We start from the raw sequence: 144,179 nt of genomic DNA, 5'->3' as shown, positions 1-144,179 counted from the left end.
ATGTACCGAATAAGTAGGTTCCCCATCTACGAGTCGCGGCGGGGGAGGAACCGGGGCAGGCGGATTAAGATGAGAACGAAACACGGGTTTTATTTTGGATACATGAAAGGCGGGATGAATTCTCCTGTACGCTGGAGGAAGTTTGAGGCGGACTGTCACCGGACTAATAATCTTGGTGACAGTGAACGGGCCAATGAATTTGGGGGCAAGCTTATTAGACACGGAGCGGAGAGGAATGTTCTTAGTAGAAAGCCACACTTTTTGACCAGCGACGTATACGGGTGGCTTACACCGGTGGCGATCGGCTTTAGCCTTGGTGCGCGCCCCCACATGGAGCAGAGTCTCACGGGCTCTAGTCCATGTGCGGTGACACCTCTGGACGAAGGCGTGAGCGGAGGGGACCGCGACTTCGGGTTCCAGACTCGGAAAGATAGGTGGCTGGTATCCTAAGCTACACTTAAACGGAGAAAGGCCCGTGGATGACACTGGCAACGAGTTATGTGCGTACTCAACCATAGAGAGTTGTTGGCTCCAGGACGAAGGATTCTTATAGACCAAACATCGCAACATTCTCTCCAGGTCTTGGTTGGCTCGCTCAGATTGACCATTGCTCTGGGGATGATAACCCGAAGACAGACTGACTGTGGCCCCTAATAATCTACAAAACTCTCGCCAGAATTTGGACACAAACTGGGAACCTCTGTCAGAAACCACGTCCATCGGGAGGCCATGTAACCGAAAGACGTGATCAATGACCGTGACCGCTGTCTCCTTGGCTGATGGTAGTTTGGGCAAGGGAATGAAATGTGCCGCCTTCGAGAACCGGTCCACTACGGTTAAAACAACCGTCATGCCATTAGAGGGCGGGAGGGCGGTGACAAAATCTAGCGCTATGTGGGACCAGGGTCTAGAAGGGACAGACAGCGGTCGAAGTAACCCATCAGGAGGTCGGTTAGACGTCTTAGCAGTGGCACAAACTGAACAAGCCAAAACAAAATCGTGAATGTCGCGAGCCATTAATGGCCACCAGAATCGTTGCTTTATTAAGTAGCTAGTACGACTTACTCCTGGATGACAAGCCACGTTGAAGCAATGACCCCATCGAATAACGTCGGACCGCGACCCCTCCGGCACAAACAAACGATTCGGTGGGCAACCGGGCGGAGGCGTTACCCCTTCTAAGGCCGTCTTGACCTTCGACTCGACCTCCCATACGAGTGTGGAGATAACTACTTTCTCGGGTAAAATACACTCGGGAGTAACCGGGCGTTCGGATGGATCAAAAATACGAGATAATGAATCGGGTTTGATGTTCTTGGAACCCGGGCGGTACGAGAGAGTAAAGTCAAAACGTCCGAAAAAAAGTGCCCACCGAGCCTGTCTGGAGTTGAGTCTTTTGGCAGATCTAATATATTCAAGGTTCTTGTGATCGGTCCAAACGATAAAAGGTACCCCCGACCCCTCTAACCAATGACGCCACTCCTCCAACGCTAACTTGACGGCCAACAACTCTCTGTTACCAATGTCATAGTTACGTTCGGCAGGTGATAAACGATGGGAGAAAAACGCGCAAGGATGCATCTTGTCATCTGAGGACGCGCGCTGGGATAGAACTGCTCCTACCCCCACCTCTGACGCGTCGACCTCCACCACGAACTGACGTGTGGAATCAGGGGCGACGAGGATGGGAGCCGAAACGAAGCGACTCTTGAGGTTGGAGAACACCGCCTCAGCTGTGTCTGACCACCTGAACGTCGTTCTGGGGGAGGTCAAGGCAGTCAGAGGCGCGGCTAGCTGGCTGAAATTGCGAATGAAACGCCGATAGAAATTGGCGAACCCCAGAAACCGCTGTAGGGCCTTACGGGAATCTGGACTTGGCCAATCCATCACAGCCTTAACCTTGTCAGGATCCATGCGCATTCCCTCAGAAGAGACGATGTATCCTAAAAAAGAGACAGACTGTGCATGAAATTCGCATTTCTCCGCCTTGACAAAAAGCCCATTCTCTAGCAGCCTCTGAAGCACTCGTCTGACGTGCTGAACGTGTTCCTGGAGAGACGAAGAAAAAATCAATATGTCATCCAGGTAGACATATATGAACTGATCAACCATGTCTCTCAACACGTCATTGACGAGTGCCTGGAAAACCGCTGGGGAGTTGGAAAGCCCAAAAGGCATAACCAAATATTCAAAGTGTCCCCTGGGGGTATTGAAAGCGGTTTTCCATTCATCCCCCTTCCTGATGCGAACCAAATGATAGGCATTACGTAAATCCAATTTTGTGAAAATGGATGCTCCCTGCAACCTCTCGAAAGCTGAAGACATCAACGGCAAAGGATAAGTATTCTTTACCGTGATGTTATTCAGCTCCCGGTAATCAATACAAGGCCGCAGAGAACCATCCTTCTTACCCACAAAAAAGAATCCCGCCCCCGCGGGAGAAGAGGAAGGTCGGATGAATCCGGCTGCTAAAGAATCAGAAATATATTTCTCCATGGCCTCCCTCTCAGGAACCGAAAGAGAGTAAAGTTTGCCCTTAGACGGAGACTTACCTGACACTAGATCTATTGCACAGTCATAGGGACGATGCGGAGGGAGAGAAGCAGCCCGAGACTTACTGAACACTTCCTTCAGGTCCAGATACTCCGCAGGCACGTTTGATACATCCGCCGCCTTCTCCTGTAACACAGAAACAGACACAGACGGACAGGCAGAAACAAGACAGGACTCATGACAGGACACGCTCCACATAGAAATAGTGTTGGAGCCCCAATCCACACGAGGATTGTGTCTGACGAGCCAAGGGTGACCCAACACCACCGGGGCGACAGGGGAGTCCATAAGGAGGAAGGGAATAGTCTCAACGTGGTTGCCAGAGGTGATGAGGGTTATGGGACCAGTGGAGAGAGAGATGTTGGGGAGCTGTTGACCATTTAGAGCACTGACCGAAATCTGATGGGGAAGAGACAAGATGGGAAGGTGTAACTTGTGAGCTAACTGAATGTCCATGAAGTTCCCCTCGGCCCCGGAGTCCAAAAGTGCCTGGCAAGTGTGCGTGCTGTTGGCCCATCTCAGCCTTACCGGCAGGAGAGTGGATGGTGAGGACTTCCCGGCGGAGATCCCACCCGATAGTAGCCTCAACCTTACTATCGGGCTTGCTCTTTTACCGGGCAAGAGTGTAAGAAGTGTCCATGGCCGCCGCAGTAAAGGCAGAGTCCCTGGGATCTCCGCCTTTCTCTCTCCTGCCGGGAAAGCCGGGCTCTCCCTACCTGCATAGGCTCGGGATCGTTGGTGGGTCCGACCGTGCTCTCCTCCAGACTGCCCCTCGGCTCGACTCCGCCATGGATGCGGCGGGGAGGGAGGTGTTGGTCCAGCTGGTTGATGCGGGCATCCACCCGCAGAGCCAGGTCGATGAGCCCGTTGAGCCGAGGAGGCAGGTCCAGCAGGTAGATCTCGCGTTGAACACGGTCGGACAGCCCATGCAGGAACATATCCCACTGTGCCTCCTCGTTCCACTTGCACTCCGCCGCCAGGGTCCGAAACTCAATCGAGTAATCCGCCACCGAAGAGCCTCCCTGTTTCAGGTCGGCTAGTCTTCTGGCCGCCTCCCGGCCGGCCACCGCGCGGTCGAAGACCCTCTTCATCTCTGTGGAGAGTGCGTGGAACGAGGCGCAGCATTGGTCCTGGTTCTCCCACACCGCTGTTCCCCACAACGCTGCTCTCCCCCTCAGCAACGTAAGGACGAAGGCCACCTTGGAATTCTCAGTCTCAAACGTCTTCGGCTGTAGAGCAAAATGCATAGAACACTTTGTGAGAAACGCTCTGCAAAAGTTTGGCTCACCAGCATAGCTCTCAGGAACAGGTAGTCGTGGTTCTGGACGATCTCTGACGTCTGGCACGACGGGGGGAACAGGCGGTGTGGGCGGCACAGTGGGAGGGCTCAGCAGTTGGATTTGCTGAGTGAGCCCGGACACCTGTGCCACGAGCGCTTGAACCGCGCGTCCGGTGTTAGAAATACTCTCCTGTTGCTGATCCATCCTGGCGATACTGTGGTCCACAAAATCCTTGAAGGACTCCGCGCTCGCTGCTTCCATGGTGGTCAGATCGTTCTGTAACGACAAACTGATAGGAAACAAGTGCGAGTGCACAATAAGTTTATTTTGTAATAAACACTCAGGGTAAATGACAGATACAGTATTCTTCTTGATGAGATCGTTAGTGCACAGCCAACAGGAGATCGCCAGGAACACAGCAAACAGGAGAGCGTGACACAGGGGCTGAGACAGGCGATCCTCAGTGAGTGGGTGAGTGAAGAATCCGTAGTGAGATCGACCGTGAAGAATCCGTGGTGACATCGACAATGAAGAATCCGTGGTGAGATCGACAATGAAGAATCCGTGGTGAGATCAGCAGTGAGGAATCCAATCCAGCACAGAGCAGGCGAAACACGAGGAAAACAAACAGGAGCAGGCACGCAGACGGGGATTCATCAACAACGATCTGACAAACATGGGACGAAAGACAGGGCATTAAATAGGCTGTGATAATTACAATCAGCTGTCGCAGATCAGGATGATCGGGAGATCAGTGACAACGCCCACATGAAACAATGAATGAACTGAGACACACCCACACACTCACACACACACACGTAAACACACAGACTAGAATGAGACAGCGGATCTACCAACCGTGACAATAAAGTGCTATAGAAATAAAGGTGACTTGACTTAACTTCCCCATTTTGTTTCCGGCTCTCCGCTTCAAAGTTACATTCAATGCAGCACCAGATGCCATTTTTGCCTAGAGGTGATGTGGATGCACTCGCTGTTAACAAAAACTTTCCCAAATTACTGTGAACAATGTTAACACTGTTAAAGGCTATGCAGAAGGCGGGAACCAGCGAACGTTCAACGTAACTTTAATCACCAAATAAACATTAACAAAACGAAAGTGAAGTGGCAGCTCCTCACGGACGACTGCCGCATATAAACATAATAAGACAACAACATAAAATACAGACCTGGCCCTCTCTCGTCCTTCACTGTCCTCACTCCACCTTTTATCCTTCCAGAGCTCCTCCGCGGGACTCAAGACCGGTGTGGGGAGCAGGTGACGCTCATTAATACTCACGCCACCGGCCTCGCTCCGTTCCCACGGCTCTCTGCTCCACCCTGCCTGCCACACACCCCCATCGCCCTCCGCAAGTATATGTACATGTGAACTCATGACTTTGCCACAGGTGGACTCCAAAGTGTACAAACATCTCAAAGATAATCCAGAGAATCGGAGCATAAGTGATAGTTCTAGCATGAAGACTTGTATTCCGTTTGTCATTCATTCATAAAATTCTACCCAATCAATGTATGGCTTCAATTTTAAAAGTCCATGACAGCTTATCATTCTGCTGCGTTCATTAAGCTCCTCCTCCCTCTGTCACCAGTCTCACCCCTATTCTGCTGCAGAGGGTAGGCTGTTTCTCCCTGACAGAAATGGGATGCACCTGAACTAAATTTTTAAGTGTCAAAGCAAAGGATCAGGTTTTTTGTTTTTAATACATTTTATAAAGTTCTCAGAAATATGTTTTTTGCATTGTCATTATAGGAAATGGAGTTTAGACTGATGTGAAAAAATCATTCAAAGCATTTTAGCATAAGGATAAATGCAGCTCTGGGACACTGGTTATAATTAATCCAAATGGTTGCTAAGGGAATTGTGGCTCATGGAAAAGTGGAAACATTCACAGATTAAAGAAAGACATGAGCCCCATGGGGAGAATTTTTTTTTATTTACAGCAGAAAGATGGACTTCCGCCAGACCTTCTAATTGCAGTTCATTTATCTCATATTGATTTAATTAGCTTTTCCACACTGTTCCAAATTGCTGATTTATTCCCTTATGTGAGGTCTTGAGGTGTTGGATATGTGTCTACTATGTTTGTGAGAAGTAAAAATCATAATATCCGGCAAATATTTTCATTTAAAGGAAAAATCAGATTTTTTTTTTTTTCATTTCCATTTCATTCATTCAAATCCATTTCTTTCTCAAATAGAACAGAAAATGAATAATACGAGAACATAATTTCTCATTGAATGCAATTCTGCTGCCCATCATTGTTTCAGCCTGTCTTCTTCACACTGACATTTCCCACTTGGAACAGGCTTACTCCAAAAACTGACTGCTGGTCTCCACCTAGAGCACTGTATAAATGTCACCTCACACAATTGCAACCCTAATCACTGAATTTATTATCATGACACTCAAGCCAATATAATAATTTGCTCGAATGTGTATTTCAAGTCTTACATTGCTAGTGTTCTTTTTTTAATGTCTGTGACTCCTACATTTTGTGCTAGAGAAGAACACAGAGGGTACGTCTCAATCAGCTCCCTAGTTCAGTAGTCAGGGCACTGATCAGGGAGTCGGCCATTTTAAGGCCGTTTTAATCGCAAAATCATACGTGCACTGAAACATTCGGTCCCTAAAAACTCTCACAATGCACTGTGATAACCAGGGTGCATCGATTCTCACTATGTCCCCTTAATGATGAGGGGTGATGAGCAAGGAAGTTCTGAAGTGCGAAACATAAATCACTCGAGCAAACACACCACACATTATAGCCCTGTTTACACCTGATATTAAGATGCGTTTTGGTCAATCGGATCACAGGTGGACGACGCTAAATACAGGTGTAAACGGGGTGTAAAACGCTTTGAGCTTGTTCACTTTTTACACCTGGTATTAAGATGCGTTTTGGCCTCTTAAAAGAGCTGTTGGACTAAAGGTTGTTGTGGGAGATTGAGGAGTAGCCTATGTGATCTGAAGTAACTGCAAGACAGAAAAAATATTGATTTACATTTGGTGTTTACACAAAAACACCTGGGGCCCTATCTTACACCCGAAGCAATGCAGCGGCAGGCGCGACGCAAGTGTTTTTTTGCTAGTTTCAGTCTGATGCAGTTATCATTTTCAAGTCCTGTGCCATGGAATAGCTTTAAATAGCAAATGCATTTGCGCCCATTTGTGCGCCCATGGTCTGAAAACGAGGTGTATTCTGGCGCATTGTTGGCGCGTTGCTATTTTGAGGCATGTGAAACCTGGTCTAAAGTCAATGGGGCAATATTTTTTTTGTTATTTAATGAGCGTATTAGTAATGTGCGCCTATAGGCAGGTCCACAACGCGCGTACACTCTGCTTATTAAACACACAGGGAAGCACAGCAGCACACAAACATGCCAAATATTTAAAATAAAAGGATTACAATGTAAAAGATTATTATTGTGTACATAAAGATACGGTGGAATCCGGCTTGTCCCGTAGATGGTCTGCTTGCTTCGCACGAGCAGTTGCGTTTGCGCTCTGGAGACGAGTTTGTTCTTTCCACTATCAAATTCCGTCATTTAAATAGCGAATCTGCCATGGCGTGAGCGCAACTGGCATTTTAAGGGAATTAGAGATGAGACTCTGATTGGTTTAACGCACGTAAATCCCAAAACACACCCATTATTCATTAAGAGAATTGGGACAACCCTTTTAGACCACGGCCTAGTCGTTAAACTAGCAAAAGTGGATTCAGACACGGCCTAAGTGAACTTGCGCCGTGCGCTTTAGACCATGCGCTTAGATCGTTAAAATAGGGCCCCTGGTGTTTTAATCCACCTCTTTTGTCCACTTTCAACCACTTCTGTCCTGATTTCTTCGAGCTTTTTAGATATTTCGATCTAATGACAAAAAAAGCAAGCGCAATTTACATATGAGCGCACACCAAAGACATTAGCTTTCGTTTCTGCTCTGACAACCGCAAGACCATGCTAAACACTGTGAGTGTGTGTTAGAAATCAGGAATGGTGAGAGAACATTGTGCTTGATTCATTTCAAAGTCAAACCAAACTTGGGTCTTCAGCTGACAAAGTTTAAATCCCGCCTGTATAGCGCGCTTCCCATGTTACGCATTGGATCAGTAGGCGGAGAGTAGGCGTCTTTTGCAGCTGTTCAAACACATTCAACCACATGAGCGTTTACACTACGAAAGCAGTCTAATGTGTTTTTGACTATCTCTGTAAGTGGTCGAAAGTGGACAAGCTCAAAACGTTTTGGACCCCATTTACCCCTGAATTTAGCGTTGTCCAGTTGTGATCCGATCTACCAAAACACATCTAAATATCAGGTCTATACAGGGCCTTCAAAAGGTAGTCAAAAACGCATTCGACCGGATTGCTTTCGTAGTGTAAACGCTCATGGGGTCGAATGTGTTCAAACAGCCACAAAAGACCGTCTACTCTCCGCCTACTGATCTAATGTGTAACATTATGGGAAGCCACTAGCCAGACGGGATTTGAACTTTGTCGGCTGGAGACCCAAGTTTGGTTTGAAAACGTACTAAGCACAATGTTCTCTCAACATTCCTGATTTCTAACACACACTCACAGCGTTCAGCGTGATCTTGGCTGTCAGAGCAGAAAAGAAAGCTGATGCTCTCCGTATGTGTTTCCGTCATCTCCAGGCACGTTCATATGTAAATTGCACGAGCTTATTAGATCGAAATATCTGAATAAACACTTATATTTATCCGCCCATAGACCCTTCCCTCGAAGAAATCAGGACAGAAGTTGTTAAAGTGGACAAAAGAGGCTGATTAAAACACCAGGTGTAAACAAGTGTGTCTCCCTCGTCTACTTGTGATTCGATCGACCAAAACACATCTTAAAACCAGGTGTAAACAGGGCAAATGACACGCGATAGATTTTTTTTTTTTTTAAATACAAACAATTATTTAATTATATATTTAAGCATAAATATACATTGTTAGACAGGTAATGAAAATAATCTAGGTAACATTTATAATTTATTCACAGCTGTAATGTTTCACATATATGTAACAAGCAAAGTATTTATCATAATGTACTACTTTAAATAACATAAAAAAATAACGTCAGAAAGATATCAGTTCTGCTGTTGTTCATAAATACCAGTATTGATATTGTACAATGAAGACATTGTCATGTCACCAGAAATAGATTCATCAGTGTCCCAATGTGTAGTGAGCCAGGGACTTTACTGTCCTTTCCAGTGCCCGAATTCGTGTACACGATATACTGATTAACGACCTAAAGCAAGGGAGCTTGCTGAGATGCACACAGAGTGTTCTTTATCCAGCGACTTCCTTTACTGCCATATGTTCAAGATCAAAATGTAGTGCTGAGGATGTCTCATGACATAACCTGACAGCAACTGTCAGAAAAAAACCCCAACAAGACAACACCGTTTTCAAAGTCACAAAGTCAACCCATTGTCTGAAGGTAATAGATATAATACCAATTTAGCTGGTCAGATTCTAGAACTCTCAAAAAATCTTTAGTTGCTCAATTATTCCTCTATGTCTGATTGTTTCTTAAAGAGTACACTGAATACATCTAAAATGGTTGTAATATTCTTACCAGTAATACTAAAGCCAAATTCATTTTGTGTGCAAGATTTTTTGCCTTAATTGGGAGTTTGTCTGTTTTTAACCATTTCCTAATGAGCTGTTTATTGTCTAACAGTGCAGACCATCATTGTTGAATTAACAAATATCAACTGTACTGGTGTGAGAACAGCCTAATTATCATAAATTACAGCCTTATTGAATGTGGTTGCAGATTAAATACTTATAAATCATTCATTTTTAATACACTGATTGCCAGCTATAAAGCACCAGTTCATCAAAGGAGCCACCAGGCGCATATGAGCTTAATAGTTTTTATTAGGACACCCACTAAATGTAGTCCCTGATGTAGTCATTATGAGCAATTAGTTTTGCACTGGATTTATCCACACAAAATTAGAGACAATTATTTGATAACTGGACTCATGCATTGTGAATAGTGTAAAAGAATTGGCTGAAACCATTGGCTGAAATTTACAGGCAGTAAAAGTACTATATTCTTATGTCCACATTTATTTGCCTAAAAATAGATTTTGTTTTGTAGATCATTTCAGTCTTAGCTGTGATTTTCATACAGTGTTGATTCCCATACAGGTGAAGCTCTGATGCAGCATTTACTTTACATAAACCTACCATACTGAAACCTAAACTTACCTAAATATTTAACACTGTTATTTTGCTGCCTTGCAGGGGTGTTTCACAGGAAATGCTAATCTGGTTTCCAAACAGCAATTGTGAACTTTTGCAATTGTACGCCTCTGAAGAATCAGCATCTGTCCTTTTTCTCACTCTGACAGGCTGGCTCCAGTGAGGAGAGGAGGCGAAGAGTGCATACACACTGTTTTATGTTTGTGAGTGTGGATTATTTAGGCTACCTGTACATCTGTCAAACGGCCTGGGTAAATGGCTGAACAGTCTCATCCATATTTCAGAGCTTGTGGCAGAAGTAACAATCAGAGCTCTTGTATGACTGGGAGGCCAAACTCATGAAATATTGAAGGCATAAAGATCAGGTTAGATCATTCAGAGACTGTGGCCTGGTAAACAGCAACTTTAGTATGGGTGGGATGTTTACCCGCTTGTTTCCCCACAAGAAAACCCACCGCCTTTAAACACAGAACAGAGGAAAAAGATAGTACACACTGTACAGACAGTTGAACTGTGTAAGCAATATTTAGCAGTTATTTCTCATAGGCTATCTATCTATCTATCTATCTATCTATCTATCTATCTATCTATCTATCTATCTATCTATCTATCTATCTATCTATCTATCTATCTATCTATCTATCTATCTATCTATCCTAAGTATTCATGTGCAAAAGTGGTTCTAGCCCACATAGAATACAATTGTAAGCTTGCATAGACACTGAAACTTACATTATCAACATACTGACCGCATCTAAATTGTTAACATGTTAGGAATTAACAGACATTAGAGACATGCAGATATTTACAAATCCTTTTAGGGTCATCAAATATTTAATTACAGTTTTTCTCAATTGCTTTGGCACTTTTTTTTTAAACAGTCTTAACATTCTCTGTAAGTGCAATTGTCACAACTGTTTCCTGGAATATCACAACTTTATTGCATGTCTGCAAAATGCAGTAACTTAACTAAAACATTGAATTTATGCTTCAAAACCTAGTTATTGTGTCAGTAAAATGCCACAAAAAAGTTTGTTAATTTTTTTATTTTATTTTTGTCATTGTGTGTGAACCGTACTGGTCAAAAATGTTTAGATGTTTTTCACCACAACCATGGAAATGTTTGTTATATACAAATTTCATATCTGTTCTATACATTTTTGATGACACCGACTGCTTACTGTCCTATACAAGAATGTTAGTTTTGTCTGAATGCTCTTTTGTAATACACTGCCCTACTGAAAAATAGCATGAATACCAGGCTGGTCCATGGTTTATGCAAGTTAGTGCTGGTATAGTGCTGGTCAGTGCTGGTATAGTGCTGGTCTAGCTGGTGGACCAGCATAGTCATGCTATTCTCAAACAAAACGGAGCTGGTGAAGCTGGTTCAAAAGCATGGTTTTGCTGGGTTGAGGTGGGTTTGTTTGATAACAGGGCTATGAGAAGAGCTCTTGCATTGGTACTCTATTAAAAACGTGGCCCTATCAGGAAGTGGCTCAATGTTTAAAATCAACCCCCCTGTCAGGCGTAATTACAACTAGTGTAAAAAATGTAGGGTTTGTTCTGGACACCGATTTAAAAATGGACAAACAAACAAACTCGGTTGTCAGATCTAGTTTATTTTACCTTCGTCTCTTAGCTAAAACTAAACTGTTGATTTTGAGAAAGCAATCTCGGCGGTTGTTTTCTCACGAATGGACTACTGCAACTCTCTTTATTTTGGAATTGACAATAAAGCATTGACGCGTCTTCAAAAAATACAGAATGCTGCTGCAAGAATGCTTAAGTCTGTCAAAAAGTTTGAGTCAATTACAATTTTAAAATTGTTGAAATGGTTGCCAGTTCGAGATAGAATTACCTAAGATCCTGTCACTTGTTTTTAAGGCGTTACACAATTTTACCCCTTCTTATCTTTCAAGTATGCTGCCATTTTATAATACATCTAGATCTTTGAGATCTGAAAATCAAAATATTCTCTGTGTTGTCAGAACAAAATTCAGACATAAGGGCGACAGTGCGTTTTCCCATGTCGGACCCAAACTTTGGAATGATCTCCCTCTTTCTATAAGGTAAGTAAAGTCACTACCGAAATTTAAGGCCATGTTAAAAGCACATCTGCTAAAAACTTCCTGGGCATCTTCATGATGGGTGTTTGATCATAACCTTGTCTGTTTTGTGTGTTCAATTTGGGTTTTTTTGGTTTTGGTTTTGTTTTTTTTCTCTGTACTCCGCTTATTTTTGTGTTATATTAGTGATTGTGAAGCACTTTGGGCAACAGCTGTTGCATTAAATGTGAGATATAAATAAACGAATGAAATGAACTTGACAATGAAAGTTGAAAATTAAAAGTTGATGTTTTTAAAGACTTTTTATGCTCATTTGGGAACTGATATGTGTCAAAATCCAACAGTCAGTCACTGATTCCAAAAAGTCCACATAGTAAAAGGTATGTCATTGCAGTCAGGACCATGAAATATTGTAGACAATAGTGATAGCATGCACTTTCAACAGTTGCTGAAAGAGAATTAAACAAAGTCAGTATATACCATATACCTGTCATACCTGAAAGAAATAAAGCCAAATGAGTTTATAATACGTGAACATGGTAATGCTGTTTTTTGAGTTGTTTAAGCATTCCCTTTTGATATAGCCTATTATTGATTTTATTTGCAGTTGAAAACATCAAAATACATGTAGTTGTTGTGCTGCCTGCTTGTCTCTTCTTTTTTTTCTGTTCTTTTTGTTCATCTTCAGTGATTCTGCTTAATTAATTAAAGGTGGGGTATGTAATTCTCTTTTTTGGCCATTTTTTCAAAATCACTTAAAATCCTATTCCTAACCCACTTACTGAGTTAGAAGCACTGAAATAAAAATTAAGCAATTTAATCATCTGTGGAACGGGCAGGACTCGAAAAACTCCAGCCAATCATTTCCAAGACCACCTAGAATCATTGGACAGTAAGTGCGTCAATCAAACGGTCGTACCATACCCCCCTCCCCCCATCCATGTCCATGTTCTTTGAATGGGTGGAGTCAAAGGAAAGAAGGTAGGACCATTTTGTTGTGTATTTTCAAAATCTGCCGGCCGTTTTGCAAATCACATACCCCACCTTTAATTTTCTTATGTGATTTCTGATACCGTATTCAAATAGTTACAAAGATTTTAATCACTTCACCTGTCTAAAAGGCAACATTTTAATTTGAATGAAAATCAGTTAATTTTTATTTTGTTTGCTGTGGGATCAAAAAAAAAAAAACTGCAAAAAAAAGAAAAAAAAAAAAGAAAGAAATAAAAAAAGATCATGAATGGTAAACATTCTACTCATGCATTATATTTTACAAAAATGTCTACATAATAGTATGCTGTAACTTAAATTAATGTCACTGTACATATATTTCTATTACGTTTTATACATATATATATATTGTTCAGAAGTAGTTCTATGACTTATTTTTCTAATCAAAACTACTCTAATCTAACCTGTGTAGTGTCATGTGGACAATATATTGACATAGCTTGTGTAAACACCTCTAATCAGAAACTTTCTGGAAGTTTTGCACTTGATCACTACAGCATGTCATGTGAATTGCAAGATTTGTTTATCAACCTTTTCTGATTGTCTTTGATTGAGCTCAGTAAGTTTTCACCCCATACCATCACTGTCTGTTAGTCAACATAGTACATTTTAACGGCAGTCAGTTTAGGCAGAACGGTGATTTTTCATGTGTCTGTGGGGGGGCCTTGATGATTGAACCATCAACTGATTGTAGAAGTCCAGCTTCCTTGAATCATCAGGCATGTTTATTAAAGAACACACACACTCACACACTTTTTTTTTCCTTCAGCTTCATTTGTCCCTTTGACTAGCTAATGAACATTTCCCTTACAGTTAAACCTAACCCTCATAAAAGCCTTTGTGCATTTTTAGATTGTTCTTAAGTGCATATTTACTATGTGAGGCTGTTTTGATTGTTGGCCATTGACTTGTCCCCACATTGTTGCTTTCAGGATCTATTATCCTTGTCTGGACATTTAGTCCTTATACGATAGACAAAACGTGCATGTATAAGTGAATCTTTGAACATGTTACTCAATTTCCTTATTCTCTAATAGATTATAATGTAGTTTAGGAACACACTACCCTGGTGAAATATACACAACACAACATACAGTGCAGTTTGTGGAGGTTTATTCTAAGATATCTATAAAGATTTAAACATCTGAGTTTGTAAATAAATAAAAAATTCTCTCTTCACCGTGTGTCAATCACAAATCAGCAAATCAGAGTGATGACACTTTCTCAGCACATCCTCAATATTTACTTTAGTCTCTGATTCTTTATGGTTTCTACATTTGAGCAGTCATTGTACTTTGGGAATTTTTGCATTTTTAGTTATAAAAAAAACACTGTCACCTGTTTTTGGCAGTTTGACAAACATTTTTTACATTGCATTTACAACTTTCTCAAATGAGAACTTATGTCGACTCACAACTGTTGGTGATGAACTTGTTATCAGAAAGTCCTCAGAGCGCCAGTCAACGAATCCAGCTGCACAGGGCCCATGGAGGCTTGTTAAACCCCTGAGGAGGGTCCCTAGTTGGCCCATTTTCCACTGCCCTGAGGGCCAGCTAAGGTTCTGCTCTCTCAGGTCAGGTAGGCTAAGTTTGGCCCACTGGGGTGCTCCAGGCCAGATGACAAAAAAACGTATAATGCAACCTGCAGCAGTGAATAGGGAATCAAGGCTGCTTTGCACTGAGGATCTTTGGGATGGTGTTTGGATAATAATAAGGGTTGAAACTTTTTGGCTTGTTTCCATGGAGACCTGGGTTGCTGGGAGAAAATTGAGAATATAGCCCTGGGCATTGCAGAGGAATGTTGGACATGCTGATGCAATACATATTTCTGCCATAAAGTCCTTTTGTTTTCTTTCAGTTTTTTTGTTTGTTTGTTTGTTTTATAATTCTTGAGTCTTATGTGAAGTCTAACATGACACCATGTTAAATAAGTTATATAAAGAAAGAAGGAAAAAACAGAATGACTTTGAAAAGTGAATGAAATCCCAAGTTTCTAGCAACATATTCAGTTAGACCCTGACCTGAACCATCAGTCATTCATTTAACCCTCTTATCGTTTCTTAAAAGGGTTACAAAACTTTATATTATAATTAAACTATGATCTTAAGGTTTGTACTTGTGTTGCTTTTAGTTTGTGGAGATTCCCTTCTCTGAAAGGAGTTTCCCAAATTCATGCATTTGCTGGTCCAACACGTTCTCACTCCCATCTCGTCACATATTGACACCCCTCGGCATCACCTTTGAAAGCACAGGGTACTGTGGTAGATTTTTCCCCAAACCTAACTACATACCTGGGTCTCGTCTACAATCGATGTCCCCTAACGTCTACAGTTGACGTTTAGTCTATCTGGGTCTCGTCTACAATCGACGTCCCCTAACGTCTACAGTCGACGCTTGTTTCTCTGGGTCTCGTCTAGTCGACGTCCCCGTTCAATCATATTTATACTCTAGCGCATCTACAGTCGACGTCGGCCGAGTCACCTAACTAACTTGTCCCCCTAACTAGCTTGCCCCCCTATCTGACTTGCTGCTCAGCAATAATTAACCAACAGACTTCAGAAAATGTCCTTTAAATGCTTTAATCACGGCCGAAGGAGATCCCGAGCAGTTCTCAAATAATCTCCCCCCAAAAAAAGAATACATCATGGCCGGAGGATCTCAGACAAATTTAATTGAGAATCCCACAGCAAACACAAATACAACAGTTTTTATAAAAAAGAAGAATGGGCGGAAATGACATGAAACATTACATAATTTCCCTACAATTTGATTGGTTCTTCATAGACAAGCCCTCTTGTTTCTAGGTAACCACAAGGTTTCAAGTTTAGACATCTGTCTAGTTTAATTTCCCATATTTGTTATTTTTACTCACACTACCAAAGTCACTAGTTTTCGTCAAAGGGGAACATACATTTAAAATTCAAAAGCATATGAACGTTGTTCCTGCAAGAAAAACAAATGTTAGTTATGATTAATAAAAAAATCCATCACAGTACCCACTTAGCATAATTTTTCGACACGCAGGGACCCCCTTTGCTTCCAATGAGAAACCTTTGGCATCATACACAGACGCGTTGGGCATGGGAATGTTATCGTCATGATGAAATTATATATTGGGTTATAATTTTGACATTATGACATGTTGGAGTGTGATTCTCAATTTAATCAGTCAGCATAATTTTATTTACATTTATTTATTTATTTTTTATTTACGCTTGAACACGTTACCAAACCCCAAACCTAAACCTACCCATTTGCCTATTACTGTATATGCTATAAAACAAAGGAAAACAACAGGCAGATATGACTACAGGCACAATTTCTTTAAAAAGTACAAATATCCCAAGTGTTCTGAGGCCAAGCGATTGATTTGTGTGAAGAAAAGCTCTAAAAGCGATCACTTTCTCCATCCGCCGTACATCATATGCACACATTCAAAAAACTGTCACCCGAAGAAACGTTACGTTAGCTTTAATAGTGAGATTGCATTGGCTCTCATATGTCTCATGATCGATTGCTTCATTACATCAGCTTTGATTGTGAAATGGGCTCTCGTATGTCTCGTGAACGATTGCCTCATGCTAAAGAGTCGGGTATATATTTTGAATGAGACATGACTACGAAGCGGGATCGTTCAGCAGTTAAAACATTAAGATCCACTCTGTTCATCTCATAAAGATATCGTACGGCTTCAGAAGACTTGGAATGCAACAAGTTAATATATGATACTGTTTTTTGGTCAGTTTTTGCAATAAATACCTGTGTGTGTACTTTTATTTGCCTGTTGTGTGTTTTATATTGTTCAGAAGTAGGTAGGTTTAGGGTAGGAGTGGGGTTAGTTGCTCCAAAATATAAAAGTAGCCTATAAATATTAATAAAATCGTGTCTACTTTTACAAATGCAAAGGTACCCTGTGCGTCGAAAAATGACTAAAGGATTAAAGGACCCTGTGCATTAAAAAGTGATGCTGAGGGGTAATGTCCAAGCTCAAGATGTGATGAGTTGGGTATGAGAATGTGTTGGCTGGTCTGGTTGCAGTGATGTCTTGGGAAGCCCATCATGGATGGTGAATTGATTGATGCGTAGAAGTCACATGGACGTGTTGAAGTTTGCATTGGCACAAAGATTAGAGTCAGAAACTGAGGCATTGTAGCTAAATTTAACTTAGAAAATGAGACCCGAAAACGGTTAGATGTCTTGTTCATGCTGGCAGCCTAGACTAACCAGAATGAGAGTCCTGCACGCGGGCACGGGTCAACCAATAATACTTGATGTAAAGGGTTTTTAATAAATGTAATCCGCATTTGCGGTGCGGATGAGGGTCTGGGATCAATAGGCATGGGCGGACTGAAGGTCCAATAATGATCTACGGTACCTACTGATAGGAACTGCTTTCAAACGGTCCCATATTTGTCACATTCTGTAGTCTGAAGACTGTCAAAGATTTCTAATTACAAGGCGATTTGCAGCATTTAGCATTGTTTTCTTTTTGCTCTCAAGTGCTCTTTGAAGCAAAGAAAAACAGTATTGGTTACACTTTATTTTGATAGTCCCTATTAGACATTCTGCTGACTATAAGTAACATTGCACCTACATGTCAACTAACTTTCATTAGAGTATTATTTGAGTATTAGTAGACTGTTAGGGGTGGGGGTAAGTAGGATAAGGGGTTATGGTTAGTACAATAAGATGAAACGTACTTGCAAAATTAATTATAGTCAGTAGAATGTCTATTGGGAGACCATCACAAAGTGTTAGCAGACAGTCTGTTAATACTCTTATGAGAGTTAGTTGACAACTTTTGTTAGTCAACAGAATGTCTAAAGGGGATCATCAAATAAGCTTAGACAAACGAACAAGTTTAAACAAGATGGACATTTAAGGGACAATGTACAGTCTTATAATTTATTACACAAATCTCTTTGCCTCAAAAGAAAGTTATTTGGAGTCTAAAATTGTAATCTAAATTAAATTTAATCTTTTGAGTCAGTTTGAGCTACAGTAAAGTAGGGTAGACAGTGTTTTGAACCAAATAATCAATCATACTGCGAGCATTGGCTCGAGAATGGGGCACTGCCTCCAAAATGATGGCCAGGGGTTCATGATAAACACACTTGACAGGGAGGTAATTGAATCCACACAAGCTTTATTGAACACACAAGCTGAAGCAGAGGTAAACAGGTGAGGGAGTAGTTATCAAGTTTGTGGATGGAATGCAGATAATAATGAAATGTCTCTCTTACAGGTGATAGACAGAAGGAGTGGATGGATTCTTGAAGCACACACCTAAGAGGGTAGATGTGGGAGACAAGCACGGGTAAGTATCACTTGGAAATCTACAAGAGAAGAATCACAGGAACCAGAGTTAAGGTGACAAATCACAGGTAAGGGTCCATGTCCTAGTTCAAGGCCAGACATCAAGTAAACTGAGGTGTGTGCTTGTATGTGGTGGCTGATGAGGTGAGTATTTGAGTGACAGGTGTCATTGATTAGAACTTGGGTGACTTGGATCATTAAATGGTGGTGATGAGAGAGCCTGGTGAACCCATGACAATGGGTTCTCAACTCTGGCCCTAGAGGTCCACTTTCCTGCAGAAATTAGCTCTAAACCTAATCAAACGCACCTGAACAAGCAAATCAAGATCTTCAGGATTACTAAAAAGCTACTGGGAGTTCAGTTTGATAGTCCTCAGGTCCAACAGCTCCTCCACAGGATGGAGAGAGGCTCTTGCTTTTAGAGTGCGGACTGGTCATAGTAGGTTTTATTATAGTCTTATTAAGTATTGTCATTCTGCCATGAAACTCTAAATGGTAAATGGTAAATGGACTGCATTTATATAGCGCTTTCACAGACCTATGGCCACCAAAGCGCTTTACATTGCCTCACATTCACCCATTCACTCACTCATTCATACACCGACGGCGGTGTCAGCCATGCAGGCGCCATCCAGCTCATCGGGAGCAGCTGGGGTTAGGTGTCTTGCTCATGGACACCTCGACACTTGGTCAAGTGGAACCAGGGATTGAACCACCAACCTTTCGGTTTGTAGACAACCTACATGAACCACTGAGCCACTGCCGCCCCGCCGCCTCTAGATGGTGCAGGCTGATGGGTCCTTAGTGCAACCTGCTGACAATTACCTTGTTAACTACACGGTACAAGCTGATTGGTTCCTGTTGCATTGAGCTTGCTGCTGATCATTTAAAGGGTTAGTTCACCCAAAAATGAAATTTCTGTCATTAATTACTCACCCTCATGTCGTTTCAAACCCCATAAGACCTTTGTTCATCTTCTGAATACAAATTAAGATATTTTTGGTGAAATCCGAGAGGTTTCTGACCCCATATAGACAGCAACGTCATTGGAACATTCAAGGCCTAGAAAAGTAGTAAAGACATCATTAAAATAGTTCATGTGTCTACAGTGGTTCAACCTTAATGTTATGAAGTGACGAGAATACTTTTTGTACGCAATTTTGTGCGCAAAATTGAGAACAATTTATTTTTTTATAAATCATACAGGGCCATAATTGGAAATCACATAATCCTATTGGGAATTACATGTTCCAAAATCTAGTTTTGAACCATTAGGTTTAGTTTGATGTTGGAATCCTAAATGACAATTCCCTGTAGGGTTCTAAAGAACTGATTCCAAATAATTCCCAGATGGGAATAATTAATAAAAAATTAATGTGTACAAATAATTAATGTGGAAATGGAAATTCCAATTTCCTTTATACATTCCTTTCACCATTTACAGATTAGAAAAACCAGTACAAAACAAGACAGTTGTGGAATAAGGTTTCGAGTGACTTTGGGAGACATACTAAGAAGAGTGGGACAACCAATACGTATTCTATTAAGAAGCGGTTAAGGACACCCTTGGAGGGTGTTTAGAATTGTATTTCTCAGACAGAGTTGAGAGAGAGAAAGAGGTGAACTGGTTGAGCAGAATAAAAAAGATGACAGTAGAGGGAAGAGATACGGATGTAAGGGGCATGGAAACAAAAGCAGGGGAAAATGGGGGGGGGGGGGGTATAATGAGAGAAAATGCAGTCCACTCCATAGCTGAAAGAAATGTTTTATTCATGCCGAGGCCGTAGATGCAAGACATGACAGAACAGAGGATTGCAAAAAAGAGGGATGAATACCATTACAGTCTAGCAAACACCACTGAAATATAAATAACTTGTTTACTACTCACTGAATTATCAGCTTTGTTATTAGTTAAAAAAAAAAAAATCTGTTTATCTAGTCAAGTTAATCTAGGATTTTATTTGATTCTTTAATTTTTTATGAGTAGCCTAGTATCAAGGACTTTAACATTGCATTTATTTAGGATTTTCTGGCCATTCTCTTCTAATAGTGAATATGTTCATTTTTATTTATTTTTTTATTGTAGATTTTGAATGCTGTTAGATGTTTTGCTGCAGTTTTGCTATGCTTATCACCTTTGAGGAGTTCACCTTTATAGTTAACAGGCTATGCCGTTCCATCACTATTTGACATGCACCTTCCTTCTCTCTTATTGAAAATGCTGTGAGCATCGCCACTCTCTCAGCTCACGGAGAAGGATGCTGGAAACACCTGAGCAGACAAGAAAAATGATCCTCATTTTCCAAAGGGCTGCAAGTCAGCCAGGAATGTCTATTATTCCATCGACACTGTCTGTATTAAGTTATTTCCCTCTCTAAATACAAAAAAGTTCATGAATATCTATTGAGTTCCAGGTGCGGACTCAGGAGGTTTTTCTTCACCACAATACTGTTCTCTTGCGAGAGATTGAGACCCTATATTCTACCTCGCTAACTTTTTTTCTCCTGAAATTGAAGTGTAAGACAATAGTATTGGAAATTGGCTTATAAATCCTTTGAGAAAAGCGCCACTACATTTTTTTTTCTTTTCCATGAGAGGGTTAAAGATGTTCTTTGTGTTTTCACCATCTCGTCTCTTGAATTTGATTGCTGGGCAATCCTACACCTGTTTAAGTCTGTACCCTTGTGCCAGCCGAGGCTCATGAGAGAGATTTTAATGTGCTCCAAAGCCTGTGAGAATGGCAGCATGCCAGGACTTGACTGGAGGGTGATGCAGAGTGGAGCTACAAGCTGTTCATGCGCTCCCTCAATCATTTAGGTAAATAATATCATAAATAAAAGGGCCTGGGAGAGCTAGCACAATGAGGAATTGAAGAGGGATGAAGGGAAAGAGAAATGTTTGAGATACAAGAAGGGAGGAAATCAGCTACTGTATGCTTATGAGCTACCAGGGTGATCGTATTTGCTACCTACCTTTACCTTTGTAAGGGCAATTTTTTAAATTACCTTTTGAAATGTGTCTGTTGTTTGTATGTGTCAACTATTTAAATGTTTAAACTATTTAATGTGTCAACTATTCAAATGTACAAAATAGAAGCACTTTTATATTTTTGCATATAATTATTAAACATTCTTTTGGGGATTCTTAATAGCTGTCTACACTGAAAAAAAAAAATGTGTAGGATTTTTTGGAAACAATTTGTACACAGTAAATTCACAAATAATTACAAGAAATGGCAGTAGCACAGTGAATTTAAATGTGAAATTTTGAAGTAAAGGCAGAAAAAAATTCTTGTTCCTTAACATTTTAATTTGTGGTGCTGATATTTAATTACCTGCTATTCAGTCCTTGACTGTGTGATGTGATAATTTAACTCACACGTCCTTGCTTCCTCTATCTTTCCTTTCCCCAACAAATCCCCCACCCCCACTAACACTCTTCACACACATCTTTCACATCCTCCAACACACATAGCCACACATGTTGCCTCTTGTCAGTTCCCTCTTCGCTAGCGTGATCACACTAATGCTAAAGAGGTGATTGTGTGGAAGAAACAGTACTCTTACTGTTACTCAGCATGTACGTGGATATGCAAAAACAAAGAGCCAGAAACAAAGAAAAAGATGCAACCCAAAAATAAACCTTAAAAAGCCAAGACAAAACTGAAATTGACATTATCCTTATTGTATAAAAAAGAAAAAAGCATGTATGGATTATAAGTATTTTGTATAAGTCATTTCATTTTCCAGTAAATGTTCCCCAAAAAGTAAAGTCCATTAATTATATTTTTTGTCTTATTTACTTAATTACTTTCCTTCATTACATCATTTCATATCATTTCAATCCTGCACACTAAAATGTTTTTTTTTCTTCTTCTGTGCAACAGAAAAGTAAAGATATGAATCAACTATTTTCCATACAACAGTTCATAGTGACCAAAAAAACACCATAAAACATGTTTGATTATAAGTCTTCAGAAAGACAAGATATATTGAGCTTGACAAATGTAGTATGGAGAAAAAAAAATTCTTCAAAATGTCTCCTTTTGTTTTACACAGCATATATAACAACAGCATGTTTGGAACAACACAAGGGCAAGCAAAATGATCTTTACATTTAACTGAATTGATTAATTTTATTCACTGGGAATAAAATTAATCACTGGGAATAAAATACTTTTAAGAAAAAAATGTAATCTCTTAAATCTTACTGCTGGCACAAAGTAAACCATACCAATGTTACCATGCCAATGAGTAAAAAATGAATGCTTTATCTATACTTTCTATACACATTTTCCTTTCTCTGCCTCCCTCTCTTTCTTGCTGTCACTCTCTCTCTCTCCCTGGTTTTTGCCTTGCTGCTATGTCTCATTTGAATAATTCAGCACAGTACTAGTATTCTCCAGGGATCCATTGTCTCAGTGTGGCAGTCAAGCAAAAGAGAGAGAGAGTGGAAAGGAGCAAAGAAGGAAGGGCAAAAGCCATAGCAGTGAGGCTTTCTTGCCTGCTCGCCTGACTGTGTAAATCAGTCCTAATGAGCCGGTGAAATGGCAGATAGTCCAACACGCACACACACACAGCAGCCATCATATCTTCCAGAAGCTTAAGGTATTGACTGCTCACCTGACCTTCTCCTTATTCCTCTACTTCCATCTCTGTACCTTTTCTCTGCCTTTTCGACTCAATTCAAGCCAATTGTGGTGGCAAACAAGATACAGAATTGTATTTAAATGAATTTAAAGAAGCAGAATTATATTGTAATGAATTGAAATATATTCATTTAGCTGCTGTAAGTTCAGATTTTAATAATGCACTTAAGTCTTAAGACATGTTAAATGTCATCATAACACAACAAATATGTTGTTGTTTTTTTTTTTTAAAAAACATTAGCTAGATCCATCCATCCATTTTTCTGCTTAGCATTCCACATGTCCTTTTTCTCCCTGGCAACTTCCTCTAGTTCCTCTTGTTGTGATACCAAGGCACTCCCAGGACTGCTGGGAGATAAAATTCCTCCAGTGTGTCCTGGGTCTGCTTGGGGTCTCTTCCCAGTTTGACATGTCCTGAAACATCTTTACTGGAAGACATCCCGGATATATCCTGACTAGATGCATAAACTATCTCAACCTCTCAGATATCTGGTAGGGTTAGCCCAGATACTCTAGAAAGCTCATTCCAGATACTTGTACTCCTTCTTTCAGTCCCTACCCAAGACTAATGACCATAGCTAAGGGTGGGGAAACAGATGCCCTGAAATCACCTTTACTGGAAGACATCCTGGATGTATCCTGACCAGATGCATAAACCATCTCAACCTCTCGGAAATCTGAACTTTGCATCTGGAATCTCAGGATTAGCCCAGATACCCTACAGAGAAAGCATTTCAGACACGCGTACTCTTTATTTCAGTCACTACCCAAAACTCATGAGTTTCATGACCATAGTTGAGGGTGGGAACACAGATAGACTCATAAATTGAGAGCTTTGGCTTCATGCTCAGATTCCTCTTTTCAGCTTCCTGCATTATAACAGTCACTGCACCCATGCCTATCAAGCTCATTCTCCAACCTGCCATCACTTGTGTACAAGACCCCGAGATACTTGAAGTCCTCCACTTAGAGAAGCAACTCACCCCCTACCCGAAGAGGGCAATCCACCTTTTCCAGCTAAGAACCATGGCCTTGGATTTGGAGGTGCTTTTCATCATCCTCACCACAAGAACCGTTTCAAAATGCAAAAACTGGAAAATCAAAAATAAAAGTAATGCAACAATTCCAAAACGTTACAATACAATACGACAGTGGGAATACTGCACAAAGAGAACAAAACAACATACCGGTAAGTATTTTTTTATTTATTACCCACATACATATCATTTGAGAGAAATTAGAGAAAATAGCACTCACATAACAATCAGCTCCTACACACCACCACATTCACTTCACGAGGGCTGAAATCCCCAACATTATGTTGCACACTGTAAATAATCACATCAAATAATTATCACATGAAAAGCACATTCAACATTTGAAAAAAAATGTTGGCATAACGCCAAATAAACTGGCCTACACTGCATGATGTGACGTCATATCATCGCGGACATTACACACAACATAACTTTTCAAACATGACAGTTCTCCGAATTAACACAACAAAATATGCATCCACAAATGGTATTTATCAAAAATATTCACAAACATTGTATTTACTAGTGATGGGACGGTTGATACAAGGGCTCTGATGCTCCGACAGTTTTCAAAGCACTATTGTATCACACTGTACCGATGCTGCTTATATCGAAATGACAATACTACGTGAGTGATGACGTTTGAAGCTTCGAAAGTCATGCAGTATCTGAAGGTCAGGACAGCTGGTTTGAAAAAAATTGCCGCTTCGCGTCAATCGCGACTTCATCTGATGCATAAAAAGGGAAATGATTATGGAGGAGGCATTGTTTAAATGATTTAGGCCTAACACTACACTTCCCTATAACATAATTTACTCTTTTTTTATATATATACCCGAAATATTTTTTTCAATTACAATTACTATAATTATGATCACATGTATATTTTACATTATTGATCAATATGTGAATCCATTGACCAGGCTTACACATGACACGGGTTGTGGTCTTATTGGCACAAATTAATTTAGATGAGATAGAACTGTATACAGATCCCACACTTGACTTCCGAAGCTTTGTTTGGTCACGGGCTTTTTCTGCTCTGCAGTGATTTGTTAGATATGATGGAGAAAACAAGTCTGACCACCAGACGTCACTAATGCGCACTGCGTAATGAACCTTTTTTGGCACAATTTGATGAAAGCATCAAATGCTTCAGAAAGCCTCGGTTTCCTACCCATGACCTCAAATTCTCCACAATTTCCAGAGAGTGCGCGTCGCTCTCGCACTGCCCGCTGCACGTATCACCAAATGACAGAGGCGAGAGCGCACGTGCACATTGTATCATACGCAACACACATGCCACCAGCTGATGACTCCAGGGTAATCTCTGTTTTTTTCCTGTCTTTATATTATAATTGAACATATTAAATGACAATGAAATAACAGTTTAAACTTGCAAGGAGAGAAACAAACTTTAAAGGTTTTAAAAAAGTTTTTTAGCTCTTAGGATGAATATGTCTTTATGTTATAAATAAGCTGGTGTGTTCCGAAACAATGACAAAATTCACATTTAGGAGATATAAGCATTAAAAATGTACAGTCTCTCACTTCCGCTAAAATGGATCACGGATTTTAATGACGTCTTTTATGACAGCTTCTCATCGTCTGTCCAATCAAATGATCTCTAGAATCTGAAGCGTCCCTCCCTCTTCTCTATAAATACCACCTGGCCAATGCGACCGTGGCTGTACCTGACTGTACGTTTGGTAGTAAACGCATGTTCAGTGTCAGCTGCTCGTGCTCATCAGTTCTTCTGGATCTAGATCTTCTGGACAGGATCCAAACTTTCCCATTTCCCCCTAACAATCTGTTTGGCTTCCCCTGGTCTGTCCGGCAGTCTCCCCCACCATATGACGGGCCCCACTTTCGATTCCAATTCTGGAATTGGATACATAAGGTCAGGAATCAGATACCTGAAATAAAATAAAAGTTTGATTCCGCTTATCGATTCCTGTGTGTGAATTTTAATGAGATTTCAAACCATTTTCAAGCGAAAGAAGACACAAAAGAGAACTCAATTTGTCTTGTAGACACCTATACTCATATAGTGCACAATTTTGAATGAGTTCTCGTACACGTCTTCTTGCCCTTGAATGCACAAATACACACAAAATTATGTCAAAATATCCGGTAACACTTTATTTTGATGGTCCCTTTTGAACATTATGTGACTATATTATGACTCTATTATTAGACAATATTATGACTATAAGTAACGTTACACCTATGTGTCAAATAACTCTCATTAAGGTATTAGTAAACTCTCTGCTTAATATCTGCTAAGTCTTTATTGTGATGGTCCCCAAACAGACATTCTACTGACTATAACCTTGCAACTATGTCAACTTATTCTAACCCTAACCCTACCAGTCTACTACTCTACTAAGATATGTAGGTGCAACATTACTTATAGTCAACAGAATGTGTTAAAGGGACCATCAGTCGTTTTTGTCTTAAGTGAATATAAACAGTTGAGAAAGAAAACGTAGTGTTTTTCATGTTTTTCAAGTGCATCCTGAATTTTCGGTTTCGGGTCAGTATATTCATTAACTGTAGGTGCATCCCCTAACAGTATATTGGATCCTGCATTAGGTCTTAAAGTGAGAGCAGCCTAATAAACCTGCTGCAGTCTGTCAAAGAACAAAGAAAAAGAAAATCACTCACTGACGTTGACTGAATATCTTTTGTATCTTCAATTAAGGATTAATCTATATTTTATTTATAAAAAGAAAACTATGCAGTGTTATTTTACATTTGATTATACTTTCTGTACCTGAACTTTGTTCAGTTTTTTATTTATTTGTGCTATTGCTAATTTATTTGCTCTTATTTTATTACTGTTTACTTGTCTTTAATAATGTTTGAAATTGATATTAGTTAGTATAGTTGTTTTTACTGTGGAATTTTTCTTTAAACCAAGAAAATGCTATATATTGTCACCAGGGATGGATTAACGCAGTTATGAGTGTACCATGCCAGATAGGCTTTGGTAAGAGGAGGACTGATCCCCTATCTGAGCCTGGTTTCTTCTTTAAAGTTTTCTTTTAAAGTTTTTTTCTTCTTTATTTCTGTCACCTGATGAAGTTTATATTTTCCCAAAAACAAAAAATCACATAAACTAAAAAGATTATTTATTATAAAGACCATAAACTAAAAATATGTCCTTGATTTACATTATTTAATCACTTCCACATTAAGTAACACAAACATAATTTGTTCACACATAACTTCAAAAATAGGTTATTTTTATTTTAAGTGACCGAATAAAGTAATCTCAAAGTGATTTTATATGGTTCCCAATGTTCTCAATCTCTCTTCCGTTAGGTCCATGCCTTTCTGTGACAATAAACACCAACGTATCCATGTTAAACTGGCATTTTTCCGCACTCTGTCAAACCGCAGATTCCCAGTCTCTTTAGTAGGCTATACTGCATTAGTTTATCGTGAGACTCTTTGTCAGGTGCATGGATAATGATGTCATTTGAAATGTTCTCTGCTCCTTTAGTGCCAGCCAGAACAGTGGCTATTTTATGCTGGTATGGTTTATCCGAATCTGCTCTCCTTTCACTATGTTGCTTTCACATTATCTGATCTCTACCCCCTTTTTTGGACACAAGGTTCACTGTCTCTTTTACCTTAATTTCTGAAGTGATGTGCATTGCCGCCATCTGCTGTTCAACACGTTCGCACTGTGCTTGATTGTCTTTATCAACAACAAAATCATAATCCTCTCTCTCTCTCTCTCTCTCTCTCGTCTCTCTCTCTCTCTCTCTCTCTCTCTCTCTCTGAGTGAATGCTCTTTTATAGATTTGCACCTCTGAGTTCTCTGAATTCCAACTTCCACCATCCAAGAGAACCTGCTGATTCTTATAGATGCTTGAAATTCTTTCAAAATACTACTATTAATAATAATATTAAACAACAACAAAAAACTCACAACATCCAAGGTCTAGTTCCAGGATGCATGAAAAATCAGATTTTTCTTATCTTATTGAAAACATCTGATATATTTCCTTTCTGAATATTTCAGGTTTGTAAATTACATATATTGCATGCGAAAATTATGCTTTTTGATTCATTCTTCTACAAAATGATTGTAATGTGTTTGTAAATACATTATTATAGGTTTTGGAAATAGGCTAATTGCTTCCTTGCTTTAAAAAAAAGAAAGTTCCCTTTCGAGGGAACTCGCGCTGCGTCGATGACGTTTTGGGAACGCATCTGCGTGATTGTGTCTAAAGCACGAGTGTCAACTAGTCCAATGGCGAGACAGAATGTCACGGGCGGGTGACATCACGACTAGGAAAGGTTAAAAGCACATCTGAAATGACCGGCGTCAGCTTCTGTACCTCAGCAAGTGCTCTGTGTCAAACTGTGTGTCTTAGTTATTGTTATCTGTCCCGATTTAGTGCAGTACACAAAAGCCATTTCTCAATACCAAGTACGCAAAGTTCGGACTTGAGTCCTTGGTAGTTCGGACTTGACAAGTTCGACTCAGGAGAACGAACTCCTGAGGACGGGAGGACACAAGTCCGATAATTCTGAAATGGAACAGCGACGTACTTGATAGCGTCACTCAGCTCGCTATGGCTACTCCGGTTATCTCTTTATGTATATCTAGGCTACAAATAAAACAAAATATGTTATAAACCACCACTCTGCCTCTTTTCATTTTCATTTAAAAAAATCTTAAACATAATGGCCACACAAATGTGGTTCAGGCAACGCAATTGATTATCTTCACTGCATATTTATAACAACACGAAATATAAAGCACAACCCTGACTCTTTTTGTTTTCATTTTAAAAATATGATAAATAAAAAACATTATAATATTGATCATTAAAACTAACATTTATTTTTTTATAAAAAATTGCCTGGTTCTCACAACGTCAGATCAAATTTTCAAATAGGCGCTATCTTTATAAATAAACCAAAGATTTAAGCTTTAAACAACTACATTCTCGCCTGAAATACTCTTAAAACTACATTTTGTGACACAATTACAGCAGTATTTTTAAATTACGCGGGGTTTCTCCTCTGCTATTGACGCTTGCTGGTTGGTGTGAGATGCATTCTGGGATACCTGGCTGACTCAAGTCCGCACAAGTCACCTCTCGATGCATCCTCGGTAAAAGGGGCGGATCAAGAACACATCCGGGGATTTGAACTGGACTTGGCTAGATGTGAACTTTGAATTGGAACAGTACTTGGGCAGCGACTGATGACGTTTCACAAGTCCACAAGAACACAAGTACAGACAAGAACGCATATTGAGAAACGGCTAAAATCACACTTATTTTGGCGAACAAAACATGCAAACAGTGTGCTTCTCACTGCCTGCGCTTCCTAACGGGTGGGGATACACACAACTTGTGTGATGTGTTTGGGAGCGGATCATACTCTGTCAGCCTTCGAGGGGACTGCGAGCATTGTGAGAGGCTGCCGCTCTCCACTGTCACTTTTCGAGGAAAGTGTTCAGGTTTGCGTTCCTCATTCTGGCCCCGCTGCTGCCGAGGCAAATAGATCTCTTGGAGGGGTTAGAGATGGGCACATACTTCCATGGACACATTCTTCCTTACTTCCACATACTTCCATGTCTCCATCCTTCCACAAAACCGGAAGTTCTTGAGGTTTGCTTTTGGGGGCGAAGCAGTATCGGGTTCTTCCATTCTGTCCAGCTCTATCACCCCAAACGTTCACGTTTCGGTTTTCAGAGACTATTGGGTCTGATGAAGAGTGTGAAGACTGTGCTTTCTCTATTACAGAGGACCACCTTTCTTGTGGTGTGGGATATGTAAGGAAGTAAATACTTAAATAATTAAAGGGGATTTTAGGGAATAAGAAAAAGCCATAAAAAGTGTAAAATAAGTTATATGTCTAATTGCGCTTGCAGGTTCACCACCTGGTCCCGAAAGGGAGTGGTAGGAACCTTGGGCACATATCCAGGCCGGGGTCTCAGGATAACGTGAGAGTTGACCCTCTTGACAGAGGCCAAAGCAAGCAGGAGAACTGTTTTATAGACAGGACTTTTAACTCTGCTGCTTGCAGTGGCTCAAAGGGAGGTCTCTGCAGTGCCGTCAGCACCAGAGATAAGTCCCAAGAGGGTATAGAGGGGGGGCGAGGCGGATTCAGTCTCCTCGCGCCCCTCAGGAACCTGACGATCAGGCCGTGCTTTCCCACGGATCACCCATCAACTGCATCGTGATGTGCGGCAATAGAGGCAACATACACTTTGAGGGTGGAGGGAGACAGCCCTCGCTCCAGCACCTCTTGCAGGAAGGAAAGCACAGTACCGATCGAACATCTTTGGGGGTCTTCTTGGTGAGAAGAACACCACTCATCGAACAGGTTCCACTTCAGGGCATAAGCATGCCTCGCAAAGGGTGCTCTCGCAGAAGTGATGGTGTCTACAACAGCTTGTGGTAGATCACCTTGGTCAGGCAGTAAAACAACTGGCAATGGGACGAGTCCGGAGAAGGAAATGAAAAGTGGAATAAAGTCGTTATTTTTGTTTGTTTTTTGTGCACAAAAAGTATTCTCGTCGCTTTATAAACTTAAGATTGAGCCACTGTAGTCACTTGGACTATATTAACGATGTCTTTAATACATTTTCTGGGCCAGCAAGTTATAATGTCTTAGAAGCCTATGGAGAAGTGATCCAGCTCTCAGATTTAATCAAAAATATCTTAATTTGTGTTCCAAAGATGAACGAAGGTCTTACGGGGTTGGAACAACATGAGGGTGAGTAATTACTGACAGAATTTTCATTTTTGGGTGAACTAACCAAGTGACATCAACCATTTGGTAGAGGCCGATATTTTAAAAATTATGGGATGTGCTGGAAAAAAAAATACATTGAGTGTGGTAACTAGCGACATAAGGAGATATGCCCTTTCTTGGTGGGGCAGTTAAAGTTTAATTTTAATTTTTTATGATTTAATTAGTCTGCTTAATAGCTTTTCATTAAACTCAAGAACCCAGTTCCACCAGGAATCCCAGTCTTTGTATTTTTATATCAATATACAAGATTACCCTATTGAAATCAATGTGATAAACAAGTTACGTCAAAAGTAATCAAAAAGTAATCAAAAAGAAGTCAGAATACATTATTAAAAATCTATTACATTACTTAAACTACAATTTTTTGTCATGCATGTCATTTGGAATCAGTAACTGACTTAAATTTGTAAGTAATCTACCCAGCACTGTTTATGGCAGTGTAGAATAAATTACATAATAATATCTCTGCAAAGAAATGGATACTCTGCTCTCAATAGATCATTTTATATAATAAGAAAGCATGATTCTGGTAGAATGAGAATTTGAAATAGAAAGAATCCAGCACAGAGAAGAAGTAAAACCACTTGATATCAATTAATATTCTTGTATAGCATATCAACTATTTTAAAGAAATAGCCTACATTTGTATAACAGAATAAAGATTCCCAGTAGGCTACTTTCACATATCAACCAGATATCAACGCGTCACACTCCAGCCCAGTAGATGGCGGAAATGCACCATAGCTTGACAACCGCCGTAAAACCTAGTAGAAGAAGAGGAAAAAGAAGACGAAGAAGACATCGGCGCCAAATTCCAACGTTCATGGCGGAGTTTGGTTTCACTTGCTGATGTATAGATTTTATGCAATCATATCTAAGTCTTTTTAAGAAATTGTACTAAATGGCAAATCGTCTGGAAACGCCTGTGACATTTTGCGCCTTTTAATTCGAAGTGTCATGCCGGTTGATAGTTCATTTTACGCGTCGCGTTTCACTTAACGTTAACTAACAAGCGTCAAGAATGTGGAATAACGTCGAACTTCTGCTGAACGAGGACACTAACACAGTCCGACTGTACAGCGATGCTGAACAAGAGTCTGGGAACGCGTTATATCAAGTGGATACCTTGGTTAAAATCTCATCCTCCGAAAGGGTTAGCAAAAACTGTCTTTGTTGCTAACTTACTGCTATAACAAAAAGTGCTGTCATATTGACATGTTTTTGGAACAGTGGTAATGACAGCTGGGTTTTGACGTAACGTACCATGTATTACGATCTCATCAATATACAGGACGGGTCAAAAATTTGGAAACATGACTATTTCCAGTTGTCACTTTATTTCAGCACTATTTATGCTGATTTGAATCGATACTCAGTTATTATCAATGTTGGAAAGAGTTGTGCTGCTTAATATCTATTTTTTTTGGAACCTGTGATACTTTTTTTCAGGATTCATTGATGAATAAAAAGTTAAAAAGAACAGCATTTAAAAAAAAAAAAATTGAAATCTTTTCTAACAATATAATCTTTATAATCACTTTGTATCCATTTAATACATAATTGCTGATTAAAAGTATTAATTTCTTTCAAAAAGAACTGACCCAAAACTTTTGAGTAATTTGTTACAAATGATTTATATTTTAAATGCTGTTCTTTTTTTATTTCTTTTTTTATTCAAAGAATCCTGAAAAAAAGTATCACTGGGTACAAAAATATTAAGCTGATAATGACTGAGTATCAAATCAGCATATTAGAATGATTTCTGAAGGATCATGTGACACTGAAGACTCCAGTAATGATGCTGCAAAATTCAGAATTGTAATAATTGTTCACGATATTACTGTTTTTTTCAGTATTTTTGATCAAATAAACGCAGGCTTGATGAGCATTATAATGTAATTAAAATAGTAATGTTTCCAAACCCTTGACCGGTACTGTATATGTTATAGTTTGTACATTTTTGCATTGCATTGATACCTTGTTTAGTGTTTTACACTGAAATTATTTATTTTTTTCTATATATCTGTATTTGAGTTGTACTATACAGTTTGTATAATGATGATGATAATAATAATAATAATAATAACAATTATTGTTTATTTTCCTTTTGTTGTCATTAGTATTGTTCTTGTTCTTTTATGCACCAGGTACTGTCTAATCCAAAGGTCTACGCCTCCAGTAGTCCAAACTGCTGTATTGTTGTTGCTGACACTGCGGTGGTTGTCTTTGATCCTGGTTTTCAGACTGTTCTGATTCACCTGTATTTTGGTAACACAAGCTCTGTCATGCACAGTTAACATTCACTGTCCACAGTAATGTATACACAATAAGGAAAACCTATATCTTTAATTGCTCTCATGTGTGATTCAGACTCCGTAGTAGATGCTGTTACTGCTTGCCCCCAAGGCCAGTTTCTTCTGGTTGGAGAGAGAAATGGAAGTCTGCACATCATCTATGTCCCTCTGAAGAAGACGGTGTTGACCAAAGTAAGCTGCAAAAAATGGAATTGTATTAATTAAATAAATTGTTTATGTATTAAAGTTTGACTCCAATATCACAGAGCTGATACGAAAGTTGTGAGAATTTTGCGAGAATTTTTTTTTCCTTATGGTGACTTACATCCGAGTGGAACGGCTTCTTGAACAAAAAAAAAAATGTAGGACGGGACTTGATTTTGTCCATCAGGAATCAATTGAATCATTGTGGTTTGTTATTGCTGTGTGAGTGATGGGTTGTCCTCCGTCAAAGATGAGATGAAGCTGGAAGGGGAAGTTAGTTTGATTAAAGATTACAAAGGCTCATAATAAAAAAAGAAAAAAAGAATTAGCTATTTGATTTCATGGTAACTAATCTTTTTTCCAGACTCTGCACCAACAAAACCCCTCTGATGGTGATGAGACAACCTTTAAGAGCCTAATTCTACACGAGACACCTGGTTCTAAAGGTGAGTTTCTATAAATGGTATAGGAAGCAGCAGTAAAATAAAGATGTGCATAGAAGAACATATACTACATATATAGATGTGGCCACTGACAGCATTTCTGTAACAAATTTAATTTGTTAAATTATTAAAAAGTTTTCTTTCTTTTGTGTTTTAGGAGTGTATGATCTATTTTTCATTGTCAACAATGGTTTCCTACACACATCGAATGTGGCTTTGGGAAAGATACAGAGTGCGATTGAAAACATGGATCTAGTGGCTTTAAATAAGGTTGATGTTTTAATTAATCAAATGTCTCTAATGTTTTTCACACATTTCTTTTAAAGGGATAGTTCACCCACAAATGAAAATTCTCTCACCCTCATGTTGTTTCAAACCTGTAAGACTTTCGTTCGTCTTAGGAACACAAATTAAGATATTTTTTGATGAAATTCGTGAGCTTTCTGACCCCCCTTCACCCCTTCAAGGCCCAGAAAGGTAGTAAAGACATTGTTAAAACATTGAAGTGAATAAAAGCCTAAATTCTTCATTTAAATCTTCATCATTTAAAAGTGATTGTGTCTCTTCAGAAGACTTGGATTAAACCACTCCATTCATATATATTACTTTTAATATTTGTTATGAAAATGTTTGAAGCGTGACATTTTTGGGAGAATGGGCTTTCATTGGAGGGACACAAATCTCTCAGGTTTTATTAAAAATGTCTTTGTGTTTTATGGAAGATTAACAAGTTTTATGGATTCAAAAACTTGAGGGTGGGTAAATGATGATAGAATTTACATTTTTGGGTAAACTATCCTGTTAAAATGATCATAGCTGGTCATAGGAATGGTTGTCTCATGAGATATGAGACCAGTCTAAATCAAAGGAAACAAGAAATGAGAAACAGGAGAAGGGAAAATTTATTATTTTGTTTTCCTTACAGATCCAAGATGATATTCTAATAAACTTCTGCTCTACTGAAGAGATTCATGAAGATGGTTGCATCTCAGCAGGTCTGGTCTGCTTTGGAAGCACAATCCACCTTCTGATTGGGGTAACTTTGATTCTAAATCTTAAACTCAACTGCATTTTCTCTTCCTTCCCCAAAATAATCTGATGCTTATTTTCCTCCCGCTTTCCAACAAAATGATTTGCTGTGGAATCATGACATAAGTTGATTTCTGAAATAAATTTCAGGGGTTAAGGGGCGGTCACAGTACAATTTTAATTCCATTGACTTCCATTTATACGAATTTGAATGCAGGTGATGGGAAACTAAAGCTCAAGTAGAGAAGTTTCACATTTTGCTGCATCCAGAAGTTGTGAATTTGTATCACTTGAAGACTTGTAACTAGGGCTGGGTGATAAAACGATAACAATAATTATCGTGAATTAATTTTCCTCAAATGATAACAAAGTGTTCGATATATTTTCGATATAATGTTTATGCGTCAAAAGCGGATCCGCATTTATCCACTCGGCTCAAAGTTCAAACGGCAGCTCAGACGGGGGTGGTTGTACATTTTTTTACAGATGTTACTGTTTTTTTAGGGATGAACAGTTATGAAAATTTTGGTTGATACTGATAATTATATCTAGGAATTAGGTACAAGGAATTAGGTACAAGAAGTATAAAAAGAAAACTAAGAATAGATGGCTTAAACAAGTTAATTATCTATTGCTTAAACTATAAAAGTTTTAAATGACCTTCCCAAACATTAATGTTTCATTAAAAAAACAAAAACAGATTCCTGTTGAATTTTTTTTTTTAAGAATCATGGACAGACTATGCTTTTTATTCTCCCGGCTTCAAATTTTAAACATTAATAGGAAATCTCTGTTTAAAAGTGATTGGTATAGTAAAGGCATTATTTTTATTCATGATTTATTAGATGATAATGGATATTTCTTATCTCATAATGATTTCATTAATAAATATAGAGTTAGAATTACAATTAAAGGTTATGATAAGGTATGCAATGCTATACCCACTGGATTGCTAAGAATAATCCAAAGTAGTTTTTCTGATCCTTTATCTAGACCTGTAGTTTCCCTTCCCTCTTTAAAAATATGTAATGTAGACCTCTTAGACAGTAAGTGTAATAACAAACTTATTTACAAAGAACTCAAACGTATTATCACTGGCGATTATCAGTGCTATTTTTTGGGAGATGTTGAAACCTCAGTGAAGGATAAAGCTTTTACCTGCTATATGGCATACCCAGTTGCTCCGAAGGTCAAGGAGACTCATTACAAAATCATGTTTAAAGTTTACCCAGTTAATGATTTTATACAGAATTTCATTTCGAGGTGGAATCTTGTGGCTTTTGTTCTTCTTGTCCTGAAACTCTCGATCACCTATTCTTTTATTGTCAGGTTACTTCGAAATTTTGGTTTGATATATATAGCTGGCTGTCAGTAAAAATGGAGGCAATTCCTCCTATAGCCCTACAAGATGTGCTCTTTTTTAAGTGTGATTTAAACTTACCCTTCATTGATGTTGTAAATTTTGTTTTATTGATGGGTAAAATATCATATCCATACTTGTAAATGGAAAAAATGTAAGCCCTCCTTTAATATATTTCTATGTGATTTTACTCAAATGTTTCAGAGCTTCAAATACTTCAAAAAACGTAATACAAAGTCTGAAACTTTATGTCTCTCTTTATAAAAATATTTACTTTTTTAGTATTTTCATTCCTTTGATGTATACTGGCTACGTGCTTGTCTTCACCCTTGCTCCTTCCTTTTTTTTTTATTCAAACTCTGTATTTACCTAAAAAAAAAAATTGTAAACATGTCTCCTTTGTTAAGGATATTGTCAAATATATGGAGATATTTTTTAAGTACTCTTCCTTAGATTTATTGATTGGATAATTAAAATGCATTTTCAAAGTAAATTTCATTATCATTCCCTTTCCATGACTGATATACAGTCATAATTTGTAAAATGAAATGTAGGAGCTTTAAGCAATTTTTCACCTGTATCTACATGACAGGCTGATGGTGCTAATGTTCTTTCACTTTGGACCATGGGTCATGGGCAGACATCCCTGTCTCTCACAAAACTCCTTGACTCTGCTTTAATGTCAGGTACTAAATGTGTTCTTGCTATGTTTACATTGATTATTACTAAATATGAAGCGTGTTAACATGGCTGTAAATAAATGTTCTGTTTGTCTATTCAAGAGGTGAAGAAGATTCAAGTTGTGGATAATTGGATGTATGTCCTAAACAAAGAGGTAAGGCCTTGTGGAAACTGATGTTGATGCTAGAGATGCACCCAAATTAAAATTCTTGCCTGAAACCCAAAATATTTTGAACTCTAGGGATGTGCGATACTGACAAAAAACAAAACAAAAACAGTTCTGACACTAAGTGTCTGAATTTGTTTCACTCATTTCACTTCACAATGTCATTCGCACCCCTACAGTCAATGATCGCAGTGTTGATATCTGCAGTGTAAATTATGACTAGTAATAATAATTGTATAATGCATATCTGCATAAATTAATTTTGATTTGTCAAAACTGAATTATGTAAACTATTAGTCAAGCTTGGGGCATTAATTAGTAAAATGGCTTACTATAATGTGTCAGCTGATGAGATCAGTGACATCATTAAAGATGTATCAAATGGAAATTTGACTACTCTGTGTTTTTTCTGAAATCTTGAATCATCAGTCCTCAGGCCATATAGCGCAAGCATGGTGTTGATGCTATTTTAGCTTCTTGCATGTCATACATTAGGCAGAACTTTATTCTCTGTGGAATTTGTTATGAGCCTAGATGACACAGGCAGTTGTCATAGCTCTTGGTAGTTTGTTTTATTTATTAAGTCCTTCCTGAGATCAGAGGTGTAGGAAATGACATAGAAGTTTCCTGCTGTTATCTAGCTGATATTTAGCTGCAATTCACACCATTTTAAGTCCAATGTAGTTCTCTGAACTGTTCAAAACTGTTTAATGTCAGCATTATTGTTAGCAAAATTGACAATTAAATGACAGTTTGGTGCAATTTTCTGTATAATTTGTGAAAGTGTTACAAGGGGAACTTTAAAAATACATATTCTTAGTGATCTGATTGATATGGGCCGATCACAGTGCAAAGAAAATCTGTTATTGGCATCAGCTTAAAATTTCCTGATCAGTGCACCATTAATTTGTATATAAAATATTCTATTTCTTTCTAGGGCATGCTCAGCTTGTTGGACATCCACTCTTTTGTCATGCTTTGTTGCTGGCCGGATCAATACATTGTTGATTTCCTGCTGATATCAGAGAGAAACTCCTCATCTATTACACAGCAAGTGTCTTGTTTGACTTCTTTTTGTAAGACATAGAGAGACAGGGTGCTTGTTTTTCATAATTAATCCACACATTGACAGGTAAATGTCTTTTGTGTTGAACAGGCAAGATGATAACAGCTTGAAAATCATGACCTTGGTAGCTGAAGAAAACAAGGTATGTTTATTACTATTTCAGTCATAGACGACTCTTGCTATACGCGAGAGACTGTCCATGAATTTTCTTAGCAATTATTTTTTCAGGGGTAGGTCTTTCCCCAACCCTCCCCATTACTCACACTCACACACGTGCACTCACACCCACGGACAATTTAGCATCACCATTTCACCTATACTGCATGTTTTTGGGTTGTGGGGAAAATTGGAGCACCCTGTGGAAACCCACAGAGACACAGAAAGGATGTATATATGTAATTGAAAATACAGTTTTATTCCTCGCTTGTTTTCTTTGTTATCTGTGTCAAGGGTCATGCTAGGAAGCTTGTGATTCAGTCCCTGCCTTCTATGGAGGTTTTCTACTCACTAGAAGTTTCTTCTGAATCTTGGCTGATCCAGAAGGGAATCAATATGGTAAATATAACAATGGATATTTACAATATGGAAATATATGAAATTAAATGAAATGTAATGCAAACCTGTAATATTTGTTGCTAATGTTCAACGGGTTGTCCTTAGAATTTCTTTGTCATATTTTGTAGGGGAGATACTGGTTGAAATAAAGCTAAAATTTGAATATTGATTCTATCGCGATTATGCCAGTGTTTCTTGGCTGAATCTCCAATGTCTGAGCTATGGGTGCAACTGTACACAAGAATGACAAAAGTGGTACAGAAAGTTTTCAGCACAGCTGGAGGGAAAATCTAAATATTAGTTGCTGCTTAATTTCTGGAAATCCATATAAGTCTGACTGCTCTGATTGTATTTCACTTAGCTTTTTTTTGTGCCTATGTCATTTTCTCACGCTACATAAAACATTAACAATGTCAGTCATATACTGTTGTAGGAAACATGCGCAAAGTCGTTGCTGAAACAGGGTTGTGTTGCAAACAGTGTTGTGCAAGTTACTTCCAAACTGTAATACATTATACATTACTTGTTACTGTTATTTAAAAGTAATTCTTTACCTTACAATATTACTGTCTCAGAATTGTAATGCGTTACATTACTCCTGTATTACTTTTGAGTTACTTTCACCAAAATAACTACAGAAGTAGAACTTAACATTCTAAAATGACTAGGGCTGTAAAGATATGTGATATGAAACCGCGACACTCAGATCCACGAACCTGTGTCACAGTGCGTGGTGTGAGAAGGCAGAACTTCCCCTTCCAATTCCCAGAGTTATCCTTCCCGTCCAGATCCAAAGCTACCACATCTTTAAATTACTATTAGTATTATTTGAAATTAACATTATAAAATACGGACCTACACCACAAAACTAGTTGAGAATAAATTCTTTAAAATTGAGCAATTCCAGCGTTATGGACGTGACATTTGCTGTAAACACATGAAATATAAATTCTCAGAAAATGCATTTAATACCAATATATTGAAACGACTGTTTATATATCCATAGGCTACTCCCTTAATAAAGGAGACCAGATATTAGAAAAATATCAATCTACACACATGCATTTTATATTTAATATGAGGGAAATAGACATGCATGCATGCGTGACACAAAAAAATCTTTAACTTTTAGGTAGCAAAATATTTTTTAGTAATTCTGTGAATTACGCTAAGCAAACCAAAATTAATGCTACCCACCGGATGAAGAAGGGTTGGCTCTCCACAGAACATAATATATTCATTTTATTTTTCGTGTTCGCATTTATGAGGAAAAAACAATGGTCGTGTCAGTTCTCAGTTACGGACGTGAGCGCTCTGAAAGCGGCACTAAAAGACTGCTTTAAAACTTTCACAGAGACCTCAAACAGAAAGCACAAAGCCTTTCTTTAAAGTGAATTTCGTTTTGTATTAATTGTATCTTAATTTTAATCAATGTTTCATCAACCAATTGCTTGGATTAATAAATAAGAAGTAAATATAGTAGACGAGCTAATCAAGGCACGGAGGCGCCCGCCGAAACTGAGTCTACTTGCCTCACAGTCAGACATGTCTACTTTTAAACAGAACAATTCAAAACGAAAGAAAACATACTGCTCTCTGGTTAGAAAGAAAACACAGAACAAACAGAGTAATGCGCATACGTCCATCCCGCGAATGTACAGTCTTCTTCTACCATATTCTCATTAGAGGCTTTTCCACTGGCCAGCGCGATCACAGAGACTGAAATCATGCCTCGCGGCACTCCTGCTAAACCTGTCCTACACACGCTTTTACTGGACTATGTCACACAATACAAAGGTACACCAGCAAGAGGGAGATGAATGAAATAAATCGCCATACAAATATATCAGAAGCTGTCATTTAGTCGTTATTTACAAACTTGGACACCACACGCGGCTATTGACTGACCACGAACATGTAATAACTTAGGCATTTTTCATTCGTTAATGTCTCGCGGTCTGGCTGTTTTTTCCCCCGTTTTTTTTTTTTTGAACAATTAAATTTTGGGCTAAAAGTGTGTTGTAACGCAAGCGTTACTGAACATGTACCGTGTAAAATATTATTGAAAATTGATTAGTAATGCCTTACACTACTGCGTTACAACAAAAAGTAATAAGTTACTGTAATACATTACTTTTGTAACGCGTTACTCCCAACACTGGTTGCAAAGTGCATTTTGAGCGAAAAATAACAATATACTATTTTTCGGCCTGGTCTACACACCTCTTTGAATTTTGTGACCAGTGGAGACGGCAGCATGGAAAATAAAGTCACGCATGCCATCCTTCTACGTTTCTGCCACTGCTTTATAAGAGGTAGCAGTCCAGTGTCGCCACTGTACATTGTCATGTTGTAAGACAACATCTGTATTGCAAACACCTCCATGTTGCTTTAATTTTTATGCCATAAAAACCAAAGCAGATAATCTGGAAAAAGACTACCAGTGTATCAGTGTGGACAGTTAAATCATTTAGATCCAATTCTAATCGGATACACAAGTTTTTATTTCATCTTTAGAGGCCACTGTTGTACTGTAGAATGACAACAGGCCCTTTGAGTCTAGTGCTGGAGTAGCTGTGGGACAACTTTGGACTCGTTGATATCCAATACTTCCAAAAATTGGTTACCAATGCAAATTAATCTGCAAAACCTATATATTGGTCGACCTTTAAAATAAACGATACTTGCCGGTTAATACATTTCTACCAGTATGTCATCCGTCCCAAATATAGTTATGATGAGCCACCTGCCCTTGATATCTTGTATTGAAGGTAATTCATAAATTCAACTCTTTTCCTCAGGACACTATCTATTTGCTGGAGGGAATTTTGGCGAACACAAAGAGGTGACTAACAGACACAGATATGACAGTCTATAGATATTAAGGGCAATTAACTTTTGCATTTATATTGTGGTGTTAATATGTTGTAGTGAATTCATCACATTTGTGGATGGCGAAAGATTAATTTCGAATAATTTTTCTGTCTTCAGTGATCCAGTGTCTACTGTTGTGATAAGATGCTTCACAGAGGCGCTGCCGGAGAACAGGTGCGCTCTTGAGAACATAAGTAATACTGATTATAATTGAATTTACAATTTAATTCTGATTTGGTTTTAATTTTATGTTGGTTTCAGAAAGATATTTTTAATAGATTCCGCTGAAGGAATGCACTGCTTGTTTGGGTGGTTTTGCTCCTTATGCATTATTTATTTTGTTTATTTTATTTTCTATACGTTGCTTCACTTTAATACTTAAATTAAATTATACTTTTCTTCAGGCATGCAGACTGCTTTTAATGCAGTACTTTGTACTCTATTTCTCTCTCTGCTTCCTCCAGACTGAACAAACTTCTTTATAAGCACAAGTTTGAAGAAGCAGAGAAATTTGCAAAAGCTTTTGGGCTTGATGTTGAAGTAAGACATTAGTACATTTTCCATATCAAAATTTCCTATGTAAAATATTTTTCATGGGAAATTGACAAGGTTTCTTTTTGTTTGTTTTAGCTGGTGTATAAGGTTAAGCTGAATGTTGTGCTGGAAAAGCTCATCTCAACATCAGGCAGTGATCAAACCCTTGAGTGGCCTGAGCTCATTGATGAGGCTAAAACCAACCTGATGAAGATCATGGTAATATCAGCTTTGCAACAAATGTGAATGTGCAGGTCTTCATGGGAGACTTACACACAATGGTGGCTGGAGAAACTAATAACACTACTATCATTCTATTTTACACATATGTACAGTTAGTAATACTACAGTATGCTGTACTGTTGGGATGCATATGTAAATATTCAGATATTAAAAGGGTCATGATGACATGAGTAATACAATTTTTGACATACTGTAGTAGTGGTCATTGGTCCTACTCTACCTTATCACTTTCATAGCCCACCCAGCAGTTATCATGATGCATTGCAATACTTCACAACTGGTTAAGATGAATATTATATCTCTTCTATCTATTATTTTAAGGTAGTCATCCTATGTGATATATGGTGAATGTTTAGCACTTAGTCTTCTCATATGTCCCACAGGATGAGCAGTTTGTGGTGCAGTACTGCCTAACTGCTTCCTGGCCTACTCTCAGCATAGCTGAGGAGATGTTAAATTACACCTTGAACCGTTTCCCGTGCTGCCAGATCCAAACAGCCTTGGCTAAGCTCGCCACCTTCGCCAGCATGTATGGACCCAACAACTTTGAGTACGTTAAGCTGGCCAGCAGTTACTTTTTCAAATGTTAGACATTAATTTTTTCCTCCATAAGCTTTTAACAATTTAGAAATCATTTAATCACTTCTTGTCTTACACATCCTTCTGGGTAATTGTATTCTCCATCTCCATTACAGGGGCATCTCATGGATTGAGTTTTTGAACAGCACAGATTATCTTAAAGACATCCACGCTCTTCTGAAAGAAGGGAATCTTAGTGGAGCACAATATCTGTGGCTACGACACGAGGTAAAACTCAAAGTATGGTTTGTTCTGTTGCTTCAGCATTTGACCAGGAACCTGCCAATGGCTAGTGAATTGAGAATTTTAGCCACAATAATTTTATACTGGCCTTGAATGTGTATTTTACATATTTTTTCATTTTTACATAGTAATATTTATTTTGCCAGTTTTCTCTTTGTGTTTACAACAAAGCACAAATCATTGTTATATACTCTAGCCCAGTGGTTCTCAACCTTGTTCCTGGAGAGCAAGAGCAAAAGTGCTGTCTTTTCCATGATTCAGCATGACTTATTGATTTTATGAAACCGGTCAATAAACTACAAAATAACATTTTCAGTTACATTTTAGAGACATTATTGTTTTGTTGCATTATTCTGTCAACAAATTTCCCAGTGAAACATAGCATAACTGTTTTGTGTCTCCGAGCAACACAACAGTGCTTTGCTACTGAATAAATCCGCTTTTTGAACTAATCAGTTTAATGAATGATTCAACGACTAAATGAATCAGCCCTTTGAATGAATCATTTAACTGAATAACTCAATGACCCAACTCATTTATTTGTGATTTGCTGACACAGACTGGTGGTTTTAGTTTCATATTTAAAGTTCATATTTAAAACAAACTGCCATGGCCTGCAGTTTTCACTCTACAAATCGAGTATATAAGCTTCACCATCAAGTTCTGAACACAAACATCTGCTGGTCACAGACACTAAAAGCCTCTGTGCAGTGCAGCAGTCAGACGTGTACCTGCACCAACGATCAACACCATGTGCCAAATCATTGAGGTCCATTGTTAAACAAAGACAAATGCATATTAACAGTTCAGAGACGAAGGAAAACAGACAAAAAGCAAAACATTGAGAAATAAACAAAGAGCTTTAATGTGATGCAGTTAATGAAATGAACTTTATCCATCCCAGAATCCCGGGCAATATGAGCCAGTATGGAGTCCAAAACCACTGGTTCAATTGGGGTATATAAGAGCCTGTTAAACATAAACTAAAAACAGAGTGCACTTTTAAGGCATGCTAATATGAATGTGTTACTCATTTCATTTTGGTAGAACTTTCCTCCATGTGGAGTTTTGACAATGAATTTCTGACTTTCTATAAGTTTCTGATGGTATACTTTATTTACTACTAAGGTAGAAGGTGCAAAACAAAACAAAAACACACACACACACGCAAAAAAACACTTCCCTAGACTATTAAAATCTCTTTGTTTTTAATTATTTTATCTGTTTTTTTGTTTTTTTATTAGTAGTCAGCACTGTAACTTAAAGTTGTTACTACAGGTTCTTTTCCCATGATAATTAGGTTTTTCTGTTTCTTTCTCTCTCTCTCTCTCAGGGTGAGTTTGCCAGTGCATTCGATGAAGACTGCCTACATGCTCTGTTGGGCTCCATTTCATCAGACATCCCATCACAAGACCTAAGTCTGTGGTTTAAGGGTGTTGTGGTCCCATTTATATGGAGAGTGTTGCCCAAAGGACAGGTATGAGGCAGTTAAAACACTTGATTTTAAACTACACAATTTTTTCAGATTGTCTTAATGACCTTAGTTTTATGCGACTTTGAATCACAACACCAGTTATCGAGAATAATTCTTGCCCTGCAAGGTGGATAAGAAAGGGTTTTGTGTGTATGCCAGTTTTGATGAATCACTATAAATAAGGTAATACAATTCAAGCAAAATGTTTGAAAAGCAAATAGTTCTTGCATAATCTTACTGTAATTTTAAGTTCTGTTGTAATCTTTTGGTTGAGAATGGAGCAGTGATTTTTGAAATTAACTAATTTGTTGTGCTTCATATTAACACTTTTTATGTTTTAAATGTACACAGAAAATCCTCGCCAGGTGGTTGGAGCAGCGTGTAAGGAATCTGGAGTTAACCGAAAAGGTAGTTAATTCTTATGACAAGTTTTTCAAAAAATTTGAATTATTTTGAAATACTGGGATATTACTTTTCAAAATAAATGAATAAATTCTGAATTTCTAAACACAACCTAGCAAATTATTAGCCAGCCCATTTTTGACCCTTTCTGTCTCTAAAGCATCATTTTCCGTTTTGATAGACATCGATAGTCACACATTGTGTAGCCAAATTTCAATTGGGCCAAAGTAAATACAAAGATTCTCTTTCTCTCTCAGGTAATTTGATTTATTTTATTATTATAATTTTTTTATTTTTTATAGGGTGACTGGCCTCATAATGGACTGGTTCTGGCTGAACTTGGCTTGCCTTCCCTCTGGAGGTCTATGGGTTTGGTAAATGTCAAGTTTGTCCCCAAATTTGAAGCTGTTTGAAAGTGTTGAGGACCATATTCCTGGAAAGTCGCTGCGACTTCCTCAGATAAGAATTAAATTGTTTTTTAGGCTGAAAACTGTGGAGCAGAGGAAGTGCAAAATCTGAGGTCATTAGTGGCAAACCTCCGACAGCTGTGTGACCTCTACACCAAATATAACTGCCACCTTTCACTGTCTGACTATGAAAGGGTGAGTATGAAAGTTTAGACTTAGTTCTACAGATGGTGGCACTAGCAGCTGATTTTGTAGCGCTGGGGGGTGGGGGGGATTTTTAATCAAAGGTAATTTAATATTAAAATGACTTGTTTTGCATCAATAAGTGCAGTAACTAATAATATCACATGTTTATTTCTTGTAAATTTGACAGGAAATTTCTTGACACTGAGCTTAAGTTGAGATGCAGATAAAATCAACTTTTATTAAAGGGGTCATATGATGCGATTTCTTGTTTTCCTTTTTCTTTAGTGTGTTAAGTAGCTGTTAGTGCAAGTATAAGATCTGCAGAGTTGCAGAGTTACAAAGCTCCAAGTGTCAAACCTAAAGAGGAAATTTATATTCTTTATAAAAGTTAAGGCTCCCCAAAAATCTACATCAGTGTGTGTGGGCAGAGTTTCATAACATCACCCAAATGTATACGCAAGGCATAACTTTTATTCTCGCTGTATTATTGTGGCCGCCATGTCGTGGAGACGCTGTGTTTTTCATTGCAAAAGCCAAACTACTTTGTTTGGCCTTCCAAAAGAGGAAACAATTAGAAAACTTAAGCTTTATTTACAACACTGTTCCAGAACAGTACAACTAAAATGTTCGACCGTGTCTTGCGTATTTTGCGGAGGACTGTTTCCAGAACATGGGGAGAGTTACAAGGCCAGCTGTGTAAAAATCTACATGTTTCAGAAAGGCGGAGCATAGAGGAGCAACAGTAATGTACAGTATGTGTAAAATAATGCCTTTTTTTAACCTAAAACCGTGGAAACGCATTGTATTAAACCAAATACACAAAATAATGTTCTTTTTTGAACCATCAGATGACCCCTTTAACAACAGTTACATGTAAAAACAGATTTTTTTATGGAGATTTTTTATTTTATATTTTTTTATTTTTGGTCTTTACATTAAAAATAACATTTAAATTGGATGGTAGTTAGAGCTTTGAAGTGTGAAGCACTTGGAAGTCATTGAAAAGTGCTTGAATTTCACTCTCAAAAGGTTGTACGAACCCTGAAATGAATAATGTAAAATCATTCGACTATTTCTGCCACAATACCATGGTTACAGTTAACATTACTACCTTAAATCCATGGTGAATGTTGGTAATTTTTGTACTGAAAAGCTTAGAATAGAACTATGGATAGAACCAAATCCCCGTCCCACATTTTTCTTTTTTCGATAATCTGTCATAATATAGATCGCTATTTCTGTTTCATTGCGTTAAATAGACGTTCTAGCACCTTTGGTTATATTTGTACTGTTTTGCTGCTTTTTTTTTTTTTATCCCCTGAAAGTGTCTGGGCATCACTCACCTTCTGTGAATGGCACTTATTGAGTTCCAATAGTTCATTTGGTGAATGTATAAAGTAAGTTCCCCTCCCCACAGTTATAATTCACTACAAGAGAAATGTGATATTGCCCATATAATGGCAGGCGGGCTAAATGAAAATGCAAATTCACTCTCTGACAGTAGGTGGTACTTAATGAAATACAGTGGTTACCCCTGTACATAAACCATCCCACCAAATTTCAGATCTCTTTGACTTCAAGTTTGATGCCCAGACAAATCCTTTTGTTGCAAGATGTCACTTGGTGTCATACTTTTTATCTAATGGATTCAGAAAGATTAGTCTCTGAATATTTTTTTCAAGGGGCACTGTGTTGTTACTAAATATAAATACAAGACAACATGCTAGTGTTGTCACAACATTACAGTATTCTGTTTTAATACCAGTAGAATTCCACAAAAGTCCACACATTTTCTTTTTAGAATGGTTTCAGTTTTTTTGTTTTGTTATTGGACCCATTGAATTAGGTTAATTTATCTATAAAATGTTGTTGTTTTTTTTGTTTGTTTTTTTTACATTTATTGATTATTCATGACACAAAGCATTGATTAACTTGTGTTCTGTGGCAGGGAAGCACACGTAGTATGGCCTTTCTGATGCTGGATAAGGTGAAGGCCCCAGAGCTGATTCCTGCGGTTATTGAGAACAGCATTGAACCTTATGCTCTTGAGAACGGATTGGACCTGGACCAAACCCTCTTACACTATATCAAGGTCACCTTTATTTTTCAGTAATTAGGAAAATGGTTGTTTATAGTGTTATTTTTTAGATCTACTCTTGTTGCACCAAAGTTTTATATTAACATGTTTTTTGGTGTGTTAAGCATTGTAGCCAATCTCAGACATGTGATGCTTTGCAGAAGGCCACTAGACAGTACTCAAGTGTAAAAACACTCTATATTATAATCAGTAGTAGTCATATAAGGTCATGTATTGTGCGCATAAATTCTGGATTCTATTTTTGAGGGAACAAAGTTGAACAAAAACTGATAATTAAATCATACAAATGTAAAAATAAATTAATAATAATAATTAAATGTAAAATTATGTAATACATAAAAACAATCAGAATAAATCACTTACTAAAAAAGATTTAGTTTACCTGTATAACAGTTGACAATTAATCAACCTCAGACAACCATGTTAAATTATTGAAATATAAGATTAATATCAGGGGGTACTTTAAGTAAATATTTTAGATCAATTTGGCTGTCAAAAAAAGTTTGTGAATCCCTAACTATATGATTGGCTTTATATTCCTAATACCCCAATATCAATTTTACATAAAAAAAAAAAACCTTGTGCAGGTAAATATGACACTCAGTCTGCTGATAAAAATATATAAACAATGATAAAGAAGTCCCTAATATATTTGTATACAATGTACACTACAGACATCAGTGGTCTATTAGTCTACCTTTTGGGACTGGGAATTTTTAATGAATTGTTATTATAATATAATAGTTTTAATTTATTGTGCTGTCAGTTTATGTTTTGATGTGTTTAAATTTTAGGACCTGCTAGACTGTTGCAGCTCTCAAATCACCTCTCTCTTCACTGAATGGGAGGCCAAAGCCGTGGCTGTACTACACTGCATGACAGACACTAATGTAAGATCTGTTCATACATCTAACACAGTATTCTGTTGCACAATATTCGATTTATATACATTATTTATTTATTTATTAGTGATGCAATTAGTGAAAATTCTTTACTCACGGTAGGGATCAACATATACTCTAGTGGTATCGATACTATTAATACTGGTGTTGTATAGAGAGGATCGATCCTCACAAAAATATTGATAGGGTTTGACTAGGAATTTTATGAAATATTTAGTGCAAAAAAATGGCAAAGAAAGAAGAGAGGAGAAGAGAAAAGTCACAGAGAGAAGTCATCTGGAGTTCTTTTTCTTATCTCACTATGGGAATGGTTCTTAACTGTCCTTAGACAAGCCGTAAAGGTATGTCGGCTGGGGATGAACTAGAGAACATGTTACAGTGAATTCTCTTTCTAACTGTTCTATTATGATGACTGCTAGACTAGTTCTTCGAGCGGTGGAGCAAGGGGAAAAGAAGCCTCGAATCTATGTGTGTGGATGAATATTAGGAAGGAGGGACTCCCGCTTCACTGTCGTGACTCGTGATTGGTCTTTCAAATGATAGACATTGTGATATTGGTGCTTCCAGGATTGGTCAAATTGGCTTTCAAATTGAATTACTCATTTTGATTTAAAATTTATGTATGTACAGTGGGTACGGAATAGGGATGGGACGATACACTTAAATTCACGATACGATGCACCTCGATATGCCAGGGTCACGATACGATACGTCACGATACGATATCAAAAAAGAAAAAAAATATTACTGTTTAACAACAACTTTATTATGGTGACGTTGAAGGTGGTGGTTCATGTTTGATGTGTTGGATGTGGTGTACGGAATGACAGCATGGCATAGCTTACAGACAGTCTTAAGGCCATTGCACACTGAGTCCGAAATTTTCGTATGCGTTTTTTCGTGTTCGTCAGCCTTAAAATTCGTCACGCACAGAAACCTTGCACACTGAGTCCGATGCGTATTTATTAAACCTTTGCGCAAAAAAAAAAAACCGCAAAAAATACTAAATGGATTCGTCGAGCAGTGAGGATGATTTCGTTGCCCTCTTTCTTCTTAAAAAGAGAAAAAGAAAGAGGAAAATATTGGGACCATCCAATCCTGAGATTGCGCCGAGAAGAAGGAGAGTTTCACCTCCTTATCAAGGAGTTGCGAAATTATCCCGAGGCCCGAGCAATTAAAAATTTACCTCAGAATGTCAGTGGAATAGTTTGATGCTTTGCTAGCGATACTGAAGCCACATATTAAAAAGAAGACGACCAATTTCCGTGAACCAATCGATCCTGAACAGAGACTGGCAGTATGTCTAAGGTATGGACACACACACACACACACACACACGGCCGGCGGAAGCGCTGGGCAGACAGAACCGAACAGCTGGATTTTGTCGTTCGCTTGCACTGTGGCTCTGAATTGTCAAACACCATTCAAAATACAGGCTGTGGATGCGAAAAACGCAGAAAATCGAAAAGAAAAGGTGAAATGTGACGTTCAGAGATATGTCTTCCTCAGCATAGGTCTTATGATACAATTTCCGGTTTCTTCGTGTGGGAAAATCACGCATTTATATTACACTGTTTTCTATTGCAGGTGCTCACCGAGACTGGGGTTCGAATCCAGCTAAAGCCAACTTTTTGTAATATTTATTATTGAATTAAATAAGCATTCTTTTTGAATGCATACTGTTCCAGTGTCAATAAAATATACATATTTTATTACATATACTACGCAAATCATGCAGCAGTGCCATCTATCTTTATTTCGCGATCCATTTTTTTCGACCTCGATGCGTTTCGTCACGTTTTGTATCGCGATATTTCGTCAAACGATATTTCGTCCCATCCCTAGTACGGAAAGTATTCAGACCCCCTTAAATTTTTCACTCTTTGTTATATTGCAGCCATTTGCTAAAATCATTTAAGTTCTTTTTTTTTTCCTCATTATTGTACACACAGCACCCCATATTGACAGAAAAACACAGAATTGTTGACATTTTTGCACATTTATTAAAAAAGAAAAACTGAAATATCACATGGTCCTAAGTATTCAGACCCTTTGCTTAGTATTTAGTAGAAGCACCCTTTTGATCTAATACAGCCATGAGGCTTTTTGGGAAAGATGCAACAAGTTTTTCACACCTGGATTTGGGTATCCTCTGCCATTCCTCCTTGCAGATTCTCTCCAGTTCTGTCAGGTTGGATGGTAAACGTTAGTGGACAGCCATTTTCAGGTCTCTCCAGAGATGCTCAATTGGGTTTAAGTCAGGGCTCTGGCTGGGGCCATTCAAGAACAGTCACGGAGTTGTTGTGAAGCCGCTCCTTCGTTATTTTAGCTGTGTGCTTAGGGTCATCGTCTTGTTGGAAGGTGAACCTTCTGCCCAGTCTGAGGTCCAGAGCACTCTGGAGAAGGTTTTCGTCCAGGATATCCCTGTACTTGGCCGCATTCATCTTTCCCTCGATTGCAACCAGTCGTCCTGTCCCTGCAGCTGAAAAACACCCCCACAGCATGTTACTGCCACCACCATGCTTCACTGTTGAGACTGTATTGGACAGGTGATGAGCAGTGCCTGGTTTTCTCCACACATACCGCTTAGAATTAAGGCCAAAAAGTTCTATCTTGGTCTCATCAGACCAGAGAATCTTATTTATCACCATCTTGGAGTCCTTCAGGTGTGCTTTCATGTGTCTTGCACTGAGGAGAGGCTTCCGTCGGGCCACTCTGCCATAAAGCCCCGACTGGTGGATGGCTGCAGTGATGGTTGACTTACTACAACTTTCTCCCATCTCCCGACTGCATCTCTAGAGCTCAGCCACAGTGATCTTTGGGTTCTTCTTTACCTCTCTCACCAAGGCTCTTCTCCCCCGATATCTCAGTTTGGCCGGACGGCCAGCTCTAGGAAGGGTTCTGGTCGTCCCAGACGTCTTCCATTTAAGGATTATGGTGGCCACTGTGCTCTTAGGAACCTTAAGTGCAGCAGAAATTTTTTTGTAACCTTGGCCAGATCTGTGCCTTGCCACAATTCTGTCTCTGAGCTCTTCGGGCAGTTCCTTTGACCTCATGATTCTCATTTGCTCTGACAAGCACTTCTTCTTCTTCTTCTTTTTGATTTTTAACGGCGGCTGGCAACCAACTTAAATAGGTGCATTACCGCCACCTTCTGCGGGTGGAACAGAGTTTTACAATCTATTCACCAAACCCGTTTCTCTAATAAAATCGAAGAAGACTTTACTATTTATTTCACTTGCCCATTTTATTAAAACCTTAAAATTTATTTCCTGCTTTACATTCTTTCTTATTTCTTCTATCATTGTTCCTCTTTCTTGCTTATATCTTCTACAATCAAGAAATACATGAGTTACTGTTTCTTCAACCTTACAGATTTCACATAACCCGTTTGGGTGTTTCCCTATTATTTTAAGTGTGCTATTTAAATTTGAGTGCCCTAATAATATTCTGCTGAAAATAATCTCTTCTTTCCTTGACTTACCTATACACTTTATATTTTGATTTACCTTGTTTAATAAGCTGAAAAGGAATCTACCCTTTGTCCCATTGTTCCACTCTACTTGCCATTCTTCTATCAATTTACTCCAGATTAAAACCTTCATCTCTGATTTACTTAATGGAACTTGTAACTCTATTATATCTTTCTGTAAAGCTTGTTTTGCTAATGTGTCCACTTCTTCATTTCCCCTTATTCCTATGTGTGCTGGAATCTCTGACAAGCACTGTGAGCTGTAAGGTCTTACATAGACAGGTGTGTGGCTTTCCTAATCAAGTCCAATCAGTATAATCAAACACAGCTGGACTCAAATGAAGGTGTAGAACCATCTCAAGGATGATCAGAAGAAATGGACAGCACCTGAGTTAAATATATGAGTGTCACAGCAAAGGGTCTGAATTAGGACCATGTGATATTTCAGTTTTTGCTTATATCTTCTACAATCAAGAAATACTATGTGCAAAAATGTCAACAATTCTGTGTTTTTCTGTCAATATGGGGTGCTGTGTGTACAATAATGAGGAAAAAAAATGAACTTAAATGATTTTAGCAAATGGCTGCAATATAACAAAGAGTGAAAAATTTAAGGGGGTCTGAATACTTTTCGTACCCACTGTATGTGTAGGCTATATCTAGAGAGCTGTCAATTTGAATCACATAAGAACTAGAGATTGCTGGGGATGCAGCAAAGTTGAGTAGGGTTCCTAAATGCTGTCAGTGTGAAGGCCTACTGTCAAATTGACTTTAACTTCCTGTTTTTAGTCACAGTAGATTCTGTTAGCAAAACATTGTCTTTTTACATGTTTTAGAAGGTGATGGATGCTGTGATTGAAATAATGTACAAGGCCGTGGTGCCCTGGAGTGAAACCATCGAGAAACTTGTTCAGCAGCACTTGGAGAAGGAACATCCAAAGTGAGTGGTGTTGTAAAACATAGTTTTTTTGTGTTGTTTTTATTATTTTTTTTTTTTTTTTTTTTTTTTTATAAGCTCTTTTACATGACTTCACTGTAGAGTGAGGCTTCAAGGCTAGCTCCGGTGGCACATGTTAACAGCACTCAGAGTAGTTTACACTATTTCAACACATCTGCATTTTACTTTTTTAAAATACAGCACATCATTTTTGACTCATGCACTTTAAATGTTTGATTTCAGTTGGACTAAAGTAATAATTTCACTTCAAATAAAGTCTGACTTATCTCATACTAGTCTGATTTTTGGGAAGACCTGAGTAATGAAATTGTTGCTTGACTTGAATTTATACATATTAATCGGACATTTTAATAGAGCATTTGGACCCGCAAATGGTCAATGTGACCTCAGACTTTACAATTGGATTACATATTTCTGTGTGTTTGCAGCATATAGCTGCAGTACATCAAATTCAGTTAGCACTATTTGTAAGTATTTTCATATCTACAGACAGGAGTTACTGAGAGAGGGTTACAGATTGATGGAAATAAAGAAGCTTCTCAGATGCTATGGCATCCGCACCTTAGCCCTCTCTAACACTCGTGATATCATGGTAAGTTTGTCTTCATTAACTTAAAAGTCCTACAGTGAGGAAAATAAGTATTTGAACACCCTGCTATTTTGCAAGTTCTCCCACTTGGAAATCATGGAGGGGTCTGAAATTGTCATCGTAGGTGCATGTCCACTGTGAGAGACATAATCTAAAAAAAAAAATCCAGAAATCACAATATATGATTTTTGAACCATTTATTTGTATGATACAGCTGCAAATAAGTATTTGAACACCTGTCTATCAGCTAGAATTCTGACCCTCAAAGACCTGTTAGTCTGCCTTTAAAATGTCCACCTCCACTCCATTTATTATCCTAAATTAGATGCACCTGTTTGAGGTCGTTAGCTGCATAAAGACACCTGTCCACCCCATACAATCAGTAAGAATCCAACTACTAACATGGCCAAGACCAAAGAGCTGTCCAAAGACACTAGAGACAAAATTGTACACCTCCACAAGGCTGGAAAGGGCTATGGGGAAATTGCCAAGCAGCTTGGTGAAAAAAGGTCCACTGTTGGAGCAATCATTAGAAAATGGAAGAAGCTAAACATGACTGTCAATCTCCCTCGGACTGGGGCTCCATGCAAGATCTCACCTCGTGGGGTCTCAATGATCCTAAGAAAGGTGAGAAATCAGCCCAGAACTGCACGGGAGGAGCTGGTCAATGACCTGAAAAGAGCTGGGACCACCGTTTCCAAGGTTACTGTTGGTAATACACTAAGACGTCATGGTTTGAAATCATGCATGGCACGGAAGGTTCCCCTGCTTAAACCAGCACATGTCAAGGCCCGTCTTAAGTTTGCCAATGACCATTTGGATGATCCAGAGGAGTCATGGGAGAAAGTCATGTGGTCAGATGAGACCAAAATAGAACTTTTTGGTCATAATTCCACTAAACGTGTTTGGAGGAAGAAGAATGATGAGTACCATCCCAAGAACACCATCCCTACTGTGAAGCATGGGGGTGGTAGCATCATGCTTTGGGGGTGTTTTTCTGCACATGGGACAGGGCGACTGCACTGTATTAAGGAGAGGATGACCGGGGCCATGTATTGCGAGATTTTGGGGAACAACCTCCTTCCCTCAGTTAGAGCATTGAAGATGGGTCGAGGCTGGGTCTTCCAACATGACAATGACCCGAAGCACACAGCCAGGATAACCAAGGAGTGGCTCTGTAAGAAGCATATCAAGGTTCTGGCGTGGCCTAGCCAGTCTCCAGACCTAAACCCAATAGAGAATCTTTGGAGGGAGCTCAAACTCTTCTCAGCGACAGCCCAGAAACCTGACTGATCTAGAGAAGATCTGTGTGGAGGAGTGGGCCAAAATCCCTCCTGCAGTGTGTGCAAACCTGGTGAAAAACTACAGGAAACGTTTGACCTCTGTAATTGCAAACAAAGGCTACTGTACCAAATATTAACATTGATTTTCTCAGGTGTTCAAATACTTATTTGCAGCTGTATCATACAAATAAATAGTTAAAAAATCATACATTGTGATTTCTGGATTTTTTTTTTTAGATTATGTCTCTCACAGTGGACATGCACCTACGATGACAATTTCAGACCCCTCCATGATTTCTAAGTGGGAGAACTTGCAAAATAGCAGGGTGTTCAAATACTTATTTTCCTCACTGTATTATGTGTGTTCATTTAACAATTTTACTATTCCTTACTTTCTTAAAGATGTAAAGGTTTTGACCTTTGTATCAGCCACTCTGTTCATGCAAGTACCTGATATTTCACTGATGTTTGCTTTGTTTAGATGCTTGTGAGGCACATTCTGAAGCAGGACCTGCCCACCTCTCTCGAGGACTCACTGAAGTTGATTGAGGCCTACAAACTAAACCCAGCAGAGATCCACCATCTTCACTGCATCCAGCTTATACAGTGTAATAAGGTATTACTTCCACAGAATTGGGACTTGGCGGTATATAGGTAACAACATGATGGACCCTCACATTTCTTCTTAGAGGCAGTACTCATAAATGGGTACATTTCTATAACAGAAAATGAGGGACTACAGCAAACATCATTATTCCTTTTCCTTTTGCACAAATAATAAAGAAAAATCCTCGATAGACTTTCAAAAAGAGAAGAAAATATATAGAGATAAAATATATATAAATATATATATATATAATTATGCCCGTATAAGAGAGAAAGATGTACATTTTATCATCACTCCTTCAGCCATTGTATTATAAACACACTTGCAGGGTTGTATATCCAAAAAAATAACTGGAACACGTCATTAGCAGGGTCCCCGCAATTCCTTAAAAAGTCTTAAAAGTTCTTAAATTAGATTTTTCAAATTTAAGGCCATAAAAAGTCTTAAAAATCATTTATTTAAAAAAAGAAAATATCTTTTATTTTTACTTATGAAAGGTCTTAAATTTTAGATGACACTCTGACTTATACTTATCTAAATGCTTTCGAAATTAAAACTATCTAATTAGCGTAGGCCTACGTATTATATTTTTAAATCTATCTTGGGGGATTTGCTTGTTCGCGTGACAATTCGCGTCACTTACGGCAGCCTATTAGCCTACGTCTGTCTCCTGCACGCGAGAGGAGAGAAGAAAACGAGTAAATGTCAGTTCGATTGTAAGTTAAGTCTTTATGTGCTTAGGAGTGTGCGATGTTGTCTATGAACTATGATGATATTGTAATCATTGTTTTAACTATGTACGAGGCACTGCGAGTGCGAGCTGACATCGCGTTTGTCTCTCATGCTTGCTTTCACTGCGTGATGTGTCAGTGCAGTTATAGATGTCCCCAAATGAGTTTTTGTCTTATATTTATATCATATTATGTTGTTATATTAGAATATCACATGAGCAAGAGTGCCGTTTTCCTGTGCACAATTGCAAATGTGCTATTTATTTTATACAACAGTTAAATTAACAATAAAGTTAACATTGTGAGTTACTTTTTGGACACAATATTGTCAATTTTCACTTTATATCGTCGACGAGAATTTCATAATGAAGCCGTGGTCCAACAGACTGCAATGTTTTTGTTTTTGTTTTTGTTTTTTTTTACTGAAATCCGCGTTTTGAACAAATCATTTTAACGATTCAATGAACAATCACTTGTTTTTCTGAATGAATCAGCCGTTTGAACAAATCGGTTGACTCCAACAACTCGCTTATTAAGACAGTGACTTGCCGCCACCTACTGGTGGTTTTAGTTTCATATTTAAAGTATCCTTTAATTAAAATGTTAAAATTATAAATCATTTCATATTTAAATATTGAATAGCTTTATTTATGCAATTGTAAATGAAGTGTAAATATAGTAATGCCAGTTTTGATGCCGCTTCTGTGTCACCTCTGCACTGCAAGGATGGATTTTAATTTAATGATTTATTTTGACATTGGTACTGTGTTATTCTAATATAATTTAATTTGAATGTTAGAATTTGACATAAAAGGTGATGCATACCTCTAAATACGTTTAGAAACAATGTCCATAATATATAGGTGAAAAATGCCCCTGGAAATCAATTTAAGGTGGAAAATATTGCCCCTTAATAAAAATGTTAATTTCGGTCACTACTGTGAACTGACCACTATAGAATATAAAAATTATGAATATCTTTGTGGGTCTGCTGTCAACAACAGGCCTAAACCAGCCAGGGTACCAGTACAAAAACACAATCAGTAAAATATCATCTAATTATTATCAACAAAACTTTGAAAATATATGGACATATTTTTGTCAATATTGCGCACCCCTAATGTACGGTATTAATTTTGATTTCTTCAGGTCTTAAAAAGGTCTTAAAAAGCCTTAAATTTGACTTTAAAAATTGTGCAGATACCCTGATTAGTCTGTCCACTTGTCTTTTTAACTTTTTCTCAACTTTTAGTTATTAATTTTGCGCTAAATGAAACAATCACAAGTCACGCGGAGACGTTCTTGACCACTTGAGTGATAATACAAGCTAAATAAATGAACTGACTCAGCAAATATTTTTTTATGATCAATGCAGAAGAACTGATTCAAGAAAACGTTCAAAGTCAAAACGCAGCGCTATTGCACATTCTACAGGCTTGCAGTTTCAGAGCAGTTCATAGTTAATGAATACCACTCATTTATGCCAAGCGATTGCTTACGATCTACTGTTGATGAATTGACAATATTGACTTTATGTTGTTTGTATTGTGATGTTTTAGATTGTTCTAAGACTGCATATTTTATCTCCCTTGTATGTTTAAGTGAGGAGCTGGAAAGTAGTTAAGGTATTTCAAAATAAGGGTCCGAGTGTATTTCAGGCTTTTTTATAATTAAATGTCCTGGATTATACAGAGCATATTTTTTTCTGGTTATAATTGGTGTTTCGGGTTACAAAATAAAGTGTATCTGGCATATACATTAATATTAAGAATATACATAATTCCATAATTATTAAATAAACCATATTTGAAGCAGAAACATTTAAAAACCTAGTTAAAAAATAATAATAAATTTATCATGTTGCTTGTACATGTCTCCTTGTATCCCTTTATTAAGGAAAAACTGATTTTTTGATATATTTTTAATATGCCCGTAAATTTGCTCCAGAATTTCTTAAATTAGGAGCACAATTTATCTGAAATTACCCGAGGCTACTAATATCAGACCTGACCCATGCCTGAGGCACTTTTCATATTTTTGGAATATTTTAGTATTAACTAAAATATTCCAAATATACGAACCTGCTCGGGTCTTGGGTCAGACCACGGGTTTTCGAATCGAAGTGGACCAATGAAGACCTCTAATGAAACCACTGCAATCTCCAACAAATTCATATTCAGTATATTGTAAAAATATATACCTCCTAGCCCTAATCAGCAGTTACAACATGGAAATGTTAAGAAAGCAGTTTCAATTCAGATAGGAATCAAGGGTGATATATTTGGATATTGTTGTATTCACAGAGGGAGAAGTGCATTGCGCTGCTGAAGAATCTGCCCCATTCTGAAGCAGAATTTGTGATTGAGCGAATGGCCTGTTGGGCAAGACTTGAACTTCAAGACAAGCGACACATTTCTGAAGAGGTCAGAATTTGGTGTTGTGGGTTAAAAATAAGAAATTATATTTTGCATAAAGACTATAGATTTAAATGGACAATGTTTCAATGGAAAAAAATCTTAATACTAAAGTAGGATTAGTTTTCTATATGAAAAGTTTTTGAATTGTTATTGTTAAACATACTTGGAAATGTTCATCTATATAAGCAAGATTTATATATACTGAATTAAATGTATTTTCTTTCAATAGCAGAAGAAATTACAAATGCTAATATCACAGATTATGGTTGAAGCTTTGAAGTACCTGCAGAGCATTCAGACAGGTGAGTGCACAACCAAGTATTAGAACTGGTTTTCTTTCTAATAATGCAGTTTTAAAAGGATAGGTCACCACAGAATTTACATTTACGCCCCTTTGTTCTGAACCCCAGAAATGAAGTACCCAAATTAAAATATAGTTTATGAAGCCCTTGGACTAGAAGCATAATTGTGGTCTCATTTGAAGGACAGTTGGCAGTTTATTTTATTAAGACTCAGAATTACAGTCAAAAAGAAAAATAGTTATAAAGGCTTAAATGTTACATTTTTATAAAATAAATGTCATTAAATATTTTGTTCAAATTTTTTTAATTGGCCTTGTTGCAGTCTAGAAACCCAGTGCAAGTTTGACCATATTCCATTTGAAAGAAACATCAGCTATGAGAATTTGTGAGATTAAACCATGTTTTTTTTTTTTCTCCATTATCATTGTATAACATCAGTTTAGAGTTTAAAATAACTTCCTTCTGTTGTCTGAGGTGGTTTCTTGTAGATTTCCTCAATGGATGCATAAGAGGCTTGTTAAAGGCATTGATTGCTGTTTTGATTTTAAAAAACGGATAGTTTCCCTTGATTCTGATTGGTTGAGCCGAAGCCGTTGTAAATTACTCAACAAACATACACCTGTGACCTTATTACATTAGTATTACTACACAACTTTGTTGCTGCATGTGTTGCTTGGCAACCTCTTTGGAACTACATTGCTTGGAAGGAATAAATGTGTTATAACGTTACATTTTTTGTTACTGGTGTTTATTTTTTGAATAAAATAAATATTAAAATTAATATTTTTGAGTAACCGTTTTATAAAAGCAATAAGCCCCTTGAAGTCGTGTTTTACAGTGAATTTAGAACAGCTAAGGTTTTTTTTATAAATTCACTGTAAAACACGGCTTCAAGGGGCTTATTGCTTTTATTATATACCTCCTATAACAAATGTAAAAAAAAAAAAAAAATGTCACTATATGATTTATACGATAAAACATTATAAGACATATCAAGCCTTTCTAATTGAATAAAAAAAATGAAGACTTATGCAGTAAATATAATAACACAGAAAGTGATAATTGAACAAACAATACTCATTTTGACTGGAAGAGAAGTGTGTACATAAGGTCAAAATCTGCAATTTTGCAACTTTAAATATTTTAATCGACTGATAGTACTACTACAAGGATAATCAATTTAATATTTTTTTTTATGAACTAGATTGATTTTTTTTTAGACAGTTAAAGTTTCCTGTCCTTTCTTCTTGTAGATGATGCGTTCAAGAAGACTGAATGTGGGAACAGTCTGAACATGTTCACAGCCATGTCTCATCTACAGGTCTTTATTTGTTCATAATGGATTTGAGGCATTTAATGCCATATTGGACATACATCTACAAATGGGTATGTTTATTTTAAAATGTTTTTGACTTTAGGAAGACTTTGACATCTTCTTAACACCAGAAGAATATGAGGATCCTTTAGTGAGACATAAGTTCAACCAGCAGCTCATCACCGCATATGAGAATGCACAAGCATGGCGGCGCTCAGGAAAACAACACCCTGACAAGGTTTCAAGTAGTCACCTGAATGGTAATGCTGCAGTAGCCAATGATCCTGATGGTAAAACAAAGACACTCTCTACTGAAGCTGGGCTACACCGGCTGGCCAGGCAGCTGCAGAAGACAGAGCAGGAACTTTGGGCAGACCTGGCGCTGAGAGCTCTGGATGCTGGAGATGTGGAGAAAGCCCTGCAGATCCTAAGGTAAAGGAGAAGGGAATGATGGGGTGGGTATTTAAGGATCTAAATGCTGTGAAAAAGTGTATACATTCGGAATAGGCAGTTATTTCTCACTTTTTAAAAATAATAGGCCTATTACCAAGCATTATTTTCAATCTACAATCTTATAAAGTAAAGAAAATAATACAACTGCACCTGATTCTCAATATTGATTTAGCAATTGATCCAAAAAGTCTAACAAAGTACAAAACAAAGTGGTAGTTGTTAATATAAAATAATTTTAGTATGCATAGCCTACAATTTAATAATATAATATAATAAAGTTTTATTGCTCCACTGCTCCACTTCACTCTCCACTTCTAATATTTCCTAATTTTATAACATTATCTGTGTAAATAGTAAGCCGTAAACTAGCAAATTTCAATGGTCTCTCATTACTCTCTACATTTTACATATTGAGATGCGAAAGATACAATACAATGTGTGATATACACAAAATTATGTTTGTAAACTGCTCAAGTCAAGTCACCTTTATTTAGAGCTTTATACAATACAGATTGTTTCACTTAGCTTTACAGTGATAACAGAAAAAAGTTTCAGGGATGCACACTTTCTCACTTGAAAAGCAAGCACATTTCGGCAAATGGACAATTTGATGAGAGAATATAAAAAATATATTAATTTGTGTTAAGATGAACGAAAGTCTTGATTTTGGAATAACTAGAGGGTGAGTAAATGATGACAGAACGTTCATTTTTGGGTGAATGTTCCGTTTAAATTCTAATATCTTTTCTCATACCTTTCTTTTCACCTCATATAGTGAGCTATACCAGCATCACTCCAACTGCAGCACAGGACGAGTTCTGTTCAGCACTGCGCAGCGCCTCTGCCAGATGCTGGAGGAAAACGTCCCCATGGTTCTGCCTGAAAAGGTTAACCTCCCTGCTGTCATCCATAAGCTGGCCTGTCAGGCCATTACAGTCTGCCACAGTGGTACTGAAACACTTTCACCATTCATATTCTCTTAAAGTACATATCACTTGAGTTCTCAACCAGTTAGCTTATTTATGTATCACTCATTTGTCCTCTACACCAACTTGAAAAGGTACATGTATTTTCTCTTTCACAGACCTCTTGCTTGACTGTTTGGAGCTGTGTAAAAGCACTAGAAGTGCTGCAGATGTGTACAGACAATGTCAGATTGAAGATTTTGGATTTTTACCTAAGGTAAGCTTGCTAAACATTGTTTGTTCATGTACACACACGTGAGTGTTGACAGCACCCCAATATATTCCATCAAGCTGTCATCACTGGAAGTCTATCTTCATCTGGAGTGATATTCAAGCCACTTTGCTTTTCCCATACACTAAAAATATATCGAATAAGAATATATATAAATGCTGGAATAGATATTCAGTGTTTCCTACTGAATTTTGTGAGATTGTTGGGTGAAGACTGACAGGTTGCAAGTTCGTTCCTGTGTGGTGCAACATTATTTTTTTATATTTCAAAAGCTGCAATTTAAACAGGGATGTGTAGACTTTTAATATACCCACTGTATATATTTCTTTTCAGGAATCTGCATTGAGTGGTGAAGAGGACACTTACACTGATTCCCATTTTCATGATGGCTTTAATGAGGACTGCATTGTGCTAGATCCAGTCTCAGTGCTTCCGCTCCAGTATAAAATCACCAGAAATTTGTTGCCACTTTCAGGTAAGAGTTTGCTGTTACTGGTGTGATATATGCAAACTAGTGCCTTGATATGAATGATTGTTTTAAATTAGACCTTGGAATTACCAAACAAATTTTAATATGGGAATTGTTGAAGTGTAGGGCTGGAATTGACATTTGAAATTCAATGAATTAAGAAACAGTTTTTGTTAATTCCTTCCATTGTGAACATATATTAATTTATTCCTATGATTGAACTAAAACATAATGATTTAAACATAAAACTGTCCTTTATTCTAGAATCGAGACTTTATCCTTTTGGCTGTTCCTGTCTGTCATACTGTGCTCTCAAAGAAGGTAAGAGCATCATATTATTGCTTTGACTAGTATACTGTGAGACTGTTTATGCTTAATCCCAAGGTAAGGTCTTAAAGGACAAGTTTCTCATTTATTGTTCGGCAAAATTCTGCCGGCTAATGCAAAATGCATTATTTGGCTATCAAAAGTCTTTTGCTTGGTATAGGAAACCTGGGGAAAGAACATTGTTCATTTGCATATATTTCTGACATTGTAACAATCCAAAGCTGGTTGAAAATCAGCGAATGTGTACATGAGCAGAGAAGGACAGTCCAACCACTATCCAAGAGTTTGATAGCGCACCAACTCTGGCTTTTTCCCCACCACTGAGGTCAAATTCTAAAGTACCAGATGCCAATTGGTATCCCTAAACCGGGCAAAGTCTTTCTTATTTTGACCACATAATATGGGAAGGGGTTGAGCTAATCTTTGTCTATTATAATAGGTTGTGGTTGTTGTTGTTGAATATTAGAATATTAGGCATTAATCTGTCCTAAACACTTCACTTTCATTCATGTTTTCATTATTTCTAGGGCGTATTCAACATTACCAACTTTAATTGGTGACGACATTAGCTTCTTCTCTGTAGATTCTGTAGTTATCTGTTCAAGACTAGCAGCTTTAGGGGGCCAATGGAAAAGGGGCATGTGTTAAACAGTAGTACTAGTTGTTTAAGTGTAGTGCTTGCCCAGGGATTTAAAGTGTATAGTATGAAATCTCACAACATGCCTACCCAGGATTAATTACTGATCCAGGATAAAGTGTGAACAGTGTGATACATGGAAATAACCTAGGATTACATTTTTCCAAGACTAAATGACCTTGGGTGAACCGTTTCAATTGTGAAAACCCCAAATGTGTAAAGGCTGTGGAATATAAAGAACTGTGGTTTATTACATTTAAAAAGCAAAATGTATTTTAAAAATTTGATCGTGTTGTGAGAGGCAGATTTAAATTAAATGTCCTTATTTTCACAGAAACTGATTTGGTTGGGCCTTTACTCAATCCCATGGCCTCTATGCTGCAAATGCTACAGGAGTGCAGTCAGCTTGAACTGGCTCTGCGCCTTCTGATGGAGTCTTATGGCAGTATATTACTGCACTTTGTTTCTAACAACATGGACATCTCGCTAAGCAAAAGGGTGAGAATTCTGTAAAATAATTGAGTTAAAAAAAAACTATTATGTCTTTTAGTCTGTAATGTTGGTGTTTGAGCATGAAAACGGTCTGCAAAGTTACAAAGCACAAAGACCACTCCAATGGGAGTTATTCTCTACATCTGTAAACACTGTTTCTGAACTCCAAGAAATGGTTTGATTGTAGTCTTGAGTTTTCTTCTGGGAACGAACACATCACAGTATTCCTCATTTAAATAATTCCCACCCAAGGCATATGCAATTTAAATAAAGGTGTTAGTAGTGTGTTGAAACTCGTGGTCACGGTGATGGGCCTGACATTTACGAAACGCGCTCGAAGCGGTTGACCAATCACAAAACACTGGTCCAGCCAACCAATCAGAGCACATTGCCCTTTTCGAAAGGAGAGACAGAGAAACTAAGAGAGTGTTGCTGACAGACTGGGAAGAGAGGTGCTGCAACAATGAATTTTTTTTTACAAATTTGTTTTTTGAACATTCAAACATGAAAACCTATTTTAGTAGACCCTAAAATCAAAATCAAGTCTTTGTAAAAGGGCATAATATAGCGTCTTTCAATATAATGCAAATGAAAGGGTTTTTTTGACGATGTTGTATTTCTCATTTCCAGCTTCAGTCTAACAACCGCATGGCCAGAGACAAACAGACTCTTGACAGGATAGAGAAAACTGTTCTCTCGTCCGTCACAGTGGTTGTGGTCTCCTTGTTACAGAAGGTGTGCAAAGACACTTAAGATGCACAATTATATTATTTCTATGAAATAATGTAGTTCAGTCAGTTCATTAACTGTAACGGAGTTGTGTTTCAGGTGCTAAACTGGAGAGTGGTCGACTCAGATTTGGCCATCGGACTTTGCACCATTTTGTCCAAGGCAGCGGTCGTGGATATTCTGTGGAAGATGATCACCAGTGCCTGGCAAAATTACGACAAGATAAAGGTCAGACTGAAAGTTGGTTTGTGACTCAAGCTTTCATTTATTAGTTGTGCTTGCTAGGTCAACTCCTAACCCTAAGTATTGATTGGTAGGTAATTTTGGAGAGGCTAGCAATAGTAAGATAGCTTTAAAAGCATATGATCCCACCCTTCAGAGCGTCTCCAAAGCCATTTAATCCAGGCGATTATTGATTATTACTAATAAATTAAGCTACACTACACCTTCACTCAAATTTTCTTTAGAAAATGTAAAAATATACTTGAATAATAAATGTATTAATTTATCTTCTATAGGTTGTTGCTATGGTCGGAGCCCATCTAAGTTTTTTGTATAAGGATGAAGAGGAGAGAGGAAAGTTTCTGTCTGTCATCACTGATGCAGAGTGGGGCATTCAGCTTGGCAAACTTGGGGTCAGTGCTGAAGTTATGCAAAGTATTTCATTATTAAAAAAACACAATATGGCCAGAACTGTGTGAAAAACTTATACTATGTCCATTGACATTTCTTCTTAGGTTTCCATCCAGTCTGTGTTCAGGCAGTGCGCTGAGACGAAGAGAAACTTGATTCCTACACTTGTGAAAAATAAAAATATCACTCCTGACATCATACTGCATTACTGCAGGCAAGTCAGCTATTCACTATTTTGCTTTATTTATAATGGGTTGTAAAACACATATTTGGTAAGGTTTCTAAGATCATCAATATTTATTAATAATAATGTATCATCAGTGTTTTTGAAAAGGGAATATGATTCTCATTAATACTGGGCATTTCTTTTTGAGCTGAAGAGTGAATGAACAACAGTAAACTAAAGCACTATAAAAGCGGGTTAATTAACTTAACCAAACCAAACACTGTAAATGAGATTCTTTTAGATCTGCACAACAAAAACATAATATTACAGCTTACATCTGCACAAACGGATGAAAATGCAGAAGTGAACTCGGCCTTGCTAGTCAGAATGTGTAACTTCAGTCAGATGCGCTCTTCTCATAACAACGTGCTAAAACACAGGCAAATGAAAGCACAATGAATTCTCAGCATTCTATTACATTTGTGTTCTCATAATGTTATGAATTTGTCAGATGGGCACGGCACATAACTGCATTTTGCAGTTTTTCAAACCATGGCAATCACACATGTTTTTAATGAGAATTAAAATGTGAAACGGAAATACTAACCGTCTGAAATTTTGAAGCGGTTTATTGTGAAACCGGGAACCGTTTCATCCCTAGTGGAAACATGAGACATGAGTGAGGATGTTGGGAGAGAAACGAGATTCCAGTTGTAGTTCAGTGGAACATTAAATGAGATGCTGTTTAAATTGAGTAACCGGTTCACACAGTGTGTTATCTTTTTGACATTACCAGAGCATTGCAGTATTTGAACAATATTTTACTGATGGATGAAAACGGAGCATGACAAATTCATAATCCAATCAAAGGGACGGACAATTATTATTTGTAGTGCAAATACCTCTAATAATAATAGAACAATGCAATCATTGAGCTGGTTTTAGTCATTAATAGGCAAGTAAATTATTTTGAAACAAACAAAAACAATGCACTAAATGTAAAAGAAAAAGACAATGTGTCAACCGACTATAGCTAATATATATTTAAAAGCTAATGTTGAATTTACTATACAAACTTGCACAGAATAAAAAATTTCCACCACAGAATAAAAAATAAAAAAGGTAATTACAACTTTTTATTTCACAATTCTGAATTTTTATCTCAGAATTGTCTGACATAAAGTCTGAATTGCGAGTTATAAACTCCCAATTGCAAGAAAAAAAGTCTGAATTGCGAGTTATAAAGTCAGAATTGTGAGTTTATATCTCACAATTCAGACTTTATAACTTGCAATTGTGAGTTTATATCTCACAATTCAGAGAAAAAAGTCAGAATTGTGAGATCAAAGGTCGCAATTATCTTTTAAATTTGTTTTATTCCGTGGTGGAAAGAAACAAGCTTCCATATATTTTTCTTCAAGTCCTAAACTGGAAGAATTTCCCATATTTAAAAAATAAAAATAAAACCGCTTTGGAAGTTGCTTTAGAAAAATGTAGATAAAAATACCGGGAATCTAAGACATATTTCTAACAGTAAGCTCCAAAATATGACAAATGTGTACACTGTTTAAAAAAATAAATAAAAATTACAGTACAGTTTGTGCACTTACTGTGTACTTACTTAAGAAAGTACTGGGTAATATAAGTTACCTATGCAGGTCAAGGTAAGGTTTAGGTTTGGGTTTGGCACATAGTTATTACCTGGTTATTGTTCTTAATATAATAAGTCAATAGTATTTACATGTAAATATTTACAATTTACAAGTAAAGTGCTTCCGAATTTTCTGTATTAATTTGTCGCAAGTGTTTTGCCCGGAAATTTCCTTCAACTTAACGGATAATGTCCTGGCAGAAATTTACCAGTACATTTTCTGTTGTTGTTTTTTTCTCACAGTGTAATACTCAAGCTTTTTTGTTGTTGTTGTTATTCTGCAGCACATTTGGATTGGACAGCGATTCTGCCATCAATCTGTACATAACCACTCTACTACTGCAGGAAGATAGATGGTATGAGATGGAGATTGAAGAAGGTGATGCCAAAGGTGACCTGCGGGGCGAAGAGTCGCTTCTACGGAAAGACGACATGCTAGAAAGAGCTCTTCAGATTGTTCCTCAGCTCGGCTCTACCAAAGACCTTGTATTCAGTCTCAACTCCGCCTTGACCAAGGTCTTGTATTGCATACTTCACCTCTGACAGCCTAATCCCAGTGATTTTAACTTCAATTCTCCATGGAAAATATTTCATAAAATGTTTGTAATATTTTATGGGGTACAGGACATTATAAGGCATTGACTAATGTATTGTATAGTACTAATATAAATATTGTGCTACTAAGTGACATTTGATTACTCAAATGTAATTTTGATGTGTTGTATTATATATTAATCTAATGGTGTATACTGTATATGAATGCAATATTTACAGCTTAATCCTTACAACTATGAGTGGATAGAGAGAGTCCTCAAAACTATTCAGATGGCGGATGAGAGCACAAACCTTCTACCCCTTGGTCAGGTCAGTGAAATTCCAAGATTAAACAAACAAACAGATGTCAGTTTGATTTGGCACAGGAATAAGTGATTTATGATTTATTGTTTAGATGGTTGGATTACTCCAGCATTTAAAGTCACATAGAAGAATCTCTCCTCCCACTGACCTGGAGAGCTCATATCTTTTGGAGAACGGTCTTGAACCCACTGCTCTAGCTAACACCCGCCTGCCTTTTCATCTGCTATTCCAGACCAACCACGCCTTCTGGAAAATTGTCTGTGTGTATCATTTTGTTGTTTTTTGCAACCTTGTTCATTGTACCACAGCCTTCCAGATTTACCTAATTGTATTTTTCCTTAATTACTAATTTATTTTCTGTTCAATTTGACGTTTTCCTCTTTTTATTGTGTGCCGTGCCAACAGCTCCTGAACTTAGTGAGGACACTTTACCCACGCTGCTCTTCATCTGTAAATTGCTGAAGGTAACATACTGTTGACGGAGCTAAGATCACTGTCCTTCTTATTATTCCTGTTTTTAGTTGGTTTGCGTGTCAATGATTTATTATTATTAGAACTTCTTGCCATGTAGCAGATGTTTATGTAGGTAAAGTGACAGCACACAACAGCACACAGTTTGCATCTACAGCGCTAATAAAACAAGGGCTTTGAAGTGCCCCTTTCACACAGAAATGCTGGAAAAGTTCTGTAAAAGTCGTTCCACAACTGTTTTGGGATTGCGTGATTTTATTAATTCACACTGCCAGAGCATTCCCGTACTCTGCATTTATTCACACACACCCCGGTCGGTCCGAAAAGCCAAAGTGACATAACAATACCACATCTAATGTACTCGCCAGGAAGCCTCTCATAAACAATTGCATTGTATGTAGTACCGCTAAGCTCACGGTTCATTTTACTGTCTATACAGTGACTATGGCCACCCCTAAAATAAACTGACCCACCACCACCATCTGTCAAAACCATGTTAATTGTTTACATTAAACGTAGTATTACATATTTAGCTCTACACATATTATCTGACATGGATAAATAGCAAAATTCAACAACCCAACAATATTAGTGCAATTTTTAAAAACATATACCTGACATTCATGATAATAAGAGTTATGTGAAGAAACGTGTGTGTGTGTGCCACTTTGTGCCTTTTTTACAGGAGATATTTACAGTATTTTTTCTGTTTTGCTTTTTACCCAGCTTAATGTTGATAAGCTGTATGTTTTAGCTGTGAACCATGTGTTCAAGAAGAATCTTTTGCCTTTGCTAATGGATCAGTCTAAGAAAAACCAGCATCTTGGTCCCAGCAAAGAGTCGTCCAGTGTGACTCAGAGTATCTTTAAACATGCACTGTGCATTCAGAATCTGGAACTTGCTGCAGCCACAATCCATAAAATTGCTCAGGACCTTCCTGCAGGTGAGTCTGCTGGTATGACAGCACTCGATCCCTTCAACACTTTTTTTTTTAAATTTAATAAAGCCTGTCTTGTTCAGGTTTCTCTTTTACATACCCCGTAAAATGAAAGTGAATGTTGGCAAATGGTGTCAAGCTCCAAAAATGGCCAAAAAGTAACATGAAAGTAGTTCATGTGACTTGCACATTATGTCGCAAGTCTTCTGAAGAAATACAATAGCTTTATGCGAGGAACAAACCAAAGTTATTCACGGACTGTGTTTTCCAACGTATGCTTTGGTGCCTGATGCTGCTGTGGTGGACTTGAGCAGAGGCATTGTAATAAAAAATAAATAAATAAGAAAATTGGTTGGACAGTGCTGTGTATCGCATTTGATTTATTTTTTTACTTTTTATTATTATTATTATTTTATTTCAGGTGCAGAAAAGACTGATTTCTTAAAGTTCAGCTTGGAACTCGTATACAAGTTGCAGAAGTCTGATGCTCTGGAGGTATGTTGGCTTCCCAAAGAAAATCTAAATATATTGTTTTGAGGACAAACAATGTAAAACCATGTTTTGCAAGTGCACCATTTATATATTTTAAAGCTGTTTTGATAAATAGATAAACATGAAACATGGCTCATCTGTTAAACCAACCCACTTTCCAAGGGAGGACGGAACTTGATTTGATCACAAGCGGTCAGTTTAAAGACTTTAAGTACACCTGATATTAATGCATCTCCAGTAGCCTCTTGTGATCAGATTTTGTCGAGTGTGCTGGTTTTGTGACTACACATACTTTTAAGATTTTGCACATTTTGATGCGAAGCATGACAACAATGAAGGATTAGATTTATTTACATAGTGCCTTTTCCAAGCAACACAATATTTTGGTTTTAAATATTAACACAATAATAATAAACACAATAATAATAATTATATTGTGTTATATTATATTATACTAATATAATAATCAAAATAATATATAAACAAAATAATACTATTGTGTTAAATAAACACAATAAAAAAAGTTTTTTTTTTTTTCTTTTCTGAATAATATAAATATAGTAGAATACTCAGTGTTAGTATTAACGAGTCAAGTGAAAAAGATGTGTCTTTAGCCGTTTCTTTAGAGTGGCTAATAACTTGGCTAATGAGCTTGGGTTGAGTTTGGCTGGTCATTCCACCAGCAGGGAACAGTTAAGGTAAAAGTCAGTGAAAGTGATTGTTGTGCCTCTTTAGGATGGCACCACAAGGCAATATGAAGATTTAATTAAGATTTGAATATGGGTAGGGAGTAGGCATTTATTTTTAAAAACAAATGTTTGCAAAAAGACTTATCAGAATTGCATAAAATTATTGATTGATTGATTACTTGAGTTATTTTCAGGCACTGCTGCTGAATTGGCTGATTTAATTGATCTCCCAAGCCTGATTTAGGTGTTGCCAAAACAGAGCAGCTATTAGACTGGAAAAGTGCATCTAATTGACAACCAAACACGGATTACTTTTTGTATATGATGTTTAGGGGCAGGTAAATCTGGGATAACAGCTCTGGACAACACCACAATAATGAAATGATGAAAATAGTTTGCTGCAAAGTGGTTACAGTAAACAAATAAAAACCTCAAACAAATCAAAAGTTTGAGTATTCAAAGTCTGACCTGAATCATATATCGATCCTTCTCCCTCTCTGTCACCCCTACATTCCTGCTTGTATTCTATTATATAATTTATTTTTTTACAAAAAGCCTTTCACAATATATGAGCAAATTCAATGCATTCATGCAGCTGTTTCATTGTGTTCTGTATGATTTTGAACGACTTGAATAAGAGTTCCAACAAACACAAGCAAATGCTTATCAGTTAATGATGGAGAAAAGTACTTCTCTTTGCATCTTCTCAAATTCATTCATAAATGGAAACTCAACAGGTATAAAGTATAATTAGTAATAATAAAAAAATAAAAAACTGTTAATGAGAAGACCAGCACTGGACAGGTTGGTTTGAAAAGGTTAAGTAAGGGTTAATGCCCGACGAGGTGCCATTATCAGGTATTCCGCTGCACGTCGGACGGTTCACGCCTCGCCGTCGTCCATTAATACCTGACAATGGACACCTCGAAGGGCATTAACCCGCTTATACCATGGTCACTTACGAAAGAAAGAAATATTTAATCAATTAATAATACTTTAATGTGCTTTAGAGTAAAAATCGTGAGGGTTTTTATTTATTAAGTCGAGCGCACTATTTAATATCTCCCGTATACAGGCGTTGCCAAGCAACGTGGCCACAGCGACCCGACCGCAGCAGTTGATCAGTGAGTTTGAGCCAGCGCAATCATTTAGAACTGTCATCAGGCAAATTGACGGGACGCCTTTCCTAGGTGTACATTATCACTTTTTAATGGACACCCTGCAGCCAATCAGAATCGAGTATTCACCCAGACCATGGTATAATGAAGGATAATTGTTAATGGCTAAAATCATGATTCATTGTTTAAATCAACAGCCCTAAAAAGTAGTAATAATAACTCTTTCCTTGTGAGTAAATTTGTGTTATGTTGGTGCAATAAATGTTGTTACAGTTTGCAGTGCCTCCATCATTAAAAATGAACTTGGAACTAGTAGTTGCCCGATACTGTTTAAAATTCACTTAAAGGAATACTCCACGTAACAAAAAGAAAACGGCATTTGCTCACCCTCGTGTCATTCCGAAATTGTGACTGACTTCTGTGGAACCGTTTAGAACTGTCCATGCTAGTTTGCTGACTAGTTGAAATTCACACAAAGTAGAAGCTGTTCAGTTTAAAGAAATAACATAAACACGTAGGAATGATTGAAGGAATTTCTACCTGACAGCTCAAAATTTAAATCATTATTTTATATTGGCATACTGGCAGGTATTTGACGAATGAGCAAGGATGTATTTACCGCCATGGCTTTGCATTTTGGTTGACTATACTGTGTTTTATTGTGCAATGACACCTTGTCAAAAGAAAATTGGATTTCCGAAGTCATGATTCCTTTAGTTTTATTTGTAAGGACTTGATGTTGTTAACCACATTTATTACACAAATCTCTGTCTGTCCCAATCCTTCATTACTCTATCCCTCTCTCTTCTTGATTCTGTCTTGTTTGGATCATTTACCAGGAGAATTTGCAGGCTCGAGGTGAGGCACTCATCTCTAAACTGCAGTTGCAATATCAGCGCTCGGCCACAGAGAACGCTCTCCTTTCATCTCGGCTCAGCTCCCCAGAGCTCCTCAAGCTCACAGGCCTGCCTGGGCGCCTTATTGTAGCTCTCTTTGAGCATAGCTCAGTGGTGGACCATATGAAAAACCCTGCTGGGATGACTTACCCTGGTAAGGACAAGGAGTATAGTATATCTGTGCTGTAAGATCAATTTGATCTTGCATTATTTGCTGTATTTTATTGATCAAAAGTGACAGTTATCTAGTGACATGTTAAAGTCTTTACTAAGTTCTTTCGAACATTCTATTCATCAAAGAATCTTGAAAATAAGAAATTTCTTTCAAAAACCTTATTGAATCTTAACAACCCCAAAAATGTTAATGGTAGTGCATGCATGTGTGCTTAGATATTTATTCTGCCACCTTTTTCTGAAACTGGACAGACATTCACAGCGTGGCCAAGGATATTGCCTCCATCAATGGTGTCGATCTTCTGAAGATCCGGAACATTCTTTTGGAGAAATGGTTGTGCCAAACAGGGCAGTCTAATGGCAAGGTGTGTAAAATATATCTAAATATATCTACTAATATACTATAGTAGTACAGCAAATTCCGACTAAAGCTTGATTAAATCTACACATGTAAACATACTTGGTATGAGGGTGCATTATTAAACTAGACTTAAATTCATACCTTCTTTTTCTCTAGGACATAAATCAGCAGGACTATGTGACTGATATAAATGATGACCCTGATCTCATGAGGTACTGATACAAAATACAAAAAGATTTTACCATGTAACATTACCAAATGGATTAAACTTGTTTCTGTAACATGGTCAGAAGTCTTATTGAAGTCTTTATCTTTCCCCTGTTTCTTTTCCTCTCATTCTCTATATACTGCAGAGTTGTTTATTTGCTGCAGATGCACCCCATGGATATAAGTGCTCGTTTGCTCAGTCCCATCCTGACAGCTCAAACGTGGGTAAGTAGGACTTTTCACCCTCAACAGAAACCTGAACATCAGGCCCTGTTTATACTAGTGCGTTTTCGTTTTAACATGGCGTTTTAAAATGAAAACAATTCTCGTCCATACTGGCGTTTCCACTGCATTTCAGAAAAGACCTCCGTCCACACTATACACCCGAAAACGCATGTCACATGACCATTCATGCACACTTGGCATGCGTGTAGAAGTGTAAACAGTTGCTGATTGTTTCCGATAACTCTAAAATAAAGGCTTGCCTCTTGCACATGTAGGCGGCTGCAGTAATATAAAATGCAGAGTTTAACTGCACAACTGCTGCTAGAAAGGTTGTCAAAGTCAGCAAAGCTTGCAGTTCCGTCTCCGTGTCATTGTTTGCATGGTCGTCGGGGCTGATATGTTACAGAGCTGTTAAGAGTGACGGCTCTGGCCTGTTATTGTCATGTTCCAGAAGCGCAATGGTCATAGGATAGGGGCTTGACGAATCAGGGAAGGATACGTAGTGATCCAGAAGACCCTATCAGGGAGTGAATGTGGGCAGCCACGTCTTCGTTTTCAACAAAGTGTTTTGTGTGAACTAGCACCTAATCATTGTTATAATATGGTAAAAACAAACATTTAAATTTTTCATTTTCATTTTGATTGGAATTGAATTTATTCCACGTAATATAAGAGGTGGGAATAGATTGAAACATTTACATTTTTATACTTTTTGGATTTATACACTTAAGGGTACGAAGTTAACTTTCTTGTAGAAATTATCATTATTATCTACTGTTGATGGATTATAAAAATGTTTACTTTATGATGTTTATATCATATGTTAAAAATGTTTATACGAGTGAATGTTTTATCTTTATCTTTTTGAATGAGCACTGGAATTACTAATAGTGTTTGTATGGTAGAACACTGATCGCATCATAACATCCCTGCTTAAAAAAAGGTCAGCATCGCTGGTCACTAGTGAGGTGTTTTAGATGTTGGTCTGTTGCATGGGATGTTGCTGTTCCCACCAGGCTTATGAACTAGCTTCACCATTTTCCTTGTTCATCCAGCATCACCAGAAAGGCCATACTGGTTGGCCAGAACTTTAGCATAAAAAATAAAAGTAAAATTTTTTACTTTAAAAATACAGTAGTGACATTTAAATTTTACATATTGAACTTAAATTTACAGTAAAAAAAACAAACAAAAACACACTTTAATGAGCTGATGTAATGTTAATAGACCAACTTTTCGTACCATACAAACACAGGTGGTTAAGAGAAACCCTCATAATAAATCAAAGTTCATCACAAGTATATTTTCCACAAGCTGAGGTAAATACTAATACTGTATATAGATGGTTGTATGGTGTCATGCAAACGAATACAAAACACATCATGGTAACACACGACACTAAAATAATGCAATACACATTAATTTAACATCATAAAATGTGTCATAAAACTCTAATGTATATAACTGATAACAACAACAAAAACCTAACAATTATTCAAATAAAAAAAAATACAAACGATCAAATGTTGAGTATTGGTCAAATTAGTCATGCTGAGAATTCTGGGAATATCAATTTATCAGTTTTTCACTGTAATTTATATGATGACTTTTTTTTGTAAAATTGCTAGGGCTGTGACGAGATCTTCTGTCATGAGATCTCGCGATATTAAAATGTGACAAGATTTCTCATCAAGGTGAAAATGCTCCATGACAGAGCATGAGGGTGAAATACACATAGAAAATGCCACTGATACATTTACATCACATTACGTTGCCCACCGTGGCACTGCCTCCACTTTCGTTTTGCTTTTTTATAGAAATAAAAACCATTTAATTCAGTTGGATAACGGTCGTTTCAATTGTAAACTATTGTAAACGTCTGCTCTGCTCATCCAGCACGAGCTGCAGAGTCACACACAGAGCAGCAGGAATCACAGTTCACTGATCACGCAACGAGAGTAAGGCGAGATGACTGACAAGGAAGACCATGGTGGAGGATTCGTTGTGCAACAGAGACTAATAAATGTCTCGTCTTGTAGAATGCACAGTCAGGACCGCCGCGCACAGAGTATGTGCGATTGCGAATCCGAATAAAGTAAAACGTGAGCTCCCTGATGCGCCCAAATTAGGCTAGATACGATAGCCTGTCTCCCAATATCAAACCTATCTTAGGCTGGACTGTGTAGTTGTAACCACTTCTTAGCTCTGGTCTTTGTTTTGGTCTCTGTTTGCACATTGAATATTGAAAGAGTACTTTGATTATGGTTGAACTTGTGATTAAGATTGAAATTGTGATTAAGACTAAGAAAAAACTGTTATTCGTTTTTGTTATTTATACTGTTTTTATTTCTGTTCAATTTGTGGAAAGGAGTTCAATAAAGAGGTCACACACAACCTCAATCAGAAGTACTAGAAGCTCATGTATAAAAAACTTTTACAGTGCTTGTATATTGTTGTCTTTCAATGCATAAGAAAGTAGAACTGAAATGACATTCATTTACAAGATGATTAGTTAAAACATTTCAAAATGCACCTGCAGACTATTTTTCCAGTCATGAATTTTGTCATTAAGAATTTCTTAAAAATACTGTGCAAAAATCTCGTCTCGTTCTCGTGAACCCAATCTCGTGTCTCGTCTCATCTCGTGAGCTAAGTGTCTCGTCACACCCCTAAAAATTACATTAAAGCTTCTGTTAGATCTATAAATATAAAATAGTAAAAAGTTATAGAACTTACCATTAACCAATTAGCATTTTTACAGACTTTTACCGTTAAAAATTACAATTATTCTTTTACCAAAGTTTAACTAAACTTAAAAAATTATATTAAAATAGAAGCAAACTTGAAGATGCAAAACAATATCTTGTTCACCAAGATAACTTTATCTCAGGCATGCATTAGATAAGGTTTTGTCAGATTGCAAGAGTTACTTCTGAAAATGTTTGAAGCATCATTTAGAATGTGTTGAAAATAAAGAAATCAGTGATGTGTTACACATTATACACCATAGTTTTCCAGCAAATGTTTATATTGTTATAATTGTTTTTTACTTACCTTATAAAGTAATTAGTGGCATATTTGTTGGCAGGGAAAGTAAAGGTCTGACATGGTTAACATGTGTTCATCTTTTCAGCCCCTGGGAGGATCGGGCCTTCGACTGACCTTTGAACATCGTAGCCGTGCTTTGATCTGTCTCACTCACTTAGCAGATGCTAACACTTTGGAGGCACTTTCCAACCGGCCTAGTAGCAAAATCAAGTGAGCAGCATCTAGAAAATACTATTAAATGAAATTCTTTCAGTTGTTTGCGTGCAATTTTAATAAGAATAGAACTGTAACCATTTTAAATGTCCAAGTGTTAATGCAAAAAAAAAAAAAAAACTTTTTTGCCATTTTGTTTTAATCAAGATTGATGAATTTGCAGGATTAATGACCATATATTGTTGTTTTCACAGATATTATTTGAAGTGTTACATGTACCTTGCCCAGATGGAAGCCCTGAACATTCCCTATACCTTGGAAATGTTCATCAGCAGCCCAAAAGAAGGCATGATCAAGGGTTTATGGAAGAACCACAACAACGAACCTCAGGTAGATATTGCAACTAATACTAAAACCCCTCATTTCAACAGACAAGTTCTGTCAGTTCTTACTACAGTTTTGAAAAAAAGTTTAGTATGATGAGGAGTGGTGGGGGAATTGAACATTTTGAAATCAGTAAGATTTTTTTGTTAGTTTGTCTTTTTGTTTGGTTCTTTTTAAGAAATGAATACTTCTATTCAGCAGGGATGCAATAAGACATTTATAATGTTACAAAAGATTTCTATTCCAAATAGATGTTGTTTTTATAACTTTCTATTTACCAAAGAACTCTGGAAAAAATAAATTGAAATTTCACTAAAATACATTTAAATTGAAATCACATTCGGAAATCAGACTGAATGTTCTTCTTGATGTGAACAGGCCTTAAGGCTGTGCTTGAGCATTTTAAAGAAGTGTGTAATTTTCTCTGTTTTATATACTTTCTCCTATCCAATTTAATGAGCAGAGAGAACTGTTAGGAATCCATTTATAGTTTGATGAACACTGTGGCATTGCTCTTTTTGAGTGTTGTTGGACCCATAAAACATGTAAACACTAAAAAATATAAATATCAGTTAAAGCTTTATGTATGTGTTTTATGTATATCTTTATTGTCATGCAGACTATCTCACAATTCCACTAAAGCATAATCTGCATACATTATTCATTATTCTTTCCAGGCTGTCCGTCTTGTGGCAGATCTTTGTTTGGAGTATGAGGTTTATGACTTGCAGCTGTGGAACAGTGTCTTGCAAAAACTTGTGTCATTCAATATGGTAAGTCACGTGTACATTACTATCCTTTTAAAGCTGTTGCAGTCATTAGTTAGAGTCATTTTGTGTACTTGTGCACAAACACTGCATCCTGAAACAATGACGATGATATTTTTGATATTGGAAAAACCCATGAAAATTGTGCATGTGAACTATGAATCCTGTCTTTTTTTAGACGATTAGTCATGCTTTTTACTGCGTTTGAACAGTGTACCTAAAGCTGGCTGATTCATGTGATGTTTGTTTAGGTGGACGGTACATTGCTGCCTCCTTGTGTTCATTGCTGTTGTAAATTTCAGAAAATGTTTCTTCTTTTTCTTCTATAGACAAGCTACTTGCAGAAGGTTCTTGAAGCTCTCATTGCAGTGCCCAGCCTTTTAGAGGTGATCATTTTCCTAACCTTTGTTTTTATTTAGATCAGGGGTGTCAGACTCATTTTAGAGCTTGGGCCAAACTAAAATATTATTTCTTGTGGGCCACAACATGCTCAACACAATGACAATAGAACAAGATTTAAAAACAAATAACAACATATTGTATTACTGTATTGGAATCTGTATTTCATCAGTTGCCGGTGTAAAGACAAGTGTAAAATAGTCCGCCGTCTTGTTATAAGTCTTGCAGCAGCATTTTGCTCAAACTGTAAGCGAGATAGAGAGAACTGACTAATGCCATGCAGTAGTCCTGACAGAATGAAGTAAAAGCATGTATAGCATTCTCAAAAACCTTAGAGATAGCAGATTTTAGTTTTCAGAGAGTTCCTTAACATTAGATTGCCCTGAAAGCCAACATTGCCCTGAAAGCCAACATTATAATTGCACCTCAGGAAAGATGAAATAGAAATTGCTGGATTGGGCTCCTCCATGGGTAGTGTCTTTGATACTTCTTATTTAGGTCAATTTAACATGAAACTGCCAAGATTTTTATTTATTTATTTTATTTGTTTTTAATGTTATTTTCCTGCAGGGGCAAAGTCTTTCCAGGATATGGCGAAGTGTGATTCAAGCCCCTTTCTTGACAGGTAAAAATGGAAATACAGTGAGGAAAATAAGTATTTGAACACCCTGCTATTTTGCAAGTTCTCCCACTTGGAAATCATGGAGGGGTCTGAAATTGTCATCGTAGGTGCATGTCCACTGTGAGAGACATAATCTAAAAAAAAAAAATCCAGAAATCACAATATATGATTTTTTAACTATTTATTTGTATGATACAGCTGCAAATAAGTATTTGAACACCTGTCTATCAGCTAGAATTCTGACCCTCAAAGACCTGTTAGTCTGGCTTTAAAATGTCCACCTCCACTCCATTTATTATCCTAAATTAGATGCACCTGTTTGAGGTCGTTAGCTGCATAAAGACACCTGTCCACCCCATACAATCAGTAAGAATCCAACTACTAACATGGCCAAGACCAAAGAGCTGTCCAAAGACACTAGAGACAAAATTGTACACCTCCACAAGGCTGGAAAGGGCTACGGGGAAATTGCCAAGCAGCTTGGTGAAAAAAGGTCCACTGTTGGAGCAATCATTAGAAAATGGAAGAAGCTAAACATGACTGTCAATCTCCCTCGGACTGGGGCTCCATGCAAGATCTCACCTCGTGGGGTCTCAATGATCCTAAGAAAGGTGAGAAATCAGCCCAGAACTACACGGGAGGAGCTGGTCAATGACCTGAAAAGAGCTGGGACCACCGTTTCCAAGGTTACTGTTGGTAATACACTAAGACGTCATGGTTTGAAATCATGCATGGCACGGAAGGTTCCCCTGCTTAAACCAGCACATGTCAAGGCCCGTCTTAAGTTGGCCAATGACCATTTGGATGATCCAGAGGAGTCATGGGAGAAAGTCATGTGGTCAGATGAGACCAAAATAGAACTTTTTGGTCATAATTCCACTAAACGTGTTTGGAGGAAGAAGAATGATGAGTACCATCCCAAGAACACCATCCCTACTGTGAAGCATGGGGGTGGTAGCATCATGCTTTGGGGGTGTTTTTCTGCACATGGGACAGGGCGACTGCACTGTATTAAGGAGAGGATGACCGGGGCCATGTATTGCGAGATTTTGGGGAACAACCTCCTTCCCTCAGTTAGAGCACTGAAGATGGGTCGAGGCTGGGTCTTCCAACATGACAATGACCCGAAGCACACAGCCAGGATAGCCAAGGAGTGGCTCTGTAAGAAGCATATCAAGGTTCTGGCGTGGCCTAGCCAGTCTCCAGACCTAAACCCAATAGAGAATCTTTGGAGGGAGCTCAAACTCCGTGTTTCTCAGCGACAGCCCAGAAACCGGACTGATCTAGAGAAGATCTGTGTGGAGGAGTGGGGAGGAAAATCCCTCCTGCAGTGTGTGCAAACCTGGTGAAAAACTACAGGAAACGTTTGAACTCTGTAATTGCAAACAAAGGCTACTGTACCAAATATTAACATCGATTTTCTCAGGTGTTCAAATACTTATTTGCAGCTGTATCATACAAATAAATAGTTAAATCATACATTGTGATTTCTGAATTTTTTTTTTTTAGATTATGTCTCTCACAGTGGACATGCACCTACGATGACAATTTCAGACCCCTCCATGATTTCTAAGTGGGAGAACTTGCAAAATAGCAGGATGTTCAAATACTTATTTTCCTCACTGTACTTAGAAGTTTCTCTGCAATGTTGTATATACATTTTTATTTCTTAAATACTTTTCACTGTTTGTCTTTTGATTATTTTACAGCCTCTCTTCCTCTCAGCCCTCGGCAGCATGACGTTATGTATCAGACATTTGTCCTGCTTCTAAAGTAAGTTTTCAGTCCAAGGGTCTGTTTGATCAAAACAAAGTATTAGTATTGTAAGAAATAGCTTATTAGTGAAGCTGTTTACAAAAAAGTTGTTGTTAGGGTAGGTTTATCACTGAAAATTGTATTGTTCTTTGTCTACTCTTATTGTAATAACTGAACACAATGGCAACAGCATTCTTACATGTGCTCACCGGCTTTTGGCTTGGTGGGATTGGGCAGAAGGTGCTCCCCATTCCTCCTCTTCCTAGTTAACTGACAGAATGCCAGTCTCTTTAAATTTTTCCCCTGCATTTGGCCTAAAACACTGTTCATTGTCATCCAGTTTGAAATGTTGACTACATACACAGAGGTTCGCAGCCTTTCGCCTTATTTACGATTCTTTTCTGCCATTACCCACTGCCTAGAACGCACTGGATCCTTAACTTGAAACTGAAAATAACTCACTCCCGCTAAACATTTACTCTTTGAATTCTTGCTCACGGGAACAATACCAATCGAAACCATTATGACTAAAAGTTTGCTAGGAAGTATTTCCTACTAAAGCAAGGTGGTATTTGACTCTGGTCAAGCCTATCCATAGCAGACTGGTGGGAGTGGTAATTTTGCTGGAAAACTTGCCGTTTAATAAATAAATAAATAAACATTGGAATAGTGTTGTCAAAAGACCCGGTACTTCGGTACCAAGTCAGGGTTACATTTTATTTTAAGGTGTCATTGTTACAGTGTAATTATACATTTAATTACTGAGTAATATTAATTAACAACATGTACTTAATTAAGAATGTTAGGGTAGGATTAAGATTTGGTTGAGGATTAGTTGCATGTAATTATGATAAATGTATTGTTATTACTATGGTAAGTACATGTAACATATGTAACAATGACACTGTAAAATAAAGTGTTACCCAAGTCGGTACAAAAAAAAAAAAAAAAAAGTTACGATACCAGCTTTTCTTAAGTACCGGTGGTACCGAAGTGCCGGGTTAATCCGGTTCTTGATGCGCTGTCCGAATGGTGCACAGTTGTGTCCTCTTCATAAAAAACACTGAGACATGGCGACTGGCGGCGCTACTAATGCGGTGGCTCTGAATCCACTCGTTGACAAGAAAGGAGGAAAGAGCCACATATGGAAATATTTTGGATTAGGCTAATGTCACGTTGCTATAAGGGGCCGTTCACACGTTTTGTACGCGCAAATTCGTTGTTTCAAATGTAGGCGCGCGGCATGCACGCTCATAATAGAAGCGGCACACTCGTTTTTCCAGGCGCGCCTTTGTTCATGGTTGCATAGCAATGACACGGGAGAGCAAGCCTTTGTGGAAAGAACAAACAAAGAAGGACAAAGTGATGCAAACTGCGCTCTCCATGATGACGAGGAAGTAGGGTGACCAGACATCCCAAAAAATTTGGGACAGTCCCGAAATCTAAGCTGTTGTCCCGAATCCCGAATCCGGCCCTAATTGTCCCGAAAATTATACTAAAGCAAAATGTTGAGTAGTTATTGTCTGATAAAACATTAAAAACTGTCCGTGGAGGTTGAGTCGTCCTGCAGCCAGCCCCTGCCGGCTGCTCATTGGCTGCAGCATCTTTTTTGTTTGTTTCTTTTTTTGAAATTCTACAAAGATACCGTAGGCACAAATTTAGATATGCATTGATTAGCTAATTTTCATTCATTGGTTTCGTTGACCTGGCTGGTGTCCGAACACTGTCCCGAATTTCAGCCAATCTCATCTGGTCACTCTACGAGGAAGTATCAGCATAGAATTAATTTATTTCTAGCCCTTGCATTAGCTTTACTACTAGATAAGTTTATGGAGATGAGAAATAAAAAGCCGCCCTGTATAGCTATGTTCAGTTGTTCGGCCAAGCTTTCGATGTTGTTATGGAAAGCCCGAAGCTGATCGAACCGACACCCAAATACTGGTATCAGTATCGGTGCATCCCTATTTATGTCATATCAGTCCGTCAGAAAAGCAGTTCTAGGCTTATTCTTGGCTGGATAACTCTTAGCAGGCTTTAAAAGCCCTTTTAAAATTTAAGGTGAACACAGTTTGGGATTAAATAAAAGTACAGTCAAGTCAAATAAAACACGTTTTATCTCCTGTATAGTTTGGTAACACTACAGTAAGATACCATTCATTAACATTACTTAATGCGTTATCTAACATCAACACATTGAGTGAACAATATTTTTACAACATTAATTAATGTTTGTGAATGTTATTTAATACAAACACTTGATTGTGCATGTTTGTTCACTTCATTCATTGTGCATTAAATAATGTTAACAGATAAAACTTTTGATTTTAAAAATGTATTAGTAAATTTTTTAATTAACCCCAAGGAGAATAATTGCTACAGTATATAACTATTGTTAATTGTTAGGTCATTTTATCTAATGTTATCTAACAAATAGAATCTTATTGTAAAATGTTTTAATACTACAGTTTCCATCTTTGTAACCGTGATATACACTTTAATAGATGTAAATTTAATCTAAATTAAGCTTTGGTACCGAAATTGGTACCGAGAACTGTGGATTTTCACAGGTATTGGTACCGAATACTGAAATTTTGGTACCGTGACAACACTACATTGGAAAATAAGTTCAAAGAAATTTGAACTTATTTTTTTTTGAACTAAACAAGCCATTCTCTTATTTTTTTATTTTTCAAAAGTGCATACTCTTCCTGCCACTGCACAGAGACGCTTACACAGAATACTTTGACAACTTTGTCCCGCTACTTAATAATTCAATTGTATCTGTGATTTGACTATTTGTTTTTGCTGTGTCTTCAATATTTACTCAATACAGAGCACCTAAAGGGACGGTGGTGGAAAAAATATGGGATGGGAGGAAAACAATTGTTTTCAAAACTTCTGCATTGTCTCGCAAAACTATTGCATTCTCTCGCAAAGATTTTGTTCTCTCTCAAATCTTGTTGTGAGTTCAGGCAAACACTTCCTGTTTAATGTCCCGCTGGCGATGTTTCAGACAACTCCGTACATCAACAATGGAGTGGTTCGTCGAGTTTTATTTTGAGCTTGGACTTAAAGGAATAGTTCACTTTAAAATGAAAATTCTGTCATCATATACTCACCCTCATGTTGTTTCAAACCTGTATGAATTTATTTCTTCTGCTGAACAGAAAGGAAGATATTTAGAAGAATGTCAGTAACCAGACAGTTTCTGGGTCCCATTGACTTCCATAGTAGGAAAAAAGTATACTATGAAAGTCAATGGGACCCAGAAACTGTCTGGTTACTGACATTCTTCTAAATATCTTCCTTTCTGTTCAGCAGAAGAAAAAAATTCATACAGGTTTGAAACAACATGAGGGTGAGTATATGATGACAGAATTTTCATTTTAAAGTGAACTATTCCTTTAAGCATAAAGAAATCCTGTCAGTGCTTAGTTCAAGGAGTTCAGTAAATTTGGCAATATATTCACAGATTCAAACTTCCCGGATCAATAACTTGTGAGCTAAATGTTGTTAAAACACAAATGACACCTCTTTCCAATCATAGTACTGCAGACAATGAGCTACAACCTAATTTTCCTCAAAATGAGCTTTATAATATAAATTGATCTCTAAGCAGGTGGCTGAGAGTCAAGTCTGAAGGTACCGTATGTGAAGTGCAAAACCCGAAAAGCACTAAGCACTGACTGGATTTCTTTATACTTAAGTCCAAGTTCAAAATAAAACACTATGAAACGTTCCATTGCTAATGTATGAAGTTGTCTGAAACACTGCCAGCGGGACATTAAACAGAAAGTGTTTTTCCGAATTCACAAGATTTGCAAGAGAACGCAAAAGTTTGTGAGAGAAGGCAAATATTATTAGCCAGAGAACGCAAAGTTTCTCGGGGGAACGCAAATGTTTTGCAAGAGAACGCAAAGCTTTGAAAATATTTTTTATCCCATCCCAATTTTTTCCACCACCATGTCCCTTTAGTCAAGTCAAGTCAAGTTTATTTATATAGCGCTTTTCACAATACAGATTGTATCAAAGCAGCTTCACAGTATTAAATTAAAATAATACATCAATGCTTGTTTCTAGTGGAAAATGTCCACGTTTGGTAATGCTGATCAATAGTATTGTTGGGGCTCCGTAACTCAAAGATGACCATTTCTCTTTTCTTTTTTTTTTAGATGTCCATTTTTATTCACTTTGGATCTGGTTGCCATTGCCAAGCGGTTTTCTCAGTTCAGTCTGCAGGCCTTCTCTTTGGGCACACTCTTGCTCATACCTTGTGTCAAAAAGAAGGAACCACAGATTCAAGTAGGTTCACAATTCATAACAATAAGAGGGATCATAACATTTTATTTAGTTTTTTTTCAATTGCCTTGATTCTATTTTTACAAGCAAATGGTAAATATCTTGTCTTTTATGAGAAAACGCTTCCCTGTCATTGTTGAGATTTTATGGTTTTCCCTGTAGGGCAGTGGTTCCCAGTGAACCTGTCATTATCACATGGGTTAATGAGCTGATGAGTTGAATCAGGTGTGTTTGATTAGGGAGACAAAGAAAACGTGCAGTGTTGGGGGTACTCCAGGACAGGTTTGGGAACCACTGCTGTAGGGGAAAGGGTCGCTATTACACATCTCCTGAACGAGTACAGTATCTCCAGATCAAAACACAGGCAAAGAAGCAGAAACAAGAGGCCTCATATGTAAGCAGATGCATATGAAAAATAATGTGATCATCAACAATAAACAGCATATAAATCAAAGCGGCCTAATGTTACCGAGTGAAATGTCGACCCAGGACGGTTAGTGGTTAGGACTGTGAAGCTTTGGCAGTGTTGATAGACTCGATCTACTCCATCTTTGTTTTGATCATCATTCTGAATCCGATCTGGGCGTAGTCTTTATAAAAAATAAAAATAAAAACAATGCGATTTTCTCAGCTTTTTGCTCAATTTTGCTTTTTTATGAAACCCCTTCAAGTGTTGATAAAAATGCATGAAGCTAGAATACAACTGTTTGTTTGTTTAAAAACACAGGGTCTGTTCGTTCTTTTGATATATTGCATGTTCAGATATGCATACAACTACATTTTCTGGGAGACATATGGCCTAACACTGGCGAGTTAATTGAAACGTATATGTTTTTTTTTTTGTTTTTTTTAAGTGCGTTTTTGATTATCTGTTATGAGATTAGAATTAAAAGTTTTGAAAATGTACCATTTGCTTGAAAATAGTATCAAAGCATTTAAAAAAAAAATGAAATGAAATTTTATGATGCTTTTTTTAAAAAAATAACATTTAGCATTTTCTGGAAGGTGTGTGTAAACTTGACTTCGACTGTTTATTTATATATACACTCTTATCATTTCTGAAGTTCCATTAAGTACTTCATTTCAAGACAGATATGACTGCAAGGGAGTCAGATTTTGATTCAGTAACAGCTCAGACAGATTCACAGAGCTTTTGTCAGACTGATTTTTGAAGGTTTCATTAAAAGTTCAGATATTTGCTTGTGAATCAGAATTTTGCTCAGTATATTTTTTCTTTCTTATTAAATTTAAAAGTGAATTATTAAAATAACTAAATATTCACTTTAAGTTGACAGCATATCTCATTTTCTGCCCACTATGTGATGTTACATGTACATTGTAAACCTTGTAAGAGAAACATTTATTTAACACTTTTCACAATATTGTTCCAAAGCAGTTTTACGGAGAATAAGGCTTTACAACCCAAAAAAGCTGAATGAAACCATAATAATATCATACCTTTTGTTTATCTTTGTTGTATGGAATAGAGTTTCTTGGACATTTTGCACATACTGTATCTATTTTATGCTTTGCAAAATAAAAGTGCTAAGTTTTGTATACTATGAGGGCAAGTAAATAATGATACGTTTTTTTCTCTTCCTTTAATTTTAATTACACAAACAGGCACTGAGTAATATGAATTAACAACATGTACTTAGGATACAGTTAATATTGGGGTTTGGTTTAGGGTTAGTTGCTTGTAATTATGCATAATTTACTATTATTACTACTATAGTAAGTACATGTAATGTGTAACTATGTCACCTTAAAGTATTGTGATTTTTATTTTGAATGTATACAAGCTTTCCTGTTTCACTGATCTATGATCTGAATGATGAGTTTGATTTTCAGTGTGTACTAAAACAATGTTTTGTGTGTTTTAAACAACAGAGCTTCCTGTTGTCCTGCAACCCTACCCTCATTCTGGATCAGATAGAGGAAAGCATGACCACTGGAGAGTTAGCCGGCATTCCTTCACAGGTTATTCCTTCTCTTATTGTTAAACAAATCTTTTCACAGTACTTCAGTTGTATATTTTAATTCATTTTTATTTGCTCTAGATTAGAGACACAGTGTTCACGTTCCTTTGTGAAAATGGCAAGTCCCAGACGTTGATGAAGACCAAACACTTCACTTATTTGAAGAGGCACTTGATCTCGAAGGGTCTCTCTAAACTAGTGCAGGAGCTGCTGAACTGCGTTGTGGAGCAAAATGGGTTAGTTGATCCTACTTGAAATTTCATACATCATTTTTTTCTGATTCAGTTCATGAGTTTGCTAAGTTAAACAGCATTTTTTTGTACTGTTGTTGTAATGGTGAAGCTGTTCTACATAACAGATTTACAAGGAATAATGTACAGTCACCCGGTCAGTATTGCAAAATAAACCTTAACAGAATGATCGGGAAGTATTAATACAAACACTGCAACAATTAAAGGATTTGCTCATAATTTACTCACCCCCATGTCATCCAAGATGTTCATGTCTTTCTTTGTTGAGTCGAAAAGAAATTAAGGTTTTTGAGGAAAACATTCCAGGATTTTTCTCTATATAGTGAACTTCAACGGGGAGCAACGCGTGACGTACACGGAAGTACCGACCCAGTGTTTACAAAGCAAACGTGCAAAGACTGAGTCAAACGGCCTTTACAAAAAAAGGTAAAACAACGATGTCGGACAATTTTGAAGTTGGAGGAGAAAATGAGATGGAGTTTTTCACCCTACCCTACGTACCTTTCCAACGTGACCACGTAATGCGAGTGAAAGACAAGCATTTGTGCTTGAAAAGTATATAAACTATATAAAGAAACTGCAATTTGGACCTTCAAACCGTTGATCCCCTTTGAAGTCCACTATATGGAGAAAAATCCTGTTATGTTCTCCTCAAAAACCTTAATTTCTTGAAGAAAGAAAGACATGGATATCTTCGATGACATGGGGGTGAGTAAATTATCAGGACATTTTAATTCTGGAGCGAACATATCCTTTAATACTGAAGTTCTCTGAGGTCAGATAGAATTTTTTTTTCGACTTATGAGGATCATTTGCTCCTCTAGAGCAACAATCTTTTGTATAATATTTAAATCAGGGGTCGCAACCAGTGGCACGTGGAGGGATAATCACTGGCATGTGAAAATAGCTAAATAGGTGTATGTATTAAATTAAAATGCATTCCCTTGAACTTGCATACAGACGTACTGTACATTTTGAGGTAATCATTACTCAATCACAGAGCCTGTTTTAAGTTAGGAGCTATAGCTACTATTAAAATGTGAGAGTTTAAAGCATGCAGTGTTTCTGACAAACTATGTGCATTCTTCTGTGATTGAGTGTCATAGGTTGCCGATCCCTGCTTCAAATTAAGGTTTAATTTTACATTTACATTTCATACATTTCATACATTATTCAGAAGTTAAACATTCACATGAAGATACTGTTTAGGGAAAGTAACTACTTTCAATACATAATCGGTATTTATATTTGATTTGATGTGTGTCAGTTTCATTTGTCATGTTGTTGTTTTTTTGCTGTTGTTTGAGTAGTAACAATCAAGATATAACAATATCTTGATTCTGATAAGTGGGTGAAGGTTTCTGCACGTTTTGTCTTTTGAGAAGTAATTTAATTACAATTCTACTTTTTTCTGACTCCAATTTATTATTGATCATTTATATGATAATTTATCTAGACATTTGATTATTCTAATTAACTCTTTACTCTTATTGTACTCGTTCATTCGGGTGCCAAAGTCGCACAGGGTCCTCCTCGCACCGGCCGTTAATTTTTATGTGGGCCCACAATCACAAACTCGCCAGTCTGATCGATAACCAGAGGTTATAGCTAAAGCAGTTTAATGCTGCTATTGTTAAAAGGTACCCATGTAGCCCCCTACAGTCGCCTATATAACAACTTAAAGCAGAGACAATGACCAGATGTTATGGCCAGTACTACGAGAAATGCTGCCCCATGCTTACTATTACCTCGTTCGTATGTTTATCTAGCCGCCTATAGTGAATGTGACTGCATAACAATGCAGGAGTCCAGAATCTCGCCAGATGATGTGCCCCATGCTTCATACAACCCGTGATCTGGACGCAGCTTTGCGGTAACAAATGGATACAACGTAATCTACTAGAGTTATAATTTTGGAGTAAGTCAAAATAAAATAAAATGTAACAATTTATTAATAGTCAAGTAAATGTATCATGCCAGTTACATAATCAATTAAACGACAATCAATACAAAACATCAAATTCTCTGGAATTAAGAGTAAAAGATGTATACCTGACATTAAAAAAATACATAAATCTGTTTAAAGAATCACCCTGAGCCTTTTGAAACATTTCTGTAAATACTCCTGTCTACCAAGACAGAAACCTCTTTCAAATGGAAACATGAGCTAACAATGGGAATCTGCATTAATCACAGTCCCAGACCTGGGCAGTTTACACCTTACTGCATTACCCGCCCGCCACAGTAAGCAAAATATCTCTTAACTCTTAAAACTAGGGATGCACCGAAATGGAATTCTGGGCCGAAACCGAAAATTCTGGATGCACTTGGCCATTCATTTATTTTAATTATATTATTATTAGACTTTTAAATTGAATGCAATACTTTTACTGAATCTGAATAATAATAATAATACAAATTTAAAAAAAACTACAAGCCAACAAAATAAAATAACCACACTTTTATTTAAAGTGACACAAAAATTGGACAGAAAATAGCCCTATATTAAAATAATATTAAATATCAATATATTATTACAACAGAATCAGATTTAATAGATTTATTTTTTTACCAATTATCAAAATATAGTTCTACAAAGCTATTATTATCAGAGCATGTGAGCATCTAGCAGGGAGTGGGTCAGTGAACGAGAGCACGGCTACAGCACAGTATCAGGCTATTGCAAAGAGAAACATGTCTACTACAGAGAAATTTCATTATTCGTTATTCATTATTATTCGTTATTTGAGCGGACTTTACTTTTCCGGAGCAGAGAAAAGCGGAGCCGCTTGCAAAGTTACAAAACATGCTGCGCGAGAGGGAAACCTGATCGCTGAACACGGAGGGGCGGCCTATTTTCTGCCTTTTTTTTTCCCCTCTTTCTGCCAAAAAACGAAAATGTAATTTTCAGCGACCAACATTTCGGTGCATCTTCTGTGGGGATGAGACAATTGTACCAGTCGCACTGAGAAATTTAAAATGATCACAAACATGTAGAGTGTTGTTGGACAATCGTTCACATTAAACCATATAGATTTGTAGGTGAATTTCAGGTGATCTTAGCATGAGAAGAGAAGAGATGGGGAAAGAGGGGGTGATGAGGCGTGGTGCTCGGTGTGGTGCGTCTCGGACGGTGTTCTTACTTATGCAAGAGTGTTCAAATGTTAATTTCAGAGAGAGTAGCCTTCTCTTCCAGTTCTTCCAGTTTCTCCAGTCTTACACTGTTTTAACTGAAGCGTTTTAACTGTGTTAACTGTTTTAACTGAAGCGTGCAGATTTTTTATAAATCTATTTTAGATTTATAAAATTTATTTATAATTTCCAAAAATGTTTCTTCACAAGTAACTTGCAGTTTTATGTTTCAAACGCTAGAGGGCCAGAAGTTACATTGTGTAGCTTTAATGATGGAGGTATTTTTATTAGATAGGTGTTCCTAATCTTTATAAGTAAAACAAGTTAATTTGTGTTTCTAACACGAAGTTGAATAAAAGAATAGTTTCACTGTCCTTTTTTTCCTTTGAATAGTGAAGAAGAGGCCATTTCCTTTGCCCACGAATATCTGAAATACAGAGAGATGAAAGGAGGACAAACAGCACCTGTGAGCGACACACTCTCGGATCCTGTCAGGGTAATTTTTTTTTTTTTTTACATTTAATTGCTTTTTATTTGTAATGAATGTTTATTGTGGTTATATAAAATCTACTAAGGTTCTCATTTAATTTTTGTTTTGTCCTTCAGGTATTTTTGGAAAAGGCACTTAAATCTAGGGGTGCTCAAACATCGGCATAAGATAAAAAAATAAAATAAAGTATTTGTAATCTGTGGGCAGTAATACAGTAATTTCACTCTGACTGCAAGACTGCACAAGTAAAATGTTATCTGCTTGCATATTTTACATTGTATATTGTTACTTAATAGTATTTCAGTACTCATGTTTTGTGGATATAAACACCATTGTGTATGTAGACAGCTGATTTAAATAAAAATTACTATTACTTTTTTCGAAAATATGGAAGTGTTTATGGAGCATTTTAAAAAAGGACCAAGATCATCTCCCGTCACGTGTCACTGTCATGGCTGGTTTGGACCAGAGCCTTTGAAAAACAGAGTGCCGATAGACTACCGTAGGAATTGAAGAATGCAGAAGTAATGCATCGTTGGGCAACCATTCAACCCCGTTCATTTCAGTGTTTCTCAAGCACACTTGCTGGTAGGTGATTAAATGACTCAATTTTTGACATTCCTCGGGAATCTAGCCAGTAGTGGTATTTTATGATTTAGTTCATGTTTATCATTAGATAATATATAGTTGTACTCTAATTAAAGTTAGCTGATGTGAGCAACAGTTACCATAACCATGGCAGTTGTTAGATAGCATACTGTGATGAATGTAAAATGCTCCACACGTTTATTGCTCCCTGTGACTAATAATTGTGAAAATTATTATTCCATTTAATTTCCCAGAAAAATGGCTTGTAATCTTTTGAGAATGTCAAAGATCTCATTCTCTTGATTCCAACCTTATCTGAAAGAAGCACATATTACACTGCTGCTGTAGTGATACTTGGAACTTTAATCTATCACTTTACTTGTGCATAAAGAAATGTATACATCTTTCAGTAAACAGGGCAGGTCTAGTGAAGTGACGGAATTGCAGGCCGACTTTAATTGAATGAAAGAACTACAGTTTGTTTATTGGATTTACAAATTGTTTTTGGATGACATTTCATTTTGCTTTATTTTGGATAACAATTTTTTCCCTCACTTTTAGGAGGTGGTAGAGGAATCTCTAGTATGCAGTAAATCTCAAGTTCCAGCTGTTGAACAGATGGGATTTTCTTATGGCCGAGGCTATAAGCACAAAGTGAAAGTAGTTATTTTGTAAATATTAGTTCGATGCTATTAATGCAAATAGTGGCAGATACTATTTGCACCTCACTATATTGTTGTAGCTGCATACAAACAGTATGCAATAATAACATTGTGTATATGATGATATTTATAAAATCATTATTTATTCTGCCTTCTCTCATTTTCCATATCAGTAAACACCTCTGACACATTTTTTGTTTTGTTTTGTTGGTAATGTTTTACTCCTTTTCTTGTGATAAGTGACCATGAAAGTGATTTAATTCGTCACACTTTATATTAGGTGTCTTTAACTACTATGTACTTGCTTAAAAAAAATAAGTGCAATGTATTTATTGTGTTTATGTTGTATTGCAAAAGACTTTTGGTGCTATAGAGGTGGTATACGGGCAGAGGTGGACAAAGTACACAACTTCCTTACTTGAGTGAAAGTACAGATACTACTGGTCAAATATTACTCCGTTGCAAGTAAAAGTTGTAAAGACTGATATTTACTTAAGTAAAAGTACATAAGTACTTGTTTTTAAAAGTACTTAAGTATCAAAAGTAAAAAGTAAATGTCAATGCATTGTTTTATTATTGTTGCATTGTTGTATGTAATACTTACGGTACCTTATGCCTCTGAATCTATGCCTGCCCCTACCATCATATCAATATCAAATTTATTTCTAGAACACAGCTCCAGTAGTGGGATTGAATGTGAGATTGAATAAGTGCACTCAATAATGTCCACAATGGTTTCGGACACCCAAATGGCTGTTCCCTCAAATTTAACGTTTTTGGGCTTTTAGTATGGATATGTTAGCCTTACTGCTATAAGCTAGTGTGCTCCAAAACAATGACAAAATTTGCATTTAGAAGACAAAACCCAACGTTGAAAATGAAAATCAGATTGATGTCAGAATCCAACGTCAGATTGACGTTAATCTCCAATATTGGACAGACGTGGTATTGTGGTTGAAAATGAAAATCGTGTTGACGTCAGAAACCAACATCAGTCGGGTTGTAATGTCAACCCAACTTTCATTTCCAACCAAAATCATCCCCTAACTGACATTACTTTCTAGTCAAGTCAAGTCACCTTCATTTATATAGCGCTTTTAACAATATGGATTGTTTCAAAGTAGCTTTACAGTGATTATAGGAAATTACCATAACTGATTGTTTAGGCTTTACAACAGCTAGGATAAAGTTATTGTCCAGCTTAAGTTAGTTTTGATTGATTGATTCACTTCAAGGACCTTGACAGAAATGTAGTAGAGTAAAAAGTACGATGTCTTTCAAATGTAGTGAAGTTAAAGTAAAATGTTTCCAGAAAAAATAATACTCAAGTAAAGTACAGATACTCAAAAAGTGTACTTAAGTACAGTACTTAAGTAAATGTACTTTGTCGCTGTCCACCTCTGTATATGGGTAGGTTAGGGACAGGTTTGGTGGTATATGGTTAGGTTTAAGGGTGGGTTAAGGTGTAAGGGAAGGCTATAATTATTGATGTACTATTATGTAATTATATACTGGTGTGTGTTTTTTTGTTTTTTTTAATATAAGTACTATGTAAAAACATGTATGTACATAATAAATGCATTGTATCAAATGATAAATTGAAATGTTAGTACATGTTAAAGACACCTAATATAAAATGTCACCAAATAATCTTGCACTGTTAAAAAAAAAAATCTATTGTGCTTGATGCAGATTAAACACGCAGTGGCACACAAACGTACAGTCTCCATACACCACAGCTGAATCAATCTGGAAGTGTAAGCCGTTTATATATTCTGCATTTTCCACACATAAAAATATATTTTTTTAAGATTGAAATACTTCAATTATATGACAAAATTCTAACAAATAAACCAATGTCTATGCACAGCACTGTTGTGCATGGATAATTAAGGCTATGATAAAACTGCAATATCCCATTTAAAAAAAAGAGTGACTAAAAGAGTCACTCTTATAGCTTTTGCCAGCTCTGTCTAGCTTGGCATTTTCCCGGTCTTAGGATAAATCACTCAACATGAAGTAAAGCTTAAACTGAAGGCCTGATATAACAGTAAATGGTATTGTTTGGTTCAACATACTCACCTGTTGATCAAAAATTGTATTTAACTTGTACCAGATTTTTTTTTTTCCTCTTTGTTTTGTGACTTTGGAAGTAGCCTTTATTCTTTAAATAGGCCTACATTTTATCACTTTGATTATAAACTCGTATTTTCCTTATTCATCAACTTTTTGATAACTGATAAACCAGACCTGCTGGAACCCATATGTCTTCTAAATAGAAATAGAAGCTGAATTGCAAGTTTCAGATGGGGTGCACTGTATACTGTAGCGCGTATGACGCAAAGGTAGCACCTCTGCGATGATTTATCACTTTATATAGCCTATGTGAACTCTTTTGACCAGATGTCAGCTTAGGCGTTATTAAAACGCGCATTATTACTCCTCCCACAGACAGCAATGCTGTAGTACGACTCAAACCGGCAAGCCACGAAGCCAGAACAGGTTTTTCTCCATGTCCTACTTACCGTCGCAACACGCAAGAAAACAACCCTCACACAGCCACACTGGATTGTCTAAGGACGGATACTTTGGAGCATAACACGATACGATAGGGAACTGTTTGTTAACCATAAACCACGAGAGCACCATAAAGGATGAATTCAATACGACAGGTGCCTTCGCGGGTTAAAAGCAAGAGGACGGAAACGATGTTAGGAGGCGAGAGAGATCATTTCGAAAAACAGCAGGTATGGCAACCTATGTAACGTTATATAGTTGATATCTTGTTGCGATGCTAATGGTTAGCGTTCTTATGTGGATACTGTGCTAGCAATGACTACATTTTACGACGTAATATGTTGTACACTCGAACCAGCAGAATAGCCTACGTTACTGTGGATGCACGATTACAAACACAGCTTGCGTAGGCACTTTCTCATCTACACTATTGCAGTTATAGCGTATTTCCAGACATGTCGGCCGTTAAAACATTCAAGTGTATTTATTATTTTAAAGTGTTAAACTCAAACTTGCCGAAACGAAACAATAGCTAGGTTTTCAACAACTGGCAAGACCAGTTTATTTGACATAACGTCATCCGGGGACTCGTTGAACCTGTCCATACAAAATGATAAGAACACAAATGTTCACCACGTGATATTAACATATGTTATTCTTTTGGCTATGATTATTAATTCTAGACTGCTTCCAGGATTATCTGACTGTCACTGGACTAAGTTATATGATTTGTGATGCTCATGTGCACTGTCAGAGTAAAAATAAATGGGATGACGTAAACTGTATCAAAGTAAAACGATGTATTTATGCCATAGATAGTTTTTTACGGTTCCTTTTTTAGATTTAGCAAACTACAGTCACATCTTTCTCTATTATTTGCCCAATAATTATAAAAAAAAAAAAAAAAAAAAAAATGCTGAGACATATTACTATACTATACAATACAAATCACATCAATAATTAAATTGGGATAATATTGAAGTACAGGCATGCATTTATGGGCTAATCTTGATTAAAAAGTTTAAATAGACAGACTGATAAAAACAAAAGATCTGAAAGCATGGTAGTGAATTGCGGTCTTATATTACTAATTTGGAACATTTCAAGGGAATTAAACAGAAACCTCTTAATCAAATAAGATCCAACTGATATCAAACTCTTGATGTCACAAAAGTATGTATAGATATACTATACTATAACTTGTCAAGACACTTACCTTAAAAACCTTAAAAAACCTAACCATATTTACTTGGGGTTAAGGGACGCATAAGACATAGATCTAGGTCTGATAAGTGTCCCTTAACCCCAAGTAAATATGATTGAATTAGAAATAAATAAATATTAATGTTTACTGTGGTTTATCCGTACATTTTGATATTTTAAATTAGTGTTTCATGTTGATCTTACAATGACAATGATACTTTTCACATTACCTATTAAGTTGCTGTTAGAGGAGAGGGGCAGAATTTGTGTGATAAAGCATCATACATTTGGTTAATTACCCTATATAAAAAAAGAGTTACACTATTTTAAGGTGTCATTGTTAGACTGTAATCAGCGTATAGATTTAAGTACTACTGAGTAATATTAAGTAACTACATGTAGCCTACTACAGGGTTAAGATTAGGGTTTGGTTTGGTTTAGGGTTAGTTGCATGTAATTATGCATAATTTATAGTTCTTATTATAGTAACTACATGTAACATATGTAACAATGACACTGTCAAATAAAGTGTTACCAAAAGAAAAAGGAAAGCATGTGATGTTAATGATGCAATGGCTGCATTTTTTCTCCTTAGTTATGCAGGACCAAGAACCTGGTTTGGCAGGTTCTTCTTCCCTTTTGCTTTGTATTCCACACATAGTGTTGTTGCTGGTTAAAAATGGTGAGGATCAGTCAGTACTAAGTGACTTGAGATATCAGGTAATGGTTTGCATACTATAAGTAGCTTGTCAACTAACTCTCATTAGAGTATTAGTAGACTTTTAGGTTAAGGTTTGGTGTTTTGGTAATTGGAATAAGTTGACATGTAGTTGACATATAAAGTTACTTATAGTCAGTCGGATGTATTTTGGGTCAGCATCAAAATAAAATGTTGGCAGATATTAGGTAGACAGTCTACTAATACTCTGGTAACTGACATGTAGTCGCAAAGTGGACCATCGAAATAAAGTGTTACCCAGTTAATTAGTAGTTTTATGATAAAGAAAATTAAACCATGAAATATTTTCAGAAATGTTATGTGCTTCCAGAAAGGTATGTCATTTAAAGGGATAGGTCACCCAAAATTATAATAACGAGTATAACTTGTTCTTCCACGTAGCACAAAAATAAATGTAATGCAGAATGTTAATGACTGCCAGCCTCAGTGACCATCCACTTTCAGTGCAACTTTTGTCACTCTGTCTCTAAGGCCCAGTTGTTCAAAAGAAATGTAATCAGATTTTGGTTTTCGGACTGGCTCAAATCTTGAAAATGGGTTGTTCAAAAGAAAAAAAGTCTTCTGAAATTGGATTAGATCACGTAATCCAATCTTAGTTTTGATCTGGATCAAACCCTCAGTAAGTGTTGTTCAAAACTCTTTAGTAAGATTGGAACACTTTTGATCGCAAAAATCTGGATTATCCTGATCCCAACAGAAGGATTCAGGATTAATTTAAGGCACAAAATGTAAAACTGGGTCAAAAATGGCAATGTTTGTATTTATTTAGTAAATGTACACATTTGAATATTTTGCACTTCATTTGTTTAAACATAGCTGTAGGCCATCTATTAAGCATTGCAGTAAAGCAAAGTTAAAAACAACTGAGATTGTGTCCCCATAAAATTATCCAGCTTTCAAAAATAATGATGAGATGAACCAGTCCGAGGTAGTTTCTAGCAATTGCACCCCTTATTGCGTATATATTTATTAATTTGGTGTGGGTCAGATGAGCGGCCTAACCGTTTAAAATAAATTGCAAATAGATGGTGGTGTTTATATCATATAAAGGGCTAGTTCACCCAAAATGACAATTCTATCATCATTTACTCAACCATATGTTGTTCCAAACCTGTATGAGCTGAACACAAAATATATTTTAAAGAATGTTGGTAACCAAACAGTTGATGTTGGTAGCCATTGACTTCCATAGTATTTATTTCTACTGTCTACTGGTTACAATGGCTACTGTCAACTGTCTGGTTACCAACAGAAGAAAGAAACTCATACATGTTTGTAACAACCTGAGGGTAAGTAAATGATGATAGAATTTTCATTTTGGGTGAACTATTCCTTTAAGTGTGCTGCTTTCAGTCTCTTCAATTAAAAAAACATGACCTATAGCTAGTAGCCAACATTATGATATGTAGTCCCATTTAGAGCTCTGGAAATAGGGATTTGGTAAAGTTTGTATCTAGATCAGGGTGATCCGGTCCAGAATTTCTTTAAAAAACCAGCTCAAAAGTAATAAGAATTACCTGGATAGCAAAATATGACGTTTCCCAATCTAGATCCAGATTAAAGTTTTTGAAAAACTGGGAATGAAAAAATGAAAGAAAGTCATTGGAACAACATGAGAGTGAGGGTGTTAACAGACCTTTCATTTTTAATGGAACTGTTCGTTTAAATGCTCACACAAAACGGCAGAAACGATCTCACACAAAAGCTCAATGTTCTTTTCTCACTGACTGGTCAACTATGCCACATAGTTCTTTCTGTTTACTTTGCAGCCCTGTGTGTTTTGCGTCAGTCTGCTGTAAGCTCTCGCGTGAGTTGGGTCGCCCTGCATTGGCAAATGTTGCCAAGCAACCTATTGCCTTTGTGTTATCTCTCTGTAAAGCGAGTCTGCAGAGGTGGTGAGTATATGTCAGCCTACCGCAGGGATGTCCTTGCACGATAAAACATATGCCAAATGAATATGTGAGGGATCCTCTGTGGTGACCTCTAGCGGGAGCTGACGGAAGTGAGAGAGAGAGAGAGAGAGAGATCGTAGGGATGTCCTTGCTTCAGGAGTGTGTGCAGAGGAAGTTACCTTGAAAGAACAGTGTATTGTACACTGCTGACGTGCTGAGCTTTTGTTGGTAACCAGACTGTTGACTGTAGCCATTGACTTCCGTAGTATTTTTTTCCTACTATGAAAGTACCTACCAACATTCTTTACATTACCTTTTGTGTTCAACAGAAGAAAGAAACTCATACAGGTTTGGAACAGCTTGAGGGTGAGAAAGTGATGACAGTTTTTGGGTGAGCTATCCCTTTAATATTGTAGCAGTGCTACTGAAGAGGATATTCACACACAATCCCTAAAACATAACAACAAACCACAACTATGACAACAAAAAATATGGTACAAGAGGCCAAACATATTACACGTTATGGTTGCCAAACAACATAGTACATTAAAATAGATTGTACTCAGATTGTGTGTGTGTCAGCATATTTTATAATGGCTTTGGATGTGGCTAATCAAACGAGAAATGAAAATGTATGAAAATCTGAAGTTGTCTGTCAGTACGTAACGTTTTACCAGTGTTCTTGTACCTCAGTTTCACACAGTCGTCCTTTCTTATTAAGTAGGTAGGTTATAGAATGCCATTCTATTCACTGAGAGCAGGAAGGGCAAACTCAGTTCTGGCTCAGGTTTCCTTCAGTCTTGAGAGTTTAGCCGCCTCTATTTGGTGACACAAAAAGACAGTGGGCAAAATGAGAAGCATGTGAAACAAAGTCTTCCGGGGACAGTTTTTTGCTCTGCTAATGGCCAAATAGAGTTAAATTTCATGCTCTGGAATTGTTTTATGTAAAACGTATCCATCTTTTCCATTTTAATGGTTTAATTAAATTAAAGAGGTCATATATTTTAACCTATCCTTTTACAAAGTCTTGATTTTGATTTTGTAGAATAGGTTTTCATACTTGAATGTTCAAAAAACACATTATTTTTCACAGATTTTTCATTATTGCAGCACCTTTATTCCTAGACTGTAGACTCTGGTCGCTGGACCAGTGGGTTGTGATTGGCCATCCGCTTTGCCGTGCCCCTTACCCTAACCACGAGTGTCAACACACTACTAATGTAGGTCAGCCAGGCCTTGCCCTTTCTTTTTTCTTTGCATATGCCTTGGTTAGGAATTATTTAAATGAGGAATAATATGACATGTTCATTCCCAGAAGAAAACTTTCAGGGTGTTTCAGGGAGTGCCCACTGATATAGAGAATAACTCCCTTTGGAGTGACTTTGTGCTTTGTGACTTTGCAGAACTACAGTAAATAAAGTTAAAAATGTAAAAAAGCATAATCGGTCCTCTTTAATTCATTAAAACAACATGTCAATTGAATTCATAAAGTTTAATTTAATCAATATTTTAAAATCCAATCAATGAAAATATAACAATTCATTTAAATGAACATTTTATTATACAATAGTAAGATATTTCTATCATATTTTCTTTAAGTTAACCAGACTTTTGTGAAGACTTCTGTGCAATAATTACTGACGCTAGTCTATATCATGATTTGAAAGTCCTAGTCCAAATCCGAAATTTGCCAAATCCCATGCTATACAGTAAATTCCATTTATATGCCTGAATTCTAGGCATATCTGCTTTTGTTTTTCTGCACTGTGGAAATCATAGGGCCCTAATTATCTGATTGTTTTAACACATTATGTTAGAAGAACTGTCAGTGATCTCTTTTAATGAGTTGCATGCTTAGTTTCTTTCAGTGGACCTTCATGGAGTTAGTGTTAGTGAGACTCACATGTAGTGGTTAGTGGCTTTCTTTGGTTTTAGATTTCTTTTATGCTCGTAGGGGTATGCGATATTGACACAAAAAAAATATCTCGATATTTTCTGCCATTTTGTTGATTACAATAATTGTGTCTTTGTGCTGGTACCTTGGCTGGTTTAGGCCCATCGTGGACAGCTAAGTCAAGTCAAGTAACCTTTATTTATATAGCGCTTTATACAGATTGTTTCAAAGCAGCGGAACTGTTGATTCAGTTCTGTTCTATAGTTCTGTTATAACAACTCTCCGAGTGTTTGCTATGGTAATGGGTTTGACAATGATTGGTCTTGGTGAAATATATCTACTACGCTGCTGCTGCTGTTATTGCTGCTGCAGAGAAAGTACGGGACTTGCTACTGCCAATACAATCCCGACACTCTGCTGTGAGCAAGTAAGACATGCTGCTGCTGTACAATATAGCGTACATGAATTACCCATAGCAGATACAGGTGGAGCTGGGGAAGGTGGAGGGTTTCTGAAAGCGTGCTGCACTGCTAATGCAAATTGCTAATTGCTAATAACTTTAGCTAAAAATTGCTAATAACACTACACTGCAAATGCTATCCGGCACATTCTCACCTCTGAAAGGCTATCCCATTTCAAATGGGATTTATAGCTTGGTGGTTTTTACAACCATAAGCTTCACAATGCTGTGATATTTTCTATGAAAATTAATTGATTTGTTAATGTGAAGAACAGCGTCAAGTTAACTGTTCCAAGATGGCGGACGCATCAACGTGTCTGGAGTGGTCGAATGTGGCATCTATCTACGTATTAATATCTATGATAAAACCTGCCAGTTTAAACCAATGTGACAAGATGGGGTGGTGTATCGTTTCCATTGCACCGGCTCTTTACTTAAAGTCCGTGGGAACCGTAAGTTGCAACCGACTTTACTTCAGTGTTGTGACGTATTTCCTAATGAAACTGACATCATTGGTAACAATCCTCCACTATCTTTCCTGTGATGGCGCTTAAATATCATTCTCTGCATCTGTTTGGTGCAGCTGTGCATCATCGCACTCCATGTGCTGTAAAAACAGTGTATTTCGTGATGTGCTGGGGAAAGCTCCCTTATCACACAGACCTGATTCTCTGATTCAAAATGAGAAGCAGGACCGCTCGCATCCTGGAAGTTTCTAAATATATATATCATAATCACACTTCTGTCATCTCTCAATGATATTCTTAAACTATGTAAAATCCACACAGTTTAACAAACCCATTAGTAGTAGTATTTCTGCTGTAGCTCGTATCATAGTTTCTCATGCTTACTGTAGATTATTGCAAAGACTCGTGGTTATGTTATATATAATGTGTTCTTGGAAATAAATTATGTCTTAAATAATTTCTTATGTATATTATTTTAATATGTCAGGATAAATTATTACAGGATAATCCAGATTTTTGGGATCAAAAGTGTTCCAATCTTACTAAAGAGTTTTGAGCAACACTTACTGAGGGTTTGATCCGGATCAAGACTAAGATTGGATTACGTGATCTAATCCAATTTCAGAAGATTTTTTTTTCTTTTGAACAACCCATTTTCAAGATTTGAGCCAGTCCGAAAACCAAAATCTGATTACATTTCTTTTGAACAACTGGGCCTTAGAGACAGCCTGATAAAAGTTGCACTGAAAGTGGATGGTGACTGACGCTGGCAGTTTAACCATGGAGGGAAGAACCCCCCAAAACGGGGTCTATCATGAAAGTTAGCCAATAGGAAGACCATCTGTCTAAGATAGTGTGCCAGCGTTTGGCACCTAACCAACCCAATTCCTCGGGCTGACATGCTTTGTTCTGCACAATCTGCTCTTTGTGCTGTCCATTGCCTTCATTTTGTTCGCCCAGATTTGGGGCCAACAAGCACAATCTCACTTGCACATTAATGAGCCACAGACCAACATTCAAAGGAATGCACATTCAATTCTGTGCTTCTGTTTTGTGATTTTGTAAAACATCTTCCAAACTCAAGATTAAGTTGTCAACATTTTATTTTATTATATACACCATGGCCTAGCCGAGAAATCATTCACTGATTCACAAAGAGAATTTATAATATAATGTCAATAATTTATTCTTTCATTTTCAAGTAAGTATGTAAGACTTTAAGAATTATTAAATTAATGTAATGAAGATAATTGTTATTTCTAGTAGTAGCATTTGCGCATTGTTAGTGAGCCAGTGATAAAGAGTGGTTATTTTATTAGTGGTAAAGATATTTTCTTCAATATTTTCTTGTTTTAAAACATACAATGTGCAGCTTTAAATTATACCTTTTGCCACGCAAAGGTTTATCTAGTGTAAAATTCCATCCGTAAATTGGATTATATTTAATTTTGAGAAAACATCATTTTTCTGCAGTTCCACAGCACGTCATGTGACGCCTGATCCCAGAACCAAAGATGTGTTCACGGCTTGTTGGAATTACTTGTAGAACTTATATTTACAACTTGTAAACTCTACCGCTACAACTTGTACCACATAGCGCTGCAATGTGATGAAACTCTCAAAATGGCAGCAGTAAAAAGCAGTTATCTAGGAATATTTCTGTTTAATAATTCCTATAATTGACTATTGTTAATGTCTTAATAATGTGAAAATAATGTGAAAATTAACAGAAGACATAGAATACAGTTTAATGTAGCTAGCTTAGAGTTACTAATGTCTTAAATAAGGTAAATAAACTTAAGGCATTTGCATAACTGTATACTTGCATTACTTGCATTGTGGTTGTGGTACACATTGTGGCGCTAATATTTATGTTTAATTCAGTTTTTGAAAGGAAAGAAAACAAGGCTGTGAGGGATGGAAGTACAGTGAGCCACAGACCAACATTCAATGAGTTCAATGTTCAATGGATTATACTGTTGTTTAACAACAGACCGATTGTTCAGCTGGCATAACGTCTTTCCAAAAAAGTAGACAAACACATCATAAAACAGTTTTGAAAGTTGTAAGTTGTGAAAATTACATGACCTAGGACGTTTATAGGGTGCGTGCCATTGTAAAGACTGTAAGGGCAAATTCCAAACAGCGTTTTTGCACCCTTGAAGGGCACTTCGGGAAGGGGACGCCATTTGTAGGGGTGTTCCAAATGAAAGTGAAGGACTGAATAGCGGAGTCTGTTAGCGGAGGATACTGTCTATGGGAACATGCGATGGTCACTTCAAGGAAGTCATTTAATCGTTTATGGTGGTGACCCAGGGCGATAAGTTTTTTTCAGGATTCTTTGATGAATAGAAGGTTCAAAAGAACAGCATTTATTTGAAATAGAATCTTTTGCAGTATTATAAATGTCTTTACTGTCACTTTTGATCAATTTAATACAGAAGCCCTGAACCACAAGAAAGAAATTAATAAATATTTTTCCCATTTTCCCATTTTTCGAGAATAAAGTCGAAACATTTTGAGATTAAAGTCAAAACATTACGAGAATAAAGTCAAAATTATGAGAAGTCTTCCGTATAATTTTTGTGTGTCGTCACGAGCGCATTTCTTTACAAAAAAATAAATAAATAAATAAATAAATAAGAACTTCTACGGAAGAAGAACTTCTTCGTTATTTTGACTTATTCTCGAATTTTTACGACTTTATTCTCAAAATATTTCGACTTTAATCTCGAAATATTTCGACTTTAATCTTGAAATGCTAGAATTATTATTATTTTATTTTTTTACGTTGTGGTTCAGGGCTTCCGTAATTTAATGCATCCTTGCTGAATAAAAGAATCAATTGTTTCATTTCTTTCCAAAAAAAAAAAAAAATTCTTACTGACCCCAAACTTTTGAACGGTTGTGTATAATGTTACAAAAGTTTTATATTTCATAAAATTTACAGAACTGTTTTCAACATTGATAATAATCTGAAATGTTTCTCACTTCGGATTGGAATTTGCCCTGTCATTCGCCCTGATTGGAAGTCTGTCCCTCACAGCCTAATGTGAGCCTTCACATAATTATAGAACCTTCACATAACAAGACACCATGCCTAATGTTTTTAGTTTACTGTTTTTGTTTTTATTTCACAGGGAGACCTTGAAAATTCACTTTGAAAGGACATGAGGATGAATAAATAATGACATAATTTAAAGAAACTTGCATAGTAATTTTTTTTGTTTCTCTCTCCTTTTTAGCTCAGCAGTATCAGTAAGGCCATCAATTCCACAGAGACGCCGCTGAAGGAGAAACATGCACGCAGTATCCTTAATTCAGACATCTATTTATTATTGTTTATTCAACTATTATCGTACCAGATACAGTAGGTCAACTGAACCCTTCGCTACAGGATAAGGAGTAGAACTGCAATCCGGTCTGAAGTTCTGTTAATATGGGTTTAAAAGTGTTTAAAATAGTTTCAAACTTTGCTGTCTGATAATGCTGTTAATGCTGGTCATATCATTGAGTGTGTTGAGACGCACATTCTTAAACCGATGATACTTAATAAGCTGACATCATGCGTGGTCATATAAACACATTGAAGCGTTTTCCTTTATTGGTGTAATAAACTGATCGACAGAGCTAGATTTTTGACCATTACCTCGATTTCACCCAGCATGTAAACACCTTAACCTGTTCTGGCAGTTTATTGAAGTGTGCATGTGACAGGAAAACGCCCAAGAGGCTGCTCACTGCAGAGCAAATAGGTGGAGCTTACGTCTAGCTCCTCCTCACTAGACGTCCAGCAGGGATGAGCGAATGTAATCTGGGCCTAATGGGTGGAGCTAGAATATCCAACCACATCCTAACCCTACCCACAACTCTATCCCTCCACCCCATTAGACGTCCAGAGAGGTGGAGCTGGATGTCATCTGACTTTGCAGTGAGCACCACTTATACACCATATACAGCAGATTTAAGCGCATCCAGCCACAGCGAATGTTTTGCAGTAGGGGAGGAGAAATATATCGCAAACTCCGACTTTTTGTTGACCCAAGAAATACACTGCCCAGCCAAAAAAAAGTCACTGTTTGGATTTAAATAGGCAAATGTTGAAATAGTCTATGATTGGATCATTATTGCAATTATTATTATGTTTCTAGCATGTTACATGTTTGGCAACAGTTCCTCTAACCCTAATTGGTGGAGTGTGTAGTTTTTCATTTCTTAAACAACCATGTAGGAAGACACGTCATGGCCATATTCCAGAATGACAATGTCAAGATTCATCAGGCTCAGATTGTGAAAGAATGGTTGGGAGGAGCATGAAGAATCATTTTCACACATGAATTGATGCACCTCTGAGTCCAGACCTTAAATTCATTGAAAGTATTTGGGATGTGCTGGAGGAGACTTTACAGAGTGTTGGACTCTAGCATTGTCAATACAAGATCTTGACCAAAAAATGATGCACCTCTTGATAGAAATAAATGTTGTGATGTTATTTCCATGTTATTTATAGCGACTCTTTTTTTGGCCAGGCAGTCTATAAAAAAATATGTTCTCATCTCGTTCAGCCAAAGTACAAGTGGTACATTTGTAGAAACTTCAAATAAGTTTGACATTTTGAAATACTCTGGGGGTTTTAATGTTTTATTTAAGGTTTTATACCGCTTTACAGGGGGGAAACATGAATGAAATGTACTTGACATCAGCAGTTCCTATATCAAAATCCTAACGAATAGATAATTATCAAAGTCATCTTACAAAATCATCATACATGGTATGCAGCAAGCTTTTCTTGTGATCTTGCTAATCCTCATGTGTACAGGACCAGGTACTTTTCATATATATATATATAATATAATATAATATAATATAATATAATATAATATATATATATATATATATATACAACACCGAAATGCAACTGTTTGCCATAGTTATTGTGTAGCAAACATTACCTAATCTAGCATCCAATCAGTGCTAATAATCAATTTGAACATGGATACCATACTGGTGTGAAAGTTATGACATCATCGCAAGTCTACATATCAGTCTTGAAACAGTTAGACAGCAGGCTTTCCCTTAGTTTGATGAATTGTGATATTACATAAAACAGTTTATTAGTGTGATATGATAATCAATTGTGTTGAGATCTTTTCCTTAAAGGCATGAACAGGGATTATTTTGGGAACCCACAGAGAGAAGGGGGCCTATACCTTCTGGTCATATGCTGTTGGTCTGCCTTTGCCAAGCAGCGCCATCCTTAGCTGGAAGTTCTCCCATGTGTTACACAAAATCTTGCGTGATGGTCACCGAAATGTAAGCATGCTTTCATGTAAATTTTGTTGATATTATCTGTTCAAATACACTTTTATTCATCTATTTTTGAGCACAGATGCATGCGATTCCAAATTCAGTTCTCTTTCACAGCTTATTGCGCTTGCATGGTCAAATACACACACAATTGTCAAAGTGCACATCGTGTGGAGTATTTAAACACAATCTGCTATGTCCTACGCGAACGTTAACAGTTAGGAGAAAATCAGATGTGTAACAGTATATTAGATCCGTGCATTCATTCTTAAAGGGACAGCAGCCTCATAAACTGCTGCCATCCGTTTCATTAATGTTAATAAAAAATCACAAAAAATCATTTGGCTGAATCAATTTTGTATTTTTAATATGAATCAATTTATATTTAATTCATAGAGCGAAGACTATACAGTGTTTTATTTTTACATTTGATTGTTCGATTTCTGTACTTCTTACTGCATGTTAAATAAACCTAGGCTACTGTACCTGAAAAACTTGTAAAATTAAATTAAATTTGTTAAATTATTGTGTTCAGGTATTTGTCTTGTTTTAAATTAGCATCTTTGTTCCTATTTTTAATATAAAAAATAAAATAAAATTGCCTGCGTTGCTTTATTACAAAAGATTGCCAGTCATGTGTGTAATGATTGCAGTCAGCTTAATGATAATATTGGGTTGACTAAAATGGGAAGAAAACAAAATAAATGTCAAGGTTCACATTTAATTCAGTGTGATTTATTTCCGTCAAATAGGAAAAGTGACACGAAACAGTAAACTAGAATCAAATCTATGCATATATTGAATCGAAATTTGATTCAAAATCAAGAATCGATTTAATGAGGCACCAAAAGATTCCCACCCCTATCGTTTTAGAAACATTTTCGTATTTCTTGAATATATTCATTTAAATTACAATGAAAAATCAAAGTATGTGTGCATTGTCTAATGTCTTTTGTTCTTTGAGCAGACTGTATTGTTTATTGTCTTATTCATTCTTACCAGAGCTTACAAGACTGCATGAGACACTACAGCAACATTGCTGAGACGGGGTTAATGTGGGTAAGTCAATGTTCCTCCATAAAATCCCTAATCTCAACATTCAGAAAAAAGGAAACTTTCTTTTTGACAGGTTTGACTGAATAATGTAATGGTTTATTGTCAATAATTTCCATCTTCAGAATAACACACGAGACAGACATGGGTATGCACAGCTGGTTTCTCTACATTCCAAACTCCTCTGCACCAAGATTGAGTTCCACACAAAGGTAAATTTTGATATATTCACATTGAGCCCATACTATATTTTCCACATTTGACAGGCATTATTTTAGGCCAGTGGTTCTTAGCCTTTTTGACTTCAAGGCTCTCTTTTGTATGAGACAATATTCAAAGGCCCTCCAACCAGATCTCATGAATAAATGTAACTATTTTTTACGATTTCATATGAAAACGTATGAATAAAGTCCACCCATAAGCAAATCAAACAGAAATGTATCCATGACATTGTACAAATGCATACGAATTAACCACCAATTTGCCAAAACTTTTGAATTGCGATGAGAGTGTGTTGGGCCTCTTGTTGTAACTCTGCAAAGCTTTGGCATATTGACACCAAACTTTTCACTGTCACCTCACACTGACCACAACACACTCATCTGGTAACATTAGTCAAAAGGGATAAGCATTTAAATCATATTATTAGTGATTGTATTTATGATTTTTCAGCTATTTTGACTTATATCATGTAAAAATGTTTTTAATTACTCTTTGTTGCAGTTAGTCTGATGCTCCCAGACATGCTTGTATAACTCATTATGCCTTTTTATGCTTGGCCCTATTGGTTGCTGCTTGCAGCTATATTTTCATTTACAATTATTTATATATCTACATTTAAAAACTCATTGGGGCCCCTTTTGGAGGTTTGACGAGGCCCCCGAATGGGCCCCAGTCCCCTGGTTGAGAATTACTGATTTAAATCATTTATATAAGTGTACCTTAGTTTACTCAGAAGAATTACACTTAAAATGTGAAAAGGCTGTTCTTAAATATGGTGTAATCTTTTAAGTTTTGCCATATGATGAAAATGTAATTTAAATTGATAAACCATACACTTGACATCTCCAGCAAATATAAAGGGAGCACTATTTGCATTAAATGCCAATGGTGACAGTTTAAAAATAGGAAAAAGCACTTTTTTGTCTTTTTCCTTTCTCATTAACATGATAGGGAATGGTGTCTTGTTATGAGCCAAATGCTCATGTGAATAACTTTTGTGCATTTTTTTATTTGGATTTCTATCCCAATTTCACCAAGTAGCACTATGGATTCCAGTGTGAACAAAGGGATGGTCCTACTCAGTTTAAATGAAGTTTCTCTGTGCTCTCTTTGCAGCATTCTGAAATTCCAGCCAGTCTAGAGGTCTCAGATGAACTCCTGGAGCGTACAGCGGGAACAGACATCAATAACGTGTATGTGGAATTCCAATTACTCTAAATTTATTTCTTCCGTATTATATCTCTGCAACAATAGCTTTTCAGACTTTGCGCCACAGGACCCCTACATTAGGTCTCCAATTATTATTGGTACTCAATTATTAATAGACTAATGGTTCTTTTTGTGGAAATTGTGATACAGTTTTTTCAGGATTCTTTGATGAATGGGAAATTTAAAAGAACACCATTTATTTGAAATGGAAATCTTTTGTTAAATTCAAAATTTCATTACTGTCACTTTAGATCAATGTAATGCCTCCTTGCTAAATGAAAGTATTCATTTTTCTTTTCTTTTCTTTTCTTTTCTTTTCTTTTTTTCTTACTTACCCCAACATTTAGAATGGTGGTGTATCATGGTTTCCACAAAAAACATCAAGCAGTGCAACCTTGATAATCGTAGGAGTGTTTATTGAGCACCAGATCAGCATATTAGAATGATTTCTGAAGGATCATGTGACACTGAAGACTGGAGTAATGATGCTGCAAAATTCAGCTTTGCATCACATGAATACATGGCATTTTAAAATACTTTACAATAGAAAATAGTTATTTTAAATTGTAGTAATATTTACTGTCTTTTTGATCAAACAAATACAGCCTGGCTGAGCAGAAGAGACTTCTCTCAAAAACAAATCTTAATTATTCCAAACTTTTAACTGATAATATATATATATATATATATATATATATATATATATATATATATATATATATATATATATATATATATATATATATATAAACGCTTCAAACATTAAGAATAATGGTGTCAATATGATGGTGTCAATGTGAAGTTCTTCTATGGCTTATTGCTGGCCTAACAAGTGAAAGCACTTTACTAGATTAAAATGACAAGCTACTCCCTCTCACTCCAAATACATTTTAGATGGATTTAAAAGAGAAACATTATGATTTATTGACAGCTTTGTTTGGACACTGAGGACCCAAGAGCAAAGTTAGTTAACCTTTATTGAATGATAAAGTCAAATAAATAATAGAAATAATAAAAACGAAACATATTGTAAAATATGCTGGCTAATGTAGATGTGCACCAGGTAATTTTGAGAGATTTTGAGGCCCGTGATGGAATGTCCCACATGGCGTACATAATGATGTTAGCCATGTGGGACATTCCATTCTATCTAGATGACAAGAGTAGTAGCTAAAAAAAATAGCGTATTCTTGTGCATATCAGAAAAAAAAATTATAATAGCTTAAAAATAGCAAAATAATGTTTCCATGTTGCTTTTAGTGTAAGCCAATCACATGGCAGCAACTCAATCCATTTAGGCATGTAGTCATGGTCAAGACAGTCTGCTGAAGTTCAAACCGAGCATTAGAATGCGGAAGAAATGTGATTTAAGTGACTTTGAACGTGGCATGGTCGTTGGTGCTAGACAGGCTGGTCTGAATATTTCAGAAACTGCTGATCTACTGGGATTTTAACTCACAGTCTTTACCTCTAATTTGGCGTAAACAACATGAACGCATGAATCCATCCTACCATCCTGAAAGCATGGGCCCAGATCTCAGCTTTGGGATGTGGTGGAATGGGAGATTTGCATCATGGATGTGCAGCTGACAAATCTGCAGCAACTGTGTGATGCTATCAGGTCAATATGGACCAAAATCTCTGAGGAATGTTTTCAGCACCTTGTTAAATCAATGCCACGAATAACTAGGGCAGTTCTGCAGAAGGCAAAAGGGGGTCCGACCCGGCACTAGCTAGGTGTACCTATTAAAGTGGCCGGTGAGTGTATGTTATCTTACTTTAACATGTTAACTTCTAAAAGGGTTTTGTCTCTGATTCCTGCTTCAGGTTCCAGCTCACAGTGGAGGTGTTTGATTACATGGACACAGAGCTTCGATTAGCAGAAGCTGGTGAGTGTTCAGATTATGGTGTTGTCCCAAAAAAAGGTTTTCTGACTTTGCAAATGTGGTTATAAAACTTTCTGGCAAGCCAAAATCAACCTTATTATAGAAGTATAAGAAGTTAATGTTGGATATTGTAGTCTCCTACTTTTAGTTTGGTTTTGATTGTGTCATGGAGGTTACTGTCTTTTGAGTTTGACATACATGAAAAAACCTGCATAATCTGGTGCGAGGTTATTTTACTCTGTATTCTTTATATTCATAGTGCTCCGCCAGCTCAACATGTCCATTGCTATCTCCACACTGACGTCAAGCCAGTGTAAACTTGCACCGCTCATCCAAGTCATCCAGGACTGCAGTCACCTGTACCACTACACCGTCAAACTGCTCTTCAAACTGCACGCCTGTAAGAGCTCGAGTGCTGCTGTGGCTCCATCATGCATCCAACACTAATTCTACTGATAAAAGCGGATCGACAAAGAAAATAGTTGTAAATGTCTTAGTCAAATCATAATTATGCTTCTTAAAAGCTTACCAATGGGGCAGTTAAGTCATGTTGGCATTTCTACTTTGTCTTTTTATACATTCATAGGACCAATTTATTATCTTAGTTTTCAAAATTACCAAATGTAATTTGTAAATCAAAACCAGCTAATAATACTCACATTGTGACTTTAACATTAATGCATTTCTAATAAATGCTGAAACTGCACCCTAATTTCACTTCTGGAGCTGGTTGTTGATACTGGTTGTTATGTTGACAGGTTTACCAGCTGACACACTCCAGGGACACCGCGAACGTTTCCATGAACAGTTCCAGAGGTACATTTAATCATTTTCATACTAGATTGTTTTAGACATTGTGTCTGTAGCATTCTGTATTCACCATATGATTCAACGAAAATGCTTGAGCTTTTAAGTGTACAACATTTATTTTAACATAGCAGTGAGGGGGCATATTTCCATGTCTTTAATCACTGTGTTTTTAGGAAATGGGAAAGTAAATGTTACATGTGGCTAAAATCATTCAATTTGTGGTTGATTTAAACAGCTGTCACTTCAAGTTCACTCAAAAATGTTATTTCTGTGATCATTTACTCTGAAAGTTAACTGAAAGTGAAAGAAAGTGAAAGTTTTATTTTTTGCCATTTGTACTTATACCGCAATACAGGTACATAGGAATTTTTGTAGCAAAGCTCTTTGAGTCAGCATTAAGATACAATACATAAAAGGAAAATACATCAGAAAGAGTCAACATAAAAGACCACCTAACAAACTACACACAATAAATAGACTACACACAGTGAATGAACTACACACTATGAGTAGACTCTTTAAAAACAATTAACAAAGAGCAGCACAAAACCTGTCAAGCATACTCACATACTAAGATTTTTGCTTAAAATTAAACTTTAAATAACGTTATTGCACATTTGATTCAATTTAGTTAAAAAGGAAGACCTTCCCAAGATAATACGTATTATACTCACCTTCATGTTGTTTTGAACCTGTATGTTTTTCCTTCTATGTATAAAATGCTTATTCCCAAGTATTCTGAAGCCAAACTATAGCATTGTGTAAGAAACAGACAGGAATTTATGGTTTCATTCACAGTAAATAGAAATCCGTCTTAGCTCTCCTTTTTATGCTCTTAAGGAAAGTAGCAATTTCTGATTTTTTTTAAGAAATTCTTTTGAGTCTTCTTTTTTTTCTAACAATATTTTATTGGTCAACATTATGAAGGCAAAGTATGAACAGTAATTTGGATTTTACCATTACAAAAACAAGAACCAATCAATCATCAACAAAACATACACACATACATATTCATAAATACATATGTTATACAGTACTTACATGCACATAAAAAAACACCTTACACCTCCAGGTACGGATACAGCAATAGCATCTTAAATTGTTTACATATTCTCATTATCTATCATTTTCATAATTTTTTTTTCAATACATTCTAAAAAGTGATAAAACCAAAATATACAAAGATATTTTTGAACAGAAGATTATCAGTGAATAATGATTTAAATTTCTCATACAAAGAATGGCTTCAGAATATTTATGTAGCGCACAAGTTGTATTTATGATCATATTATAGTCCTTTTTTAAATTACTTTTTGAAGCAATATCCGCTATCCATACTGTCCACGCCACTGCTCCTCTTAATGGATGGGTTTCTTTTGTAATTTTCTCTGGCTCAGTCAGACAGTGGTGGGCAGAGGTGGGTGGAATGAGAAAATGATCACTATATTTTTTACTGTTTAAACCAAATCAACCCAACAAATTATGAAAATGACTGTATCTACTTGTAACACATTTTCCTTGATAGAGTAATAGAGTTATATTTACATATTACCTCAATGATTTTTAAAGAATCCCATGGAGATTTTATTTTCTTGTACAGTTTATATGATTATTAATTATCATTATGATGATGATTATATTTTTTAGCCTCCAAACATTCCTCAATAAAGCACGAGATATGCTATACTTCAAAAGGCTCATCCAAATACCTAGACTGCCTGATGTAAGTAAACTATCTTTTAATTCCGTTCAACTTATTGAAACATAATGCTGACAAGGAATAAGGATATATTTGTAAGTGTGATACATAAGTTTCTTATTAAGTATTTTCCTTTCTTTTTTTTATTGAAGTCTCCACCCAACTTTCTCCGGGCCTCTGCTCTGGCTGAGCATGTTAAACCCATGGTTGTCATCCCAGATGAAGAGGAGCTTGAGGAGCCTGAAGAGGATGAACCCGAGCCTCTGATAGATGTTAGCGAAGCACAGCCTGTCATGGCATCTCAGCCAACGGTACTTAAAGCAGAAACTAATGAGCATGATCATATAGATAGGGTGATAAATAAAACATTAATTGTGTTGGCACATAGACTTTTTTGTGGATTGTCAAATGTTGGAGCTTTATAGAAAATTTAGCATGATCCATTCTTGAATTTCTCGGCTCTGATTTATTTAGCTTCTTAAATGTCTCCTGTTTTGTTTTTTAAGAGTGATATATTTGACCAGGCCTTTGGACCGCCTAATAATGGATTTGATGATAGGTAGGTTATTCTTGATAATCATACCATAATAATTTGTTTTTATAGGGAATTATGAAAGAGACATTTATGAAAATGTCAGAAAGTTAATATTTTAAAGACACTCTGTATGTCTACAAGTATGTACCTGTACTGTACTCTGTACTTCTTCTGTAACACAGGGACCTCCAAATTGAACACCTGAAACGAGAAATTGAAATGCTGCAAGCTGAGCTTGAGAAGATCAAAGGAGAGGTGAGACACTGTCCGTATCATTTTCAAGCATTTAAACCTTTGAAATTGGAATAAAGTTTTTGAGATGAAACAAGACTCCAGACTAACATCTGAGAACAGTGGCACCTAGACTTGCCACGATATCATCATTTTCAAACCGGTATGGTACCATGTATAAATGACCCCTGCGGTGTGGTTCAAAGGAGTAGCGCTGTTTCGTTCTGCTTTTGGAGTGTGTGCCATTTGATGTTTCTCATATACAACAGATATGACAGTCCTTATCAGTTGAGCAACTTGATAGTGGCACCAGCAGGAAAAAAGGTCGCAAAATGTGACCATTTATTCACAGTTTAGAGCCCTGTAAAATGATACTGGCTGTTTTTTCCTTCATGCTTCAGCCAAACAGCAAGTCCACACAGCTAAATTTATATCGGTTCAGATTTTGTTTACATTTGTATTGGAAAAATTCTCATATTCCAGCTAATTTTGTCAGCAACAACTAGACGGGATTCTCAACTCTGGCCCTCGAGGTCCACTTTCCTACAGAGATAAGCTCCAACCTTGATCAAACTCATCTTCCTATAACTTTCTAGTAATCCTAAAGACCTTGATCAGCTTGTTCAGGTGTGTTTGATTAGGGTTGGAGCAAAAACCCTGCAGGAAAGTGGACCTCGAGGGTCAGAGTTGAGAACCTCTGAACTAGACCAAGAATTGCTATGCCTGCTACTTATGCGATTTCAGAAATCCTATAAGATCATTACAAATCACACTGTATGACATGGATCTAATAAACTTGGGTACGACCTGTATGTAGACTGTACGATGATGACACCTATTGAATCGTAGACTAAGATGCAAGTGGTGAACAAATAGAGCAAGATGAATCGCACTTTGGCAATTGTGGTTTTTATGTGCGCTAAAAAAAGTGGAGAAAAGGAGAATATGGACTAGAGGAAAGTGGCCAACTTGGCATTTCAATTTTGCAAATGAAGCTCGAGTGTGCAATGTGTACCGGGCATTGCTCAGACTTGATGTTTCTAAACACCATCCTAAACCAATTAAGTAACAGTTTCAAACAATGATATGTCTATATGATTTGTTTGCAACTTTTGCATCCTTTTTAAAGCTTGAAAGCGAGCCACTATTCACAGCCATTGAATCGGGCAACGTTACTGGAATATTCATCAACATTTCTCCTTTTGTGCATTGGAATATGTGCTATAATCTCAACATTGTGGGTTTTTTTCTGTCCCTTTCACCCGTATTCTACTCTTCCGTTCAGGCTCAACGCTATATCACACAGCTCAAGTCGCAGATCAACATTCTTGAGGCAGAACTGGAGGAGCAGCGCGTACAGAAGCAGCGCACCCTGGTGGAGAATGAGCAGCTACGCATGGAGCTAGAGACCGTCCGCCGCCGCAACACTGAACATGAGAGCGCACAGAGCAACTTTTTTGAGGCAGAAAGTGAGTTTGTGCAAGCATGCAAATAGATATTCTTAAACGAAAATATGGCAGCTGATGCTGATGACTTTCTCACTCATAGAAAAATCCCAAGCAACAGAGTTGCGTTATAATAAACTGAAGGAAAAACATGCTGAACTGGTTGCCAACCATGCTGAACTCCTACGAAAGGTATGACAAAGAATACAGTGTACCTATGTGTGTATGCGATCACAGAGATATTACTTGCCTTAGTTTGCATTTGTTTCTAATAACTTGATATTCTGTTTTCTGGAAATCTGAATAAATCAACTGGTATATGCCTTTATTACATAGAATTTTTGTACATTTGCATATGTGCATGTTTAAAGGATATGCAGTTGTGAATGTGTCCTTTATCTTTTATAGAGTGCGGACACAGTAAAGATGTTGTCAGCCACACACCAGACTCAAGAGGAAATTGAACGAACTAAGCAACAGTTATCCTTTGAGGTAGATAGAGTCAGACAAGAATCAGACATGAAGGTAAGTGTGCACACAAGTCTTCCTTCACTTGAACTGTAAAAGCACCCAAGGACTGATTTTAAGACGTCATCTTGTTGCTTTAGATTGAAGAACAAAAGTTTGAAATGGATAAGCTGAGAAGGGAGCTTGATGCGAAGAATGCAGAGATCCAAAAAGTCAAGATTTCATTGCAGACCTCTGAGATGGTATAGTATCTAGTATTAACATAACTTTCAGGATGCCTTTCCTTAGCTCATTGGCTTGCACCATCAGCCAATGAATTACTGTTATACAGGCTTCAGACAGTTGACAGGTTTTCCCATAGTGTCAGTTACTGAATGAGTGTCTGAGGTTACTGAATGTGTAAATAAAGTCAATATTTTTTTTATTTTCTGTGTTTCATTCAGTCAGGAGAACAGATGAACAGCTCCATGGCTGCACTTCTGGCAGAAAAGGAAAGGCTAACACAGTCTATGAGCAAGAAAGATTCCGAGCTGTCCTCCCTAAAGAAGGAAGCGCAGCTGAAAGAGTCTTCTCTACAGCAGGAGCGAGACAAGACCATCAAGGAGCTGGGAGAACTACAAGGCAAACTCAAAGAGAAGGTAGGGTTATGGGTTATGCTAATGAAGAAGACTTGTGGCAAATTCACTGCATTTTTTTTTTTTTTTTTGCAAGTCATTGTATAGAGCATGGACACTATTGACCGCCCACTCAGAACACCTTAGCAACCCAGAACACCACTGAAACCATTTAGCAACTGCCCACAAAACCCAAGCAACTGCATCTATTTATCTACCTATTGTAACGCGTGTTATATGCTAACTTCACAGTTCTTACCCAGTGCAGTTCCGTGGGTTCTTGGTTTTGTTCTGGTGATCACAACACTTGTTTTATTGAACATTTGGAGGCGAACATCATGAATTGGCCACGGCTGATTAAAGAGTGTGTCTCATCTCTCTCTCTATCACAAATGCCGCCAGACTTTTCTCTCCTGCAATCTAAATCGTGGGGTGCTGTTCTCGTGATATTATCCCCCAAATCCTATATACAGTTGTAGAACATTATTTATAACCTTAAATTTCACTCCTCATGCTATCTATTAGATAAATGTAAATTAATGTAATCCGGACGTACTACATTCGCCATGTTGGCATTATCATGTGACCTACCAGCATCAAATGTGTCGCTTCACCACCATTCACAAATCCTCTCCCATGGCCTCATGGGATAGTAAGTGCCCATCGTATGCTCACTTCAGAATCTCAGTGGAAGAAGTAGGTCGTCCGGGTACTTTTCCTTCATTAGTACTGTGAATTCGGACATACTTCTTTTGTCACATACTGTTTTTTGCCTACTATATAGTAGGGATGTATGCGATTTCAGATGCAGCCACAGCCTCCGAATGGCGGCCATGTTTCTCAAGACACACTACTAACACTGCATGCAAATTCTGAAGACAATCGGACCAACAGTTCTTTAGTTAGAGACAATTTAATGTTTTGTTGTATTATAATGCCACCAAATGGCATCTCCAAGTTTCATAACAATACATCAGTGTTTTTGTAAATAATACTATTGTACTGCAATATTCAAAATGGCCTACTCACAAAATGCTTGACATGGGAAAATTGTGTATCGATCATTTTGGTACAGTATGATGCACTGAATCTATCGAGTCCAGTCTCATGATTTTTGGTCGAACTATTTGGAAGTTATAACTAAGCAACAAATGTAATAATTTATAGCAATGTATCCCTTTGGTTTGGCACGGATACATGTACTGTTGCAGCCAACGCCACTACGTGAATGTGGAATTTTCTCCATATTCGTTTTGTGGTATTAAATTTAACAATTAATTTTAATGAATATCCAATATTAAAATTCCTGACCCCTATTTTGGGGGCACTAGCTTTATACACATATACCAGCACTGTGCTAAAGTAACGTTTGCGCTATGTGTCTGTAGTCGAGTCATGAGGAGCAGCTGCAGCAGAAGTTGTTGGAAGAGCAGTTTACACTTCTGCAGGCGACAGTCACTGAGGCTGAGAACATCATTCAGGACGCTGTCGCTACACTGGACGACCCCCTGCACATCAGCTGTTCCAGCTCCCCAGGTACTGCCACTCATCCCAAAAAAACGTTTTATCTAACGAGTATTTGCATTTTTTATGAGCTGGATGATCTGCATGATTTTAATAAAACAATCCTCAAATTGACTGTCACTAGATTACCTCATTACCCGAGCTGAGGCCACGCTGAGCTCCATTGATAATGTGCAGACGGGCCACTCTGAGTATGTGAAGAGTATGAGGGGTATGTTCTGTCTCTCACTCCCTCACCATTTGTGTATATGTTTGCATATTCTTTATTCATGCTTGAATGTTATTTCCTGTTTACTGTTTTTGGTTCAGATGCTGGGGGTCTGGTTAGGGCTCTTACTAAGTTTTCTCATCTTGCTGCTGACACAATAACCAATGGAAGTGCAACGGCACACATGGCCCCCACTGACGACGCTGACCGTAAGAGCACACACTTATAAAGCTTGCTCTTTGTGGAAAACACTGACATAAGCACAACCCCACAGCTGTGTTAACATGGATTATGATTTTATTTATGTGCAATTTACTGTTTTGTTATGTGAAGACGAATTTATGTTTTTGGACGAAACTGACAAAACCTGTCAAAAACATGTTCAGGTGACATTTCACTCAAAATCAAATTCATAATTAATATATTAGAGAAAATAATGCCTATTTTTGCAGCATAACATTTCATGACAATTAGGCATATCCTCCCAAACTCATTACTGTATTGAAATAATTATGTAATTCTCATTTATTGAAAAATGAAAAATTTACTATTTAAATTATACTAATTGAATTAATAATTGTATTAGGGCTTGCTGATGCAATCATATATCAAGGTATCATAAGTCATAATTGATATCAACGTTTCAGGTTATTGTCAATATTTTAATTGGTTGATATGTTAATTCATATAATTTCCCTTTTATTTGCTGCCAATATGGATTTAATTTATTGTAATGGATTTAAGTTATTGTACGGTATTGAGATGTATTGAATCATTCTATATGTCATGGGGTGTATCATTTTGTAAGGTAGTTGGACTTTTTGCCTTATTTTATTTATTATATATATATATAGTATATATAGTATAGTGTATAGTATATAGTATTGTAGACTTAAAAGTAGAGTTGAGAGAGGTGGAGTTGGACAGGAGATAAAAGAGGTCGGACTCAAAACTGGGTTCTGATGAGCCAACAGCTCTTAGGTACTAGTGGGGTGAAATGTGAACCTAGGTATATTTTCATGAGATTTGCTCTTGTAGAACTGCCTACGATGTAACTTTGTGTCAGCTTATGTGTGTATGCGTGTTTATTTATAGGTCTGACCGATCACTGTAAGAGTTGTGCCACCCAGAGCCTGCAGTATCTTAGGAAACTCAAGTCAAAATCAACTGTAAAGGGGGCTGATCCCACCTCGATTCAAGCTGCGGTGCAGAAGATTCTTAGAATAGCACAGGTGAGGAGTTGCAAAGCACACACACACTATTCCAAAACAGAGTGAGCTGCTTTGCTGTCTATATAGGCAGCTACTTTCAGCATCATTCTTACTGAAATTGAACACACTACATAGGCAGTAGTTTTCTTGAAGCGGTCATGACATGAGAAATCAAATTTGCCTTGATCTTTTGACAATAAGAGGTCTTTGTACAATTAAAACATCCTATAAGTTTCACAGCTTAAAACCTCCTCATTATAAATAAAGCAATGATTTAATCAAGCTCCAAAAACGTCTCCTTTGGATATTGTGGGTTTTGTGACATCACACGACTTCCTCCAGAGCAAGACATCAATGAATAGCTTTACATCACCGCACCATAGGCCCTGCTCAGTGCTCACTGGCATTCAGTCTCTTAACAGCTGATATTTACCTACACTGGGTGTGAGTGTCGCATTGCGTCAAACGCAAATAGAACCCATTATAATCACTGACGCTGTCAGTGATTATAGATTTCAAATTGAAGAGTGAAAGAACGTTTGCTTTGATGTGTCTAGTTTAAACAGCTCATCTGCGTCTCTGTACAGACTTCAGAAAGGATATTTTAATGGCGTCCCGGATCGCATCAGAGGATTATATATTTGTTCGTAGCATTTAGTTTTGGCACAGTGTAATGGAGAATTCGCTAAGAAAATTGTTGAAAAATGAAGCAGCCAACTGTATTGAATCTGACAGTAGCTGCATCACAAATCTTAAGTAAATGATTTCATAATGCTTTTAAAAGCATGACTGTAAATGACAATTTTTGAAATTCGACGATATCGCAGATTTTGTTTTTGTTTTTGACCTGAGGGAGGGGTTCTAGCAGACCAATCACAACGCTTGCGATCTGCGTAGAATTGACGACGTGTTGTTACATTTTGCATGCCAAAAGAGAGGTGCATGTCAGGCTACGCCATAGGCTACGGATTCTACACACAGCCTATGACGTAGCTACGGCGTAGGTTCGACACAGAAGTATAAATCAGCCTTAATGGTTAGAGAGTCAGACTGGTAACCCGACGGTTGCGGGTTTGATTCTCAATACCGGCAGGAAACGGCTGAGGTGCCCTTGAGCAAGGTACCTAACCCCCAATCGCTCCCCAGGTGCCAAAGCAAAATGGCTGCCCACTGCTCCAGGTGTGTGCACTAACTTGGATGGGTTAATGCAGAGGACAAATTCCGAGTATGGGTTACCATACCTTACCATGGCCTTCACATTTCACTTATATACTTGTATATACTTATATACTATCTTTATTAACATTATAAATGAACCTCAAGGAACATATTAAAATATTTTTAAAAATCTATGTCATGACCCCTTTAAGAGTCACACAATTGTGTCATATCACACAAATAGTGCAGCACATCCAAAGTGAGCAATACAGAAAGTTAGCAATACAGTACTCTAATGAACACTAAAAACAGCACACACAAATATTGGGTAAATTTGTTTTCATTATTTCATTTCATAGATATACTACAGCAAACTGATAAATGTATAGCTCTATTTATAATTCACATTCAACGTACGAGCTTGTTGCAGTGCATTGTGTATTAATTGATTAAATATCATTCTTCCTTCTGTTCATTTATTGAAACAATGCCTTAATTATTTTTACACTGATTTGTATTTATTAGATGAATAATTTTTCTACCTCACATTAATGATTGCATTGTTAATGACATATATTATTTACGGTCTGAAGGCTGACAAATATTGAGATAATTTGTTTTAGCTATACCCCCCAACTCAATACACAGTACTTTATATACATATTTAAATGCTCACAAAATTAATATCTCAGTCATTCTTTTACTCCAACTTTTCTCTGCTTGTTTCACTCTTTGTTTTTTCTTGTCCCTCTATATCTTGTATTATTTATTTCCTTTTCCTTTTTTCAGGATCTGAGGCCAAAAGGAATAGATGTTGGTAAGGACGAGCTGGGCGACATGGTGGATAAAGAAATGGCTGCTACCTCTGCGGCTATTGAGGAGGCTGTTAGGAGAATAGATGTGAGTAAAAAGGGTACAGAGTCATTTATTAGTCACAGAAACACTCGGCTATCTTAAGCATCTGCTGTAAAACATTCCTGACATATAATAACTTCTTATTGCAGCTTAGTGTCCAGCTATGAACCACAGACGTGTTTACAGCCCTGTTATAAATAATATCTTTATGAAGTGTTATGTTAGTATTTGTGTTGATACTGGGTCACAGAGGAGCATATTTTGTTCGTATTCACATTAATTTTAAGATTTTGTTATTGAGGCATTAAGGTTATTATATATTTTGCTTTTGTTTTGATCTTGATTTTAATTGTTTGGCTGTCTAGGAAATGATGAGTCAGACCAGGAAGGACACAACAGGAGTCAAACTGGAGGTCAATGAAAGGTCTGTGATTTGTATGCCTGTAACCAGTTGATTTGTTGAGACCTATAAAGTGTCACTCGTTTAATATACAGCATGTTTCCATTTATATGCATTTTCTCTTTTCATATTTTTCTCTCAGGATCCTAAATAGCTGCACTGACCTTATGAAGGTAAGATTAGAACTTATGGAATTATAGATGCTGGAACCACTATATATTGGAACTGGAAAATTTGAGTTCTATTTACTTCAGTAGATAGTAGTTTCCATCCACCTATTTTTATGCAAATGTGGGGGTATCGCAGGGGTATCTAGCAACATATAGAAACTTTCAAGCAGGCTTTAGCTACTTTCCATTGAAAGTTGTCAACATTGCACAGTGGATCCCCGATTGCAGCAACTTACATTTTTATTACAGGTATTTTCCCAGGAAGTGACGATTTTGTTTTCTTAAAACTATGCTTGTTATTTTGTGTGCAAATATTTTATGCTATATTACAATTTTGCGCAGAAGTAAAATTTGCAACTTTGATTGGAAACATAGCTAGTGATGTGAATAAAACATACTTGTTCTATCTGTTGAGTACTTTATTTTAAGGTGTCCTTGTTGCTGTGTAATTACACAAATTAGAACTGAGTGATACTAATTAACCACATGTACTTACTATAGGGTTAGTGTTTGTAAATATGCATAATTGAATGTTATTACAATAGTAAGTACATGTAACATATAACAAGGACACTGTTAAATGAAGTTACTGTGTTTAATTTATATATTATTCGAATGTTAATATCCTGCAGGCAATTCGTCTTCTGGTGTTGGCATCCACAGACCTGCAAAAGGAGATTGTGGAGAGTGGAAAGGTAAAGTGTTACAATTAGTATTAATATTATTATCCTTGTCATTATTGTTTTATACTTAAGTTATCCTTGGTGGCCTAAATTGTACCTTAAAGTTAGTTTTAGTCTGTATTATCAAATGGAAAGTTTTAAATCCTAAAAATATTAAGTCTGTTTCTGATATTATGCATTTTGTGCACGTTTAATTTCTAAAGAGAAATCCTCAAAGTTTCAGTAGAATTGATATACATGTGATTGTTGTGTGTGTGTTACCTGAGAGATCCCTCAACATGCATTCTTTCTAGGGCGCAGCTTCGGTGAAAGAGTTTTATGCTCGTAACTCTCGCTGGACAGAGGGTCTTATTTCTGCCTCCAAAGCTGTGGGATGGGGCGCAACACAGATGGTGTATGTATTTTTGCTACATGTCCGAGAGTTATAATACATCTTATGATACAATTTTTTTTTTTTATGAAAACTGTTTTGTTAACGAATGTGTGCTTTCCCTTTCCAACAGTGATTCTGCTGATAAAGTGGTGTTGCACACTGGGAAGTATGAGGAGTTGATCGTCTGCTCTCACGAGATCGCTGCTAGCACTGCACAGCTTGTTGCCGCCTCCAAGGTGACACTTTTATATCATATATATATATATATATATATATATATAAGGCAGCAAATCGAAAGCGATCAGAAAAAAATTAATGATGCAATAAACGGTCTATATTAATATATTAATCACATTGTTTTTCCCAGTCCTAATGTTTAGGTTTATTTGATAATTTTAGTTTTTTTGGGGGGGAAAGGCATAAATATACAGCTTTTTTGTTACCTTGCGACAATACTGTTGCACCACCTATTGCCTGATGGACAAATTTTACATGGCTCCTCAGAATTACATCATATACATATACATATACATATACATATACATATACATATACATATACATACACATACACGTTCTTTGAAAAATGGATATTTTATTCAGTAGTAATAGCCTTCAGAGTATACCAGGCTACACCCATTACTAAATGTCCAGGAGAAAGCATGCTGGATCCAACTAGTACTTATTGACCAATACATTTCAAAGAATCTTCCTACACTGCTTTTGTTGAAATTTGACACACATCCAATAACTACAGAAATACATGACAACAGTGGTTCTTGAAGCAAAGCTATTTAGGTTGAAAGGACCCATCGTGTGCTGAATTAATTGTTGAGCACTGCAATAAAATAATTTATAAACTATAATAAACTGTGAAAATAAATGGCTGTAACTTTTGAAAGGACAAGCAATAACCATTTAAGCAGTGATCGGGACGAGACCGCCTATGCCGAGTCCGAGTCAAGACCGAGTCTTTGAAGGGTCGAGACCGAGTCGAGACCGAGTCCGTTGGTTTTCAAATTCAGTCGAGTCCGAGTCAAGACCGAGTCTTTGAGAAAGCAAGTCCGAGTCGAGACCGAGTCTTTAGGAGTCGAGACCAAGACCATAAAAACATGTCAGTTTTCATATTCATGATTTAATATCACCCCAGTTAATAATCAACAGTTAGGCCTACAGACTAAGCTAGATTGGGAATTGTTTAGAGGAGCAGTCTTAATATGGACTATTCTTTTACTATCATTAAAAAAATCCCTACCACATGCATCATCTTCTGCATATTTTTCTAAACTGCTTCAACAGTGCTGCTCTATCATCAACAGCCCACCCTGACTTTTTTAATCATAGTTAGGACATGCAGAGCAAATGAACATTTTCTAGTGGTATTTATTCTAGTGGACTAGTGATGGGGACGAGACCGCCTATGCCGAGTCCGAGTCAAGACCGAGTCTTTGAAGGGTCGAGTCCGAGTCAAGACCGAGTCTTTGAAGGAACAAGTCCGAGTCGAGTCCGAGAAAGCAGAAATCGGTCTCGAGACCGGACTCGAGTACTACATCACTACATTTAAGTAAAAGTGGCCATGCCCACTACTTTTACTCTCACTATGTTGGTACACAGCCTAATCTAGTCACCCATATTGAATGCACTTTTATAACATTATACTTTGTGTTATATTACCCTGGCATTAAATTAAACACACACACACGCATAGACAAAAAGTAAACACTGCTGCAATAGGGTGCAGTTGCAGAGGGAGAGGCCAATTTTTTTCCTCTTGTGCACAGTCATGGAAATGCCCATTATATGATTACATTTATATTTGATCATTTTTTTTGCTGTTTTGCAAAAGGGAAAAATTATAATATATAATTATTTGCTTTTGGTCTCCCATATGCCTCAAAAGACGTTTATCCTGCATTTCAAACCCAGAAATGTAAAAAAGGTCCATAATGGTTTATACTGTGTTGTCTTGTCTCGACCATTTAGTTGCAGTCTACTATTGTTTGTCATAATTTGTAATATTTGCTTTGTTTTATTATCTTTGCTCTATCATCTACAGGTGAAAGCTGACCGTGGCAGTAAGAGGCTCGGTGTTCTCCAGCAGGCCTCGCGTCATGTGAATGAGATGGCCGCTGGAGTGGTGGCGTCCACCAAGACCGGGCTGGACCAGATCGAGGATAAGGGTAAGTGGGATGTTATAGGGGCTTTTGTGTCATGGTTGCTCATGCTTCTCTTTAATAAAAAAATACGTATATAGTTATGCTTTGACACATTTATTCAAAAAATATTTTTTTCTTTTTCTTTTCATGTGCATATTAAGACACCATGGACTTCTCTGGCATGTCTCTAATTAAGCTCAAAAAAGAAGAAATGGAGGCACAGGTTTGTTTTAACAAGTTTATTTTTGGTCACATGCTTAATGAAATTGTAAGGATGTTGTTTATTTGCATGTATGACTTGGCAAATACTTTTTCTGTAAGGTATTAGTGTTGGGGAACAAAGGTTATCGTATCTTTTGGAAGGTTAAGATATCAAAACCTGGGAGTTCTTGTTTAGACTGTAGAATGAGTGGAGACCTGGTTCGACAGGGGCGGATGAGATCTAAGCTGAAGCCTCTGTACTCTTTCCCCTCTAACCACCACACACTTCCTTCATTTTCCTTCTATTTATGAAAGTCTTGATGGTTTCTTCTTGAAATCAGAGAGTTGCTTAAGAGAGTAGAGGCGAAGTTGTGTCGGGGTCTTCCGGAGCTGAGCGAAGAATGACGAACTTCAACAATGTTATGTTGACTTGATGGTTGTTGTCTGGAAGTCTTACTCAAGATCTGAGTCAGATAGTGGTCTTGAACTTCCACAGAAGTCACACTATTAAAAGTAGATTTACCAATACAAAGGTGTAATTTTGTGCAGAGAAAAGTTTCCTAACTTATTCACATAATCAGAGTAAGCTGGTAGATTTCGGTGCTGTTAAACTCTGATAACTGCAAAAGAAGTATAATGCAAGTTATATGGCACACGTCAACATCCAGGAAAGTAAGAGATATTATTTTGAAATGAGACGTTACATTAATTAGTCAAGCAGTTCATTCAGAAGGTACTGTAGCCTTCTGAAGCACAGTTTTAGGTTTCAATTCTTTATTTTGCTTATAATACAATATATACTATATGAAAACAAATTGAAGCATTTAAACGGATATCTGCTAAATATTTTTAATAAATGTGAATATGTGAATTCCTTGTACTGTCATCTAAAGTTCACTGAAAGAAACAAGGTATTTTAATTGTGCACACCCATCATCCATTATTTCCACCACTTAATCAAGCAACTCTTTTGATGACATGACGTTTTTCATGACATTTTTACCCACACCCTAACCGATCTGACCCGTTTAGCATAAAGACAGTGATCCGAAATGCACGGCATTAAAATAAATCTACTAATGCATCACCATATCTGATGTCGGGGAGCGTTTTGCAGGGTTCCTACATAGCACGTCACAAGCCTGTAATGAGGATTGTATCTGGAGTCGTGCGTTCGGTCTGCTCAGCAGGGGATGATGGTAATAGTCAGACAGGCAGAGGTCAGCTCTGGGAGATCAGTCCACACGCAGTTTTAATCCAGGGATGAAGCGAGATCAAGGTCAGTAACAGGCAGAGTTTGTTAGGAAGAAGCAGTGATGATAAAGCAAATGAAGCAAATAAAAATGGGGCAATCTCACACTTGGTAAGTGTAGTACACAAGATCAAAGCCAGACGTGATAAACCGAAGCATCACTGGGCAAAGAGATGGCATGAGCTCTGGACACATGTAGTCACAAGAATGAACAGACCGTGATCCCAACAGGGAAACGGAGAGCAAAACATTGACACAGAAGAGCTGCACAGCAAGTCTAGATTTAGAGTAATAGAGCAAGCCTCTTTGTGGGGAGATAAAAAACAACAACAAGCTTGCACACTCTAGTTCTGACATCGCAGCTATTACACAAGGTGAAAAGCACAGGACCCTAGTACTAAGCCTTGTGGCACTACTTTTGATTGACACGACGCTTCATTTACTGAAACACATAATAGATAAGGTTATCAATAGATAAGATTTAAACCAAGCTAATGCCATGCTTTGTCAAGCCAACGTAATGATAATGAATGGCATTAAAGTCTGTAAAGTGGCTAGATTAGCGCAGATTTTCTTGATGTGTTGACGTAATTTTGACATAACAACATTAAGTCATATAATATAAAATGCCATGGTCACAGGGTTGATTCCCTGATGTGATTCAGTATACACCACTAAGCTGACCTCCAGCTGCTTCAGGTATTCAGTGTCAGTTTAGCAGTCTTGTGTGGTTTATTGTAATGTGCTCCAAATATTGTCCTAGCAATCAGGCTATTCTATATTTTGAAACAAATTGAATGCAAATGAAAGGCTCAAACTCAAATAGAGAGAAATGGTGTTTGAATTAAAGGCAATTTTCACCAGCTACCAATGTTTTAAAGCGCTTGAATTTCACTCTTAAAAATTTGTACAAGACCTCAGTAGTTTAGTGTATTAATGAATGCTATTGATACGTTTCTGAATTCAGGCAGTACTTCCTTGGGTAAACTCGATATGATGCATATAATATAACCTTGCCTTTTATTTCCTCTCCCAGGTGAAGGTTCTAGAGCTTGAGACCATGTTGGAAAATGAGCGCCTGCGTTTGGGTGAGCTAAGGAAGAAGCACTATGTGATAGCTGGCGTCCCTCTAGAGGAACTGGCTCAGGACAACGGCCTAGTCGCCTCTCCAAACGTGACCGCTGGCCCGCCATCACCCAAACCCTCAAAACCCACTCTAATGAAGAAACCAGTTCTTGCACAAAAACCCAACATCCCACCCAAAAGCACGGTAACACTCTTTTTGTAAATGTTACACGCAATTTCATCTGTTTAGGTTACTTTGAGGGGTTTTCATATGTTACATGGAGAATACGAATAGTAATTTTTTGTCACACTTTGGATTAGGGTCCAATTCTCACTATTAACTACGACTTTTGCCCCAATAAACTCCTAATTACTGCTTATTAATAGTCAGTAATGTCAGGGGATTTACGGTCAAAGACCCAGAACCAGATATGATGAAAGAATTATAATAAATTGAAGAAAAGTTTTACTGAAGATAGTTTTCAGTTTCATCAGCAGAAGTCAGCTTCAAGACTCACACAGGAGTTCGTAGGCCACCCCGCTTACAGTTACAACACACACACACACACACACACACACACAGCAGTTATACCCTTCACCAAGGTCTGAGCTACGTCCTTGCTTCAGGTTGAATGCTTCTGATTGGCTAAGAAATAGATAAACATACATTTTCCACACATATACAGATAGACTGAAGCATATCTCCATCGGTTATGCGGCTGACAGTTATGACCCTGGAGTTAGGCACGTCGTCGTGACCTTCCAGGTCGCAGATTTGGGTTGCCGGCCGCCAGCATGTCCAGAACAACAACTCAGTCAGTCTCCAATAATGCCAGTGGTTCCTTAACCTGCAACCAAGAAGACTAACACACACACCGACACACAGCTTTTCCAAGGTTGGATTTGGCCAGGCTCTAACTATAAACAGGAGAGTCGTCTCAAAACATCAAGATAATGTGTTCTTTCTCTCAAGGAGAGCTACTCTTTAGTCTAACTGGAAATAAGGCTTTAACAAAGAAATGGTCCCTTAAACTATAGACTTCAATGGCCATAGTTGTCAGGGTACCCTAGAAAAACAGATGTATGTATTGACACATATTGAAGACCTTTCTCAACAAAACAAGTCCATATTTCATTTCTGGAAGCCAGGCTAAATGAGCAAGCACTGTAACTGCATTCAGATACCAAATACAGACATTAAAGAATACATGAAAAGGACATTTCAGTAATCACACTGGTAACTTTTATAACAAAGTAAAATCTCATAAAGGCCCTTTCACACTGGACGCGATTTTGACGCACGAATAATTCGCGCGATGGTTTTATTTTTTGATCAGCTGTTTGTGTAATGAGTGCTTCCACATCGAACGCGAATGTGCTGCGGCGAAAAAACTACTTTTATTTTTTTCGTTTCGATGTCGATTTTTTTTTTTACATTTGCGGCGACAGAAAAGGCTTCAGCCAATCGCATACTACAAGGACAATGATCAACTCGGTTATCATGACTGTGAGTATGTTGTGTGATAGTTTTAGTCGTTGTATAGTCCTGTGCTGTGTAGGCTAGCAGGCTAAACTACATTTGGGATAGAAAGCTAATCGTCAAAGATAAGAGGCAGAGACCGTGTTTACGCAGCTCATGTGATGGGTTTTGACGCGAACTATTCGCACACGAACTATTCGCTTTTTCATTACGCATCCGGTGTGAAAGGGCCTTAAGCCTAGAGAAGTCATTCAACTCATTTGATATTTAGAAGGAAAACTAATGATGTAGCAACTAATAGTTTCAATACTACTGAGAGCCAGGGCAGACGCTAGTAGTAACACACAAACACAACTTTGCTATTCGGAAATTCATTAGAAACAGACAGATGTTGGATGTTGGACACCTAAGGTTTACTTAGGAACTTTTCCCTTTAGAGGTAGTAAAAGCAGTTTTTTTCTTTTTTTAAACAGTTATCGGACTGTTGGTTTATAGAAAATGTTGGATCGAATCTCCACGCCAGGAATATTGAAACCATTCTCTTTACCAGATCCTGTCTCTTTTGTGTGGTATCTAAAACTGTTTTGTCTAATGCATTTCTGACACCAAAACTGTATTAACTAAATTCTTAATCTAATCTAATGGGTCATTTCTGAAAAAGTGATTGTGTATGTTAGTCATCAAAGGAAACTAGTTAACAGGCTTGTGATTAGTTTTTATCACGCATCATCAACTAAAGCTTTCTGTCCATTTCTTACAGCTGAGGTGAGCACATCTGGATGAAGATATTTGAAGACAAATTGACATGCACACAAAAACTTTACTAAATTTCTCTTTCTTTTCCCATGTGTGGTCATTCAAACAGTTTACCATTTACATGCGAGACCTTTGCCTTCTTTCCATTTGAGAGTGCCTTAGAGGCTACAGATTATTTTTATCTTAGATATGGAGCTATATACAGTAGTACTGGGTGTTCATCATTTGCATACAGTTTCAAACCATTTAGTTTTTAAATTATAGACATTGTTTTATTTACAATACACATAGTATGTAATAGGGCAAGTAGTGAAAAACGTCTGGCTTAAAGGGATAGTTTACCCCAAATAATACTAATTCCAACATTTTTGCAACACTACAAAAACATACCTATACATACAGTTCAAAGCTTTTATTCCTTTTCACACAAATTATGATTACAGGGCAGATTGATTCATAATTTAATTTAACTTATTTCAATATTTCAACTTTTGTTCATACAATGTTGGTTTGGATCTCATTGACTTTCATTGTACAGTATTGGCAACAACAGCAACAACAACAAAAAAAAACACTAAACTTCTTCTTGTGTCTGTTTATCACTTTACAATAAACAGGTTTGGAATGAGTAAATAATCATGTTGATGAGAACTATCCCTTTAAGGACAGAGATAACGGTATTGCAATGGATTTGTAATGTGTCTGCATTCACAGACATTATTTTATGTGTGATTCTTATATAATGTATTTAAAATATATTTAAAACATACTTCATTTTATGAAATACATAAGGGTATTAACATGGTGGAAAATAATTCTGCAATGTTGTGCATATATCTACCAAGTACTGTATAACTGGGATTTTGTGTTTTAAAATAGGGTCTTACAAAAATGTATTTTGCTTTTCCACTGTGTCTTAATAAAATGCGTCTATGTCTTTACACATCAACATCTATATATATATTAACATATTTTAGTCATGTTTGACTGTCCCTTGTGATAAATGTAAAACGAACAATAAATATTTGAAGGAAAAAAAAATGTTTGGAAATTGACTTATTTGTCATATGCAATAAAATTTTGGGCAATGATTATAAAAATATGAATGGCATTTTATGTACTATGATTTATGTAGTATGATCCATCATTTCTTTGAGGGTGTGGTGCCAGGGCTGGAACTAACCTGCTTTTTGCAGAAAAAAATAATAATAATAAAAAAAAATCTTGATACTGTCCCCACAAAGAGAGTAAATGACCTGAAATTAGCCACTGTCTCTGCGATAACTTAAAATAATACACATACGGGAACACTTTACAATATTTGGTTTGTTAACATTAGTTGATACTTAGTTTACATGGACTAAGGATGAAAAATACTTCCAAACATTTAATAATCTTAGTTAATGTTAATTTAAACATTCACTAATACATTATTAAAATCAAAAATTGTATATGTTAATATTATTTAATGGACCTGAGCCATGAACTAACAATGGACGATTAATATTTATTAACTAACGTTAAATATGAATAAATAGTGTAACAAATATTGCTCATTGTTCGTTAATGCATGAACTACTTATAGATGTTTTATTGGAAATAAGGATTTTATGATGCTAAAATGTTAGATATTAGTGAAATTTCACAATTCTTCTATTATACCAAAAAGTTCTCAAGGAATTATTAAAGACAAGTCCACAATCTCAGTAATAACATAAGAACAGAGAACGTGTGTCTGCTGCATGTAACCACTTAGATATATATATATATATATTTTAATTAAAACGAATTAAAAAAAAGTAAAAAAATAAAAATAAAGGCAGAAAAGTAAGAGGTCCATAAAAATCAATTCAGGACTAAATTTAATTAAAAATTAATTGTGGGCTATTTGTTTAGTTTTATCAGGTATATTCATTTTCCATTTATCTTATTATTACATATCATTTATTTTATTTACAATGCATATCAAAAGAGGTATCTTTATCACTAATCAGCAATTAACCCCCAATTTATGCATTGCATGCGTGTTCCATGCACTGTATTCTTTTCTGGGCAATATAGGCAAATATTCGTATAAAATTTTATAGTCAAACATTTGAGGCATGTGTCTATACCTAATCTGACTTTCAAAAATAAAACGACCCTGAAAAATATTGCCTGGAGTAAAGTGTGACATCTCACCCCAGTCAACGATTTGTACTGTCATGTCGCCTTTGACCGCTAGATGGCAGTTTAACATAAACTCCGTTAAGTGTTTGAGAGAGAGAGAGAGAGAGAGAGAGAGAGAGAGAGAGAGAGAGATCATAAAAACAAACACATAAAATGATTTTGAATAATTTACAAACATAACACATGTGTTTTATAGCCATGCTGTTTGCAAACAAAATTCATGGAAACAAAACTACTTTATCATATACAGATTTGCCATCAGCCTTTACAGGCCTTACAGGCTTGCAGGTCTTGAATCCCTCTATGTCTATTATGTACGCCCTGTCCTTGGACAAATTAATAACCAGCTTGAACTAGTTAGAAATCACTTAATATGTTCCTTTACACAGCTACTGCAGATTTCAGTGGATTTTCAAGCAGAGCAAGGAATAATACAGATGTGGTCTTTCAAAAGCATACAGCACACACACACACTGCAAACAAGGAGCCGTGAAATATGCTTTGATTAAAGGCTATTGAATCTTGTTTATTAGAAGTTCATCATCAAAATATGTTTGATCATCTCAATCAAAGTCTAGAGGGGATACTGACAGGCCCCATTTACTGATACTATAAATACATGAGCCACACACACTCCCTCTTTCTTTTTTGCCTTTCTATCTCACTGTCACACACTTTTACATGTCTCCAAGGCAAACTTTTTTTGACTTGTCCCTTGAATTTCTTCTGAGACAAAAAAAAAGATAAATGGATGTGAATGTGGAGTGAGTTCTTATTTGTCCGACTGTAATCTGCTGGCATAGTTTTGCTATAAAAGAGACATAAACTGAACAAATTTCACAGACATTTGACAAACTGAAATGGAATAATGAGTCCCTGAACAGAGCATCTCATCTTCATGGACGGCAGCAGATTTGTCATTTCTTGCTGTGAGATGTTACTCCACTCTTCCACCAAGACACATCTGGAGGGACGATCAGCTGTCCTCCCTGTCTCTCTCTCAGGCCTCATGTGCAGTCCTCAAGCCTCCTGAAGCAGGAATATAGCATGTTCACGCTGGTGATTCCGGACCCTGGGCTCTTCCTCTATAGCAGGGTTCACCAATCTCGGTCCTGGAGGGCCGCTGTCCTGCAGAGTTTAGCTCCAACCCCAATTAAACACACCTGAACCAGCTAATCAAGGTCTCACTAGGCATACTAGAAACTTTCAAACAGGTGTGTTGGAGCTAAACTCTGCAGGGACAGTGGCCCTCCAGGACCGAGATTGGTGAACCCTGCTCTATAGGGCCTCCTTTATAAAACTTGCGTACGCACAGATTTGAACTTGGAATGTGCGTACGCTAGAATCCATGCTAACGTTCATATTTATAAAAACGATCTTTGACGAGTAAAAGTGCTTAGCACCACGTCCGGGTCTAGGCAGACGTATACACTTTTCCTTGTGGCGAAGAGTCGGTGTACTGCAGGTATTTGGATATAAGCAATTATTGCTACTAGGCATTCTCATTTAAATGATTTGGAAGTGGACTGACTGGTGCTCTTTTAGATGTTAAAGATTATGATTTCACTTTTCTAACTTTAGTTAGTGTGTAATGTTGCTGTTTGAGCATAAACAACATCTGCAAAGTTCCGACGCTCAAAGTTCAAAGCAAAGGGAGATATTTACTTTTAAAGAAATTGCTTTTCAAGGACTACAACAAACGGCTGGTAGGGACTACACGAGCTTCCTCCTGGGTTAGTGACATCACTACTATTTACATAAACCCCGCCCTCAGAAACACGATTTATCCACGACTTTCCCGAACTCTGACCTTTCCCGTGATCGCTATGGCAACGTAGAACAAGCCGGTAACGAACTTCCGGTTTACGTTAGCCTGAAGATACCGCTATCAGAGAGCCTCAACAAGCCCAAACAATTTGCTTGGATAATGAGGAGTAGAGCTTAGATCGGGCCCAAAAAATCAAGACCGACCCTACCTGAGCCCGTTGTGTCCGAGCCCGGCCCAACACATTAACTGTAATTATGAGCCCGAGTCCAATTTAGACCCAATCATTTTTAATACGTGGGCCGTTATAACCAGGGGCGGCGCCAGATAATTTTTTAACGTGTGCTGAGGGGGTGCTATATATATATATATATATATATATATATATACTTTTAATAAATGAGCAAAAATTGGCCACTTAATATTTAATATTCAATTATTTTAATGATCACAATTAAAGTATTAATTTTATTAAATTGAACAAGCACAACATTCGGCATTCAATCAAATATTATTAAAGATTTATTATTATTAATAATGTTATTTCAACACAATATCTCGTTATTTCGACATCATATGTGTGCCGAGTGTGCGTGCAATAAGCAAGATGTGCATTTGAATCCAGTGACACGCCTGCATTGATTTTTATTAATAAACTAGTGTTTTCTGTCAGTGTCTGCTGCAAAGATGAAGATGATCATGGTGTTCACTTTTCATAATCAACATAGATGGAAAAAATTACATTATAATATTTGAACAAATATGAAACTAAATGCTCTTATTTAATGGCTACAACAAATATAGTAGGCCAACATACTCTCTATTTGTACAAATTGCTGCACATTCAAGTTAATTCTCGAATTAATTTTCAAATTATTGAAAACAATAAACATACCACTTAAAATATATATATAGTTGTACTGCAGTTTTTTCTAAGTAGCGTTAAAAGAAACACTTTCTGCGTAGAGGGTCCGTTTATGTTGGAAACAACTCCCATCCATAAAATCCTTCAGTTTTCGCGTGTTGTTTGTGCACCTGACAACGGTACACGTTGAGCCACAAGGAGCCATTGCTTATCTGTCAGCATTACTACTTGTCAGTAATCAGTTTCACCCGTTTGTACCGCGACGCGAGTATCCCTTGTGTGCAAGCTTCATTAAGCGTTACGCTAAACCGGAACTGAGATACCGGCAACAGGAAGTATGGAGTGTCATGGCGACGCCCATTAAGACTCGCAGGAAAGTTGTGGATAGATGATCAAGACAGAATATGCTAATCAATGACTAGAAGATAACTACACATAAGCTACATAAATTCATCAACTAACCATTCAAAAATGTTGTCTTCATGTTATCACTTATTCTTGAGTCTCTCCATCTTTGTCTGAATCCGGTTTGAACATAAAAGGCTAAAAGTTTTTTAAATGTTCAGTGCATGTCTGTGTGAGGTAATAGAAACTGCTAAGAACGAGCTGTTGAAGCTCCGCCCTCTGTGAGGAGAGCAGCAGCTCATTTGCATTTAAAGGGACACACACAAAAATGCTGCGTTTTTGCTCACCCTCAAAAAGTGACAATTTTAACATGCTATATAAAAATATCTGTTGGGTATTTTGAGCTAAAACTCTGAGACTTATTTTACATCGTGTGAAAATGGCATTATACCCCTTTAATGACATTAATTAGGCTGTGTTTACCAGGCGGAGATCTGAAACCATTCAACTGCGCACAATTTCAAGATCGTTTGAGGAGAAATTTCACATCTGGAAGAGAGGCATACACACTTTTTTGAGCGTACGTTCGTTCCCTGAATCATACGCATATTTGAGATATGGTCGTGAGATCAAATGTAGGGCGGTTTCTATGCAACATTTTATAAATGAGGCCACTGTTGTTTTTCAGTTAGTCAGTAGAAAGGTCTCTTTAATGTCCACTCCTGGAACTGTGACCTTCATTGTCTTCCGCCTGTAAACTGTTAGTGTCTTGAGGACTGTTCCACAGGTGCATGTGTAAAAATTGTTAGTGGTTCATTGAATAAGCATGAAAAACATTGTTTAAACACTTTCCAATAAAGATCTGTAAAGCTTATTTGGATTTTATAAAACAAAATCGTGAATCGTGATCGTGAATTGCATAGACTGAATAATATAACAATATAACAGTTATTTAATGTCTGTAACTGTTTTTTATATATACTTTAGTTTAGGGTCCAATTTTCACTATTAACTAGTTTTGTATTAGCTTGCATATTACTAGAATATTGGCGGTTTATTAGTACTTGTAAAGCACATATTAATGCCTGATTCTGCATGACCATATTCTACATCCCTTAATCCTAATACCTAAATTTAACAACTACCTTACTAACTAAGCATTAATTAGGAGTTTATTGAGGCCAGAGTTGTAGTTAATGGACCCTAATCTAAAGTGTAACCACTTTTCTTTCAAATGTTGAATCCCTAATGGAATAAATGAATACAAAGAGTCAAATCAACATTGCAATTCTCTGCTTTTCAAGTCACATTAATTGATACCAAACAAAGTGAAAATCCTTGTTCCTTGGTCCACCTGCTTCTTTTGCCATTGCTTGTCAACTAAAGCACAGACATTTGGAGATTCTCTGTAGCTCACAGCTTGAAATAGTAGTTTATTGACTGTGAGCACTCAAGTGTATCCAGATGGACACTGACACAGAGAGTGTATTTGTGGAAAAGCCCAAAAACCCATCTGTTGTTTGAAGTGATTCCTGTTGGGACGAGGTGGGGGAAAAGATAAAGAGGCTGATCATGCCTTTCATCAAACTGAGAAACATAAAAAAACATAGTACAATGAAACTTTTTTTGTTAATTACATTTTTTATTTTATCCTATTACAGTGTCTTGGGCCAATGGTAATTATATTTTAAGTATTATTCAGAATATTCCATTGTTTATTATTATTATTGTTGTTTTGTTAGCTACAACCAGATTTTTATTTCTAAACTGGTTCCTTTCTGCCCCAGTTCTGTGGTGTGGGTCACAGCTGGTGTCCCATCGGCTCGGGTAGGTTGGCCCGCAGTGATGCAGAGAGTAATGCAGGACAAAGACTGGCATCTGGCATGGCACTAGACACACAATTCCATTAAAAAAGTAAAGGCCCAGGACGATTGATGGACCTGAGAAAACAGTTTTTTGCATTTACAGGTCACATGGTGTACGTAAAATTCACATGATCATTCTTTAAAGAGAGCGTGGTATGTTTGGACAGAAGACGAGACAACAGGCACTACAATAGGCCCATACTGCACAACTCAAAAAAGGTTGATCTGTTCATCTGTAAATTCTGAATCCACAGTTCCTCTGTAAAATCGCGTGCTATAACCTCCCAGAAACACCTCATACGTGGCCACTCCCAAGTATAAGGTGACTTCCTTGCCATTAATGCTTGGATAACATGCCTACGTCTCCTTCAATTAAAAATGCCATGATTTTTGGAATGAATTGTCATGCGAGAGGAAAAAAATTACGTTTTAGTTACATAACATCGGTTAATGGAAACGCCGTCCTTTCGCAATCATTTTTTATTTATCAACATTTAGAAAATAACACTAAAGATTTGTGCAATTCTGTAATGGAAACCAGGCTATATAGCTCACAGTTTTTGTGAGACTTTCATATGTCAGAACTGCACATGGTATATCATAGATTATATAAATGATGTTAAAGAGGTCCTATTATGCCCTTTTACAAAGTCATGGTTTTGTTTTTAGGGTGTACTAGAATATGCTTCCATGCTTGATTGTTCAAAAAAGGACAAGGATGATTCACATTTTTCGCACCTAAACATTATTATAGCACTGTAATTGGCACCACATAGCATGTTTGGGAAATGTCACCCCTCCATAACTCTGAGTTTCATCTGCTCAGGTATATATATTAAGAATGGCGTAAATATCAAACCAATTCAAACCTGATTCAAGACTTAAGAGTGTTAACAAACAAGAAGATTTCATGCACAGACTTTGCCAGCACAGATTTCACAGGTCGTTTAAGAGTGGTATGTTGTTGTTTTTTTGTAACTTTCTTAAACATTTTAGATACAATGTTATCCGCCATCTAATCATGATACTTGTCGGAAAACTAAGGTAATACAGTAATCGATTCCAAAACCATGGTTAATTTTCCTAAGGGGCAGTGAACAGTCTTACAAAAGTGAGAGCTTACAAAAGCTACAGTAAACACTATATCAACACTAATGTTGGCTAGCAGGCGAGCGGAGGCAAAGCCCTTTGTTTACATCATAGCAACAACATAAAACAAAAAATTGGGACTGTTAATAGAAAATGCAACTACAAATAAAAAGACATTCTTACAAGTTGTGATTTAAAAACAGCAGATTGTCCCGACAAAGTGGGACCATTTCAGGAGAAGCTTTTGTGCGTAGCCTACACTAGTTTGTCAGCCTTAGGAAGGTCAAATAAACGAGTTTTGGAAATGGGGTGGGAAAAAACAACATCTCTTTGACATAGCAACAACACTATCTTCTCTAATGCAGCTCAGTCAGGCCTCTGCCCCCTTTTTTGCGTATTCCGTGGGCAGGGATTATTTAAATGAGTAACACTGTGACTATACATAAAGCCTGGAAAAAATGCCTTGTAGTCCCAACGAGCCGTTTGTTGTAGTTCTTGGAAAGTGAATTCTGTTAAATAAAATATCTCCCTTTGGAGTGGACTTTGAGCTTTGTAAACTTGCAGATCTTTTTTTTGCTCAAACAGCAACATTACACACATAAGCATAGGACCCCTTAAATATATTAAATATTTACATGCATGATATGTACATCAGTTCTCTGAGATTATAGAAGCATGAATAGAAACTATTCCCCAATCAAGTCCTGATTTTGCAGAGTAAATGATTATTTTTAGCTGTCACAGAATTGATTATTTTTAGCTGTCACAGAATTGAACTCGATACACTAATATATATATATATATATATATATATATATAAAATAGAATTATTATAGAATTTATATATTTATATTGTATGGAATTTGTATGGAAGCTTGTTCCTGCCATGGAATAAAATAAAATAAAGTAATTGTGACTTTTTATCTCCTAATTCTATATCTCAACAATTCTGATTTTAAAAAAAAGTCTGAATTGTGAGATAAGAAGTTGCAATTACCTTTTTTAATTGCGAGTTTGTATCTCACAATTCTGACTTTTTTTCTTGCAATTCCAAGCTTATATCTCACATTTCTGTTTTCCCCCTCAGAATTCTGAGTTATGAACTTAAAATTGCGAGAAATAAAGTCAGAATTGTGCGATATAAACTCAAACAAGCGTCCATACTCTCAGCTAACAGGGACTTCTCAGAACTTTGGCTAACGTTCTGTCAAGGTTCTCTCTCTAAGTTATAAACAAATGTTCTTAACATTAATAGAACATTCATTCAGAGTTATCTGGTCTTTAACAATGTTCTCAAAACGTTAGCACAAAAACATTGTTTATACATTGTTCATGGAGCGTTTTAGTTGGATGTCCATCTAACGTTTTTAAATGTTACTACTTGTTCAGTAAACTTTCAAAAATAACGTTCCAATAATGTTTGAAGAATGTTAAAAAGGAATGTTCCTTTAAGGTTCGCATAACCAAGAAAAGCTGTTTTTAAAACTAGATGTTTTGAACGTACAGGAAACATTCAGAAATAACATTTTAATAACTTAATGGGAATGTCAACAAAACATTATATATTTTTGTTAGCTGAGCTATAACTATTGTAAGGCACTAAGTAAAATGCCCATAGATTAAGCTGAAATGACTAATGCTATTAAAAAACATACTCCCAAACATTATTTACTCATCTTCATTTCATTTAAAAATGGCATGACTTTTATTAAGGAACTATAAAAGTATTCCATATGGCTTGTGTGCTATATTTCTACTAGAAAGACTCAAGAGAATTAATACTGTGACAATGAACATTTATTTAAGATCTCAGCAAACAATCAAGTTCTTTGGCCTAGGCCCCGTCCGTAACTCGCATTCCGAGGGTACGGAATCTGCATATCCTGCCTGAAGACGAAGGCAGGGGCGCAGCCCACCCCCTGCGAAGTAAGGAAGGGGGCCATCTGGTGGTGGTGGGGTGGAAGGAGGAAGAGGACATTTGGAGGTAGGAGGTGGTTGAAGCGACAGCATCTGCGAACTCAGACATGTGTAAGTACCACCCTTTTATACTGGGCTATTAAGATATGATTGGATAGATGAGAAGGTAATAAGTGACGAGAACGATTGAGTCTTCCTGGCAGAACTTGCGCTAGGCTTCATTTCACATGCTGAAAAAACATGTAAACCAGCCTAAAAGTTAGTTTGACTGTCTTAGATGGTCTTCCAGACTGGTGAAGCTGGTGTTCAACAGGGCAGCTAACTCTTCTCCCAACCTAAATAGCTTGAAACTGCACAAAATCCATTTAAAACCAGCCAACAGACTAAGACCAAAAAAAAAAAAAAGTTTATTTATTTTATTCTTTCTGTTGAGTCAAGTCTTGAGAGGATAAGTTTAAAATGTAAGTATACTTGCAGAAGATCTTCACCTTGGCCATAGCTCTCAATTCTTTAAACCCTGGAATGCAAGTGAAATGTAAGAAATTGTCAACCGCTTGTGACTATATGCTTTTGTTATATGAAAAATAGCAGCTTGAACTGAAAAATGTTTAGAGTTGTAAATATGTGTATCAGAAGTGACATGAGCAATGTCAGTTTTTTATTTATTTTTTTGGTTGAACTATCTGTGTGACTAATTCAAACATTCCCTTATGAATAGAGCCAAGAACTGCAATGGCATTGAACCGCAACTCCAGACAATAAATGTTTCAGATGCCTTCGCCCAAGGAGAACTCCATTCTCATAAGATAAAAGCAGTGAACAGTGTTCATCTGGACTCAGGCTAAAATGGAGGCTCAATGTTAAAATACTGCCTTATCCAACCTCAGTTTTATTCCCACACTCCATCTACCTCCTTTAGTTTTTCATTGCTCTCATTCTGTCTTTTACTCACATGTTTTATTTATTCTCTCTGACTGTAATTTTCTATTTTTCATTCCTAACTCCCAGCCAAGCTGTATGAATGCCATTATTGTTTTTCCTCAACCATGCAAATATGTATATTCATCGTTTCAAACCAGCCCATCTCAGTGTGCGACTGAGAGCAGTTGGAGATGGTAAATGAGTCTGTGAAACCACAGGAAAACATCCCTAGTGAGCCATTTAATTCAGCTCAGAAAACTCTAGCACCACCTCAGTCACACATCAACATCACAGGCCTGATGGTGCACTGCATGTGACTAACAATGCTACATTTACCATATATTTTCTTTCCTTTGCCATGGAATTGTTTATCACAGTTGATTTAGTAGGAAAATGAGTTTTGAAGCACTGCTGTTTTTTTTAGGACATGTCAGATGTCCTACTCTCTGAAAGAAAATCGTTTTGTAGCCTATAGTCAAACAAATTTTGATTCATTCCACATCAATACATTCAATTCCTTCACAGCGAATATTCACAACAAATTCACTGTTGGTGTGAACAGGCCGTTATGTTGCAATGAAGTGAAATTTGGGATGTCTAAGCAATGAGATACAATATGTTGTGATATATTGTGAATATAGCTATGTGGTATAAAAAAAGAAGACAATTGAAGGGATAGTTCACCCAAAAATGAATATTATGTCATTAATTCCACATCCTCATGTCATTCCAAACAGGCAAGACTTTCGTTCATCTTCGTTCAAGTTCATAAAGAGATCATAAAACTAATCCATATGAATTGAGCGGTTTAGTACAAATTTTCTGAAGAGACTTAATCGCTTTACATGATCAACAGATTGAATTTAGGCATTTGAGACATTCATCAACTCACACATCAGTTGTGGTAAATGGAAGCTCAAGCATGTTCATTGAGAACCAATGAGCTTCATTCTCGTGTTACGCATCACGTTTGAGCTTCTGCAAGAACCAATGAGGTTTGTTCTTGCGTGTCAAGCAGGTTCGGTTGAGCTTCAGTTTATGTTCACTGATTAATGTTTAAATGTGAATAAAAGCCTAAATTCAATCTGTTTATCATATAAAGCGATCGAGTCTTCAGAAAATTTGGACTTAAACCGCTCAATTCATATGGATTTGTTTTATGATCTCCTTGTAAACTTTTTGAAGCGTCAAATGGTAGTTGCGTATCTGTCAATGGAGGGACACAAAGCTCTCAGATTTCATCAAAAAGATCTTTATTTGTGGTCATACAAGTCCAGCTGTTTGTGTTATGCGGTTTAGTTGGGTAGTAAGGCTGCTGGGTTCATATGAGGGGAAGTTCTCATAATTATGCAGCGAGCAAATGATTAATATGCTGTTGTTTCATTCCACGTTTTGTGCTGCTTTTGTCCACAACAATAGAAGTGCTATTAGAAGGCCCGAGGAAGCACTTTCAATATCCTGGCAGCTCATTACGCCACCAGCCTGAAGCTCCAGCCTTTATGTACCCATTTTTGGATCTCGCTTGTAATTGGATGTCAGTTTTTCACTTTCTGTACTTTATTAAGTTGTTCAGGTAGGATAATGTTTAATCTTTTCTCACAAAGAAAGGGAAGAAAAATTAAGAGGAAAACAGTGTTAAGTTTGTTACTACAGGCTAATCACATCCTCACCCCAACACCTGCTGTCTAAATGGCCCTTTCATATTTGGAGTGTCACATTCCTTTAACAGTGGCTATTCCGGGATGTGGGAACCAGTGGTGGGGGAAGTGGCAAAAGTGACAGCCTGACCTTCAAGAGCAGTGCTTCTCAAACCTGTCCCAGAGACCCCCAGCAATGCACATTTAGTGTGTCTCCCTCATCTAACATGCTTGAGTCAAGTCATCATCTCATTAGTAGAGATCGCAAGACTTGAATTGGGAGTCACTGTGTCCGATAAGGGAGACATACAAAATGTGCAGTGGTGGGGGAACTCCAGGACAGATTTGTATAGGCTAAAGCTTGTATTTATATGTGTGGTAAATACTAAAATACATTGGTAGCCACTAAAACCGGCTTCGTTGAAAAGGCCATAAGAGGTGACCCAAAACTGTACCATATAGTTTATTGCACAACAATAACAAAATGTCCTTAAAATCAAACACTGAAATGTATTAAGATACCTACCTGCATAACTAACTACTTAACCAGGTACTCAAGAGAGGTGGAAAGAGGGATTCCATATATATACACTGACAAGGTCACTTGCATACAATTCTTAGGGTATGTTTACACGACAACAATGTACTATGCAATGTACTTTGCATTTTTCATGTACAGACGACACCGTTGTCAAAATGATCCACGAAAACTACTTAAAACACTATATACTGCTGCCAGGCCAGAAGAAACACTTTAAAGAAACACAAATTTTATTTTACAAATTCGCGTTTTTGTAGTTTACATGGAGATGACAGAAAAAACCTCCACTTTGAAACCCGTTTTTAAAAGTTTAAAAGTTTAAGCCCTCCGAAATGCCGCTGTCGTGTAAACACTTGAAAAAGTTTCCCGCTTTTAGTTGAAAATGGTATTCTATTTTTTTTCTTTAAGACTAGTTATATTTTTTTTATATAACTAGTCAGTTACATAAAATCGGAATCTGAAACTGGAATCAAGAACATTTTGTCTATATTTGTGACCAGACTGTTATTCTGCAGTTAAACTATTTTAACTATAACAAAAAGTAACTCATCATTGAACATAGTGAGCCATTTAATTCCACCACCTCATTCACACATCAACATCACAGGCCTGACGGTGCACTGCATGTGACTAATAATGCTACATTTAGCATTTATTTTTCTTTCCTTTGCCATGGAATTGTTTATCACACTTGATTTAGCAGGGAAATGAGCTTTGAAGCACTGCTGTTTTTTATGTCATATGTCCTATATAAATGCAATCGAGTCTCTTCAGAAAATTTGAACTAGACCGCTCAATTCATATGATTACATAAAACTGTAGATTGGTCTACTCTGAATCCGAAACTGGAATCAAGAACATTT

At 37.1% G+C, this 144,179-nt stretch overlaps 2 protein-coding genes across 2 annotated transcripts; both read left to right on the top strand.

Annotated features, from left to right (window-relative positions):
• Positions 1-31,746: 31,746 nt before the first annotated feature.
• On the top strand, positions 31,747-91,196 carry kntc1 (kinetochore associated 1). Its single transcript, XM_084115449.1, has 60 exons — positions 31,747-32,088; positions 33,083-33,203; positions 33,306-33,421; positions 33,798-33,879; positions 34,034-34,146; positions 34,802-34,912; positions 36,858-36,951; positions 37,048-37,100; positions 38,050-38,162; positions 38,269-38,320; positions 38,629-38,733; positions 41,535-41,578; positions 41,725-41,781; positions 42,072-42,147; positions 42,238-42,360; positions 42,768-42,934; positions 43,080-43,191; positions 44,540-44,683; positions 45,032-45,088; positions 45,385-45,456; positions 45,565-45,684; positions 47,624-47,767; positions 48,568-48,663; positions 52,984-53,087; positions 53,595-53,697; positions 55,459-55,593; positions 58,619-58,738; positions 58,962-59,034; positions 60,288-60,355; positions 60,453-60,781; positions 61,578-61,750; positions 61,887-61,984; positions 62,333-62,474; positions 62,733-62,789; positions 63,767-63,930; positions 64,555-64,659; positions 64,753-64,881; positions 65,172-65,288; positions 65,391-65,500; positions 67,388-67,619; positions 67,878-67,967; positions 68,053-68,221; positions 68,367-68,425; positions 69,159-69,375; positions 69,791-69,864; positions 72,508-72,718; positions 72,991-73,103; positions 73,256-73,311; positions 73,453-73,531; positions 76,665-76,789; positions 76,987-77,122; positions 77,794-77,889; positions 78,213-78,269; positions 78,853-78,907; positions 80,614-80,677; positions 84,832-84,961; positions 86,849-86,938; positions 87,019-87,173; positions 90,714-90,816; positions 90,927-91,196. Exons 1-60 carry the CDS (start codon positions 31,957-31,959, stop codon positions 90,975-90,977), a joined length of 6,693 nt encoding a protein of 2,230 aa, XP_083971575.1. The 5' UTR covers positions 31,747-31,956; the 3' UTR covers positions 90,978-91,196.
• A 3,311-nt stretch (positions 91,197-94,507) lies between these two features.
• Positions 94,508-131,297, top strand: hip1rb (huntingtin interacting protein 1 related b). The gene is made up of 32 exons (XM_084115046.1): positions 94,508-94,807; positions 104,478-104,541; positions 106,403-106,545; positions 107,542-107,598; positions 107,718-107,804; positions 108,931-109,007; positions 110,851-110,912; positions 111,169-111,309; positions 111,668-111,725; positions 113,367-113,442; positions 113,571-113,729; positions 113,925-113,977; positions 114,136-114,208; positions 115,470-115,653; positions 115,733-115,821; positions 116,038-116,154; positions 116,238-116,339; positions 116,541-116,735; positions 118,100-118,247; positions 118,360-118,446; positions 118,545-118,652; positions 119,539-119,675; positions 121,602-121,712; positions 122,033-122,091; positions 122,210-122,240; positions 122,870-122,932; positions 123,214-123,314; positions 123,424-123,529; positions 125,349-125,472; positions 125,610-125,671; positions 127,938-128,171; positions 130,207-131,297. The coding sequence occupies exons 1-32, from the start codon at positions 94,715-94,717 to the stop codon at positions 130,213-130,215; spliced, it is 3,210 nt and encodes a 1,069-aa protein (XP_083971172.1). The 5' UTR covers positions 94,508-94,714; the 3' UTR covers positions 130,216-131,297.
• Positions 131,298-144,179: the final 12,882 nt, after the last annotated feature.

The sequence above is a fragment of the Abramis brama genome (assembly GCF_963993115.1).
Source record: "Abramis brama genome assembly, chromosome: 5".
Taxonomy (NCBI): domain Eukaryota; kingdom Metazoa; phylum Chordata; class Actinopteri; order Cypriniformes; family Leuciscidae; genus Abramis; species Abramis brama.
The sequence above is the reverse complement of the archived record's forward strand: the minus strand, read 5'-3'. Positions and strand labels throughout refer to the sequence as shown.

What these genes read in the sequence shown, in the direction of transcription:
- kntc1 (XM_084115449.1), top strand. Translation starts at nt 31,957, where the DNA reads ATGTGGAATAACGTCGAACTTCTGCTGAACGAGGACACTAACACAGTC. An exon ending in ATCTGGAGTTAACCGAAAAG is followed by an intron (nt 45,089 to 45,384) that starts GTAGTTAATTCT and finishes TATTTTTTATAG; the next exon opens with GGTGACTGGCCTCATAATGG. An exon ending in TGGTCTCCTTGTTACAGAAG is followed by an intron (nt 64,660 to 64,752) that starts GTGTGCAAAGAC and finishes GTTGTGTTTCAG; the next exon opens with GTGCTAAACTGGAGAGTGGT.
- hip1rb (XM_084115046.1), top strand. Translation starts at nt 94,715, where the DNA reads ATGAATTCAATACGACAGGTGCCTTCGCGGGTTAAAAGCAAGAGGACG. An exon ending in CATTGCAGACCTCTGAGATG is followed by an intron (nt 116,340 to 116,540) that starts GTATAGTATCTA and finishes TGTTTCATTCAG; the next exon opens with TCAGGAGAACAGATGAACAG. An exon ending in CCCCACTGACGACGCTGACC is followed by an intron (nt 118,653 to 119,538) that starts GTAAGAGCACAC and finishes GTTTATTTATAG; the next exon opens with GTCTGACCGATCACTGTAAG.